The sequence below is a fragment of the Podarcis tiliguerta genome (assembly GCF_965153285.1).
Source record: "Podarcis tiliguerta genome assembly, chromosome: 17".
Lineage (NCBI taxonomy): Eukaryota > Metazoa > Chordata > Lepidosauria > Squamata > Lacertidae > Podarcis > Podarcis tiliguerta.
The window spans coordinates 8,307,547-8,421,898 of record NC_139550.1 but is presented as its reverse complement, the minus strand read 5'-3'; the positions used below and the strand labels follow the sequence as shown (position 1 = coordinate 8,421,898).

Sequence of the window (114,352 nt, the reverse complement as noted above, 5' to 3'; positions counted from 1 at the left end):
ATTGGCCGAGGGAGCCGGCGTACAGCTTCCGGGTCATATGGCCAGCATGACTAAGCTCTTTTGGCAGACCAGAGCAGCGCATGGAAACGCTGTTTACCTTCCCGCTGGTGTGGTACCTATTTATCTACTTGCACTTTGACGTGCTTTCAAACTGCTAGGTTGGCAGGAGCAGGGACCGAGCAACGGGAGCTCACCCCGTCGCAGGGATTTGAACCGCCAACCTTCTGATCGGCAAGTCCTAGGCCCTGTGGTTTAACCCAGAGCGCCACCCGCGTCCCTTCTGTAAACATAACTGCCATCAAAAGTTTGTGAGCTCACAGGCCTCTGTAAGACAGGGTGGTTTTTGGTTGTTGGTTTTTTTAGTGGTGGTGATCAGTGTTGTATTCTTTGAACTCACTAAAACGTATATCCACTTGCCTGAGGTGTCCCCTGCAGTATGTAGAGGCCATTGCCTTATTTTTTGGTAGCCCCATTTTGCTTCCAAACTGATAGGCACCCAGCCACCTGAGTTAGATGGTGTTGTTGAACTGTCAAATAAAATGTTACAGTATACTCTCCCTCCTACAAGGTGCTCCTATTTAGGGTTCCAGGCCATTTCCTCAAGAGCATTCCTACATGCACACACCATTTCTCCCTTTCCCAGCTGTTACTGCACATTCTGCAACTACCCTAAATCAGTATTTTTGGTTAACCGCTACCCTTAGGTGTTTTTTTGTTTTATTAAAATACGTTTGCTGTTCCTGCAAACTTCAAGGTTACCCTGAACATGCTGAAACCTCCCTCTTGTTTCTCTCTGCCTCCTTGTTGACTCCAATCCTGTCAACATTCATCACCTGCGTTTGCTGTCAAGTTTCATCAGTTCTTGATGGAATGGAGATGACAGATTTGTATCACTACATGTGTTAATCATCTTATCAGTGCTGTGTCAGCATATTAATTCCCACTGCAATTATATATTTTTATGTAATTACCACTACCTCTCTTTTTTTGCGTTTTGTTTCCCTCTGACCTGCTTATTTTTTGCCCAACCCCTTCACAACTATGTGTGTGTATATGCCTGTCAATTTAGGATTACATTTCATGCATCTGATGTTCTGGACTCCGTTCCACAACAGCTTATGCCGTAATAAATTCACTAGCCTTCAAGGTACCACAAGACCATTTATTGTTCTTGTCTCCAGTATCATTTCTCGTCCCCTATGACCCCATCTGTACTATATCCTATCACTTTAAACTGTTGTGGTTTCCCCCACAAAATCCTGGGCAGTGTGGGTTGTTAAGGGTGCTGAGAGTTGTTAGGAGACTTCCATTTCCCTCAGAGAGCTACAGTTTCTGGAGCAGTTTAGCAGTCAATCTCTCTTCCTGGGAAACTGGGAATTGTAACTCTTTGCAAGCTACAGGGGCCTCCTAGCAACTCTCAGCCGACTTAGAACACAGTACTTCCCAGCAATGGTGTAGCGTGGGTTGTCAGCACCCGGGGCAAGGCAAGTAATTTGCGCCCCCTAGAGTGAGTGAGCCAGGTAGGGGCAGAGAGCTGCGAGTGCGAGCGCCCCCCCCCCAGTTGTTGCGCCTGGTGCGGCCGGCCCCCCCTGCACCCCCCACGCTACGCCACTGCTTCCCAGAACTCTTTGGAGGGGAAGCCATGGCAGTTTAAGTGGTATGAAAGTGCTTTAAATGTATAGTGCATATGGGGCCTATTTATACACTCTCATTTACTCAGCATCCAATGTGCCCCCCCCCCCACTGTATTCAACACAAAGTCATGTAATAGCAGCACACAATTACAGACAAAACAGGAAATGGGGAGGGCTTTATAAAGATACCATTGAAGGACAAAGATGGCAATGTTACTTAGCCAGCTGATCCACCTGCCTCTCCTGACTCTCTCATCTGAACTGGTTCCTGTCTCCTTGGGCGCAGCCCACAAGCCCCTTTTCTGTTCTTGAGCAGCTTGCATTTATTTCAGCGAGACACGTGGCACAGACTACGCTGGTGCGGCCTTTGCCAAAGCAGTACCAGTTGTAGCCCAAAACACCTGGTGGGCACCCAAGTTGCGAAAGGCTGCCCTTGTGGATTATACCGATTGTTCCCTCCCAGAACTTGGGAGCAAAATCCAAGGCGTAGGGGTCATTGAAACTGAATTGAAAGCCTCCACAGGGTGGAGAAAAATCTCTTTATTTAAAAAGTCCGAAAGCTATACAGTGGTACCTCAGGTTAAGTACTTAATTCGTTCTGGAGGTCCGTTCTTAACCTGAAACTGTTCTTAACCTGAAGCACCACTTTAACTAATGGGGCTTCATCCTGAAGCAAAGTTCTTAACCCGAGGTACTATTTCTGGGTTAGCGGAGTCTGTAACCTAAAGCGTATGTAACCTGAAGTGTATGTAACCCGAGGTACCACTATAATGTCAGGGAAAAGGGTCCAGCCTGGTGTTTCTCCTCTCATACCACTTTTATGTGCGGGAAGATTTATCCACGAGGAAGGAAACATGCACCTTCATATTAACATACATTAACATACATGCAAGCAACACTACAGTTTACAATAATTTAGTCGATATCAAATCAAGAACATCTTCCACCCAGTATCCAGCTTGTGCTCAAACCTTCAACATAGCATGCAAATCCAGCTAGCCAAATGCAATGCTATGCACAAGGTCAACATTTGTCCCCAGTTGGACCAGGCTGAGCAACGTTGCTACTGGGGGGGGGGGGGTAGAGCAGTAATGGCTCTAGTTTTTTTTGGGGGGGGGCATTTAGCAAGATGACCTTAGTTGGCGAAGAGAGGGCTCTTCCTGCTTGCTTGCCCTTTCGCCCTGAGCCCAACCCCTAGCTGCCAAGGGGTCAGTTTCCATTGCAGCATCTCTCCTTCAAAGAACATGTGAACAGGGAGTGGGAGCAAAGAGGAGGTGTAAGGTCAGGAGACCCTGGTGGTCTACTGTGTCTGATGCTGACCCTTGAAGCAAGCATCATATACACTCAAAAGTTAACAGGTGCTTACATGCTGTGCAAGAGACTTGCCTTCCCAATATGGTTACACTTGGCCAGATTTAGGTTTGATGAGGCCCTAAGCTACTGAAGTTAAAGGTAAAGGGACCCCTGACCATTAGGTCCAGTCATGGCTCATCTCGCTTTATTGGCCGAGGGAGCCAGCGCACAGCTTCTGGGTCATGTGGCCAGAATGACTAAGCCACTTCTGGCGGACCAGAGCAGCGTACAGAAACACTGTTTACCTTCCCGCCGGAGCGGTACCTATTTATCTACTTGCACTTTGACATGCTTTCAAACTGCTAGGTGGGCAGGAGCAGGGACTGAGCAACGGGAGCTCACCCCGTCACGGGGATTCGAACCGCCGACCTTCTGATCGCCAAGCCCTAGGCTCTGTGGTTTACCCCACAGTGCCACCCACGTCCCTATATCTGGGCACTGGTTACAGTACGTGTTTTAAGTTGAAGGCAAGTCCTGCTCACTTCAGTGAGACTTCCTAGGGAGGTTTTTAAAGAGAGGTTGGATGGCCATCTGACATGGATGTTTTAGCTGAGATTCCTGCATGCCACGGGGTTGGACTAGATGATCGTCAGGGTCGCTTTTCAACTCTTTCTGATTCTATGTGTAAGGGAATCAGAGAAGTTAAATCAGTCGGAGCGCCCTCTGGCGGCTGGCTAAGCGCATGGCGGCCAGAGCAGAAGGCCCCGCGGGAGCGAGGGCTAGAAGCGCGTGAGTCGCTGGTTACCCGGGCAACCGAAACAAACAGGGGCGCGCCAGCAGAGCGCGTGCGCGTCTTCTCTCTCTTTTTTTGCAGCGGGGAGATCTAGAAGAGGCGCCTTCAGTGCAGGATGGTGCAGGCAGAGGAAGGTGCGTGAGAAGAAGACTCCGCAGAGCCGCAGTTCCTTTCGGGAGAAAATTCTGGCACCTGGAGGAGTTTGCCTCTGCGCATATGCAGAGTGCATATCCTCTCTTAAGAGAGCAACGTTGTTGTTTGAAAAAAAAAAAAGGGGGTGTGTTTTGCGAGCATTTGCAGAGCGCGCTCTGTTTCCAACTTTCTCAGCCAATCGCTCGGAGCAGGAGCAGAAAGTTCCCTTCTCTTTTTGGAAATATTTCCGTTTTATCGGAAGGAAAGTAGAAGAATACAACGGAAACAATGTGGGCGAGAAAGAGATCATCCCTATTGAAAAGTGGTCTTCCCCGCAGAAGGCAATAATAATAATAATAATAATAATAATAATAATAATAATAATAATAATAGTAATAATAATTTTTTATTTGTACCCCGCCCATCTGGCTGGGCCTCCCCAGCCACTCTGGGCGGCTTCCATAGAAACAAAAAATACAGTAAAATATCACAGATTAAAAACTTCCCTGAACAGGGCTGCCTTAAGATGTCTTCTAAATGTCAGGTAGTTATTTATCGCCATCTGCTGTCCAGCAAACCTGGCTTCTATAAACCTGCAGCTATAGGGGGAAAGTGGGGCAGATTGGCGCTAGCAGGCTGGTGTTTGTAGAGGAGGGAATGAGATACTTTCCCCTTTCTTTCCACATCTGCCCAGGATGCTACTGAGAGAGAGAGCCAGGGTAGTGGCCAGATACAAAAGAGGACAATGTCCTTGTAATACGTATGCGGAAGTAGTAGTAGTAGGATGGATGGATGGCGGCTAACAGATTGAGGTTGAATCCTGACAAGACAGAAGTACTGTTTTTGGGAGACAGGAGGCGGGCGGGTGTGGAGGATTCCCTGGTCCTGAATGGGGTAAATGTGCCCCTGAAGGACCAGGTGCGCAGCCTGGGAGTCATTCTGGACTCACAGCTGTCCATGGAGGCGCAGGTCAAATCCGTGTCCAGGGCAGCTGTTTACCAGCTCCATCTGGTACACAGGCTGAGACCCTTCCTGCCCGCAAACTGTCTCGCCAGAGTGGTGCCTACTCTAGTTATCTCCCGCTTGGATTACTGCAATGCACTCTACGTGGGGCTACCTTTGAAGGTGACCTGGAAACTATAACTAATCCAGAACGCGGCAGCCAGACTCGGGACTGGGAGCGGCCGCTGAGACCATATAACACCGGTCTTGAAAGACCTACATTGGCTCCCAGTACGTTTCCGAGCACAATTCAAAGTGTTGGTGCTTACCTTTAAAGCCCTAAACGGCCTCGGTCCAGAAGGAGCGTCTCCACCCCCATCGTTCTACCCGGACACTGAGGTCCAGCACTGAGGGCCTTCTGGTGGTTCCCTCACTGTGAGAAATGAAGCTACAGGGAACCAGGCAGAGGGCCTTCTCAGTGGTGGCGCCCTCCCTGTGGAACGCCCTCCCACCAAGATGTCAAAGAGAACAACAACTACCAGACTTTTAGAAGACATCTGAAGGCAGCCCTGTTTAGGGAAGCTTTTAATGTTTGATGTATTACAGTATTTTAATATTTTTTTGGAAGCCGCCCAGAGTGGCTGGGAAAGCCCAACCAGATGGGCGGGGTATAAATAATAAATTATTATCATTATTATTCAAAGTAAGGTGCAAGTCAGGCAATCCAAATCCTGTCCTATGAAAGTTGTCACTTCTCATTGTATAGAATTTCTAAAAAAACAACAACATCCTCATCCCAGTAAACCTGAAGGAGCACCTCCATTCCCATCACTTAGACCAGACACTGAGATCTACCTTCGATGGTCTTCTGGCGGTTCCCTCACTGCGAAATGTGAAGTTACAGGGAACCAGGCAGAGGGCCTTCTTGGTAGTGGCACCCTCCCTGTGGAACGCCCTCCCTTCAGATGTCAAGGAGATGAAGAACTACAGAACTTTTAAAAGACATCTGAGAGCAACTCTGTATTGTAAAGTTTTTAATGTTTGATGTTTTATTATATTTATAATGGGTTATTGTTTTCATTTTGATTATATATTTTGTGGTTTTGTGTTCTGGTTTTGTTCTGTGAGCCACCCTGAGACGTCCGGGTATAGGGTGGTACAGTCATACCTCGGGTTACAGACGCTTCGGGTTGCACAATTTCGGGTTACGCACCGCGCCGAACCCGGAAGTACTGGAACGGGTTACTTCCGGGTTTCGGCGCCTGCGCATGTGCAGAAGCACCGAATTGCGACCCGCGCATGACGCAGCACTGCGGGTTGCGAACGTGCTTCCCGCACGGATCATGTTCACAACCCGAGCAACCACTGTATATAAATTCAATAAATAAATAATAAGTAATAATAATATATATGCTGTAAGTCGCCCAGAGTGGCTGGAGAAACCCAGCCAGATGACCTGGGTATAAGTAATAAAATTATTATTATTATTATTATTATTATTATTATTATTATTATTATTTTGTTTACATGCTCCCTATCTGACTGGGTTGCCCCAGCCACTCTGGGCAGCTCCCAACACAATATTAAAAACACAATAAAACCTCAAACATTAAAAACCTCCTGATTTCAGCTGGTGTAGGTGTATCTGGGGCAGTGTTCCAATTCAAAAGGTAGAATTGCGTTCTGAGAGTGTACCCTGGTTCTCATTCCGATACCCTGATATTCAAGGGAGATGCTGGGTTGCCAGCAGTCGCAACACGCAAAATGCCAAAGCCATTGCTTTGCTGGAACAAAGTAACCTTTAATTAGGTGGAAAAACTCCTTGTTAGTTAAAAGTCAGTGCACAGGGAGCATTTGTTCTGCATGTAATTGCCGGTAATTTGAGGTTTGTGTGCGCAGGTTGCAGATATTAAAACCCACCTGCTCTTTTTGCTTCCATTGCAGTTTCTCTCCCTGGTTTTCAATCAGGTGAAAGGTAAGAGACAACTTCCAGGGCCTCTGTGGTTATCTGCTGCAAATTCTGTAACCATCACTCGCTTTCTCCTTGACTGCAGCTTCTTAGACGAGCTTTCTGCTGAGTGTGATTTTAATTGTTGCTTGGGACATGCATTTTACAATATCCGGCCTGCAAGATATTTCAGGAACCCTAGAGAACAAAAATGAGAGGAGGGCAGAACTCACGCATTATAACCCCACCTGTAACTTCTACATATTAATGACGTTGGGCAAAGTATATGAATAATGATTTCACTTTTTTTCTTTCCCAACAAAATCTTACTCGATGCCTGTTATTAGGAATATATTGTTGAGCCCTCCCGATCTACTGTTGCACCAGCCACAAAACTTGTGGCACCTTTTTAAAGCATTTATTTACATTTGTATCCCATCTCTCCTCCATAGAGCTGAAAGCAGAGTATGTGGTTCTTTCCCCCCATTTTATTCTCATCTGAAGGGAAGATTAGGCTGAGTAGACACAAAGTCACTCAACCCTCTTTGTGGCTGAGGGGGTCTTCCCAGTCCTATCATTCTGTGCTAATCTGTGTTTATCTCTCCTGTAGAAGCCGATTGTCCATGGAGGTGGGTGGAGGGACAAAGGCAGGTGATGATACTGCCTATGAGACTAGATTTTCATTGGGGTGTAGTCCTGGGGAAGAATGCATATGACAAATAGCAAATAAACCCGGGAGGGCTTCATGTATCAAGCAAGAAAAGGGTGTGTCTGAATTCTCCTGTCAAAGTAATTAAAAGCGTCAGCGCCTAGGGCTTGCCGATCGAAAGGTCGGCGGTTCGAATCCCCGCGGCGGGGTGCGCTCCCGTTGTTTGGTGCCACTGCCTGCCAACCTAGCAGTTCGAAAGCACTCCCGGGTGCAAGTAGATAAATAGGGACCGCTTACTAGCGGGAAGGTAAACGGCGTTTCCGTGTGCGGCTCTGGCTCGCCAGAGCAGCGATGTCACGCTGGCCAGGTGACCCGGAAGTGTCTCCGGACAGCGCTGGCCCTTGGCCTCTTTGAGTGAGATGGGCGCACAACCCTAGAGTCTGTCAAGACTGGCCCGTATGGGCAGGGGTACCTTTACCTTTACCTTATGTTTAGGTTTGGCTCTTTTCTAATGCACTCCCTCCCCATTTACACTATCCCACATAAGAAAACAAGAACGTCTGCAGATAAATTCAGTGGGGCTCACTCCCGGTTTAGCAGGCATATTGCAGCTTTACTTTCTCTATTATGTATGTCAGGCTGATAGCTCAGTCAGAACCATAGCTGTCAACTTTTCCCTTTTCTTGTGAGGAATCCTATTCGGAATAAGGGAATTTCCCTTAAAAAAGGGAAAAGTTGACAGCTGTGGTTGGAACAGTTTGAGACTCTTCGTCTGAGGGTTGTGCGTTCTAGCCCCACCTTGCAGGGTGCTGGGCCTCCTCGAACGCACAACCCTACAATTCTGTGATTCTATACTCATTAGTAACATTCTAGGACTGCCTGTGGACCCGAGCCCAGTCACAAAAACTGCTTTATATCTTTCAACTTCTAGGTGTTGGATTGTACAGCAATGATGGAAGCAAACCTGGAAGCAAATCAGGAAGGAATAGGAAAAAGGTATCTGTTTACATACAGAGTTTTGGAGCTACCTTGGCCAGTTTTGTGGTTCTAGATTACCCCAGTTTGTCATTACTAGCACGTCAACAATCTGTGCTAGGATCGCCACACAGTTTCTGCCTGACTGGGCTAAGTACAGCAAAATATCTGGCTAGAGGGCGGCCAGCAAAATAGGAGTCTGGTCACCTGCAATCCTTTGAAGAAAGTTGACTGTAGGAAGGGTATTTTTTTAAAAAAATTGTCGGGATCTGTCAGAGATAGAACCACAGAACTTATCCATAGCTGGGACTTAGTATCTAGTTGGGGCTGCCTGTACTTTTGCCTTGTGTGCTTGTTGTTGTTGTTGTTTAGTCATTTAGTCGTGTCCAACTCTTCATGACCCCATGGACCAGAGCACGCCAGGCACTCCTGTCTTCCACCGCCTCCCGCAGTTTGGTCAAACTCATGCTGGTAGCTTCCAGAACACTGTCCCACCATCTCGTCCTCTGTCGTCCCCTTCTCCTTGTGCCCTCCATCTTTCCCAACATCAGGGTCTTTTCCAGGGAGTCTTCTCTACTCATGAGGTGGCCAAAGTATTGGAGTCATCTTCACGATCTGTCCTTCCAGTGAGCACTCAGGGCTCATTTCCTTCAGAATGGAGAGGTTTGATCTTCTTGCAGTCCATGGGACTCTCAAGAGTCTCCTCCAGCACCATAATTCAAAAGCATCAATTCTTCGGCGATCAGCCTGCCTTTTCTGCTACAGATGTGCAATATCAGCCTCTGTGATTGATAGACGGTCTTAATTACAAGGAAATCCTAGATCCTTGATCTCCCCACCTTGCCAGGTCAACAGCTAATCTCAGCAAGACTGTGGGATGGAGAATGCCCCACCCACACCAGGTCTGGTCCCTGACTGCGCTGTACTTAACTTCCCTGCCTTTTTAACAAACTGCTGAAAAGGGAGGGAACGCAGAGCTTTCTCATTCTCTCTTCCTCTCTTGATATTTACTCTCCTGCCCCTGTCTGTCAAGAAAACATCATCATAAGCCTAGCTTGGTTGGGAGGCTGTTTGCTTATAAAAAGTGCCTTGGCTTGTCCTGGCTTGAAGAAAAGGCCTATCGCCTCAGGTGCAAAGGTGTCTCTCAATGAAGCCTTTGCCTAGGAGCAAGTTTTGTACATGACGGAATGACTTTGGAGTTCAAATGTAATTAGCTAAGTCCATTATCAGGTGGTTGGGAGGTTTTTTTGCATCAAATCAACATAATTACCTGCCATCATCTTGTCAGTTTTCTGTAAGCGTTGTCAAGGCAGAGCAGGAGGAACAGGGAAGTAGGAATACAGGAGCCCCCAAGACTCCAGCCTGCTTCTGGAAATGCAAATAATAAAAATAAAACAGAATAAGCTCTTTGACTGGAATTCTAATAAGAACATTTTGCATAGACTGACTGGTGTTCTGATCCCAAACATTTGCACTGGTATAATAGGCTTGCAGGTGACGTGGGTGGCGCTGTGGTCTAAACCACTGAGCCTCTTGGGCTTGCCGATCAGAAGGTCGGCGGTTCGAATCCCCACGACGGGGTGAGCTCCCGTTGCTCGGTCCCAGCTCCTGTCAACTTAGCAGTTCGAAAGCACGCCAAAAAGTGCAAGTAGATAAATAGGTACTGCTCCAGCAGGAAGGTAAACGGCGTTTCTGTGCACTGCACTGGTTTCTGTGTTCTGTTGCACCAGAAGCGGCTTAGTTATGCTGGTCACATGACCTGGAAAAACTGTCTGCAGACAAACACCAGCTCCCTCGCCTGTAAAGCAAGATGAGAGCCGGAACCCCAGAGTCTTCCACGACTGGACTTAACTGTCAGGGGTCCTTTACCTTTTTTTTAATATGCTTGCAGTCTTGCTTGCCTGGGTGGAGGTCTCTGTGTGTGGAAATGCCTGGTTTTTGCCTGGTTAGAATGTAGGAAATTGTACAAACGTAAAAGTCACATTGTTCGCCACACCGACTTTGGTTTCTGGCCACACTCGCCATGTGGTGTCCCAGAAAGGGAATGCGGAAAAGAAAGGTTTCTTATCCCTGGCAGGGAACTTACACTTTATGCACGGTGGTTTTATCCACCTATGTGTTTCTTGTTTGTTTTGCAACTGTACAAGTTTTCAGTTCCAGGTTGGAAGAGCTTGCAAAACCAAAGGAGATCAAAGACGTGTGGAACTTTTTCCGGTAAGATTGTGTGGCTTCATAAAGGATGTGAATCACAAAAAGAATTATTCGCATTTGGCACCTTAACGTGCTCATTGTCATAGGCCTCATCTGCATTATGCATTTAAAGTGGTTTCATACCACTTTTATTCCCTCAAAGAATTCTGGGAACTGTGGTTTGGCCTCACAGAGTCCCCTGGGAAGAGGGATTGAGCATTAAGACTTGTTCTTCGAAGTGAGGGAAATGTGAGGAGAATATGGGTCTCCTAACTTCTCTTAGCACTCTTAACAAACCAGTTCCCAGGATTCTCTGGGGGAAGCCATGAGGGTTGATAGTGGTATAATAGTTCTTTAAATGTATAGTGCAGATGGAGCCTTAGCTGCCGCATTATCTTATGACAGACTTGTACTAAAGACCCATATTATCACCTCCATATTTTACATCATTAGCTATTGAAAGCAAGGACAGGCTTGTGGAATAGAGATCCCAAATATTTTTCTATCTGTATATTCTGGATGGGTAATGAATTTTGGAGAAAATTAGATTGGAGGAGGTGATCTTGTTTATTGGGTAGAATATTACTATTATTACGTGATCTAGAGATAATTTGGGGGGAGGCAATTGAAGGAGAATCAAACTGATTTGGACCAGGATCTGTTGAGAATTGAATTGGGGGGTAAATGAATTGATTGGGTGATTTGGAGTAGGGTGCAAATTAATTGAATAATTTATATGGGCTGATTTGAAAGGCAAATTAGCCTGCTTCCTGTGACATTTAAAACCTAAATCTGCGTTTATACTTATTTATTTATTACACCGATATCCCGCCTTTCTCCTTCATGGAACTGAAAGTGCAAGGATGCTGCCCCATAGACCTTCAAACTGTGCCCTTCAAATTTTTAACAGTTATATAGCCTGGTGTATTATGGGTAGCTCGAAAACCATCAGAAGATGGATCACGGGTTATTTGGAAAGATATTCAGTGGTCCTTTTGACTATATTTGAAAGTGCTGGTCACCATGGTTTCAGAATTTCGGCATTTTGCTTTGGAGTGACCCTACCCTTATTGGTGCATTTCAAGCGCACTTCCGTTGGATTGCTCCAAAGTAAGTACAGTGGTGTAGGAACGCGGGTGGCGCTGTGGGTTAAACCACAGAGCCTAGGACTTGCCGATCAGAAGGTCGGCAGTTCGAATCCCTGCGACAGGGTGAGCTCCCGTTGCTCGGTCTCTGCTCCTGCCAACGTAGCAGTTCGAAAGCACGTCAAAGTTCAAGTAGATAAATAGGTACCGCTCTGGCAGGAAGGTGAACGGCGTTTCCGTGCACTGCTCTGGTTCGCCAGAAGTAGCTCAGTCATGCTGGCCACATGACCTGGAAGCTGTATGCCGGCTTCCTTGGCCAATAAAGCGAGATGAGTGCCACAACCCCAGAGTTGGCCACGACTGGACCTAATGGTCAGGGGTCCCTTTACCTTTACCTTTAAGCACAGTGGTACCTCCGGTTACAGACGCTTCAGGTTACAGACTCCGCTAACCCAGAAATAGTACCTCGGGTTAAGAACTTTGCCCCAGGATGAGAACAGAAATCGCACGGCGGCGGCAGCAGGAGGCCCCATTAGCTAAAGTGGTACCTCAGGTTAAGAACAGTTTCAGGTTAAGAATGGACCTCCAGAATGAATTGAGTTCTTAACCTGAGGTACCACTGTACACTGAGAACATAAGAACAGCTCTGCTAGGCCCAGTCAAAGCATCTTGTTCTCACAGTGGCCAACCAGATGTCTATGAGAAACCCACAACTTGGACCTGAGCACAACGGTAGCTTGCCCAGTTGTGATTCTCAGGAACTGGTGACCTCCCAAGAAATATAAGGTTTAGGAACGGGATACTTGAAAAGCAGTGTCCCAGCGCCATGTCTTCTCTGAGACAGTGCCCAGGCTTAGAATTTCCTGTTTGTCTGATTCCATCATTGTTGACATTTTTGCACCTTCTGGCTGTGAGCACAAGGCATTGAGGCCTGAATTCTATTTCTGCTTTTTCCCCTTGAAAGAATTTTTGGCTTTACTTTTTTTTTAAAAAAAAAGTGAGGTTTTTTTTTATAGTATTGCTTTTATTTCCTGCTCTTAGCTGTCTCAAAGAACTTGTGAGGTGGACAGAAAGTGTGGGATATTTTTCGCTCTATAAGACGCGCCAGACCTAGTTTTTGGAGGAGAAAAACCAGGAAAAAAAATATTCTGAATCTCAGAAGCCAGAACAGCAAGAGGGATCGCTGCGCAGTGAAAGCAGCAATCCCTCTTGCTGTTCTGGCTTCTGGGATAGCTGTGCAGCCTGCATTCGCTCCATAAGACGCACACACATTTCCCCTTACTTTTAAGGAGGGAAAAATTGAGTCTTATAGAGCAAAAAATACGGTATGTGTAAATTAATGGTAGTCAGCCAAATTGGTGAACCACAGCCATCAAATGAGTGACCTGCCGTTGTAAAATCACTGTTAATCTGTTTGCCCCCAGAAAGCCACAGATCTTTATAGATGATTTCGGGTGAGAACAACTATAACAGCATACCTGTGTGTGAGTGATTTGCGTAATATAAGAATAGGCACTTAATGCGATAACCTATGGTTGTGTGCAGGAGTTTCTAACCATGGTTTGAGTGGCACTTTTGTTTTTATTCGCAACAGTAAGTTAGTCTGGGGAAACCAAGATACAATATGGCCCCTTTCCTCACGTGCTCTGATGTGTCGGCCAACTTCAAGAGTCTTAGGCCTGGCAAAACCCAAGAAACTAGATGCAAATCTCCCGCGCAGGTTTGTCATTCTTACTTTCCCTCATTTAAAAGTGTACAGGAGCTGAGTGGGTTCAGGCCAAAATCAAGGATTGTACTTCTGATTCCCTGCGGAGCTTTGGATTTGTGCTTCCTCAACAGCAGCTTCCCATGCTGTTTATGGCAAGCCTCTTTGGAAACCAAGCGGAAAGGTTTGGGAGGAGTAATATATAATAATCACAATCATAATAATTTATTATTTATACCCCGCCCATCTGGCTGGGTTTCCTCAGCCACTCTGGGCGGCTCCCAACTGAATATTAAAAACACAATACAGAATTAAACATTAAAAGCTTCCCTAAACAGAGCTGCCTTCAGATGTCTTTTGAAAGTAAGATAGTTGCTTATTGCCTTGACATCTGGTGGGAGGGTGTTCCACAGGACAGGCGCCACTACCGAGAAGGCCCTCTGCCTGGTTCCCTGTAACCTCACTTCTCACAGTGAGGGAATCACCAGAAGGAGCTGGCCCTCAGTGGAAGGGTGGGGTGATAATAATAATAATAATAATAATAATAATAATAATAATAATAATCCTTGCTATATGGCATGTTAGACTGCTCAGCAAAGAAGCAAAGCTATACATTTAAGGCAGATGTGGGGAAACTTGGGACCACAGCTGTACTACAAGTCCCATCTGCCCCAGCAAACATAGTCAATGGCCAGGGATGATGGGAATTGTAGTTCAGCACCGTCTGGAGCAGCAAAGGTTCCCCACACACGATTTAATGGCTTCCATTTGGGATGGTGCAGACTTTGAAATGCGTCTGTGATGCCGTGAGACAAGGAGGCTGCTATATCTTCTCCCGCTTATTCCCTGCGCTGAGGCCTTCTCTCCAGCACCCACTGTGACAAGCAGGACTCTAGGCGTGCCACATGGCAGATGGTGTGGGAGACAGACAATACGCTGTGGGTGTCAATATGCCTTTGAGCCGATGCCGACAACTGGGTTCAATATCTGGGTTCAATCTGCCGCGACTGGGCTAGGCGACTGGAGCCCTTCCAGAGACCTTCCAGTCCTGGAAATCAGGTGTAAGTGCACTGGACCCACAACTGTCCATTGTGAGCACCAGACTCAGCAGAGTATGAACAGCACGGAAGAAAGCTGTGAAGTGTTAAGTTGTGGGTGAACATATCAGACAGCGATTCTTCAAACAGCTCTTGTTTATTCACAGGCCAGGACAGAACAGAACTGAAGGGTTCAGTCAGCCTGCTTATATAGAGCTCCAGTACAACGTAACTGTGACAACTTTCTAAAACTATCCAATCACTGAACCTCACTTTCGATCCCTTATTTGCATAACTATCTACAGTATCCCCCTGCTGGCCCAGGGTGAGAACTTCAGTACATAACATGAAGCATAACTTCTTTTATTTCTAATAGCTACTGCAAACTAAAAACTAAAGAGCTACTGGCTTGCATGAGAGTTACAGCTCTCACTCAGCCATCTAATCTCTACGTAGATAACACTCAGACTCCCCACAGAGTCAGGCAGGAGTGGAAGAAGTGAAGAGTGGTTTCCGCCCCCTCCTTTCTGAAAACATCAGGAGATTCTTGCAATGGGAGGGGGTGAAAATATCAACAGTGGGGAGATGGGTAGCAGAAAGCCACCGCAGCTGGCAACCCACACCACACCGCTGGCAATAAGTGGTGCTGCTGTTTTTGGTGTTGCTTCTAAGCTTGGATACGGTGCTCCAAGACCATACCTGCAGTGGTGAAGGAAGCCGCTTGGGCACCTGGGGTGAACTGCCCATAGGGGTGAGGCAAGGGTGGGGCACACTGTGGGGCCTCCAGAGTCTGCCTGCCTCCTCCCACTCAGCCACCCTACAGCTGTGGGGGGAGGCAGCGGGCGGACTGTTTGGGCAGCGCGGAGCCTGCATGTGCCCAAGCCAACGCCTCTCTCCCAGGAAAGATGCAAGGCTCAGGCACGCTGCAGGCCCTGTGGTGAGTGTCGCCCAACATTTTGTCACCCCCCTCAGTGGTGACACCCAGGGCGGACCCACACCCACCGCAACCCCCTTCCTCCGCCCCTGCGTACCTGTATCAGAGAAGTGAGGTTACAGGGAACCAGACAGAGGGCCTTCTTGGTGGTGGCACCGGCCCTGTGGAACGCCCTCCCTCCAGATGTGAAGGAAATAAGCAGCTATCTTATCTTTAAAAGACATCTTAGGGAAGTTTTTCATATTTAATGCTGTATTGTTTTTAACACTCGATTGGAAGCTGCCCAGAGTGGCTGGGGAAACTCAGCCAGATGGGTGGGGTATAAATAAAATTATTATTATTATTATTATTATTATTATTATTATTATTATTATTATTTATTACAGTGGTACCTCAGGTTACATACGCTTCAGATTACAGACTCCGCTAACCTAGAAATAGTGCTTCAGGTTAAGAACTTTGCTTCAGGATGAGAACAGAAATCGTGCTCTGGCAGCGGGAGGCCCCATTAGCTAAAGTGGTGCTTCAGGTTAAGAACAGTTTCAGGTTAAGTACGGTCCTCCGGAATGAATTAAGTACTTAACCTGAGGTACCACTGTATTATTATTATTATTATCATTATTATTATTTAAACTGTCTTCATGGCAATGTCCTCTTGCCAGTGCCTTAGAATTCCCAGGATTCTTTGGGGGAAGTCCTAACAGTGATAGAACCCTCCCAATATATATTTTGTAATGAAGACATGCCCAAAATTGGCCATTCCTTTCCCCAAGTGTTGGCCTCCTATTAATATCACCTTACGGCGCTGCAAAGGTGTCTCTCTAGGTGAAGAAAGTCCGGCATGAATAATTATTCATGGTGTAAGTAATAATAAGGGCATTCAATAATAATTTTGGTTCTCCGTCAACAACTGGCAGGCAGAAGGGTGAGATCGTGAAAAGGGTGTCGCCATTATTCTCGGTTGCCAAGAGATCTGACTCACCAAGCAAGCAGCTGTTTGTGCTGGAATTGCAGGATGTTTTAATTTGAATTCCAGGCCCAACATTGGGGCACTTTTGACTGCCAGCTCCTCAGGCACAGTGGAACAATTCATGGAATGATTTAAGCACAGTCTATATAGTGCTGTGGGTTAAACCACAGAGCCTAGGACTTGCCGATCAGATGGTTGGCGGTTCGAATTCCCGCAACGGGGTGAGCTCCCGTTGCTCGGTCTCTGCTCCTGCCAACCTAGCAGTTCGAAAGCATGTCAAAGTGCAAGTAGATAAATAGGTACCTAACGGTCAGGGGTCCCTTATATAGTGCATATTCCATGCCTTTGACTTGCCCCCTAGATTCCTGTTTGGGGCAAGAAATATCAGCTACAAGTGAATGTGTGCATATAGCACTAGTGTTGTCATATCAATGACAATGTGTGTGTGTGTTGCCTTTCAGAGGGATACAGAAGTAGTGCGGAATACGCTGATGGCACAGAATTCAGCTTCCTAATAATCTCACTCCCCCCCTCCCCCCCAAGAAAATTTCTAGCCAAGATGGCTATATGATTTTTCAATGCGTAGGACAGTGATGGGCAACCTGTTCCACTCCGGAGGTTGCAAAGTAAGGGTTTTGGGGAGTTTGCAGACAGGCACAGACCTTACAATACCTGTTTGGATGAAATGACAAATAATGGGTTGCTGCAAACCAGAACTGGAGTTAGGAAATCACTGCAATGAGAGGAGGAAGGAGAATGAGGGAACACAGAAGTCCAAGGTCCTTTGTGGCTTTATGGGACGCGGGTGGCGCTGTGGGTAAAACCTCAGCGCCTAGGACTTGCCGATCGCATGGTCGGCGGTTCAAATCCCCGCGGCAGGGTGCGCTCCCGTTGCTCGGTCCCAGCGCCTGCCAACCTAGCAGTTCGAAAGCATCTCCGGGTGCAAGTAGATAAATAGGGACCGCTTACCAGCGGGAAGGTAAACGGCGTTTCCGTGTGCTGCACTGGCTCGCCAGGGCAGCTTCGTCATGCTGGCCACGTGACCCGGAAGTGTCTGCGGACAGCGCTGGCTCCCGGCCTATAGAGTGAGATGAGCGCACAACCCTAGAGTCTGTCAAGACTGGCCCGAACGGGCAGGGGTACCTTTAATACAGTGCCAGCCAGTTTGGCATTATATTTGAGCAGAGGTCCCTAGAAAAGCAGCCTTTAATAAATTGCCACGATTCCCTTTTAAGAGCTTGTGTGTCTTTAATACATCTGTATTAAACTTGGATATTCTTTTAAATCAATACACTTTTTTTAAAAAGTGGAAATTTTTTTGTTTGTTAAAATAACCATTTAAACTCCCCCCCCCCCCAAATTTATTTTTTAAAAAATCTACAATGATGGAATGGAGAAGGCTAGCCTAGAACCCTTCTCTTTCTGGATGGTGCAGTTGTTCATAATAATCATATGAAGAAGCCCTGGGCTCCTTTGGGGGCAGAGGGGAAGTGGGATATAAATATAATAAAGAAATAAAATAAAGAAACCACGACGTAGAACCAGGATGAATAAAATAAGGTGGAACTCACACTTTTGACTTGCTGTTTGAATTAATGCCAAGCTCTGCCTCACCTCCACTGACGCCTTGTGGTTTTTCCAAGGTCCATCCATTTGTATAGTTGCGGCCGTTCGTCTGAGATCTGGCACCGCCCTCCTGGATTATATTCTATAATTCCGAGCCAACGGATATTACACCTGGCAGAACCTAGAAGATGCGCAGAAAGGTACCTGAAACAAAGGTGAGAGACTTGTGCTGCCAGCTGTGTTGATTGCTGGGCTGCCTGTAGGTTTCCAAAACTGGACTTGTAGAGGATCAGCTTTCCAAGGAAGGTGGGACGGTTTTCTTAAAGTGTGTGCTGAGATTCGAAAACAAAGCCAATTCGCACTAGCCACCACAGAAATGTGGGGGTTGCCTTCAGGATGGTGTGGTCCCACAACACACCTGCAGAGTGTTTAGGAGGGAACCATGTTGGAGAGGCCATTGATCTGGTTGCTCCTCACACGAATTGCAGACCTCTTCCCAGGCAGGCAGTGTTTACATGGGAGGAAACTATATAAATGTCCCATTTACACCACAATAGTAGCTGCCATGACGTCCGTGGAAGGTTGATCTGTGCCTGGAGAGCTAGTCTTCCTAGCTGTTCTAACTTGCCTTCAGTTCCCAGGCATCAGAAGCCCATATGCATAGCCTTCGTAGCACCTCAAGAGCTGCAGCTCTCAAAGAAAACATTGTGTGTCTGAAAATGGGTAGAGGAAGGGCTATATGCATTGATCCCGACTCACGATATGTTGACATTAGCTGCTCATCTCTCCCTGCTGCACTTCAAACTGCAGTCGTTCAGTGTTGTTCACATCAGAGAAAGGGCAAGGATGCAGCGGCGGAACAAGCCAATCGGGCACCTGGGGTGGCGCGCATGCCCCGCACCCAAGGGCAGGGCCAGCTGCCTGTGGGGTGGGGTGAGCCGGGGCTGGACGCTTTGCGGGGTCTCTGAGGAGTCTGCCTACCTCCTCCCACTTGGCCGCCCTACAGCTAAGGGGGAGGCGGTGGGCGGGCTGTTTGGGGCAGCGCAGAGGCTGCGGGTGCCCAAACCACCGCGTCAATCCCAGGAGAGGCGTGTGGCTCGGACTCGTTGCAGGCCGTACAGTGAGTGCTGCCTGGGATTTTGTCATCCCCCTCAGTGGTGACACCCAGGGCGGACTGCCCCCACCGCCCTCCTTCCTCCGCCCCTGCAGGGATGTTGTCACCGTGATGCACACAGGCATTTTTGGTTTCCGTACCCCTGCAAACAGCAAATCGCCCCTCGGAATTCCCACTCATGAAGCTCTCATCTGTGCATTTTCTAATGAGATTGAAGATGGTTTGAAGTGGGGGGGGGGGAAGCATCAAACAGCAGTATTTGTCAAGAAGCGGCAGGATCAATAGAGACCACATTAGACAAGCGTTTCAAAAAGCATGGGGAAAATGCACAGAATACTTCACAAAAGTGCCCTAAAATACCGTATTTTTTGCTCTATAAGACTCACTTTTTCCCTCCTAAAAAGTAAGGGGAAATGTGTATGCGTCTTATGGAGCGAATGCAGGCTGCGCAGCTATCCCAGAAGCCATAACAGCAAGAGGGATTGCTGCTTTCACTGCGCAGCGATCCCTATTGCTGTTCTGGCTTCTGAGATTCAGAATATTTTTTTTCTTGCTTTTCTCCTCCAAAAACTAGGTGCGTCTTGTGGTCTGGTGCGTCTTATAGAGCGAAAAATACGGTACATACCTGGACTTGTTTCGATTAATGTCTGCAGGAGACTTTGTGGGTATTTAAGTTATAATTAGAAAAATCTTAATAATTATTCATAAAGGAAACAGTTTATAAGAAGTAAATAAGCAGGCCAGATACAGGATAAAGCAGGTCTTTTATTTGGTTGCTTGTATTGTTGTATGTTATGCTTATTGTATGTTATGTTCACGTTCAATGAGGGTGGATTTCTGTATCGGGGGGTGTGGGTTTATGTTATGTTGTAAATAAAACTTCCAATATTTTTTTTTTTTAAAAAAGGATCAATAGGGATTGGGGCTGACATTGTATGAATGCAGCTTCAAAAGGAAGCAGTGGGAACCCGCTAGATATAGAGTATGTGATAATGCAAACATAATTATAGACAAATCCTCAGAGACCATGGCCTGCTTTGGGTGTCACATTCCTCAGGAAATAAAACATTAACAACATTATATCTTACTTTCAAATTACTAAACCCCTGGTGGCAGAAACTGGGCAGAGACTGAGCGGAACCCAGTAACTTATAAGGGGAGTATGTTCTCTGTGGAGAAAGCAGTCATATGCACATGTGCAGGTAAAAAATTAAAAGTGAGTTTTAGTTAAAGGTGGTCCCTGGGCCTGAGAAGGTAGACCTTTAGATCATATGGTTTTGACAATCTCAAACCGTCCAAGTGCCCCTGTTTTCCAGGGGCAGCCCCTGATTTAGAGAAGCCGCCCTGATTTCTTATTTGATACTGGAATGTCTCTTTTCCTTTGTACATCCCTATTTTCATCAGAGATATGTTAGAGGGTATGGAGTTTTCCAATCCCCTGAGCCGTCTGAAGGCAACCCTGTACAGTGGTACCTCGGGTTACATACGCTTCAGGTTACAGACTCCGCTAACCCAGAAATAGTGCTTCAGGTTAAGAACTTTGCTTCAGGATGAGAACAGAAATCGTGCTCTGGTGGCACGGCACCAGCAGGAGGTCCCATTAGCTAAAGCGGTGCTTCAGGTTAAGAAGAGTTTCAGGTTAAGAACGGACCTCTGGAACGAATTAAGTACTTAACCCGAGGTACCACTGTACAGTGGTACCTCAGGTTACATACGCTTCAGGTTACATACGCTTCAGGTTACATACGCTTCAGGTTACAGACTCCGCTAACCCAGAAATAGTGCTTCAGGTTAAGAACTTTGTTTCAGGATGAGAACAGAAATTGTGCTCCAGCGGAGCGGCAGCAGTAGGAGGCCCCATTAGCTAAAGTGGTGCTTCAGGTTAAGAACAGTTTCAGGTTAAGAACAGACCTCCGGAACAAATTAAGTTCTTAACCCGAGGTGCCACTGTATAGGGAAGTTTTAAAAATGTTTTATTATGTTTTTATATATGTTGGAAGTTGCCCAGAGTGCTTGGGGCAACCCAGTCAGATGAGCAGGGTATAAAATAATAAAATTATTATTATGGAATGGGGTGTCCCTATTTTCATCGGAGAAAAGTTGGAGGGTATTCAATCTTCTCCCATTTTCCAACTGCACTTTCCCACAATTGCAAGTAAAAGTTGAGGGAGAAGTAGACGCGTAGAAAGAGGTGATGTCATGGAGAAAAACTGAAAGGGGAAAAGGATCCGAGCAGATGGAAATATGAAAATCTATAAATGGAAACCTGCAGTCCCCTCTTCAGCACACACACACACACACACACACACACACACACACACAACTATGGCCTGAATCCTGAACTGGCCCAAATCCCTTTCAGAATCTCTATGCCATCTTTACAATAGCAAGAAGCAACTGATATTTTGGAGGGGTGCACTTTTCATTTGAAACTAGTAAAATGCCCATGATTAAGATAGGAGGGGTGGTCTCATGAAAGAATGACATTTATATTGGAGAGACACCTCAGGAAGTTGACACCAGTCAAGCTGCCAAACTTAATTTCATTTTCTATCGCACATGCGCACAAGCAGAACATTAGTTGCGATCTGCATTTCTAGCTGCAGGAACAGCAGCTGGTTATCATCACCCACTAACTGTTTGTACCATGTGATAAAAGTAAAGGGACCCCTGACCATTAGGTCCAGTCGTGACCGACTCTGGGGTTGCGGCGCTCATCTCGCTTTACTGGCCGAGGGAGCCGGCGTACAGCTTCCGGGTCATGTCACCAGCATGACTAAGCCGCTTCTGGCAAACCAGAGCAGCGCACGGAAACGCCGTTTACCTTCCCACCGGAGCGGTACCTATTTATCTACTTGCGCTTTGATGTGCTTTTGAACTGCCAGGTTGGCAGGAGCAGGGACCGAGCAACGGGAGCTCACCCCGTCGCGGGGATTCGAACTGCCGACCTTCTGATCGGCAAGTCCTAGGCTCTGTGGTTTAACCCACAGCGCCACCCGCGTCCCTTTTGTATCATGTGATACAGAAGCCTAATTATGTTCACTTCTTCACTTGATAAGCAACTCAATAACTTCTGGACCGTATCCATTTTGTCGGCTTGCTTTTTGGCCAGAATCACAGGCTGCCATAATTTTTTGCCATCCTTTCTCTGTACAAACGCTTCAGTCGTTCATCATATACACAATAGTTCTCCCTCCTCACGGGTTTGGGCCTTTTTTCGCTGATCTGCTGCCAGTTGAACGAGACGGTTGTCTGCTTCCCTGTTCCCACCAGCTATAAAACTTGAGGGTGAGGCATGAAAAAGAAAACAGCTTAGCAGAAGCCGTGGGGAAATTGGAAAGACCAGAGAAGAGGCCTAGGGATGGGAAGAGAACTGCTGCTAAATTGTCTTCATACACAGAGATCTCGGCCTCTTGGTCTTCGTCTTTGAAAGAAAGAAGGCAACGCTTTGGTGAGGGGGTAACCCGTCCCTGGACTGTATGAATTGCAGGGTGCTCACATGACTGAATGGGTGATAATGGAGAGAGAAATCCCTGCACGTAGAAAACAAGCATGTCAGGGTCGCTACATCCCTTCTCTTTAGCATCTGGTTTTCTGTGTGTAAGGAATTTTGTATGGAGGAGCATTCAAGTTGCAAGGGCCCCAAATATCATACCCTCCAATGTTTCTCCAATAAAAATAGGAAGGCCCTGAAGAAGAAGGAGGAGGAGGAGGTTATGGTGGTGGTAAAGGATCCCTGGGTGGTTAAATCCAGTCAAAATCAACTATGGGGTGCGGTGCTCATCTCACTTCAGGCCAAGGGAGCTGGCATTTGTCCACAAACAGCTTTCTGGGTCATATGGCCAGTATGACTAAACCACTTCTGGCGCAACGGAACACTATGACGGAAGCCAGAGTTCATGGAAATGCCATTTATCTTCCTGCTGGAGTGGTACCTATTTATCTACTTGCATTGGTGTGCTTTCGGACTGCTAGGTTGGCAGGAGCTGGGACCGAACAATGGGAGCTCACACCGTCATGTGGATTCGAACCACCAACCTTCCGATCGACAAGCCCAGGAGGCTCAGTGGTTTAGGATACAGTACCACCCATTGTTGTTGTTGTTATATTTATACCCCACACATCTGACTCGGCATCTTCTAACATATATAAAAACATAATAAAACATTAAAACTTCCCTATACGGAGCTGCCTTCAGATGACTTCTAAAGGTTGTATAGTTACTTGTCTCCTTGGCTTGAGGGGGGTCACATAACTCCATACCCTCCAACACTTCTCTGATGAAAATAGGGCCATCCTAATGGAAAGAAGGACATTCTGGGATCAAATCAGAAACTGGGATGGCTTCTGTAAATCCAGGTCTGTTCCTAGAAAATAGGGGTACTTGGATGGTCCAAAATAGCAGCATTAAGTGATGGCAACCAGAAGGCAACACTGCTCTGTCAAGCATTGCACAGTGAATGCTCGCTTGAACGGTGGGGCAGAAAAAGCTGCAGAGGCAGATGAAGCAACGGTAAATCAAAAACATTTTCAGAAACTTTAACATGCGGTTGAGACTTGTATGATTTTTCTTGCCTGTGTGTCCTTCCAGTCACCCCATGGCAGGGGTGGGGAACATTTTCCAGCCCAAAAGCCGCCCTCCCTTCTGGGCAGCCTTCCAGGGCCAACGTGCTGAAGGCAAGAGAGGGTGGAGTGCTGAATGCGAGTCTTAGCTCTTCACCCGGGGCGGCTACCTTCATGCTCGCACAAGGCGCTCTCTATCCTCCTTCAGCCAGGCAAGCACAAAGCATGGGCAGAGATAATGGGCACATTACAGTCAGGCAAAAACGCCCAAGGAGGGCGCATGGCTGGGACAGTGAAGGCGTGTGACTCTGGCCACATGTGACACTTGAGCATGAAGTTATCCTGCCCTGTGGGGTAGGGGGCAATGTTGTGTAGTGGTGAGTTTATATTGTGGTTGGCAGTCGTAGAATCGTAGAATTGGAAGGGACCCCGGAGGCCTGGGCAGGCCGGGTCGTCCTCTTATATACCTGCTGGGATTTACAAGGCATCTGATCCTCACTTGAATCTCATAGCTCTCCTGTAGCTGCCTCTGATTGGTTATCATTTAGCTCTTTGTTGTTGTTTAGTCGTTTAGTCGTGTCCGCCTCTTCGTGACCCCTGGACCAGAGCACACCAGGCACTCCTGTCTTCCACTGCCTCCCGCAGTTTGGTCAAACTCATGCTGGTAGCTTCGAGAACACTGTCCAACCATCTCATCCTCTGTCGTCCCCTTCTCCTTGTGGCCTCAATCTTTCCCAACATCAGGGCTTTTCCAGGGAGTCTTCTCTTCTCATGAGGTGGCCAAAGTATTGGAGCCTCAGCTTCACGATCTGTCCTTCCAGTGAGCACTCAGGGCTGATTTCCTTCAGAATGGAGAGGTTTGATCTTCTTGCAGTCCATGGGACTCTCAAGAGTCTCCTCCAGCACCATAAATCAAAAGCATCAATTCTTTGGCGATCAGCCTTCTTTATGGTCCAGGGGAAAATAATTAGCATCACATGTCATGTGCATGGAAGTTGAGAATTCCGTTCCACCTTAAGGAACAGGCATGTGGAATTGCTGCATGTCACATGTCTGTTTACATTCCAGCACAGGTTGCTGGGAACTTCTGTTTGTGTATAGCTTTTGCTTTTGCTGTTCTCTCCGAGACAACATGAGAGAGAGAGGCGACATGTTTCTTTGTTCTGATTTATGTTTAATAAATCTGTCGCTGTAGCATGACTTACGTCTCATGCCTACTTCTGTGTGCGCAGTACACTCTGCTAATTGCATGCCCTGGCTTTTGAAGTTTGGGTCGCTGATTTGCATCGGAGCATAGGCCGATGGAAGGAGACGTCCGAGCTGGGCTTGCCAGCTGGCCTCCCTGCCCCTCTGCATGTCGACACCCCCTGCAATACAGGAATCTTAACTAAAACATCCAGGACATCTAAACTCCGAGGAAGGAGAGTCCTCCACCCTCCAAGACAGACCGTTCCACCATTTAACAGCTATTACAGTTCTTCCTGATATTTAATCAGAATCTCCTTTCTCGTAACTTGAAGCCATTGGTACAGGTCTTGGCTTCCAGAGCAGGAGAAAAGAAGCTTGCTCCATCCTCCATGTGGCAGCCCTTTAGATACTTGAAGATGGATTTCATATCTCCTCTCAGTCTCCTTTTTACCAGGCTTAACATGCCCAGCTCCCTCAGCCGTTCCTCATAAGGCTTTGTTTCCAGACTCTTGATCATCTTGGTTGCCCTCCTCTGCACATGTTCCAGATGTCAATGTCCTTCTTTAATTGTGGTGTCTAGTACTGGACATAGTACTCCAGTATGGTCTGACCAAGGCAGAATAGAGTAGGACTATTACTCCTCTTCTGTTGATGCACCCTAGAATATCATCCATCTGTTATATCTGTTATTATTATTGTTATAACTGTCTCAGGAGATAATGGAGGGTGCCTCTGAGAGTGAAATCAAAGCACTGCATTAGCACCTCCCTGGGTTGCAAGCCTGGGCAGTGTGTATGGAGGTCCTGGGCTGCCCAGATATCAAGACCCACCTCTCAGCTTCGCTGATGTGATCCAGAGGAAAGCAGAGCAATGCATTTGGCACCAGCTTGGCTGTAGGAGTTGATGGAAAGAGGTATACAAGGCGTCATCCAACCGTCTTAGGGACTCTGCTCTAGATTTGTGAAGGGTTTACTCCTTAGCCTTTTCTTCTCCTGAAGATATCCTGCAAGGCAGCGGAGGTTTAGGATCAGAGTTTTATTTTTCATAGATGGGCTACCTTCCTAGGTTGACCAGCCCCATCTGCCCCACCCTTCCCTCTACGCATGCAGAAACCTTATTCTATGGTCTCGTCTGCTCTATCCACCGGAGCCTGTCTTCGCATGCAGGGGAAGCCCTTAACTCACCCAGGGTGTGAGACCTACCAGCTTTCCTCACCTGGTTTAACCAGCCAGTCAAAGTCATTCCTGGGGTGTGGCCGCTGTCACATGGTGACAGCTGACTGCAGGGCAGGGACCAGAGGTGGACAAACCATCTCATAAAGCATAAAGCCAACTCCTAAGAGACTGCGATCTACTCACAGAATAAAAAACTGGCAGTCATAGAATCATAGAGTTGGAAGAAACCACCGGGGCCATCGAGTCCAACCCCCTGCCAAGCAGGAAACACTATCAGAGCACTCCTGACATATGGTTGTCAAGCCTCTGCTTAAAGACCTCCAAAGAAGGAGACTCCACCACACTCCTTGGCAGCAAATTCCACTGTCGAACAGCTCTTACTGTCAGGAAGTTCTTCCTAATGTTTAGGTGGAATCTTCTTTCTTGTAGTTTGGATCCATTGCTCTGTGTCCGCTTCTCTGGAGCAGCAGAAAACAGTGATGTACCCCTTTTGGGGAGATCGTGGAGGACAGGGCGAGGGAGCGGGGCCTGATTCTATTTTACCACCACTGAGGAAAGGGAACCAGCAATTGACTGTGATCTACCAAAACCTCCCGGGGATCTACCAGTAGATTGCGATCGACCTGTTGGACATCCCTGTCATAAAGGATCACACACTCGAAGAACCAACACCCCAATACACCCCTGATTTTATATTAGGTGTAGCCAGTGCTATTTTTCTAGAAAAACAGGTGCTGGAACTCACCATGCATACCTCCCTTGTTCTCTTATAATGCCACTGGCGCCCACCTGATAGGTGGCAGAACTGAGTTCCGGTGAGTTCTGGCTAGAAAAAGCCCTGGGTGTCGCATATAAAAGAGCATTTTCAATACACACATCACTATAGACATTATATAAACATTATGCTTGCCACTCGCATCTATGAGTTGCAGTTGTGTCAGGTAGCTATAGAACTCGCATCTAGCTACACGCTGGTGGGGGGTGGGTTGTGGGGGCAGTGAGGAGTAGTTGCTAATGGTCCCCTGTTTGTGCTTGCTTGCAGGCCCCGTAGTTCCCCGCAGTGGCCTGTCAGTAGCGCAGCACTTTGTTGGGAAGCTTCCCCAAGGATTTTGAACCTCTCACATCCGCGAAGCCTGCCGTCATCCTTCTCCTTTCCAAAAGAGGTAATCAATGATGATGCTGAACCAGGCTCTGCCTGTCCTGTGAAGTCTTCTGTGCTTCTCTCCGCACTACAAAGGAGGCCCCAGGGTTCTGCCACTGCTTTGGGGGAAAGTTGCCCACAGCTTGCCCTCCTTGCTGCAGCTGAACTGTTTCCAAAGAGCTGAGCCCAGCAAGTGGGCTTGGTGTTTTTGGTTGCTCCCATTCCTCTGAGTTTGTAAGGCCAGCTTAATCCAAAGAGTCAGGAGCATTGACTGGGGCCCCAGCTTATGGGTGCCCAATGGCGCCACGACATAACGTGTCATTGTGATGTTGTGATGTCACGTTATGTCTGTGGCACCACTGCAGCGCTTCGTTTAAAGGGGTGTAAAGTTTAAAGGGGGATTTTTGTCTGCCTGTTTCCTTTCCTCACTCCGATTGATGGCAAAATTAAAAGGGAGCCAGTGTGGTGTAGTGGTTAAGAGCGGTAGTCTTGTAATCTGGTGAACTGGGTTCGCTTCCCCGCTCCTCCACATGCAGCTGCTGGGTGACCTTGGGCCAGTCACACTTCTTTGAAGTCTCTCAGCCCCACTCACCTCACAGAGTGTTTGTTGTGGGGGAGGAAGGGAAAGGAGAATGTTAGCCGCTTTGAGACTCCTTAAAGGGAGTGAAAGGCGGGATATCAAATCCAAACTCTTCCAAGGCCTTGCAAGACCTCCGGCGCAACTTTCAGTTTATACCGGAAGTCGCGTTCAGAGGCCTGGCATGTCCTTGAATGTTGCCGAGGAGGTTGTGTCAGGACTCTGACATGACTTCCGGTCAAATCCCCACAGATCACTGACCCCCTCTCCCAAATCAGACTCCAGCTCCACTTCTCACGGCGCACATTCGACCGTGTTCGGCAAGCCCCTGACCTGAGAAGTTGTTTGTGCATTACGGTGTATGAAATAATGTGTTTGAGGTTGTTACGGAAAAATCTAGGTGCGAGGCTGCTCAGTCACCCAGCTCGTCAGGCAGAGCCCGCGGGTCCCTGCGGAATAAAGGAAGGATTCCAGCCAACCGGAGCAAATAGCTGTAGATCAAAGTTTATTGCGCAGTAGGTTCAAAGAGCAAATTTGAACCCCGAGGATGGGGCGACAAAGACTTTTAAAACTTTCCCACCATATCCCAGAATACAGTTCATACAGCATCATTGCTACATCACTGACATGTCACAAAAGGGGAAGGGTTAACCTTGGCAAACATGTCCAGACAAGTCCTTGGTACAAGATTAGCATAAGCAGACATGGCAGGGCAAGACTCAGGTATAATATTAGCATAGACAAATATGTCTTAAGTACCCACCACCCAAAAGTATAATAGAAGTTCCTTTGCATGTCTGGAGCCTGAGGCGAGTCAGGTGATGAGATTTGGCTTCTCTTGGCTAACAATGAGCCCAGCAATTGTCACCTCTGGGAACTTCCTGGAGTCCTTTTTCAAGGGGAAAATAGCTTTGGAATGGAGGAAACCGGGAAAGGAGATGATTTTATATTATTTTTAAAGCTAGGTAACTTCCCTGAGCTGTCAAGTTGAAAGGATACATTTAGGCATAATATTTGTAATATTTAAAGATGTGCCCCCCCCCCGGTAATTTCCGTAACAGAGGTGTTTTGTCTTTGCTCTTGTTTGTAACATCTGTTTTAAAATTAAAAGACTCCTGTTTTCTGCTTTGTTTGCTCTGTGTAGCCTGAAACGCGTGTTAGCAGGTCTGCAATGCATGCTTCGGCATCCGCAAGAATCATAAGCATTTCCCGACCGGTACAGAAGACAGAAACCTTGTGCTATGACAGCAGATATAAAGAGGCTCCGATCCGACATGTAATTCTGTTACTTTGGTTCTTTGGGATTTGAACTTCAGCCCGTGCCTTGTTTTTCAGGATTGCTTTTGGGAGAAGGGGAGGGCGGGGCGGGGAGGAGTAAAGGCACCCTAAATCTTTGATGAAGCACCTGTATATTCTCCTAGTTTTGTTAGGAATATACAGTGGTACTTTGGTTCTCAAACTTAGTCTGTTCCGGAAGTCCGGGCCAAACTGTTACCGGAAAAATCCGAGGGCTCCCTTGGACAAAAAGTAAAGACACCAACCAGAGTAAATTGGAGCAAATCAGCAGCCTGTAGGCTTGGCCTTTATTGTACTGTTGCAGCAGGGTGTTCCCCTCACTCGCAGGAGAGAGGAAAGACACAGAAAAATGGTGTGCAAGACCTTATAAAAACTTTTGAAATTCCCCTCCTCTAGGTCAAGCCCACCCCCAGAAACATCATGCATACATTACAGAAAGGAGGGGTTGAGGGAGGAGTTGTGGTGGTAACCTGAGTGTCCTGTCACCTGGCTGGTTCCCCTCTCCCCCCCCCCATGAGTCATTTTCTGAAGACAAAAGGTAGTCGCAGTTTCCTGCCCCCTGAGGGGGAATCCAATCACTGTTTTTTTGTTATAGTCCGTGTTGAATCCACTCGTGTATGCAGTCTGTTGTGTTGTTGATGGCCTTCTGTCTTGAGACCATCGGGTTGGCATAGCAACTGGGCAGGGCTCCTGTGGATGTGCTGCTATGCTCAAGGGATTATGGTGGCCTGTAACAAACCTTCCCCATTTTGTAGTCCTTCCTTCATGGAGTAAAATAAAAGTGGAACAGTGCAAATCTGATGCATGGTTGATTTTCTATGAATTTATAACAGAAGTGTAGCGTATGTTCCAGACTTTTAAAAACAACCACTAGAACAGAAATTAAACATGAATTTTATTGTCCAACGAGACCATTGATCCATAAAATGGAAGCAATAAACAATGTACTGCAGTCACACAATCAATCAATCAATCAATCAATCAGCTGAACTGGGTTCCACCAAGTCACAAAAACAAAACAAAACGAGCCACAAAAACGCAAAATAAATAGCAAAAACAGACAGACCTCGACATAACACTCAAAACGGAAGTGTAACTCTCAAAACGGAGCATGTTCAGCTTCCAAAAAAAGTTTGCAAACCGAAACACTTACTTCCGGGTTTGCAGTGTTTGGGTTCCAAGTTGTTTGAGAACCAAGGGACCACTGTACTGAATATAATCAGTTGTGTGCTGTTCAGCAACAAACGCTCCTCCTTTGTTCCACAGGTGACCCGGGCTGCCTTGAATGCGGTGGCAAGTCCGAGGCTAATAGAACTTGCGAGAGCGAAAGCGCTGGCTCCGGGGAGTGCCCCTGACCGCCCCCCTGAGTGGCCTGTCTCACCAGCGGCAAAACATGCTGTGGCTTCGCCTAGACTTGGTGAACTTGCTCAGCCTGTCGCAAGGTGGGACTTCCTGGGATGACTCAATGAATATGTTTTGCTTGCGCTCAGAGTCTGGTTGATTCTCAGATTTGAGGCGGCGGGAGGGGGGTGGGTCAGGAAAGAAGGGATCTGTTACCATCTTCTTCTGAGGTGCATGGCTTCACCCAGAAACTCCAGTGGGTGCAGAATGCCGTGGCGAGACTCCTTACGGGGTCCCCGCCGCGGGATCACATTTACCCAGTGCTTTTCCAGCTGCACTGGCTCCTGGTGGAGTACAGGATCAGGTTTAAGGTGCTGGTTTTAATCTTTAAAGCCCTATACGGCCTAGGACCCTGGTACCTATGGGACCGCCTCGTCTGGTATGCCCCACAGAGGACCTTACGGTCTGCAAATAACAACACCCTGAAGATCCCAGGCCCCAAGGAAATTAGACTGGCCTTGACCAGAGCCAGGGCCTTTTCAGCTCTGTCCCTACCCCCACCTCCCACAAAAGCCAGGGATAGCCACTAAGGCAGAAACTAAAACAGCTAGAGGGAGCCCTGCTCCTGCCAACCTAGCAGTTCGAAAGCACATAAAAGTGCAAGTAGATAAATAGGTACCACTCCGGCGGGAAGGTAAACGGCGTTTCCCTGCGCTGCTCTGGTTTGCCAGAAGCGGCTTAGTCATGCTGGCCACATGACCCGGAAGCTGTACGCCGGCTCCTTCGGCCAATAAAGCGAGATGAGCGCCGCAACCCCAGAGTCGGCCACTACTGGACCTAATGGTCAGGGGTCCCTTTACCTTTACCTATCCCCGCTCAGCAGGTATAACTTCAGGGTGGGATTGTTCTGTTACTACTTCAGATCCATTTTGTATCGCAGATCACTGTTTAGACTGACGACTACCTTCCCCCCGCAGGGCCGCGACCCAAATTGTCCAGTTTAACCCAGAAGCCTTTGTGGTGAAGGAGACTGCTAAAAAGGCATACTGCTCAGAAAGGGTCAAGGAGCTAGCGAAGCCAACCCAGCGCTGAGCTAATTCATCAAATGTACCTACCTCTCTCTACCTCCCAGGACCTAATTTTAAATAAATTAGGAGAATAACTGTGATTGCCTTCCTCTCTTTCTTTCCGCCACTATTTTGGGCGCACCGGCATTTCTCCCATGAAAATAGCAATGTCCTATTCCAAACCTTCCAACATTTCTCCGGTGAAAAGAGGGATGTCCTAAGGAAAAGTGGTACATTTCGGGAGCAAATCAGAAACTGAAACCGCTTCTGTAAATCCGGGACTGTCCCTGGAAAATAGGGACGCTTCAAGGGTCTGAAATGGTGCTCAACTATTTAACAGCACACAATAATTCTGTTAAATGTGTGTTTTCTTTCACTATTTATTCAGTCTGTGCACACACTGCATTTTAAAGCGCATTCTGCATGCTGTACGCGCTGATCTTGACGCATCATCCTTATCCCAAACACATCCCGCCCTTTTCAACTAAATGTGTTTTTTCTTGTTCTCAGTTTAGTGCAAAAGTGTAATGCTGTATACATTTGTATTGCTCCCTTGTGAGAATGACAAGGAGTGCATCGAGAGAGGATTTGTTTTGTGCGCGGGGAAATTTTTAATGTTAGATGTTTTATCGCCATATTATTATTATTATTATTATTATTATTATTATTATTATTATTATTATTATTATTATTACCTACCCCCTACAACATTTTGTGTGTTGATTTGGAAAATAATCACAGCGACTTTTACTCTATGTTACATGTACAAATGGTTTTCCAACATTTTCTTCTTTCATTATGCTTCCACCACTCCCTTTATTTTTATTCAACGCTTCCCATTTGCATCCAAGGCTACTACCGCCCCCAGCACCCCGCAGGGAGCAGTACAGTGGTACCTCGGGTTACATACGCTTCAGGTTACATACGCTTCAGGTTACACACTCCGCTAACCCAGAAATACTGCTTCAGGTTAAATACTTTGCTTCAGGATAAGAACAGAAATCGTGCTCCAGCGGCGCAGCAGCAGCAGGAGGCCCCATTAGCTGAAGTGGTGCTTCAGGTTAAGAACAGTTTCAGGTTAAGAACGGACCTCCGGAACGAATTAAGTACTTAACCTGAGGTACCACTGTATTACCTACTTTGATAAACCCTGCTGTTGGCCCTTCTTAGCTTCTTGGTCATATGAGAACACCAGGGGTGGACTTTTCGATGATAGACAGGCTGACCAAATCAACCAGAAGCATGCATATCCAGTCTGATTTAACTTCCATTTTTATTCACACATCTGGAGGGAAATACTCCTTTTAACTTAGAGGGCACGCATTTCGGAAGGTAAATGCAGCAACGGCGTAAGCATGCACAGATTTTCATCCAGTAATGCTGGCATCGAATGAACTATGGGCATAATCCAATCCTGATACTGGGCAGCATGGGCGTTCGTACCTGCATGCTAGGCACCTTACACCAAACCATCCAAGGTTAGTGGACTAACGTCGAACAAATTAAGGCCAGGGATCTGGGGAGGGGGGCGGAAGAATCTGGCTGCACTGACCAATAGTGGGTCCAGATGCATTGGCCTGCTGCAGGGATTTTCCCTAGTGTGCCGTGGTGGAGGGTGTCTTCATGGTGCCCAGGGCATGTGGGCACAGCCCAACCCTCGCTGCCGACGCAACGCCCAATGTTCAGTTTGGTTTACTGGAAGCTACCTCTCTGCATTCATCATTGCCTACACACTGAAATCACACCCCAACTTTTTGTCAATGCAGCTGGTTTTCTCGATGCTGTTTTCCTGCGCTCCGCAAGTGAGCTCATTTTTTGAGATCCGGTGGCAGGCGATGGACAGACCATTTCCCCCTGCTAAGTCTTCTCGTTCATATTATTAGCTTTGCCACGAATCAAGGGGAATATTACATTAATCCTAAACTACTCCATGCCACTTTGAAAGGGGCTGCAGCCCGTGGCAGTTGCAGCTCTTCCTTTATAATTTCTATACAAGAATACATTACAACTTGCATATATATATCTATATGGTTTTATATAATTATTTATCCCCCCTTCAGGTTATGTACATTTAAATAAGGCAGCAGGTTAAATAACAGACACAATTAGTTTTGATAGTAACATGTTCCGCAGCATGAATTAATCGTTGGACGCCATCAGCTTTCTAGGATTGTCTCTGGAAGGAGAGTTCGAGTCAGTCTCGGACAGACCCACACTCCGAAGGCAGCCCTTCTGACCTCCTCCACTCCGCAAGGCGCTTCTTGAACCATTTCTGGGGAAACAAAAGAGACATGGCAAGATGAAAACAGAGAAACTGAGCTGGCACAACAAATGTAGATATAGCATATAGTAATTTCACTGAGGGTGAGATGCTGGGAGTGCAGAATGCACAGGAAGAAGAATGCGGAGTCAGGTATGGCCTAGTTCGGTGAAATATACTTGGAGTCGAGAGTGGATTTCATGCTCTTTATTCGGCCCATAGTGGTGAAGAGGAATGGAAGTTCCCCCACAATATCTGCTTTATATACATTATTTACACAATGGGCTGCACGTGATTGGCTAATTCCGGAATTCTCCTGTAGGCCAATCAGGTTGTGGATTCACTTCCATCTGGAGCTGGATTGGGTGGCTCCTGCGGACCAATCATACTGCTGCATTGTTCTAGGACCAATCAGACTGCTGCATTTTGGATCCTATTGTCCTGGGACCAATCAGACTGCTGCATTTTGGATCCTATTGTTCTAGGACCAATCAGACTGCTGCATTTTGGATCCTATTGTCCTAGGACCAATCAGACTGCTGCATTTTGGATCCTATTCAACTCAGTACATAACATTCAGGGTTTCCCAAACTGTTCTTCAACTACAATTCCCATCATCCTTAGCTAGGAGGACCAGTGGTCAGGGATGATAGGAATTGTAGTCCAAAAACAGCTGGAGACCCAACTTTGGCAAACACTGGTCTAGATACATAGCAGAATGTGATGGCAGATGGGGACGGGACATTGAGTGGACTGTACCACTTCTACTTCATACTGCAGGGGGGTATTATATATTTTAGAATGTCCCTTTAAAAAAAAAAAGAGTTTCTGCACGTCAGGGAGAAAGGTTGCTGCACAATCCACTTCCTGCTAGCTTTCTACATGCAGAGAGGGTCCTCATCCCAGGACAAGAGACATTTTAAAAATATGGTCCTCCACTTGCAGCTCGAAGTGGTACAGTCCATTCTAGAACCGCAAGACTCCACCACTCCATTCCTACTTCGTTCTGCTGCATTGTAGATTAGGAGCCAAACCTAATCTGCATTGCATCTGTGCCTCAAAAATTACACCTACAAATTGCAATTCTCGCTCCTAGATTGGGACTCCAATGCACTGGCGAGAGAGTTTAATCCTTCCCCTTTGTGCCTATTTTCCTCTCTTCTGTTATTTGCTGCACATCGGGCTGTCAAAGGTAGAAGGGAACCTTGCTCAGTAGTTATGAACTTCTGTCCCGTGCGGCTGCAGGCTGTTGTTTTTGGACAATAAATATAATCAGACTAAATAGGAAGCAGTGACTTATTTAGAACATGGAGGAAACAAGACATTCTCAGGAAAGGAAAAAGAGCAGAGCCAGTATAGCAGACTTGAGGCTGCTATCTCAAAACCCATATTGTGTATACTTTAGATTTTCATACATTTTATACTGCAATGGTTTGGAAAAAAACAAACCTTGAGTTTCAGTGCTGAAAAGCCTAATTTGGGCTTCAGCTGACTGATGTAGATCTGAAATATGTGATTCAAGGGAAGGCAGACTCACCTCGGGCCTGACTTGAGCCAACGAGAGACCTAGAGATTCTGCTCATCACAACAGGGATCTCATGTTTGTATCAAGTTTCCCACTCACAATCCCGGCCAAATCATGACAGTGATGAAGTAACCCCAACCCCTTGTGAATGGCGGGTGCCGTTGGCATTAGAAAGGTTATGTACTGAAGTTCTCACCCTGGGCCAGCAGGGGGATACTGTAGATAGTTATGCAAATGAAGGACCGAAAGTTACTTTCAGTGATTGGATAGTTTGTATGCAAATGAAGGATCGAAAGTGACGTTCAGTGATTGGATAGTTTTAGAAAATGGCAACAGTTACATTGTTCTGGAGTTCTATATAAGCAGGCTGACTGAGCTCCTCAGTTAGTTCTGTTCCAGCTCACAAATAAAGAGCTGCTTTGGAAGAATTGCTGTGTCGTCTGCTATGTTCGTCCACAACTTAACAAGAAGTATGAAATTCACCACATGGTGGGCAGGATAAACCACTAGCCACATGGTTGAAGGTACCCCAGAGAGGTACTAAAACCCTGTTAGGCCAGCTCTGTGTCACTTGATTGCTCAAAAAGTTGATGATTCATAGCTGAATGTGTGAATGGTCCCTAATGGAATGAAAACCACTGAGGGCCAGATTAGATCCACCTTTTAAAAAAATTAAAAATGACATGCCTATCTTGTTCATTAATAGGCTTCTTGGGGTGGAAGTCTAATTTTAATTAGAGACAGGGGCTGGATTTTCCCGCCAAACCTGCTTTTCCTTCTTTCAATCCATCACTACAAACACATCATGCTGGGAGGAAAAGCACAATCGGGGAAGTAAGGAGAAGGTTTTTCTATTTATTATGATTCAGCAACCATGGCTGGTCTTGTCACACACACACACCCATTCACCACTTCTAGTTTGGCCCTGAAGTAATGTGAGGTGGGGACATAGAGGCCCTGTCCGTGGTTCTGCTGACCAGTTCACATGTCCAAGTCACCACCTGCTGTTGCAAACGTTGAGAAAGACAAACATCTTTTTTGGGAGAGAATCATAGAAATGTAGAGTTGGGAGGATCATCTAGGTAAAGGTAAAGGGTAAAGGGACGCCTGACCGTTAGGTTCAGTTGCGGATGACTCTGGGGTTGCAGCGCTCATCTCGCTTTACTGGCCAAGGGAGCCGGCGTACAGCTTCCGGGTCATGTGGCCAGCATGACTAAGCCGCTTCTGGAAAACCAGAGCAGCGCACGGAAACACCGTTTACTTTCCTGCCAGAGTGGTACCTATTTATCTACTTGCACTTTGAGGTGCTTCCGAACTGCTAGGTTGGCAGGAGCAGAGACCGAGCAATGGGAGCTCACCCCATTGCGGGGATTCGAACCGCCGACCTTCTCATCGGCAAGTCCCACAGCGCCACCCGCGTCCCTGAGGATCATCTAGTCCAGAGCTTTTTAAACTTTTCATGTTGGTGACACACTTTTTGGACACACATCATTTCATGACACATTAATTCAGTTTCAATAGCAAACCGGAGGTTAAACTAACCACTTTCCAGCCCTGGGAGCATTCGCACAAAACACCTACACACTGCAGCCGACACGCTAATGTGTCACCACACACAGTTTGGAAAACTTTGACCCTGCAATGCAGTAATATACAGCTGTCCCATTTTTAATGGGTCTTTTTTTGATGATTAATGTTTTATTATGTGTTTATATGTGTTGGAAGCTGCCTGCCAGAGTGGCTGGGGCAACCCAGCCAGAATGGGCAGGTTATAAATAATAAAATTATTGTGGTGATGATTATGATTATATGGAGATCAAACCTGCAACCTTGGCATTATCAGCACCACACTCTAACCAACTGAGCCTATCTGCAGCCAGGGGGAGGCTATGGTTAGGAAGACACTTTGAAAGCACTGAGACCAAGGGAAGAAGAAGAAGAAGAGTTTGGATTTGATATCCCGCCTTTCACTCCCTTTTAAGGAGTCTCAAAGCGGCTAACATTCTCCTTTCCCTTCCTCCCCCACAACAAACACTCTGTGAGGTGAGTGGGGCTGAGAGACTTCACAGAAGTGTGACTGGCCCAAGGTCACCCAGCAGCTGCATGCGGAGGAGCGGAGACACGAACCCGGTTCCCCAGATTACGAGACTACCGCTCTTAACCACTACACCACACTGGATGTGGTCCCTACAGGCCTGGATCCTAGGGTCAGAGCTGACCTTTGCGTTCTGCGGCTCAGTCACTCACCAGAGTCTCTTCCTCAGACAGGCCTGCCTCGGCAGCTATGAGGCAAAGGGTGGCTGGGTCCGGGTGCTTATTGACTTTGTTGAAGTTATACTCCAGAATCTCTATCTGTTCCTCTGTGGGGCTGGCTGACGTTTCGGTGGACATCTTCTCTTGGTACAAGTTTGCCTGCAACAGTGAGCTGCGGAGAAAGGCATAGGGACAGCGGAGTCAGACCCTGTATGTAGTTAATCACCCAATCACCCTCTTTGCTGCAACTGAAACAATTTTGGGGGGCACACATTTTTTGGGGGGATGCTGCCTTACTGAGTTCTACTGTTGGTCCGTCTAGTTCGCAATTGTCTACACTAGTGTTCTTCAGTCTTTGGTTCCCCCAGGCTTTGTTGGACTACAACTACCATCATCCTTGATCATTGGCTAAGATGGCTGAGGATGATGGGAGATGTAGTCCAACATCTGGGGACCCACTGTTGGAGAGCACTGGTCTACACTGACTGCCAGTGGCTCTTCATGGGTTCAGATAGGAGTCTTGCCTGCCAATGCCAGACACGGAATCTGGGACCTTCTACATGCCAAGCAGACGGTCTACCGCTGAGCCTAGACCCTTCTCAAAAATTGTCCAATCTTGCCATTCATCATTTAAACGTGAAATGCTGAATTTGTAATCTGCATGTACGATCCCCCTTCGTAAAATCCAAAGCACGGGCACTTCACCATTAAAGGCAACTTCAGCTCATTTGTGGTGAAACTATCAACTGAGAAACAAATAGCTCTGAAGGCTGGATTCTGCTCATGATTTGCTAGACCATTTTATTTGGCATTTCCCACTTTGTGTTTAGAATGAATGAAGAGATCAAACTCCTTGCTGAGATGACCTGGGCAGGCCAATCCAATGGTTTCTGCTACACCAGCCACTGCCAGCTGCAGTTTAAGTCACCATCCTCTGCACACCTGACGGCAAAATACAAAGCACGGGACGAGCTGTGGCGTTGATGCAGTGCAGCCACACCGACAACAATTCCTGCAGAATCTCTGGAAGTTCCTTCAAGTCACTCGCCACCCACACAACATGCCCAATGCATAGTGCCATGCAACATGTGGCAACGACCAGACATCACCATGATGTCAATGCACCCATAGGCCTGCTCCTTCATATATTGTGTGCATTTCTGCAGAGAGAATGTCTCACAAGCACATGCACAAGCACTCGGACATCCCATTCTGTGCCTGTCAAGGTCACCCACTTTTTGAGGCGGTGCTAAAGCAAGACGGAATACCCAGAATTGGCTGTTCTATTTATAAATAGCGTGTCGGTTTTATGCATCTGAAACCGAACCCATTTCCTCATTTCTCAAAAAAAGACTCTCCTGAATTAGGAATGGGTAACTCAGTAAATAATTCAGCAGACAAGGAAAGAATTATATTGTTAGGGTTGCTGTGGTTCATGATTCCCTAATGGACTGCAATTTCTCCTGCTTGGTGGCGGGTGTGGTCCCCCCCCCCCGTTTTAGAAATTTAAATGTGTAGTACTTAACTGCATATTATTCGCAAGAACTTTCAACACCGTCTTTAAAAAAGAAAGAGCAGAAGAACAGCCTCAGCAGGGGGAAATTTGGAGCTGACAAGCAGCTCCAAAAGTTTAGGGGGTGATGTTTAACCTACAGCTTTGTCACCCCCAAATCACCCTCCTAGCTGCTGTTCAGAACTGACATTTGACCTTATTTTGACTTCAACAACTGGAAGGGGGGGAAATCACTGGAGGTAATTGGGAGTGAAGAATCTAGTAGGCAAGCTTTGACCTTTCATATAGGACTTCTTCCAGAGTTGTAGCTACGGGGTGGAAGGAGGGTCTAGCCAGGGTTTTTGCCCCAGGTGAAGCCTCCAGAGGGGTGTCATTAAGGCTGTGTGTGTATGTGAATGAATGTGCATGGGGGCACCAAATTGGGTCTTTGACCTGGCTGAAATAAAGCCTGGTTTCACCACTGCTTCTTCAGGGATGAATACCAGGGATGACTGAGATCTATACCATGCATTTAAGGCACATCCAACACACATTTAAAACACATAACTTCCCCCAAAGAATCATGAGAACTCTGGTTTTCGCCTCACAGAGCTACAATTCCCAGCATCCTTAACAAGCCACAGTTCCCAGGATTCCTTGGGAAAAGTCATGTATGTAAATGTATGTTGGATGTGCTTTAAACATATGGTTAGATCTGCCCACAGAAATACGCAAATTCATGGAGGAAAAATGGGATCTGTGACTCCAGGATCAGAGGCAGGGTGTTGTTCGTGCCTGCCTAGAACATCCCTAGAGTTCTGGTTAACTCGGTCCCTAGTACCATTTTCCAATATCAAACTGCTCTGTGCTGGCATTATTTGGAAACACAGTAAAATTGCTAAAATGTAGTAAAACTGGTACTGACTCTCACTCAGTGGCGTAGCGTGGGGGGTGCGGGGGGGGTGGCCGCACCGGGCGCAACATCGGGGGGGGGGGCGCTCGCACTCGCAGCTCTCTGCCCCTACCTGGCTCACTCACTCTCTCTCACTGCAGTGCTGGCTGTGCGAATCCGATCCGAGTTGCCGGATCGCCGCCCACTGTGGAGGGGAGGGTGCTAGGCATGCGGTGCGGTGCAGAGAGAGAGCGAGGGACTATCTGGGGGAGGGACAGTGCAGCGGGGGGGGGGCGCAAATTACTTGCCTTGCCCCGGGTTAGGGGGCGCAAATTACTTGCCTTGCCCCGGGTGCTGACAACCCACGCTACGCCACTGCTCTCACTCGTCCTCCCCAGGCTTTTCAGCTGTTCCTTCCCACCTTTAGAGGTTTCAACCACAATTCTTGAAAGTTTTTTTTTGGGGGGGAGCAGGAAAGCAGTTTTGTAGATGTTGATGCAGACTCTGGTATCAGCATTTCAGAAGCAGCAAAACTGAGACGCAGAATGGCAAAGAAACTTCATCAAGGTTAACAGAGAAGCCACAGAAGGAAATTGATTACAACTCCTGTCTCCAAATCTACCTAAACCACCGGACGTGATGCTTTTTGGCAATATATAAGCCTCTGCAGAGAGATACAAAAATAACACCAAGATATCCTTTGTATTCTTTGAAAGTGATTTTTGTTTTTTACCCTGTATATGACTTTGATGCTGTTGATGGATCTTCTTTGAAGTAAACACAACAAAGAGCCTTGAAGATTAATGAACTGTTGCACGAACTTTGGTGGACTAATGTCCACTTCATCAGATGCGTGAAGGTTAATCCTGAGCATGCATGTAAACGGTACACATGTTCAGAAGGCACTGGAATCCCAAAAGTACAGACAGTCAGCTCTTTCAGACGTCCTCCTTATTGCGCATTCATCAGGATTTGCACTCACAATGGTATTAGGGCAATCATCCGTGATCCTGCTTTTAATATTCTTTGCACCTGCAAAAATTTTGGGGGAGCTCATACCCCTTCATTTGCATTCAGTACATATTGTGCACCTTTATTCAGAATCCTATAGCTTTTCATGCCACTAATGTCTGTGAGTCTCACTTCTTTTTTGCACCACAGGCCTTCCAGATAGCAATAATGTGGTAACAATGGAGAAGCATATTTATAAAAGAGGGTGCAGAGAAAGGTTTCCAAGGAGATGGGGAAAGCTACAGCCCAAGTCCTGACCATGTTCTGTCATTGCCCATCCTGCTAGTTGAACAAAAGGGATAAAGCAGCAAAGTATCGGATCTGTAAAAGGGATGGCGAAAACTGAAGCGATAAAACCAGCAAGACTTGCACACTAAAGCCTCTCCTCCTCCCAGAAGGGAGGCGTCGTGAGCAGGAGCCGATCCCTGCATCACGCAGGAGGCGTTCTGCCCCCTGCCCTCTCATCATCGCTGGCGCGCCACACCTCCCAGTTGGGCACCCAATTGGGTGACACCGCAGGGGCGTGGTTTAGCCGCTCAAATGCGGCCGTGTCAGCTCTCCCTGCCGTTGCACACTCATTTTCACGAGTCACCCACCCACCACTCCCTTTAGTGCGTAGCTTCTCGCTTGACCTTGCTATGGGCCCATGGTTGGTCGCCCTGGTTGCCCAGGGGGCCTGGTAGGAGTTTTTTCCAATTGGCGAATTGGCACCGGCCTCTTGGTTTTTTTCCGCCTACCTCGTAGCAACCGTCACAACTTTCTTGGTATTTGGCGGTTAGGCATTGGAATGTGTTGTTGGTGTACGGAAGGGCAAGGTGTGGCCATCGCCTTCCCCGACAATTTTGGGTATTCCATTAAAGGAATCCAGCGGTCGTGGATCCTGTCCGATGCCCTGTGTGGCAGGGGGGCATGGCATGTCCCATTTTTAAAGTGCAGCATAGTTGGGTGGGTTGGGGAAGATGACTTACTTTTTTACCTGAAACTGATGGTTCCTGCAGAGTTTCGTTCTCCCCTTCCTAAAGAATGCAAAACGAAACAAAACAAAATGCACAGTCAGCTGATCTGTGCTCATGGGGAAAGACTGAAGTTGCTCCTCATATCCAAATTCAAGTCCTTGTGGGTGGGGACTATTCTGGTCTAATGTGAAGCGGAGGAAATTGGATAATGCTAAGTAATGCTCCAAGGTGGACTAGCCCGGTATTTCTAGGGTTGAAGACTTAATCCTGCACACGAGCAGATTGGCACATCCAGTTTGGCTGGCAGCAAAGGCTCATGTCAGTAAATTGCGACACCCCCACCACAACGCGTTCCATAAATAGAACCTGCAAGAACCAATTCGGAAGTCAGTGAAGCAAACAACTCTGTAGGCAGGAAGCCTGTTGAAAGAGGAGTATCTTAGACATCCTTCATGCTACTAAGGTGTTTACACTTAAACTGCAGGTTTGTTTATTTTATGAAGATGGCATCATCTGTGTGGGTCTGATAATTATCAGGAGCATAGTAGGAGTTGGTAGGGAAATTTAACCCTTTCCTCCCCATCTTGTGGTCCCAAGGGGCAGCCCTCCTCTGAGCTGCTACTTGCATTAAGAAGAAACCCCCCATTGATCTCTCCTGGGGATTTTCAAAGCAAATAGTAGCTTCAGAAGAGGGATCTTCCTCAGGTCTGTGGCAGGATTAATTTTCCAGCCCATGCCTGCTGCAGTCCAGATAATTATCAGCACCACAGCTGATGCTATTTGCATTTTTTTTTAAGCCACACACAACTGCACCTTACATGCAAAGAGCTACTCGATGCCTACTTTTGTTTTCCCCTCAAGCCGTATCTACCATGCTGACAGAGCGCATTTTAAAATATGAAATCTGTGTTTTGCCTAACAAATGCGAACGGGAATGTTGAGGACTGTAGGAAGCACGTGCAAGCTTGGTGATGCCCCCTTCAATTCTGTCTGAACAGCCTTTACTCAAATACAGTTTTATATAACTCCTGCATTCGCCCCAATGATCATTCGCTACCTGCTAACAGCAACCGGCTGACTTGGCACTCCCAAGGATGGAGCCGTACAGCACACTGGGCTCATTCACCAAAGGTTGTTTTGGGATTGTTCTGTCCCCAATTTGAATAGAAACTTAATCCCGGACCAGCCTGTCTTCCAGGAAGCACAGCTTTGTTGCTCTCTCTTCCCTGCCCTTGTCGACACTGGGCTCACTCAGCAACCCTTTGGCAGCTCTTGGGTCCCGAGGAGAGAATAGCTGAGCTCAGCCCCCCTGCTAAAAGCTCGAGTAGGCCAAGGTTGGCTCTGCATATTAATTCACCAAGCGGTGCCAGCAAAGAGCCGTGGCAATGTGTCAAGTGCCACAGTGTCTTCTTCCAGTGAAACCAAATCAGCGAGAATAGGTTGGAGAGTTAGGGCTCTTCTGGACAATTCTGTTTATCGTGCACTCATGATTATTTCATACCCCTCAACTGCCCCAATTAAATCGGGACATCCTGGTTTGGGGCACCATGCATAGTGCACAAAAACACGCGAAGTCGTGAATCATGTGACTCACACAGGAGCGGGGCCGGGAAGACACGAGTCCTGGTTTGGGGCATCAACATGTTGGAGGGGGTGTTATTAGTGCTCATGATATATTATTGATTGGGATGGTTATACATGATCCCACTTTCAATGTCCGTTTGAACATACTGAGTCATTTCCAACCCAAGAGTTCAGGGCACCATCATTTATTGGTCATTTATTGGTTTTTAATGGTCTTACATTGGCTTGTGTGTGGTCTATTGCCTTGCTGTATTTTTAGGGAAAGTGTGGTCTGTAAACATTTAAATAAATAATTTATACTGATGTTTTTATTGACTTTGTTGTCATTTTGAGCACTGCATACTGCCTTCCTGCATTTTTACAAAAAAGTGTGATCTATACATATTTTAAATGAATACATAAATAAATTTATAATGCCTGAATGGGGATGAAACTAATATAGAGATTTATGTGGAATGTCAATTGGCAGAGGGTTGGTGGGGTGTGGGGGTTATGGTCTGGCTGACTACTCCTCTCTCTTTATTTTTATTTAATTCCTTGCATTTCTATACTACCCAATAACCAAAGTTTTCTGGACTGTTTAAACTAAAAACATTTAAATGATGATGCACAATGCACACGACATCTGAGATAGAGCACAGTATAGAGTCAAAACGTACAACAGAAGAGACAGCTGTGCAAATGATCTCAAATGCACTTTCTGAAAGGCCTGAAAGGACAATACAAAAGGGCTTCACGTGGCGCTGACAATACTACAATGTGGGCCTTAGGAGAGCCTCCCTGAAGATGGTATTCCACAACTGAGGCACCACCCCTGAAAAAGCCCTATTCCCATTAGTCATCTGTCACCCCTCATTACATAGGTAAAGCTGGAGAAGGGCCTCTGAAGATGATCTTACGGTCCAGAAAGGTGTGGATGTGCGTATCCTCCAGGTCGCTTGGCCTCAAGCCACTTCTAGCTTTAAAAGTAAACATGAGAATTTTGAACTGGGTCTCCTGGAAACAGACTAGTAGCCAGTTCTGGCAGCATAGTGCCAGCATAATCTATATTGGCCAGTCCCAGTGAACAGCGTGGTGGCGCTATTTTGGACTAACACAGGTTTCTGTGCCCTTTTGAAAGGCAGCTCCATGTAGTGGCCTAGCATGGGTTGCCAGTGCCCAGGGCCATGCAGTTGGGTGTGGGAAATGGACAGAGTACACATGCACCTAGCAGCGCCCGCCTCACCCAGGACGAAATGTTGGCAGGTATGATGGAGTCATGAGGCCCCAGAGCCAGGGAGATAAGTAACTATACACCCTTCAGAAGACATCTGAAGGCAGCCCAGTATAGGGAAGGGTTTTTTAAAAAAAAGTTTGATGTTTTATTATGTTTTTATGCATGTTGGAAGCCGCCCAGAGTGGCTGGGCAACCCAGTCAGATGGGTGGGGTATAAATAGTAAAATTATTATCATTATTATTATGGAATAAAGGTAAAGGGACCCCTGACCATTAGGTCCAGTTGTGACCGACTCTAGGGTTGCAGCGCTCATCTCGCTTTACTTGCTGAGGGAGCCGGCGTACAGCTTCCGGGTCATGTGGCCAGCATGACTAAGCCGCTTCTGGCGAACCAGAGCAGCTCACGGAAATGCCGTTTACCTTCCCGCCGGAGTGGTACCTATTTATCTACTTGCACTTTGACATGCTTTTGAACTGCTAGGTTGGCAGGAGCTGGGACCGGGCAACGGGAACTCACCCTGTCATGGGGATTCAAACCGCCGACCTTCTGATCAGCAAGTCCTAGGCTCTGTGGTTTAACCCACAGCGCCACCCGCGTCCCGATATTATGGAATAGGACATACCTATTTTGATCAGAGAAATGTTGGAGGGTATGGTACATGTGTGTGCACCAACTCCGACACACCCACACCCACACCCCAGCTGGATTTTTAGTCTGGCTGTGCATCTTCCACAGCTGGCTGCTGGCCCAAACAGTAAAATTCTGGTCAGGCCAGCAAAATCCCTAAGCAAGTGGCACTTCTTAATTGGCAGTTGAGTTGCCAACACAGTGTGAGCTAGCCCTGCACACAGCAGGAAGCCATTACCATCAGGCCCGGGTTGTTTCCAGTGTAAGTCCTACTCAGACCAGACCCACTGAAATTAATAGATAAGGCTCTCTTAGCTCCATCATTTTCAGTAGCTAAACCCTGAGTACAGGTGAGCTGGAGACAGTCATCTGTGGGCAGAGAGCAACTAATGTTTTAAGACATTGCTCAGGTGATACCTTGGCAAATGTGTCTCCGTCCCATGTTTCCTAAGATATTCCAGGGGTGGAGGCTGCAAGAGGGTTGGGAATGTGGAAGGAAGGGAGATCAGGCCACTGGGATGCCTGCCAATCCTCCTCTGCAAATGCCATTGCCTGTGGTTGTCCACCCCTCTCCCCAGGCAGATCACCTCCATGTTTGGAGTCTAGTTGGGGTAGATGTTTGAAGGAAGATAACTGTCCATCTAGTTAAAGCTATGGTTTTCCCAGTAGTGATGTATGGAAGTGAGAGCTGGACCATAAAGAAGGCTGATCGCCGAAGAATGGATGCTTTTGAATTATGGTGCTGGAGGAGACTCTTGAGAGTCCCACAGACTGCAAGAAGATCAAACCTCTCCATTCTGAAGGAAATCAGCCCTGAGTGCTCCCTGGAAGGACAGATCGTGAAGCTGAGGCTCCAAGACTTTGGCCGCCTCATGAGAAGAGAAGACTCCCTGGAAAAGACCCTGATGTTGGGAAAGATGGAGGGCACAAAGAGAAGGGGACGACAGAGGACAAGATGGTTGGACAGTGTTCTCGAAGCTACAAACATGAGTCTGACCAAACTGCGGGAGGCAGTGGAAGACAGGAGTGCCTGGTGTGCTCTGGTCCAGGGGGTCACGAAGAGTTGGACACGACTAAACGACTAAACAACAACAAGCTGCAGCAGGGGAGAACTGGCCTGTAGGGAAATGTTGAAGCAGCCTTCTCTTACCCATTGTGTCAGTCCTTCAACTGCACCCTCAGCCTCCACGTTAGCATTACAAAAAAAAAAAGGTAGGGAAACAAAGGGGTTCAACTTTCAACCAACATCCACATCTGCCCTGAGCCACAACTGTACTATTAACAAGGGAATGGATTGATGTTACAGGTACACAGGTCAGAAGCACACAACTCTTTTTGAAAAAAGATGGTTCTTTGACCCCACTTGATAATGTTGCAATGACAAGCTAGCACCAAGCAACCACAACAAATGCTCTTCCAAAACACTCTTTTGTGTGTGTGTGTGTGTGTGTGTGTGTGTGTGTGTGCTTTTTTGCAATTTAATCTTAACAATCTTCAGCAGGAAGCCTTCAAACCTTGCCAAGAACCTTGCCCCACCCCAACTGAAAAGTGAAAAAGCTTCCGGGAGCATTAATAGGACAGAGATTGGCACTTCTGAAACTGGGCACCTGATGCATTCAGCTGAGTCCTCAAATGTCACCCTGGCCACCTGCCTCAGTGACCTGTCCCTGGAATTATTTTTGCTGAGGAACCTAGGGAACAGGTGCAAGAGCATCAAACAAATATTGCTTATCAAACAGCTTGTTTGAATAGCAGGTATTTGGCCGGCGGTTGTCTTCCAAGAACAAACAGCAGGCTTCTCATTCTGCCGGAAAGAGAAACCGCTCTGTTAACATGCTCTTTTCTTCCTAGCTCTGTCATAATTTGACAAGTGTACACCTGAATAATGCATGTTTCTGGAGCCCTGCAGCGCTCAGCACAGTCTTTCAATGGTCCCTGGATCTTGCTGAAAGCCATTGCTCAATTTGCTATTCTTAGCCTCTGTTTATTTCTCACTCCTTCCATCCTCCTCAGAACAAACTGTTGGCAAGCGCTATCCTCATGGAAAGGGCCATAGGCTATCTCTATAGGGAAGCACATACATTCCATGGTTTTTCTACCAAACTCTGGTTTTCTCAGTTTGCTGAGCTTACAAGGGACCACAGCAGAGTGAACAAGGTGAATAGGGGCTGCATATACCCCGTGCATTTCAAGCACATGGTTTCTCCCAAAGAATTCTGGGAAGTGTAGTTTTCCCCCTCACAGAGCTTCAACTCTCAGCAGCCTTAACAAACTACAGTTCCCAGGATTCTCTGGAGGACCTCATGCACTTTAGATGTGCTTTAAATGTATGACATGTATACAACCTGGAGTTTGGCAAACGATAACAAAACTCAACAGACACAAAGCATTATTTCATGATTTTTCTATATACAATATGACTGCCTCTCGAGGATTTTGCATAGTTTGTTGACTTTTGATGGCTGATGGTTACTAGCTGGTAAAATTTGCATCCATTAAAAAAAATTAGAATCTCGACAGTTTGAGAAAACAAGTCTGACTTTCGCGGCTGATTTGAAAGAAGCCGCTTTGCGGATACGAAGGGGAAATTTTGCCTTTGAAGACACGCCAAATGCAAAAAGTTCCTCTTTGCCTGCTCCCCCTGGCTGAGGTGGTACATTGTAAATGAGCAGTTTCCTACAAAAGGTACCATAGATGTCCAATACATTTTTGCACAAGGCAGGATCATGGAGCCGAAGTGAATACTTGCAAATATTTGAAGTCTGGTACACATGTGGAAAGTTATGTTTTGAATTCAGCATTCAAATTGCCTTTTTGAAATGTAACATTTCCCTTTCCAAATCTGAGTACTTTGGACTTGTCGGCATCGTTTGGGTGTTCTGTCGCCGTCACATCATAAAACACTGTTTCACGCCAACTGTCTAACGCTATTAGATGCTAAAACCAACGACATGTCAAGAGGTACCGTAGAAATATTAAGGTAATCTTTATCAAGGCAACATGCTCTTATCAGTACACAAAATGTCCACAAAAGTGAGCTGGCCATCACCTCTCCCCCACCTCTGTTACTTGTTCCTTTTGACTCTTCCTTCCCTATACCATCAAAATGTAGATTGTAAATGCATCTTTCTTTTTCCTCTTCTGCTGTTGCTTCTGCGAGTGTGGCAGTGCTTTATAAAACAGCATCCCAAAAACCTACAAGCAGCAGCAGCAGCAGCAAAGATGCAGGAAGAATGCTCTCTGTCTGTAGCATGTAGTTTGGAAGCAAATGACATTCCTCTCCTCCTGGATCTTCTTTCCTAAAGCTGCCCCGGCTTCGTTGCAAATTCCTGACCCCTTTTTGCCTTCCATCAGAGAAGAAGCATCAACGAATCATTAACTTCAGCCTGGGCTCTCAGGTCAGATCAATGCGTTCTGCTCAGTTTTGCACTTACCTGGGGAAGGACCGGATCTTCTTTAAGCAGCCGAGATCCTCCAAGAATGTTTAAGTACCTGTGCAGGCGGTAACCTCAAACAGCTCCTTTCTGCATGTGTGTGTGTGCGTGTATGAATGAGAGAAGGAGTGTGTGACAGGCAGGTGTGTGTGTGTGTGTGTGTGTGTGTGTGTGTGTGTGTGACTTGAAAAACCTGCACCACAGGCAGACTGAAACTCAACAGCAGCTGCCTTAGCTGTTCAGCCGCTCTCCCTGCTGCAATTCAGGTTTGGCAGTCAGCTTGCTTATGCAGGAGTGTGTGTGTGTGTGTGTGTGTGTGTGTGTGTGTGTGTGTGTCCTTTCCAAATATATCTGCTAAACTCTTCTGCATTGCAATTCCACCCCCCTCTTCCCATATAACAAAAGCAGGATTCCTTAGGAGCGGAGGAAAGCAGGAGCGAGAAGAGAAGGGTGCGGGTTCTTGGCTTGTTTCTGCGGAGTGCGGCGGGTTATGGAGTGCAAGGCTCTAGATGCCGCAGCCCGTCCAAGCAGCCCTCGCCCCCTCCGAGGAAGTCGTTTTCATGAGTTCTGCTGGACTTCTGCCACTGCGAGTGTCATCCTGCCAGTTGCCTAATTAACCTCAAGTTGTTTCCCTTTGGGGGATGGAATGTACATATAGACCAAACAGAAAAGGGAGGCAGGTCTCTGTTGCAACTTCTAGCTCCTCCACAAAAGCCGTGAGCTCAGTTTGGTGTGGGCACACCCTGGCATCTGAGCAGGGCACACCGGAACCGAGAGAGAGAGAGAGAATATGCTGTGTGCATGTGCCCAGCGCATGAATGCCGTCACATGTTGCGCAGGGGGAAACATGTGCGAGGATGACTTACCTGCTTGGTACTCGGGAAATGTAGCTACATGTGGGAGGAAAGGACCACTCCCTCCACATCGCCATGGAAGAGGCATGAAGCTGTACCCCAGAGTGTTTAATTCAATCTTGTCCAAATTTCCATTTCTCTTTTTATTTCTTCCCATTTTAAAAAAATACTTATCTTCAAACAAATTTATAATTTTCATTGTTATTTGAATTCCTAAATATTTCACTTTAGGGAGCTGTGGTGAGAGGGAGCAGGACTATATTTTGGGGAAAAAATTAAATGAATGAATTCCTATGCCCCACAAATAACCCAGAGATGCATTTTAAATAAAAGGACACATTCTAATCATGTAAAAGCATGCTGATTCCCGGACTGTCTGCGGGCCAGATTGAGAAGGCGATTGGGCCTGATCCAGCCCCTGGGCCTTAGTTTGCCTACCCATGCACTAGACCTTTAAAGCACAGTCAAATCCTGGATAGCTCAGTTGGTTAGAGCGTGCGGCTGCTAATGTCAAGCTTGCAGGTTCAATTTCTGTATGGGATATTTTCCTGCATTGCAGGGGGTTGGACTAGATGATCCACAGGGTCCCTTCCAACTCTACAGTGCTATGATTCTATGAAAGCATATCCCCCTGCTCAAAGGATTATGGGTACTGCAATTTCCCCCTCACAGAGTAATCATTCCCAGAAACCCTTAACAAACTATAGTGCCCATAATTCTTTGAGGGGGTGGGGAATGTGCTTCAAGTGTGCTTTAAAGGTAACAGAATGCTTTTCAAAGAGCCATTGAAATCTGGAGTCTGGGAATCTGGAAAATGAATCTATTTTCTCCAGATTATATTTCCAGTAAGGGACGCGGGTGGCGCTGTGGGTTAAACCACAGAGCCTAGGGCTTGCTGATCAGAAGGTCGGCGGTTCAAATCACCGCGAAGGGGTGAGCTCCCGTTGCTCGGTCCCTGCTCCTGCCAACCTAGCAGTTCGAAAGCACGTCAAAGTGCAAGTAGATAAATAGGTACCACTCCAGCGGGAAGGTAAACGGCATTTCCATGAGCTGCTCTGGTTCACCAGAAGCGGCTTAGTCATGCTGGCCACATGACCTGGAAGCTGTACGCCGGCTCCCTCGGCTAATAAAGCGAGATGAGCACCGCAACCCCAGAGTCGGTCACGACTGGACCTAATTGTCAGGGGTCCCTTTACCTTTACCTTACATTTTCAGTAGGGTCATAGGAAGCTGCCTTATGCCATCTGTACCTAACAATCACTTACTGGTAGCATCTGTCCCGGATTCCTGATCCAAATCTTCCCCCATCTGCACCTGGGGATTGAACCTAAGACCTTTCATAGGCAATGTATGTGCCTCTCTGCCGCTGAACTACAGCCCAGTTAAGGTTGGGCTGAATAGGCTGATCCATGGATCGCTGTCAATGGCACAAAGTCCATAATGCCCTTGTGTAAGTGAACAATGTTCTCAGTTCACCCTGACGCTCTCCAGCAGTGATGAGGAGAGTATGGGTCCCTTCCTTCCCAGTTCTGCAGAAGTGAGAGTCACACCAACCCACATTCACCAGTTTTGGAAGCAGCTGCCCTCTGCCTTGTCTCTCACTTCTCTGCCTTCCCAGTTAAGCTGCATCATGGCCCATAGCGAAGCAGAAGGTGCCATCACCACTGCAGACCTGAAGAGGAACACAAGAGGCTTCAGGAGGAAGCAGGAAGCAAGCACGCAGAAGCTGTCATCACCGTGAGTCAGGCTGCAAGGGCTGTTGCACCCAGTCACCCTCGTGGATGACTTATGTCATGGAATGGATGTGCAACTCTGTTGACCCTCCTAGACCTCTCAGCAGCTTCCAATGTCATCAGCCTTGGCATCCTTTTGGGCCGACTGGCTGGTTTAGAGCTTGAGAGCATGACGTTATGGTGGCTGGGAAAAGCAGAGTGCCATGGGTGCAGAGAAACAGTGGGAGCAACCAGATGGGGACCCACCAAGAGAAGGAGGCTCAGAGCCCAGGGATTAGTGGTGGTGGTGGTGGGGAACAACAATGAGTGGCCAGAGGGAGAAGACGAGGAAGAGTTGGTGTTGGAAGCTGAGGAGGTAGCAAGGGTTTAGTGAGCTGGGAGAGTCTGAGGCAGAGAGAAGTCCAGAATCAGGACAGAAGATGAAGCAGAAGAGCAGGGAAAGGGAGGCCAAGAGGCAGAGATGAGCCAGGCTAGTGTAGAGTCACAAGTTCCCCTCCTCTCCACTCTTGACTCCCAGAAGCAGAAGAGGGGTGAAACAGGCGGAGCAAAGGCAAACTGCTTGAAGACATAGGCTCCGATTGCTTGGGAAAAGGAGGAAGGGACATAGGTAGCTGTGGAGAGGCAGGGGCTTTCAGTCTTGCCAACTGATTTCATGGGGCAAGACCACCGGAAATGAGCTGCTGTCATAGGAGTCAACTCCTGGGAGCCAAGGGGTCTTTGTCTCCCCCCCCTCAAGCTATAACAATGAATCCAGAAGTAGCCCCTAGCTATGTAAAGGGCAACCAAAGCAGTTTCTGTGCCAGATCTGGGCCTAAACCCTGATTGAAATGGATCTAGAAGGACAGCTTTCTCCAAAAGCATCAGGATCTTACCCGCAACAGAGATGTTTTAAATTTAATTTTTTAAATTTAATTTAAATTTTTTAAATTTAAATTTATTATTTCTACCCTGTCCATCTGGCTGGGTCTCCCCAGACACTCTGGGCGGTTTCCAACTGAAGGTTAAAAAGACATTAAAACATCAGTTATTAAAAACTTCCCTAATGAGGGCCACCTTCAGATGTCTTAAATTTAGATGTCTTAAATGTAGCAAATAAATGTTTGCTACACTCCCCTACTGACACAGCTGGTTTGATCAAATGTAGCATTTTAATCCTGAACCTTGTCTATCTGTTTTTGGGATCAACACAGTGGCGGAGTGTGGGGGGTGCAGGGGGGGGGGCGGCCGCACCGGGCGCAACATCTGGGGGTTAGGGGGCGCAAATCCACAGGTTAGGGGGCGCAAATCCACGGGTTAGGGGGCGCAAATTACTTGCCTTGCCCCGGGTGCTGACAACCCAAGCTACGCCACTGGATCAACACCCTGGCCACTTTTGCTTTTGCTCAAGAAGCGAAGTTGAGGAAGCTTGTCCGAAAATCAGGAGATGCTTTTAAGTTCAGCTGCGCATGCGTTTAAATCTTTAGTTTAAGAATGGTTTAGGGCAGCTGCGCCCAACCTGGTGCCCTCCAAATGCTTTAGACAGCAACTCCCATCAGAATTATAGTCCAAACAGATCAGGAGGTCCTAGGATGGGGGTTTAAGATACAGGAAGACTTTTGCTCTTCGTGCAGAGTTCTGATGGATGAGGTTTTCTCTGGTCTTTCTGTGCTGTAGTTCTAGATTCTTATAAACGCCCACATACTCTCTCCCAAGCAGTGTGAAAAACAGCCAATTTGGGTGGACGTTCTGCAGATACGAAGCAAAAACCCTCCTGTCAAGGCATAGCTCAGATTTGCCGTTGCAGCTGATCTGGGGCCTGCTGCGGTGCTATTTTAGCCGGTCCCTGGCAGCCAAATGGATTCAGGGTCTTTTAGCAGCAAGAGGAAAAGTGTGCAGTAAATGTCAGGGAAATGCTAAAGTCTCTTTTCCCAGCCTCCCCCGATTCTTTCCCGATTGAGATCTGACCCTTGGGAACGAAGCGATTTGGAGACGGATTTAACAGGCTGGACTAGACTTGCGTCTGGTTTTGATTACTGCACATTTCACTCGGCCCCAAGAATTGTGTCACTGCTGGGCGATGTTTTGCTGCAGAATTTCCAGGGAACTGTACCTGGGAGCAGACCTGGCCCCTGCAGGAGCTTGTGTCTTCTTGGTAGTGAAAGGAAGCAAGCAAATCTCACCACTTCTGTTTTCAGGGGTCCTTACAGAAGCATCTTTCATTCTGTCCCCCTCGTTGAGACCCTAATACACAATGCTAGCTTTCTCCATGCCTAAGGAGAGTGCATTTTTAAAGTCTGGACTGTTAGAAAATTCTACATAGCTCAGTAATGTAAAAGGAGAGATAATGCCAAAAATGTCTTGCATTCATCTGTTTCCTTGGGAAGGAACTCACTATCCGGGTCTGCAAAAGACCTTAAGAATCACCAGGGCGTTTTTTTCTGGCGGGGAAACAGTGGGGGAACTCACTACAAAGTTAGTTAGTTAGTTAGTTAGTTAGTTAGTTAGTTAACTAGTTAGTTTATTGTAGGCCCAATCGTAGTGCCACCCTCACCCCTAAAGGTAAAGGTAAAGGGACCCCTGACCATTAGGTCCAGTCGTGGCTGACTCTGGGGTTGCGGCGCTCATCTCGCTTTATTGGCCGAGGGAGCCGGCATACAGCTTCCGGGTCATGTGGCCAGCAGGACTAAGCCACTTCTGGAGAACCAGAGCAGCGCACGGAAACGCCAGAGTGGTACCTATTTATCTACTTGCACTTTGATGTGCGTTCGAACTGCTAGGTTGGCAGGAGCAGGGACCGAGCAACGGGAGCTCACTCCGTCGCGGGGATTCGAACTGCCGACCTTCTGATCTGCAAGCCCTAGGCTCTGTGGTTTAACCCACAGCGCCACCCCCACCCCTGGCAGTGGCTAAATGTGAGTAATAAACTCAAGCAGACAATGACCTGGCTTAGAAATGGCCACAGTTTTATTGATTACAGATACAGGTGAATTTTTGGCTCAGGCTTTGGATGTATATCCATTCCACCCCCCCCATCAATTATTTAATTATTATTTTTTAAAAAAACCAAACCCGTGAGAATCACCTTTATGGATGAGAGAGGTCCAACGGGACCGCAAGGCACAAATGGGACACAAATGTAATGACCTCCCCTCCAGAGCTGTAGTTTGTTCCCTGAGCTATACTGCCCCTGTACATGGAGGTTCCACTTAGCTAATTCGGTTAAAAGCTGCAGAAGTTTTCTGTTCTCCACAAATTTAAACGCATTGTTAAATGCAAGCATCTACTCTGTATGACAGACAGGGGTGCCGTCCTTCCTAGTCTTACATTTGGCAAGTAGCTGATAATAATAATAATAATAATATCTTTATTGTCATTGCCCCCTTCGGGGACAACGAAATTACTTGGTTGCTCCATAAAAACACTAATTAAAAAAATATAGTAAAATACATAAAACACCAATTAAAAAAATATAGTAAAATACAGCAAAGGAGATTTGATGACTTTCAAAGTCCGGGCTTCCCATTCAGGGCCGAGATCGCTCTGGAGAAGAAGCTGTTCTTAAGACGGCTTGTTCTTGTCTTCATCGTCCTGTATCTCCGTCCCGACGGCAAGAGCTCGAAGAGACAGTGACCAGGATGCGATGGATCTTTTACTATGTCCAGTGCCTTCCTATGGCACCTTGTGGCGTAAATCCGCTCTAAGGTGGAGAGTGGGCAGCCAACAATGCTCTCTGCTGCCTTCACAACCCTGTGCAACCCCATCCTGTCCTGGGTAGTGCAGCTTCCGTACCACACGCATAAGCCATAAGTAAGCACGCTCTCAATGGCACAGTGATAGAAGGCAAGCAGCAGTTTCTGCGGAAGATGGTTTTTCCTTAGTATTCTCAAGAAATACAGTCTCTGCTGCGCCTTCTTCACAAGCCCCCTTGTGTTGACACTCCAGGACAGATCCTCTTGTAACTCAATGCCCAATGATGACAGGGGCATGTACCTCCATGCCTTGGTAGGGAACATGGGGTGCAGTCCCATGGCGAAATTCGAACCCCATGACTCCCATTTAGAAAGAAATGATAAACAACTGGGGCAAAGTCTCCTCCCTGTACTGAGATTTTATGGCGAAGCTACCCAATTGCTACAAGAAGCATCGCAACGCAGGCAAGGGTGCCTGAGGTAAGATATGTTCCTATGGTTTAATTCTGTGGAAAGGAAATTCAAATTATCCAGGTGTTTTCGTTTGGCTGCTTTCAACTTTTAAAGGGGAGGGTGGGAGTCCTCAGTTCTGGAGGCCAAATGTGCTTCTCTAGGCCTCAATCTGGCCCTCAGCACTCTTTCCAGGCCATGTCCCACATTGGCTTTGCTCCAAATATTTGGGTCTGGCCAAAATGTGTCCTGGAAATGTGCTAAGGCCTCTTGCTTCTCTGGCTGGATGATGGAGAGGGTCTGGATTTATGCTGCAAGCATGGAGAACCTTCTGATTTCTGCATGGCAGGAATAGGGCTTCCTGTATGTAGTCTGAAATATACTCGGAGTCAAGAGTGGATTTCATGCTCTTTATTCAGTTCATAGTGGTGAGGAGGAATGGAAGTTCCGCCAGAATGTCTGATTTATATACATTATTTACACAATGGGCTGCACATGATTGGCTAATTCCGGGATTCACCTGTAGGCCAATCAGGTTGCGGATTCACTTCCACCTGGAGCTGGATTGGGTGGCTCCTGTGGACTAATCAGACTGCTGCATTCTGGACCTTATTGTTCTAGGACCAATCAGACTGCTGCATTCTGAATCCTATTGTTCTAGGACCAATCAGACTGCTGCCTTTTGGATTCTATTCAACTCAGTACATAACACAGTCACTGCAGCAGCAGAGAGGGGTTGGCAAGAGCGTCGCACCCACCCGCCACCTCCGGTCCAGCGGTGAAATGCCTCCCCCACACACAAGGGTTCCGCTCCACGAAGGTTCCGCTGCTATGTAATAACCTGCCATTTCCTAAGAGTATCTATTTAAAGTAAATAATTAGATGAGTAAATTAAATGAATCTGGATATGCATAAGCTAATAAAAGAATAAATTTAAGGAGCCACAGAAAGAGGGGGAAGGAAGTCAAAACTTTGAAATGTTAAATTGATTGTAAAACTAATGAAATGTATAAACTTGAAAAGTATAAATAAAAAAAACCTTTTTTAATAGAAGTTTCTGCTGCTAAGTGCAAGCGCCAGCTGCAAGCAGTGGCTCCTTGTCCTCCCATCTCAGTGCTGGAGAGAGAATACGGGACATTCCTGGATGAAATCAGAAGCCAGGATTGCTTCTGTAATTCTGTGAACGCCCCGGGGTATTAGGGACGCTTGGAGAGTATGCTTCAGCCTTTTACCACAATTGCCTCTGGCCTTGAACCCTGCTGGCATCCTGCAGCCCTCGGAAGGTGATCTGGGAGGGAATGTAGGCTGTAATCCACAGCCAGCTTAGCCAACGGTCAATGGCACAATGGGAGTTGTAGTCCAACGACATCTGAGGACCAAATTTGAAGATCACTGCTCACTGCTCTAGATCCATCTACTGTACCTCTTTGTTCCAGGCAAACCTATTAGAGTTTTCTTCTTTAAAATCTCAGTGACCAGTCTTTTAGGTGCATTGGTAGGAACAAAGTAGGTAGCTGCCAGGAAACAGTAAAAGCATTAAAGGCAAATAAATAAATATGGACCCAAGGCAGGCATCAGCCTTGGGCCTGCCATGGCAGTGGAGGTTGGCAGGAGCCCTGACTAGGGTTGGGCAAAATCTGGTTTTCAACACCGCAATTTATCACTAGCTACACATTGTGATATTAAGGGACGCGGGTGGCGCTGTGGGTTAAACCACAGAGCCTAGGACTTGCCGATCAGAAGGTCGGCGGTTCGAATCCCCGCGACGGGGTGAGCTCCCGTTGCTCAGTCCCTGCTCCTGCCAACCTAGCAGTTCAAAAGCACATCAAAGTGCAAGTAGATAAATAGGTACCACTCCAACGGGAAGGTAAACGCCGTTTCCGTGCGCTGCTCTGGTTCGCCAGAAGCAGCTTTGTCATGCTGGCCACATGACCCGGAAGCTGTCTGCGAACAAACGCTGGCTCCCTCGGCCTATAGAGTGAGATGAGCGCACAACCCTAGAGTCGGTCACGACTGGACCTAATGGTCTGGGGTACCTTTACTTTACTTACACATTGTGATATATTGTTAGGTCACAACAGTGCTTTTATCTAAAAAATGTTTAGGGGTACTCTCATTTTGACGATTCACCATGCTAGAGAAGAAACTAAAAATGTTAAAAATTTTAGTTTCTTCTCCCTTTAGATTCACAAAATGTTTAGGGGTACGCGTACCCCTGCATCCCCCCAGAAAAAATGCACTGGACCATGATGTCTGAAATGAGGATGGAGCTATGTCGAGGCATTGGCTGGCTTCGCAGTTTTCCTTGCATCGTGGTTTTTGCCAGCGCCCGCTCTTGTGATTCGCTGCCCTCTGCATGAGGCAGGGGGATGTTGAGACAGCATAGTTAACCGCATAGTTAACAGGGGCTGCAAGAATCAAGAGAAGCATTGGCTTAATGCTTTCCCCCATGGTGTGATTTTTCCATAGCACACACATCATGATTTGCGATATATTGCCAGGTCAAAAATTATGGAACTGAGATCACAATTTAGACTTCAAACCGGTTTGGACAATACAGTGTTACCTCGGGTTAAGTACTTAATTCCTTCCGGAGGTCTGTACTAAACCTGAAACTGTTCTTAACCTGAAGCACCACTTTAGCTAATGGGGCCTCCCACTGCTGCCGCGCTGCCGGAGCACGATTTCTGTTCTTATCCTGAAGCAAAGTTCCTAACCTGAAGCACTATTTCTGGGTTAGCGGAGTCTGTAACCTGAAGCGTATGTAACCTGAATCATATGTAACCCGAGGTACCACTGTATATAGATGTATCGTCCTGACCACATACCGTATTTTTCGCTCTATAACACGCACCCGACCATAACACGCACGTAGTTTTTAGAGGAGGAAAATCCGTAGGCATGCCACCCGTAGGCATTCCCTCCATAACACGCACAGACATTTCCCCTTACTTTCTAGGAGGAAAAATGTGAGTGTTATGGTGCAAAAAATATGGTATATCCTGCTACCCACCTTGCCCTGAGTAGATTATGTGCCGTCAAATGTGGCAGAAGTGGCCCATCTTAGAAAACTGGCCGGCAACAGCCCAGATGCACACAGGTGAGAAAACCCAAGCAGGTGGGTAGAGACAGCAACATTTTCCAGAGCATCAGCCAAGCCGCCCAACTCATGCGTTTCATTGGTGGGAACGAAACTCTGGGCTGGATGAAGTTTGCTTAGGCCTGATCTAGCAGCAATGCTCTTCATACCATCCTTTTAAAAATACCATTTTTGTGTGTGGTGGTGTGTGTGTGTGTTTTTGCAGTGACTCCCTGCCACAGCTGTAAAAAGGCAAGGTTACAGCTTTATGCACACATCAAAGGCTCGCAAAAGCCTACTGCCTTCGCCTCTGGCCACTGAGAGACGGATGCAGTTCTCCCTCAACCTCTTTACTACCTTCTATGGTAACAAGAAGGAATCTTCTGCGATGAGGAAATTCCTTACGAGGGAATCAAACCTCTTCACAGTAGAAGCAGATATAGATGTTTGTACCTTGTGTACAAGCAGCTCCCACAAGGAACAACAACAATGACTGTGTAGCAGTCACAGTAGTAGATAAAATCAGCAGAAATAAGTAGTAAAACTTTGTGAGTTTCTATCACTTCAGCTGCCAGCTGAAGTTATATACAGTGGTGCCTCGCAAGACGAAAAGAATCCGTTCCGTGAGTCTCTTCGTCTAGCGGTTTTCTCGTCTTGCGAAGCAACCCTATTAGCGGATTAGCGCTATTAGCGGTTTAGCGGCTATTAATGGCTATTAAAGGCTTAAGGGATTAGCGGATTAGCTGCTAAAAGGCTATTAGCAGCTTAGTGCCTTAGAAAAAGGGGGTGGGGAGCGAAAAAAAATCGCAGGAACTCGCAAGACATTCTTGTCTTGCGAAGCAAGCCCATAGGAAATTCGTTTTGCGAAGCACCTCCAAAACGGAAAACCCTTTCGTTTAGCGGGTTTTCCGTCTTGCGAGGCATTCATCTTGTGGGGCACCACTGTATTTGAATATTTTCCCTCACCCAACATTGGATGAAACGTCATTTTTTAGCATCTCAGAAAGAAAATGGCTTCATTTTGCTACCTTTTTGTCTGGAGGGGTATCTTCCCATGAGGGACTGTTTAAGGGTGTGGTTCCCCCACCTCCAGCATCTTAAATTTGTCTAAGAGGAAGTAAGTCCTAATGAATTCAAGTGAGGCAAGTGAGGTTAGGGTTGCTGCTTGCAGCTGGTTTTCTTCTCCCTCCTCATCCCTTTTTCTTTTTGTGCTGTGTCTTTTACATTGGAAGCTTGAGGGCAGGTGCTGCCTAGTTTTTCATTGATCTTACGTAAGCAGCTGTGGGAGTCTTTTCGGCCTCAAAGGAAGACACAAACAAGCAAACACACATCTCATTCCTGTATCGCAGAAAGGGACAGAGAATCTTGGGGTGAGAGATCAGTTCAAGAAGGACACTGACAAACTGGAACATGTCCAGAGGAGGGCAACCAAAATGGTCAAAGGCCTGGAAACGATGCCTTATGAGGAACGGCTAAGGGAGCTGGGCATGTTTAGCCTGGAGAAGAGGAGATTAAGGGGTGATATGATAGCCATGTTCAAATATATAAAAGGATGTCACATAGAGGAGGGAGAGAGCTTGTTTTCTGCTGCTCCAGAGAAGCGGACACGGAGCAATGGATCCAAACTACAAGAAAGAAGATTCCACCTAAACATTAGGAAGAACTTCCTGACAGTAAGAGCTGTTTGACAGTGGAATTTGCTGCCAAGGAGTGTGGTGGAGTCTCCTTCTTTGGAGGTCTTTAAGCAGAGGCTTGACAACCATATGTCAGGTGCTCTGATGGTGTTTCCTGCTTGGCAGGGGGTTGGACTCGATGGCCCTTGTGGTCTCTTCCAACTCTATGATACTATGATTCTAAGATCTTTCCCAACTATTACATTGCTATCCTGCCCTTCTTTTATGGAACTGTAATATGCATAGTTTTATCCTCACCACATCCCCATGCGGGGCCAGCCCAAGACATTTTGGCTTCTGAAGCGAACCACAAAATAGCGCCCCCTCTCCCCAACAGGGAAGAAGGTGCGAGTGAAGATCTACATCAGGACCAAAGGGGAAATAAAGATCTTCTTTGGGACTGCTGCCTCTGGATCCTGCCGCCTGAGGCAGTTGCCTCACCTTGCCTCATGGGTGGGCAGTGCAGTAGGTAGAGCTGAGAGATAGTGGCTGGTGCAAGGGGGTACAGCGAGCATCATCATGGCTGCCACTGACCACCCTCTTCAGGGGCAAACAGGCTGAGATTTGAACCCAGGTGTCCCAGCTCAAAGCTCACTGGTTTCTTCGCTGGTTCTCTCCCCTCCAGTAGGACAATCTTCTCCTTCTTTGAAATTTTGGGATCCCCACACCTACAGCCTCCTCCCCACCTCACAATCTCTCGAGGCTTTAAAGTTGCCATCCTGATTTCCAGGGCATGCAGAAGAGCTAAGAGCAACAGACATCTATACAGTCATACCTCGGGTTACAGACACTTCAGGTTGCTTTTTCTGGGTTATGGATGCGCCGAAACCCGGAAGTACAGTGGTACCTCAGGTTAAGTACTTAATTCTTTCTGGAGGTCCGTTTTTAACCTGAAACTGTTCTTAACCTGAAGCACCACTTTAGCTAATGGGGCCTCCTGCTGCCGCTGAAGCATGATTTCTGTTCTCATCCTGAAGCAAAGTTCTTAACCTGAAGCACTATTTCTGGGTTAGTGGAGTCTGTAACCTGAAGCGTATGTAACCTGAAGCATTTGTAACCTGAGGTACCACTGTACTGGAATGGGTTACTTCCAGGTTTTGGCAGTCATGCATGTGCAGAAGTGCTAAATCGTGCTTTGCGCATGAGCAGAAGTGCCGAATCTCAACCCTCGCGTGCGCACACGCGGTGCTGCAGGTTTTGTGAACGCTGCGGGTTGTGAATGTGCTTCCTGCACAGATCACGTTCGCAACCTGAGTGTCCACTGTACACTTCTGGCAAACAATAACACGAGCAAACCAAGACCGGCATACTTTGTGCTGAAATGCACAGCCTCCCCCAGGAAGCAGGTCAGAGCTGAGAGCCAATCCCTCCAAAAGGACAATGCACCCGCACTGACCTCGGCCTTCCGTTCAGAGCGCCAGAACTCTGACATCTCTCTAATCCTCTCTCTTAGCAGCACACCAAACAGAGCAGAGCAAACAATCCTTCGCAAAACCACAAACCAAACACGCTCTGCTACCAATGCAAGGCTTGCGCCGACCTGACACTCCTTGTTGTTGATGTCATCACCTGAGAACAAGCCAATTGGGGTGGGTAGCAGAAAAATTTTTGAGGTAATGGAAGGCAGCCAGGTAACATGAGTGGAGACCTTGCACCCCTCACCTGCACACTCAGTTTAAAATGAAAATATACACGGCTATCGCGTCTTGTCTAGTTGGGCCTTCCAGAATCTGTTCATCTCCAAAACAAGAAGCAGGTCTGTTAGCATCTTATCCGAGATGAACAAGATATGGGCGTGTGGCGACATTCCCATCTACTTCGTCACCTGCATCTTAGATGTAGGGTCAGTATAGCTGCTGCTCTCTAACGCAAGCCACTCGCAGTCATGAAAGAAGATACAAACCACAAAAGGAAGGGTGGAATTGCAAGCTAGGACACTAATATCAGAGGCCAGGAAGGTTAGCCTGGTTCCTTCCCACGTCATTCTCATAACAGAGGAATTGGGTCTTGCAGTAAGCATGGAAAACGGACGAGAGGCCTTTTCACAACAATCTGAGTAATGCCTTGATGAGCAACGACTCAGCCCTTCTGCCCCATCGCTACATAAAACATGGAGCTGACTTCTTTGCCAGCCTGCTCAGCAATTTTAGAACAGTGAAGTATTTCCATCAGGCTTCAGAAGTTGGCTTCAGAGCTGCCCCACCCGAGCTGCCCTGGGGCAACGAGGACCAGCTTGTCAAGTGGACTTTGAAGATCACATCACTGATATTAAAATAGTGGCAGAGCCACACACCACACAGCACACGTGACTTCACCCAAAGAATCCCTCATGGCAGAGCAATATTCCCAGCTCCCTTAACAAACTACAATTCCCAGGATTTTGTGATGTGCTTCAAGTGTCTGGTGTGTACTCAAGTCTACACATAACATCTGTGCAGAGGGCAGAGAATACTCCCATTCCTAGCATTCCTGCTGCAGTATGAACCTAAGTGTGTGTGGAAAAGGATATCCATTCAGGGATGGGTTGTGGCTTCTGATTTTTATTTTATTTTTTTCTATTCTGGTGTGAGGGTTTTTTCCCTTTCCCTTTTACTTGGGTAACTGATTTTATTTTGGATTACCGTGCACCGAATTCCTTGTAAAAGTGACTCATTTGTTGTTGTTTAGTCATTTAGTCGTGTCCGACTCTTCATGACCCCATGGACCAGAGCACGCCAGGCACTCCTGTCTTCCACTGCCTCCCGCAGTTTGGTCAAACTCATGCTGGTAGCTTCCAGAACACTGTCCAACCATCTCGTCCTCTGTCGTCCCCTTCTCCTTGTGCCCTCCATCTTTCCCAACATCAGGGTCTTTTCCAGGGAGTCTTCTCTTCTCATGAGGTGGCCAAAGTATTGGAGCCTCAGCTTCACAATCTGTCCTTCCAGTGAGCACTCAGGGCTGATTTCCTTCGAATGGAGAGGTTGGATCTTCTTGCAGTCCATGGGACTCTCAAGAGTCTCCTCCAGCACCATAATTCAAAAGCATCAATTCTTCGGTGATCAGCCTTCTCATAAATTCGTACAATTTGTCGTACAATTCATACAAAGTGACTCATAAATTCGTACAAAAATGAATGGTTAAGCACTGAAAAGTATATGAGCACCATTGTTGGTTTTTTACTGAGTGCACATACTGTTGCAGAGAAAGGAAGGAATATTTAGGGCAGGGATGGCCAAAGTCCGGCTGCTGCTCCACTTGCAGAGCAGATTGTGCGGTAAGTGGAGACAGGAGAGAGAGGGGGGAAGCCCTTTGCACAAAGGGAACTCTGCTCGCAGGCCCTTGGACTGTTGCAGCAGCTTCTCATTGGCTTTGTGCCTGTAGCCTAACACAGCAAAACCTATCCAGCTATATCAGAGAGTAGCATCCAGCAGTGTTTTTGTGCAATAGCTTCTGGGCAGGAGCTGTCCACCTAAGCAGTGAAGACTTGAGATTTCAGCAGCCATAATCCTGGCAGATTCACAGAGATTTTTAACTATTAACTCACCTCAGTGGCACTTCTTAGAACCTTTGAATTGTAGAGTTGGAAGGGACCACGACGGTCATCTAGTCCAGGCAACCCCAACCCTGGGCCTCCAGCTGTTTTTGGACTACAACTCCCATCATCCTTGAACACTGGTCTTGCTAGCGAGGGATGATGGGAGTTGTAGTCCAAAAACAGCTGGAGGCCCAAGGTTGTGGCACACTGACTAGTCCAACAATCTGCAATGCAGGAATCGTTTGCCCAACATGGAGCTCAAACCCACAACCTAGAGATTGAGAGTACAGTGGTACCTCGGGTTACATACGCTTCAGCTTACATACGCTTCAGGTTACAGACTCTGCTAACCCAGAAATAGTGCTTCAGATTAAGAACTTTGCTTCAGGATGAGAACAGAAATCATGCTCCGGAGGCGCAGCAGCAGCAGGAGGCCCCATTAGCTAAAGTGGTGCTTCAGGTTAAGAACAGTTTCAGGTTAAGAATGGACCTCCGGAACGAATTAAGTACTTAACCCAGGGTACCACTGTATCTTGCTCTACCCACTGATCTATCCTGCAGAAGGAGACGCAGGGGTGAGAGCTTGCCCTATGGGCAGTGGCGTAGCGTGGGTTGTCAGCACCCGGGGCAAGGCAAGTAATTTGCGCCCCCTAACCCGTGAGCCAGGTAGGGGCAGAGAGCTGTGAGTGCGAGCGCCCCCCCAGATGTTGCGCCCGGTGTGGCCGGCCCCCCCTGCACCCCCCACGCTACGCCACTGCCTATGGGTAGAGGTGGGAGGTTATGGTGCTGAAGGGAATTCCTGAGCGAGATTCTGCGCATCTTTTCCTAGAAGGGCATGTGCCCACAAGCCAAAGCAGTCTGACAAAAATGCATTCAGTTGCCAAACCCAGTCAGCCCCCAAAAAACAGCTCCGCTTTAGTAATGACATAACCAGAAGCACGCTTTATTTTCAGAGCCTGGTTTGTTTTTTAAAAAAATACCAGTTCTCTGGGAGGGACATGTTGTATTTCTCAGTGGAGCATATTTCAGGGTGCTCACAAGAGCACACCCAACAAGGAACTGTAGCTAATCAGAGATATCTGATTCATATACCTGCATGACACGTTTTCAAGTATGCATTTGTCCTAATTCACATAGCAGCTGTATGCTTATATATATATATAAGCATACTGAATATGTATTACTTATTGTTGTTGCAGCTGCTATGATATTTATTATATTTATATTGTATTTTATTGCCTACACTTCACCCTAAGGTCTGAGGGCGGGTTAGAAAAAATTAATGCAATGTGTGAACTGTGCCTCTGAGATACTGTGGGAAGTTGCTGTGGATGCATAGCTGACAAGTTGATTTCTGTCCACTCTTTACTGCCCTTGCAAACCTTTTACTGCCTGCACAGTGCATGAAAAGCTGGCACCCATAACTGCAGCTCCCACTCTGCCCCCTGGTGCTCTTAAAACGATCTGTGTCTGCCGCTGTGAGAGGCAAGCAGAAAGCAAAGTTTGCAGTTAGTTCAAGAGGAAGGTTTGTAATCGGCATGGCGCACTGGGAAAGTACTGGTGGGCTAGCACATCCTGGTTTAGCTTGGAAATATTGATGGCCAGATTAAGAAGGGAATTAATCTTATCCACAGTGCCATAGCAGAACTATTCAGCATGCAAGGAAAGATTCAGAAGCACATACAGGAGGGGAGGTAATCTACAGAGGAATTAAAAAGCAACATCTGGGTTTTCAGAACTTTCCCCTTAGGCAGAATGGAGCCAGCTACCATTCCATTCTACCCAGTGCAGTCCACTGAGTTTATAGATCAGTAAAGGAACTTAAGTCTGAGACAGTGAGAGGATGCAAAAGCTGCAAAAGCTGCCATTCAAAAATGGGGTCATTTGGTGCATGGGACAGATTTATGCCCCTAACCTAATGGTGTTGTTGAGTGCTTTTTACACTCTCACATGTTATCAATAGGGGCGTGGGTGGCGCTGTGGGTTAAACCACAGAGCCTAGGACTTGCCGATCAGAAGGTCAGTGGTTCGAATCCCTGCAACGGGGTGAGCTCCCGTTGCTCGGTCCCTGCTCCTGCCAACCTAGCAGTTTGAAAGCACGTCAAAGTGCAAGTAGATAAATAGGTACCGCTCTGGCGGGAAGGTAAACGACGTTTCCGTGCGCTGCTCTGGTTCGCCAGAAGCGGCTTAGTCATGCTGGCCACATGACCCGGAAGCTGTACACCGGCTCCCTCAGCCACAACCCCAGTCAGCCACAACTGGACCTAATGGTCGGAGGTCCCTTTACCTTTATGTTATCAGTGATTCTCAGGATGACACAGATCTCCATGGGAAGAAGATCCTGTTATGCAAAATGCAAAGAGATGTTCTACACCCTCGAATGCCCTAGGCACCCAAGTGTCCTTGCAATGCAGGCCCTCCCCACATACCACAATGAGGAGCATTTTGCTAGCTAGACAGAAATGCTGGAAGAAGACAGGACACGGCTGTCAATAGGTGAGATTTTTGGCAGTTGCGTCCCAAAACAAAGGTAAGCTCTTTAGTGCAATCCTGCCCTCGGAAATAAGGTTCGCCAAGTTTGGTGGCACTTGCTTCCAAGGTAAGTGTGTACACTTTGCATCCTAAATCAATGACGGAGCAAAGGGTTTTGGAGCCACGGAGCCAAGTGTAGGAAGGCTCACCAAGATCTTATCTGCCCTGCGCATTTCCTTTGTCTCCTGGAGGCGAGTTCACTTCCTCGTGGAATGTCGAAAAGCAACTTTCCTCGCGCAGCTCAAGAAACAGCTTCCAAATTGCGGTGAAGGAGGGCGGCTTAGCATATCCCGCTGTTGTCAGCTTTGTGGCGCTGCATGCTCTAGGGTCTGGGGCAGGGCTTCCTGGCGCCTTTCCATGGGTGTACACAATCAAGGTTTTGCTGTGGGTTTTGTGAACATCCATCAAGTTCTGGTATTGATGGTTTCTGTCAGACCTGTTTTGAGAGGCCGGCAGGCACCGTCACAATGCAATAAATATGGTCTGTGGAGGCCGTAATATAACATTGCTGTAGATATTTTGCTTTGAACAGCCCAGTGTGTAACACATTTTGATAATGACCTGTTGCAAATACAGCTGGTGGCATCAGAAGAACTTCCTTTTTGAGCAAAAACGAGGACAATGCTACAGTTCTGGAAGACTGATTGTGTGGGCCTCTTCCCACATAGTAAGATGGAAGACAAGTAGTACCTGGTCCCTGTCAAACTGTAAACAGGACACAGCCAGTTTTCCTGATAAGACAGGGTGATTCCAGAAGGGTGCTACCCAATCATTGCTCTTCGGCTGTAAGCAACAAGCAGAATCGCAATTGACTTCCCACACTATTAGGCTTACAGATCTTTCCCTAAGCATATATTCCATTATGCTCCACCAATACTAGTGGACGTGATACAACTGCTGTGGGTGGGCTGTATCAACCTCAGCACACATTCATTATAACACTTGCTGTGGTTTTGATATGAGCTGTGACATGAGAGGAGATGAACCCAGCACACTATCATTCCAACGTTTGTGGCAGGCGCCATTTTATGACTCTATAAAAAGGCACAGAATTTTAATTATATCTGAAATGCTTTTCCAGATTTTTTTTCTTTAATGACATAGAGAAGCCTCACATTACAACACCATAATTCTGTGACGTTCATTTCTGCATTATGTCTTATGGGACTATCGATTCCATTTTTTCCCTATGAGCCTTTTAGCACTATAGAAACCTGTTTAGTGTTTGGTTCATCTATGGTGGCCTGATATCCTGCAATTGGGATTGTTTGGTGGCAAAGGACTTACAACCACATGCAATAGCTCTACACCTTAGGTGAATAGATTGCTTTGGCTATGATATCTGCCTCTTGGAGGTTACCCAAATTTACTTCTTGCCTTTTGCCCCGCTCTTTCCAGGCAGAGGTCCACAATTTATGTCTGAGCTTTGTTGTTGCTGCTTCTGGGGCTGGGCAATATCTGGTTTTCAACATCAAGATGTATCACCAGCTAAACACTGTGATATACTGATATATCATGATGTCTGAAATAAGGAGGTAAGGAACAGCTGAGCCAGCAGTTAACAGGGGCTGCAAGAACCGACAGAAATACTGGCTGGTTTCACAGTTTTCCTTGCATTGTGATTTTTGCACAGCACACACACACCATGATTCGTGATAAATTGCCAGGTCAAAAATTAAGAAACTGCTATCACGATATGGACATCAAACCCATTTTGGATGATACATTGATATATCGCCCAGCCCTAGTTGTTGCCCTGAGCTTTCCCTAAAAAACCCACTCTTTAATGCTGAATCGAAGCACATGTCAATATGGGTTTTCTGCAGATTGACGTTTGTTTCAACTGAGTGTTAAAGAGCAGATTTTCGCAGTGAAAGCTCCGGAGCAAAAAAACACACAAAAAAGGTGATTGGACATGGAGCTTTAAACAGCAGTGTACCTGGAAAGAACGGAGGAAAGGTAAATGTGGATAAACCCTCGAAACTATGCATATATCTTTTAAAAAACAAGGGTTAGCAACCCTATGCAAATTGCTTCCCATTTTCCCTGTTCAGCGTCAGGTCCATCTTTCTTTCATGGCCACACTAGTGCCCTGCATGTATACTGTGCTGTGGAATCTTTCAGTAATAGTTCTATCAAGAGAATGACATGGCTGTGCCTGGGCAGGGGGCTTTGAAAGAGCCAGGCTGCTTGTATCTGGGTGTTAAGTTGCTTCTGCATTAGCTACCCTCTTCTTGACTTTTAGAAGGGGCGAGCGCCCCCTTGTGATTAAGCTCCATAAGTAATACTGAACAGGACAAGGGGCTCATTTCACTTTGACCCATGTTACGCTGGGTGTTTCAGAGCATGTTTTTATCGCCACCAAAATTTATTGTCTCTAAAAACTGGCTTCGCTGAAAATTAGATAGTCTAGTGAAGATGGACCGCACCAGCCTAGAATGCAGTAAGTGCTTTCTGTATATGTAAAGCACTCTCAATAAATTAGGGTTGTAAGCTAGTTGGGCTATAGAAACGAGACAACTTGCAAAATGCAATATACATGAGTTACAACTCGACAGTATTATCAGCAGCTCTCTCTCTCTCCCTCATTTATTCTATTCTACTGTACAATATGCTTTCTGCTGAATAGACATGCCCCAAAATGGGCTGTAAACCCCATTGCATGTGATAGAATTGCAGCCTTATAGGACGAGTTATAAGCTGGAGACACAGCCACAAGACCAATAATAACAAACTATTGGCTTACTCCATAATCATGAACAAAAGTTTGTTTGCAAGTTTGCTAATAAATTATTACTGTTTTGTGCATCCCCTGTTTTATTCAAATGTGTAATTATTGCAGCAGAACAAGAACGGGAAGAAAGCCATTTGGAATTTGAATGTACGTTTCATGTTTTCATTTGAACTGAAGCAAGTGAAAACACCCAGAGACTAACAAATTGGGAACAGCTTCAAATATGAAAATGCAAAGTCCAGTGCGACTTTCACATAAAGTTGTGTTTTTAGAAAAGATACAACTTAACCTTTTATGGTGGCCCAAAATAGGAAGAGAGGAACAATTAACCCCAGTAAGAGCCAGATTTGACATGGCTCCTCCCCACCCCTTAGGAGGTTAAAAAATAAAAATAAAGTCAGGAGACCATTCACGGACTTCCCATGTTGAATTGCACTTAAGGTGGCACAATGTAAGTCAAGTAAATGGATTTATGTGAATTTCAGTATGTGTTTACAGAGTTTGAGTATGCTTGGGAGTGGGGTGGAACAAATGTTTCAGACCAGAGGGTTACAGAACTACCACTACTTGCCCTTCGGACAGTCTTTCAAGACAGAGCTAGTCCCTCCCAAGATTCCATCTTGGCCTTCCTCGCTTCCTTTGGCAGCTGACGAAGCCATGCTAACAGCACACTTTCTTTTCCTCTCTCTGAAGCCCTGTGAGTTCAAGAAAGAACCACCCCTTAACCAGTGAATGATGTTGGCAGTCCCAAGTGGGCTCTTCCCACTGCGGCCACCCACCTGCATGTTCTACAACAGCTTGAAGTAGCCATGTGATTCCTGGGTGCTCAGCTTGCAACTCACCGCATGTTTATATGTAGAAGCTAAAATCACCGGGACATGGAACGCAATAAAGAGAAGATGCGGAATCTCCAAAGATTGTAATTTATGGCTGCATCGCAACACACACACACACGAAGCAACACACCTGTTTGTTCAACAGAACACCTGTATTAAACAAATTCAAAAGTTGGGTAGAGCAAACGAGTTTGTTTCTGTTGCAGCAGTTGGAAGGCACTTTTAAAATACCATTTCAGTTACTAAGCAGGCTACAGAGGTCTCTTTCTTGAAGCTTATCTCATGAGCACGATGTCTTATAGGCAATTTGTACACTTTTTTCATGTTCTCTGTAAGAGAATGCAAATAAAGGGAATGGCAAAGCATTAGTCATCTGCACTAAGCTACCTATAGAACTATAATTTACTTGTCATGTGTTTGTGTACAGGGGGGCAGAGAACAGCACTTAGTGTATTTCTCCTGCTACATTTCATCTGCACTAGAGTGCATGAAAGACATTTGGGCTGGAAAGGGACAATTTTGAGCATGCAATTTCTCCAATTTTTTATCAGTTTATTTTGGGCTGGAAAGGGACAATTTTGAGCATGCAATTTCTCCAATTTTTTATCAGCATACAAAGTGCTTTGTATTTAGGAGATTTTACCCATGTATATCATGGAGTTGTGCAGCAAGGTGTTCAGGTGAAGCGGTACAGTGTTGGAAAGGAGTTTAACCTCGCTCACCATCTGATAAATTACAACTGATGTTCTGAAAGATGCACAGTCCTTCATGAACCTAAGCACTGCAGTGTTGTAAATCAGTGGAGATCCTCCAGGTCCAATCACCCATCCCTCTTTTCACTGCTGTAGGATTTAATTTTTTCTCATGTTCCATTCCTATACGACGGCGTTATATGTATGCAGCTCTTCTCATTCATTCTTCCAAGTATGCAGAAACCCCTCCCCTGCCTGTTAGTTGGCACAGGGCCACCAAATTGTTTGTTTTTCAAGCTTTCCTTCCACCTGCAGTGTGGGGATTGACTTGATGGTTAAGATTCCCATGGACCTCCAAATCTCTTCTGTAGTGCATGTACACCATTTCTGCTACACTATAATTTGAATTGTGTATTTTGAACTGGGAATGTACACAGGGGAATGTACCAAGTGATCTTTTGTCTCTTTCAGTGCCATGATTTTCTGAAGCTTCCCATCTACTTCTCAGAGAATGGTTAACTCTGGAGACAAGATACTGAAGCAAATAGATGGTCCATTTAATCAAGTATGAAAGTTTTGAAGACTTCTTACCAATAGCTTCAAAAGTATGAATTAGCTAAAAGACCGGGTTGACTATTTGTAAACCTAAGACTTCTGCAGCCAGAATCAGTTAGTTTCTAGTTACCTGTTTGCAGCACAAAGCATACACTCATTTGCGTAAGTTTCTCCATCAGTCCCACAAACAGGATTAAAGTTCCTTGGGCATCCAGGTAGAGAATATAAGTCGCATCTGGGCTGAGAATGAACAGATTTACAGTACTGATGTTTACTCAAATTATATTTTTGAAATATTTATTCAGAGTAACATTTCTTCAAGTCTCAAAAATACCGGTTTTCATGAAGCAAGCCTACACACAGGATCAGTTTACACAGATAAAGTAGCATGATAAAAACGTGTGGCTGTGAGGAGTGATAGGTATCGTGAAAGTTGAGTTCACAACTCCATCCACATATTGCATGAGTTCCATTCAATTCACATTTGACAACTTTGTAGGAATGCAATTACTGCAAACTTAACTCCACACCATGCATGCAGCCGGGGGGGGGGGGGGTAGGGGGCTATCTGACAAGCTAGGTGGTACCCATAACTGCATGCTGAGCTTCGGTGTGGTTGAATCACTTTGTTCTAATCTGCATCAGTTTTGTATGTGTTAATTCATATGTCTGTTCCCTTCTGTTTCTGCAGTAATGTGATTTTAAAAGCTATACAAAAATTCATATATATTGCTATACAGGTAACTTGCAATTTACACGCATTTAGCTTGCACAGTTTCAACTTTATGCGGTTCAAATCACACAAATTAAATGTGCAGAAGGTGGAGAGCTTAAAAGCGTTTTTTGCACAGGGTTTTCCTGGTGCAGAAAACTTGCTGACTGGGCTCTGGGAAGCTCTAGCAAAATCTTGTATGGCCCTGCAAGATCTCACAAGCCTTCCAGAGCCTTGAGGGGGGCGTGTACAACCTGTTCAGCATGCTGGGTCCAGAAGGAAAGATTGCTCACAAAGAGGCACTTCCAAGGTGATGGTTTGATGTATATGTGCCATCCCCAGAATGTAACTCCTGCACAAGTTTAAAGTTATCTGTATTTAAGTACCTATTTTATCCCAAAATGGACTTAAACATTATTTTTCTCTCAATGTCCATAGTTCAACTTCTAAATATATTTTATCCTAAAACACCTTTTGAGAAACCCACTTGGGGATGTTTTTTGAGCAGGCACTGTACTGAAAAATTAGCAAGCGTGAAATGCAGAGGATAATTTACATTCCTATCCATGTTTTAGCCGAGGGATGTGAATTAGTTCCACTTAAGAATGCAGACTGAACAAAATCCACTGCACCGTGTGTGTGTGTGTGTGTGTGAGAGAGAGAGAGAGAGAGAGAGAGAGACTAGAACAACCTTCCTCAGTCTGCTGCCCTCCAGATGTTCAGGACGATAACATCCATCAGTCGATGGGAGTTGTCCAAAAATCATCTGGAGAGCAGCAGGTTGGGGAAGACGACACAAGAAGATGGGGATGGTGGGACATCAATGGGAGTTCTTCTTGTTACTCCCCACTTCCCCCACTATCCCTAAACTTACCTCGGAGAGGCTTTCCCCAGAAGGAGGCATCAACAGGAGTACTGAGGGAAAAGAGCAGCCGCGGGTTATGAGAGCAGCACGCCATTAATAGACCTGCCACGAACACACCTCTCTCCTCCTTCTCCCCTTCCCTAAACCCTGTTGCCAACTGATCCAGAAAACTAATCCAACCCCCCCCCCCAATTCTGGATCCACCAATTCCCCCCCATTTGCAAGAAGGAACATGAGCCGAAGCGAGCGTTGCCATTTGTTCACATGCGCTGCAGCCAGAGCCGGATTTACATATAAGTTGAACAAGCTATAGCTTAGGGCCCCACTCTCTTGGGGCCCCAAAAAAATTCAAAGGAAAAAAAACCTGGATGTACATTTCCAAAATATAAGATAAAAAAACAAATAAAATAAAACCTACAAACACCTACAGTGTTTTGTGTTGTGTAGTCTCCTATGATGTAAGTAAGGCTAGAAAGCCTGCTAGCTTGCTCCCTAAAATATCACTGGTTTGCCACAGGCTGCCTACATTCTGCATGGACTGGTTGTAACAATTACATATGTGCAAGTGGCTTTAGATACATAAAGGTAAAGGGATCCCTGACCATTAGGTCCAGTCGTGGCCGACTCTGGGGTTGTGGTGCTCATCTCGCTTTATTGGCCGAGGGAGCAGCTTCCGGGTCATGTGGCCAGCAGGACTAAGCTGCTTCTGGCGAACCAGAGCAGCGCACGGAAACGCCCTTTACCTTCCCGCTGGAGCAGTACCTATTTATCTACTTGCACTTTGACGTGCTTTCGAACTGCTAGGTGGGCAGGAGCTGGGACCGAGCAACCTGTCGCGGGGATTTGAACCGCCGACCTTCTGATCGGCAAGTCCTAGGCTCTGTGGTTTAACCCACAGCGCCACCCGCATCCCATTTTAGATACATATGAGGTCCATAAATGGCCATATAGCATATATTCAACACAAGAAACAGCGACAATTTGTTGCTGACAGAGGACAGCTGGACATACAGTGGTACCTCGGGTTAAGTACTTAATTCCTTCCGGAGGTCCGTTCTTAATATGAAACTGTTCTTAACCTGAAGCACCACTTTAGCTAATGGGGCCTCCTGCTGCCAGAGCACGATTTCTGTTCTCATCCTGAAGCAAAGTTCTTAACCTCAAGCACTATTTCTGGGTTAGCGGAGTCTGTAACCTGAAGGGTATGTAACCCGAGGTACCACTGTACCAAGGGCCCCATTATCTCCAGCAGCTTAGGGCCTCATCAAACCTAAATCTGGCCCTGCCCTGTTGCCAACTGATCAAGAAAACTGATCCACACACTCCCCCCAATTCTGGATCCCCTCCCCCATTCTCAGGAAGGGACACGAGCCGAGGCGAGCGTTGTCATTTGCTCACGTGCGCCGCAGCCCGACCTTTCCCAGAAGGAGCAGAGGAGCAGGGGCTGCTTGAAGAAGGTGGCAACCCAACCCTCCCCTGGTTACCGTGGCAACGCGGCCTCACTCCTCCTCCCCTCCCGCCCCGCCCCCGCTACCTCAGGAGTGTGTGTATGTGGGGCGAAGGATGGAAGGGGGCAGAGGGCGAGGGGACGCTCGCGGCGGGGGTACCTGCCACGAACCACAGCAGCAGCAGCGGCGACGGGAAGCCCGACCGTCGCATCCCGGCGGCGGCGGCGGACGGACCGGAGGGACCACGGAGCTCCTCCCCCTCAAGGGCTTTCGCGGCTCCGCCTATAGCACCCGCGAGAGAGGGGGGGAGGCCCCGCCTTCCTCCACGCCACGCCCCCTCAGCCTCGCGCCCCTCGGCGTGCTCGAGCAACTGACTGCCCTGCCCACGTGACCTGCCCCGAGCGCTGAGGGGGCCGGTTGGCAAAAGGGCCGTGAGGGGAGAGGGCGGCGGCGGAGGGATCGCTGCTGGACTGTGGTGTTTCTCTCCCGCCTTTTTTTTAATAAAAATGAATAAAATATTTCAGTTAAACAAGTTCAAGGAAAAAAAAAAATAATGAAGTAAAACGTGCAGTTTTAAAAAAACCACAACACCCCTCCATTATAATTGTATACATACTTGTCTAATACAAATATAAATGAAAATATTATTCTAAGGCGTATACATTTATTTATAACCTTTTAAATATATAAATGCTTTTCAAATATGCCTACACACAATCTATAAGTTACCCGTTACCTTTTTTTAAAAAATGAAAATATTTCAGTTAAACAAGATCAAGGGAAAAAAATAATGAAGTAAAACGTGCATTTTTAAAAAAAATCACAACACCCCCCTATAATTATATACATATTTGACTAATTCAAATATAAATGAAAATATTATTCTAACACGTATACATTTATTTACAATCTTTTAAATATATAAATGCTTTTCAAATATGCCTACACACAATCTATAAGCTACCCGTTCCTATGTTTCAAGAGTGGTCATGACTTCTACTCGTTGAAGGTGACTATATAGATTTATCTTCCCAGTGGATCAGTATCAGCAATATTTATCAAAAGCTACAGGATACATTGTGGCTTCAAACACTAGCAATTGGGAGCGCACCGGAGCTGTTCATCAGATGCACAAAGTATTATCCTGGCTGGCATATAGGAAAGGTTTTTTAAACAGCTTGACCAAATGAACAGGAAAATCAAAAAGTACTGTTTGCAACAATTCTATTTAAAGCTTAAGGGCCAAACTACATGCCAGGATAAATATGCTTCATAAAGAGTGTATTTAAATGGGCCTCTTTTAATCTTGAAGAAAATACGACCCTGAGGGTCTGGTCTACATGGGGTCCCCATGTGAGCTGGGATCCCACATCAGTTTTCTGCTGAAAATCCAATCAAGTCAGCTCTTTTTGATCCCAAATTTATTTGATCCTAAAGGGGCTTATTTGCAGTAACTGGCACAGGGGTGGGGGTGGGAATAGGAGCTGTTTTTTGGCAAGAAAATGACAGCTTTCAGAATAGGGTGTGTATTTAAGAACATTTTTACAAAGTCACGTTTATCTTAAATAGCGGTTTGACCCTAAGATAAGCAAAGTTACTATTCACAACCATAGCATTTGGCACTGCAGAGTGATACAGGATACCACTTTCTCCATCTTTGCCCAAAGAAGCAAAATAGGCTTCCTGTCAAGTTCTTCTTCAACAATTTCATGTTGCAATTTCCCCTTGAAATTCCTTTGTTGAAGAATAGCAACTTTCAGGGCAGCAGCATAGTGTCCAAGGAGAATGAAAAGTTCTTGCCCTAGTTTCTGAATGTTGCAATTTCTGGTTTTTATTCTGTATTCTTTTGTGCACCTGATTCTTCTGCATGGAATACAAAGCAAGCATTGTTGGAATATATCACCTATATATGCTGGAATATATCACATTCCAATATATCACATTGGAAGATGAACATGTGAATGAGCCCTGTGTTTGCATCATAACATGTTGTTCCACCCCAGTGAGATTATGGAAAAGCATAAACTTCACTGTCAAACGTATATTTTACTCTAGGCATGGAGAGGCAGACCAACAACGCTTTAACAATATATCAAAATGTAATACCTGATCATGACATTTTGGGATACAGTTAAAGCACAGTTGATTGTTTATCATTTTATTTTAAACCACCAGCTTCAAACGCCAAAATATTTTTGATAATGTTAGCCACTAGAGGGCACATCAGAGTTAAAAAAAATATGCTGGTATGAGAATGATATTCTAACCTGGAACAAACTAGAGGAAGCAAAGGGACAGGTTGTTGTTGTTGTTGTTAAAAGAAAGGAGACATGCAGCCTGCATCACTTTGGCCAGACTGATTTTGCATGGTGGAGCAAGGGATCCTTTAGATCCCAGTGCTGCTTTCCTTAGATTATTCAGCCAGGGAATTCTCAAACTAGAAATATCATTCTCTTAGCTGTAGGCTGAGTAACTCCCAGACTAGATACTATAGCATATTAGTGTACTACACTTGACACACACTTGATCTTAGCTAAAAGGCCGAGACAAAATGACCTGGATTGTTGCCAGATTCTGCGCACAGACCCCCCCACCCCCCGATTCAATCTAGTTTGTTAAGAAAATTCCCAAACTCGGATCCACGGGCGACTCTGAGTCATTTCTCTAAGGTAGTCTATCTTAGATCACTGCAGATGGCGACAGCAGTCACGAAATTAAAAGACGCCTGCTCCTAGGGAGAAAGGCAATGACAAACCTTAAAAAGCAGAGACATCACCTTGCCAACAAAGGTCTGTATAGTTAAAGCTGTGGTTTTCCCAGTAGTGATGTATGGAAGTGAGAGCTGGGCCATCAAGAAGGCTGATCGCCGAAGAATGGATGCTTTTGAATTATGGTGCTGGAGGAGACTCCCATGGACTGCAAGAAGATCAAACCTATCCATTCTGAAGGAAATCAGCCCTGAGCACTCACTGGAAGGACAGATCCTGAAGCTGAGGCTCCAATACTTTGGCCACCTCATGAGAAGAGAAGACTCCCTGGAAAAGACCCTGATGTTGGGAAAGATGGAGGGCACAAGGAGAAGGGGACGACAGAGAACGAGATGGTTGGACTGTGTTCTCGAAGCTACGAACATGAGTTTGACCAAACTGCGGGAGGCAGTGGAAGACAGGAGTGCCTGGTGTGCTCTGGTCCATGGGGTCACAAAGAGGTGGACACGACTAAACGACTAAACAACAACAATAAGCTGCAGCAGAGGAGAACTAGCCTGTAGGGAAATGTTGAAGCAGCCTTCTCTTACCCATTGCACCAGTCCTTGAACTGCAACCTCAACCTCCACATTAGCATTACCAAAAAAAAAGGTAGAGAAACAAAGGGGTTCAACTTTCCACCAACATCCACATCTGCCCTGAACCACAATAAACAAAGAGAATATACTCTGTTCATCTTTAAAATAATATAAAGGTAAAGGTACCCCTGACCATTAAGTCCAGTCGCGGACGCCTCTGGGGTTGTCCGCTCATCTCGCTCTATAGGTCTAGGGAGCCGGCATTTGTCCACAGACAGCTTCCAGGTCATGTGGTCAGCATGACTAAGCCACTTCTGGTGAACCAGAGCAGTGCAAGGAAACGCCATTTACCTTCCCGCCAGAGTGGTACCTATTTATCTACTTGCACTTGACGTGCTTTTGAACTGCTAGGTGGGCAGGAGCTGGGATTGAACAATGGGAGCTCACCCCATCGTGTGGAGTCGAACCACCAACTTTCTGATCAGCAAGCCCTCGGTTCTGTGGTTTAGACCACAGCGCCACCCGCATCCCTTAAAATAACATACCCTCCAACATTTCCCTGATGAAAATAGGGACGTCCTATTAAATAACAACAACAATAATTTTACTATTTATACCCTGCCCATCTGACTGGGTTGCCCCAGCCACTCTGGGCAGGTTCCAGTATATTTAAAAGAACATAATAAAACATTAATTTTTTTTAAAAAAACTTCACTCTCCAGGATTGCCTTCAGATGGTTTGGGAACTGGATAACTCCATACCCTTTGACATTTCTCTGATGAAAATTGGGACGTCCTAAGGACACAGGTGGCGCTGTGGGTAAAAGCCTCGGCGCCTAGGGCTTGCCTATCGAAAGATCGGCGGTTCGAATCCCCGCGGTGGGGTGCGCTCCCGTTGTTCGGTCCCAGCGCCTGCCAACCTAGCAGTTCGAAAGCACTCCCGGGTGCAAGTAGATAAATAGGGACCGCTTACTAGCGGGAAGGTAAACAGCGTTTCTGTGTGCGGCTCTGGCTCGCCAGAGCAGCAATGTCACGCTGGCCACGTGCCCCAGAAGTGTCTCCGGACAGCGCTGGCCCCGGCCTCTTGAGTAAGATGGGCGCACAACCCTAGAGTCTGCCAAGACTGGCCCGTACGGGCAGGGGTACCTTTACCTTTACCTTTAAGGAAAAGTGGGGCATTCCAGGATCAAATAAAAAATGGACGGCTTCTGTACATCCCAGACTGTCCCTGGAAAATAGGGACACTTGGAGGGTCTGAAATAAAAAATTGCTCATTACCTGTCTTGGGCTGGTCATCAAACTCTCAACCAAACCTATCTCACATGAATGCTGAATATGACATGGCTGTGAAATGAGACTTAATGTTTATATCTTAGGTATCAAAAAGATGCTTCTTTGTAATAAAGGGACATGTTTTTCTTCACCTCTCACCACACAAATTAGTACAGCTCCAAGGCTTCAACCAATCTTTGCATGTTTCAGATGCATAAGTCCTGTGTGTTCAGTTGAGCTCAGGTTAGCATGCAAAGCCCATTGATTCCTACAAAGAGAGGAAAGTGTTTGCTTTTCAGGATACCAATTTAAGCCCTGCAGCACCTGAGCCTAGCTTGTGCAGGGGAAGATCCTAGCTGATGGCCCCTTTGGTGTTTCTGTACATACTGTACTTATTTAGGGCAACAGCTAATCAGCTTTGCAAAGCCCATCAGACATAGGATATACACTGTCCTCTTTCCTCCCACAGCACTGGCCGTGAGTCATATTATCCAGATGACTGGGAATAAGTTAGAGAGCAGTATCTTATTCACTGCAGACACACATTTTCCCCTCTTACTGACACTTAATTTATCTCATTATTAATCTGCGGAGCCTTCTAGGCATGAGAGAGGGGGAAAAACACAGCGGCTCTTTTTCTGAAATTTCTCATTCCCAGCTAACCGCTTTCGGTGCTGACTTTGGTCTTTTGTGAGATATTAAAAATAGAAATGCGTAAAGAGATTTAAGCACACAGCATGAATGAATACCAGGGTCTGACTTCAGCACAGGGAGATGGGTTTCAAGGAGAGAGCGACAATGAAACCAAACCACCCTGCATAGGATGTATCGTTAACTATAGCAAGCAAAGACAACATCATATAGGCGGGTACCAGGCTCCAATGCATTTCAAACCGGGTGATTCTGGATCTCTGTTCTAGTGCTTCTAGTTGTTGAGCAGCAGCTGTACCATGTAGGAAAAACACCTTCTTAAGTTCTAGCATAGCTCCCCACCCTGCAGAGAGCCTATTGGTTCCTAGGGCAACCAGATGAAAAAGAAGGCACAACTCCCGCATCATGAACAGTTGTGCTGTAATGCAAGACACACCTGCTAAAATTTCCTACGCACAGCTACTAAAGCTGCAAGAGCATTTTGCCTCTGTACACACTATTGGCTCCTACAGCCATGGCCCATATATAAATAATTTCAGGCCAGGCTTGGGCCATTGCTTGAGCAGTAATTCATGTGGCATTATGGGCCACCTCTTGCTAGACCAGGGTTTCCCACACTTGTGTCTCCAGCTGTTTTTGGACTACAATTCCCATCATGCCTAACCACTAGCTAGGGATGATGGGAGTTGTAGTCTAAAAACAGGGGAAACCCAAGCTTTGGAAACCCTGTGCTAGACTTTGGTTCTAGCCTATGGTTCCCTTTGCTTCCCCTTTTGATGGATTACCTGGCACCTGACCCTCCTGAATGCCTCTTGTCCTCTGTAGTGACATTTAAAGCACACTCAACGCACATTTAAAACACATAATGCTGCCCAAACTGGGAACTGCCATTTCACCCTCACAGAGCTACAGTTTAAAGCACCTTTAACAAACTACAGGTCCCGGGGTTATTCAGGAGAAGCCACACACTTGAAATGTGTGTTGAATGGTGTGGCTCTGCCCTTTGTTCCAAACCCTGCCACAATGAACTCTACCCTACGGGATTCACATTGTTAATGTACCATGCAGTTGTGCCCTAAGTCCCTTGGACATTCTGCTGCCTTAGTCAAATGAACCAAAGATGAGCTCCTTTGTAATTAGAAAACGGGCTAGTTTCTTACCCAGCTCTACCTGGGTAAGGTAGAGGCGCAGGTTACAACAATAGCCAAGGTGACATTTTTCCACCTTCGCCGCATCAAGCAGTTGGTCCCTTACCTTTCCTGCCCCGACCTGGCCACAGTGATCCATGCGATGATCACCTCCAGGCTTGACTACTGTAATTCGCTCTCCGCGGGGCTGCCCTTGAAGCTGTCCCAGAAACTCCAGCGGGTGCAGAATGCTGCAGCGAGGCTCCTCACAGGGTCTCTGCCATGGGAGCATATTCACCCAGTGCTTTTCTAGCTGCATTGGCTCCCGATGGAGTACAGGGTCAGATTTAAGGTGCTGGTTTTGACCTTTAAAGCCCTTCACGGCCTAGGACCCTCATACCTATGGGACCGCCTCTCCTGGTATGCCCCACGGAGAGCCTCAAGGTCCATAAATAGCAACACCCTAGTGGTCCCAGGCCCTAAGGAAATTAGATTAGCCTCAACCAGAGCCAGGGCCTTCTCAACACTGGCTCCAGCCTGGTGGAACGCTCTGTCTCATGAGACCAGGGCCTTGCGGGATCTGATTTCTTTCCGCAGGGCCTGTAAGACAGAGCTGTTCTACCTGGCCTTTGGCTTAGAATCAGTTTGATTCCCTCCCCCTCTTTCTTTTTCCTTTCTCCTCCTATGAAGAAACTGCATCCTAATGTTTTAATGTTGTATCTTAATCTTTAATTTGTATTTTAATCAACTTGTTTTTATTATTGGTTGTTAGCTGCCCTGAGCCTGGTCTTGCCTGGGGAGGGTGGGGTATAAATAAAATATTATTATTATTATTATTATTATTATTATTACCAGACAGATAGCAGCCTGTCCTTTCCTCTGGCAGGGTAGAGTCAGGATTGCAATGGGGGATCACATTGCCAAGTACATTTGAGCTAGATCCTCTCTTGCCCCCAAGTCATTTGTGTTCTGGAAGCATTTTTTATCCCCTGACCATGGAGATGTCGTTTGTAGATGTGTTTGACCCAAGCAAGCACGGTAACATACTTCAGAGGCAATTAATTACAGGCATGCTAGAATAAATAAGAACAGAGGATTAGATTTTAATATGGTTGGATCATCCCCACTCCAATCTCATGTGTACATATGCACAGCGATAGCCAAACATTTTCTATTAAAAGCTACTGAAGCATCGCCATTTGCTTCCTAGGTACTAGATTAGAATTCTATTATTGGGGGAAATCAATTAGCAGTTTGAACAGCAACAAAATCCCTCGGTGCACAAATGGAGGCTCAAGTTTGTGTTTACATGCACAGATTGAAAGCAAACATTCCCCCCCCCCCCCGCCAACACCTCACTGAACTATATACAGTAGTTAAAAACTTACTGCTGCACAACTGGGCGGATTTTAGCGGCTTTCATAATTATACGAGTGCAAGGTCTAGCAGAAGGGCTCCAACTGCTCTGACGCCAACCCTGTAGGGTAGCCTGGTAGCAAAGGATGCCTACCTGGTTTCTCTCTCTCTGCTGCCACCACCCATAAGGGTCCCCATTCCCTTAGGACGGTCACTCCATGAGTTGGGAAATAGCTGGCTGAATTTCAAATATCCTGCCGGGCAACTTCAGCCCATCTCTTCCAGGCCCTTTAACAACCACCAAAAGGTAAAGGGACCCCTGACCATTAGGTCCAGTCGCGGACGACTCTGAGGTTGTGGCACTCATCTCACTTTATTGGCCGAGGGAGCCGGCGTACAGCTTCCGGGTCATGTGGCCAGCATGACTAAGCCGCTTCTGGCGAACCAGAGCAGCGCAGGGAAACGCCGTTTACCTTCCTGCCAGAGTGATACCTATTTATCTACTTGCACTTTGACGTGCTTTCGAACTGCTAGGTTAGCAGGAGCAGGGAGCGAGCAATGGGAGCACACCCCGTCGTGGGGATTCGAACCGCCGGCCTTCTGATCGGCAAGTCGTAGGCTCTGTGGTTTAACCCACAGCGCCACCCGCGTCCACTAATGGAGTCCAAACAAGGGGGTGGGATTTCAACACCCCCCCCCCGTGGAATCTGCCCCAGCTGGGGCCCACTCCCAGGCAGCCCCAATCCTCTCCCCTTAAGAACAAAATATAAATTATATGATACACCAATAAAACAGTATAAACCAAACAAAAAACTAAAATGAAACTAATCTCCAGCCCCAACTAAACATTTATCCTACCCCAATATAGCAAAAAGCAAAACAAAAACACCCCAACATTTCAGACACCAGAGATTAGAACTATTTTAAAACATTTAAAAACATTTTTGATTGCTGCGATCTTCCCTCCACGCTCACAGCAGAAGCAGGGTCCAAATGGCCCCCTGGAGCCTTTTGGCTGTTCAGGCAAGTGTGGGCCCCATCCCTTAGGCTAGATGGATTAAATCTCTAGACCGTGTTTACAAATCAGCAAGCACTGCTAGACCAGAAGTATCTGAACAACGAACTTGGGCGTTTGTGCAGAAATCAATATACAAGTTTGACTTCTCTGCTGTTTTGGAACATTACTGGAGACAAACATAAATACTTTCCCAAAATACTCCAAACGCATGGAAACAACTCTTGAAAGTTCCATGTGAAAGAAGAAATATGTAACCCAGTTACAGAACCTCTTTTGAAAACAATTTTCTGAATGACTCAGAGGAAAGAACTGGAGCTTCCCTGAGGAAAGAAATTATTTCTACCCCCCTCCTCTGCTGAGTTGGATTATTCACCACACTGAAGTACGTCACTAGGATCGAGAAGTTTCTTCTGACTGGGATTCGTCTTAACTTTTATACTTTCTGAAGAATTTCCATAGCTTGACTCACTGACTTTTCCCACAGAGTATTCATGAAATACAGAGTATTCAGGAAATTCCTCTGACCAGGATCCTGGAAAAAAGAAAACTTCTCCAGAATACCAGTTGCTGAATATGGATTGGGGCAGAGGTAGCCGGTGCAATGCCCTCCAAATGTTCTTGGAGCCTCACTCCCATCAGCCCCAAACAGCACAGCATGATGGGAATTGTAGTCCGGAAACTTTTTGCTACCCCTGGATTAGGCAGCAGATGGAAAGCTTCGGATAGTACACAGGAAGATAGATCCTGACAACAGGCAAATCCATATACAGAATTCATAGATAGACTAGCATTACTGCTGACATCCAAAAGTAAAGTTTTATCATTTAAAAAATGGCAGCTACTCAAATCAGGTTGGCCAGTGCAAGACCAGTTCATCACTTTTTAAGGCATAGAATCAAATACTAAAGCGGTGTGGTTATGAACTCTAAACTAGAGTTTAAAGGTAAAGGGACCCCTGACCATTAGGTCCAGTCGTGGCCGACTCTGGGGTTGCGGCGCTCATCTCGCTTTATTGGCCGAGGGAGCCGGCGTACAGCTTCCGGGTGATGTGGCCAGCATGACTAAGCCGCTTCTGGCGAACCAGAGCAGCGCACGGAAACGCCGTTTACCTTCCCATCGGAGTGGAACCTATTTATCTACTTGCACTTTGAAGTGCTTTCGAACTGCTAGGTTGGCAGGAGCATGGACCGAGCAACGGGAGCTCACCCCGTTGCGGGGATTCGAACCACCGACCTTCTGATCGGCAAGTCCTAGGCTCTGTGGTTTAACCCACAGCGCCACCCGCGTCCCTAAAAACTAGAGTTTAGGCTGCCTTAAAAAAGGATTAGCGAAAATCACAAAGGATGAGTGTATTGATGGCTGGTAAGCATGAGAGCTAATAGACCTTCCATATTCAGAGGATCGTTATCTCTGGGTACAGATGAAGAGGTTTTTTTAAAAAAAGAGAGAGGGTGCCTATTTTCATTTTGCTCCAGCTAGGGACTTCCTGGAGACATTTGGCTGGGTCCTGAAATCAGAATGCAGGACCAGAGGGATATTTTATCTAACCCAGCAAGGCAGGTTTTAGGTTCTTACATTTCGAAGTTCATTCATGTAGATATTATTAGAATATGAATGATCAGCCTTGCAGAGAAGAGATTTATGGTGCCATGGCAACCGTCGCTATAGCAACCAGTAATGAATTGCCTGCCAAAGGAGCACAGATATGAAATCTGGTTTCAGTGAAAAGCATGATGCAGTAATTGCAGGAATTTCTTTTGCCGAGCCCGTGTGGCAGGCCAGAGATACGGTGGCTCTGTCAGACATGAAAGAAAACCTTGCGGTGCCAAAGCAACGCAAGTTTCTGCACAAAGGAATCCCATTATTGAGTGAGGCAAATCCCCCACCCAGTTGAGACAGTCGTTTGAATGTTTCACAAATAGCAAGGAAGCAGCACTCATTTCAGAGAGTAATTAGTGGAGCTCTCTTTCTGTGGTGAATGTTCCAATCCTGCAGAGTAGTTAACGATGTGATGGGTAGCTTGCTTTCCCGCTGAATTTCACGCAAAGAAAACTAGGTGGCTCCTCCACCCCACCCAAATCCAGCCAACTTTACTTATTAAGCTCCTCAGGCACAGAATGTATTTCTTCGCTTTCCCTCCATCTTGCGATGGCATCGTCTTACCTAACCTAGCCTCGCTCCAACCACCTTGCCACTTGACTTGGCAAAAACTGAACTCTAGACATTTGTTGACCCTGAAAAAGAACCGTTCTCTTCAGATTAAATTATACAACAAAATGTATTTAAAATAATAATAAAGAACCAAACTTTTCCGCTTTACTGTCAACTCTCCTTTGCCAAAATGAACTACGCATTCCTGGCATACCCTTTTGCCTTCCTGGAGCTATCCCTGGTGCTGACCGGTTGCTAGATTGATGGAAATGAGCAGACCAAATAATTTTCCCTCTGGCTTCAAGTATATGGGTAATGCGATTGCTAGAGGACTGTTATTGCTATTATTATGCTGAAGTGTGTGACTTCCAGACAATCTCAAGTCCTTCCTTCCTTCCTGTAATAAATAATATTATTATTCTTCCTTCCTTCTCTTTTCTTCATATCCTGTGCTGCCTTTTTTGTTTTATCTTCTCCCCCCAATGATCCCAGAAGGTACAGAACTCCCCTTTAAGCTTATCTAAGACTGATCCTTTTCTTCCTGGAAAAGGACACAGTTAAAGTTCAACAGCTTTGCAACAGGTGGAGAGATATTTAACAAGCGCAGCCTTTTCCGTCCTCAGAACTCCATGAGTCACTCTATCAGTTTCTACCTGTGGTTCGGCATCTTTCAGAAAAATTGATGCTAGTGCTTAAAGGTTGGTGGCAGCCCTAACTTTATCCATCTTTAATCAGATTGTTTAGCATTCTCACATCCAAGATGCACGTCTGAGCTAGTGTTTTCCTCCATAGCTTGCTTGCAGGGAACAGCTTTCTCTCCCAACCACAAGGGGGCATGACTGGCTTTTCATAATTATCCTTTCCACTAAGATTCCCCATCAAAAACAAGGCCTTCAGGAAAGGACATACAAGTGAATACCACTTAAGAGGGCTGGTGCCATTGTTCAGAAAAATAAACATTGCGCTTATTATTATATGTCATTTTCCAGGGAGATGTAGACAGACATACCCAGTGCTTTTTCCCCCAGCTGGAGAAAAAGTTCTAGCACCTCTCAGGTGGGTGCCATTGTGGGCCATCACTCCCCCCCCCCCCACTTCTTGCCTTTGTGAGAGCCAGTGTGGTGTAGTGGTTAAGAGCGGTAGTCTCGTAATCTGGGGAACCGGTTTCGCGTCTCTGCTCCTCCACATGCAGCTGCTGGGTGACCTTGGGCCAGTCACACTTCTTTGAAGTCTCTCAGCCCCACTCACCTCACAGAGTGTTTGTTGTGGGGGAGGAAGGGAAAGGAGATTGTTAGCCGCTTTGAGACTCCTTAAAGGGAGTGAAAGGCGGGATATCAAATCCAAACTCCTCCTCCTCCTTGACGCCCTTCTGAGAAGCCCCAAATGAACATTTCAAGTCAACACAGAAGCTGGCCAGCTTGTGCGAGTCAACACGTTTTTTAGATCTATGACTCCACCTAGCCGCTCCAACCGCGATTGGTCAAGCCACAGGGTGCGGCCAATTCATATTTCCTTTTCTTCAATCTGTCTCTCATGTAGCGGAGGCAGGCTTTAAGCCAGGCATGGCCAAACTTGGCCCTCCAGCTGTTTTGGGACTATAACTCCCATCATCCCTAGCTAACAGGACCAGTGGTCAGGGATGATGGGAACTGTAGTCTCAAAACAGCTGGAGGGCCGAGTTTGGCCATGCCTGCTTTAAGCTTTCCAGCCAGGTCTCTACCATTCCAACCAGGCCTCTACCATTTGTGTGAGGACCCTTCCAAGGTGCCCTAGTCATCTGCCTGAAGCTAAGAGAATGAGGGAGGCAGGGGCACATTTATTTGACCTGCAGCAGAACTAGGGCGACCCCCAAATCAGCTAGTGAGGCAGTCTGCCATAGTTATTAGCACCTCTGTGGGCTGTTGTCAAACCGACATCTGTTCAGGGCTGCCCAGAATCGCCTGGTGACTTACTGTAACAATTTCATGGTGAATTCCGGTCCATGGAATTGGAGGAATATACAGTGGTACCTCTGGTTACGTACTTAATTCGTTCTGGAAGTCCGTTCTTAACCTGAAACTGTTCTTAACCTGAAGCACCACTTTAGCTAATGGCGCCTCCTGCTGCCGCCACGCTGCCAGAGCACGATTTCTGTTCTCATCCTGAAGCAAAGTTCTTAACCTGAGGTACTATTTCTGGGTTAGCGGAGTCTGTAACCTGAAGCGTCTGTAACCTGAGGTACCACTGTACTGCACATTCTGAGATATCTGTTCATAACTGTAAGACAGAAGGAGGTCTTCAAGCAGGAATTCTGGCTGCCTGACCCAGACATCTGACCCTTTGGGCCACGTTTGGTTTGCCACAAAAGGCAGAGGGTGTTACTGTAGCTTATCTTAGCTTCTCTGTAGCTTCTGGTTCAGCAGTTATGAGGTGACTCAGTAGGGACAATATGACTCCTCTTCGTGCTGTGTACTCCAACATGGCTCTTGAACTACAACTCCCATAATCTCTGACCACTGGCTATGCTGGCCGAGGCTGATGGGTGTTGGGGTCCTGCCGGGCGACTTCAGCCCATCTCTTCCAGGCCCTTTAACAACCACCAAAAGATAAAGGTAAAGGGACCCCTGACCATAGGTCCAGTCGCGGACGACTCCGGGGTTGTGGCGCTCATCTCGCTTTATTGGCCGAGGGAGCCGGCGTAGAGCTTCCGGGTCATGTGGCCAGCATGACTAAGCCGCTTCTGGCGAACCAGAGCAGCGCACAGAAACGCCATTTACCTTCCCGCCACAATGGTACCTATTTATCTACTTGCACTTTGACATGCCTTTAAACTGCTAGGTTGGCAGTAGCAAGGACTGAGGAACAGGAGCTCACCCTGTCGCGGGGATTCGAACCGCCGACCTTCTGATCGGCAAGTCCTAGGCTCTGTGGTTTAACCCACAGCACCACACACGTCCCTTAATGTGTGGTATAGATTTGACCAAATACACCCACAGACACACATATTTTGCATTAAAAAGAAGTTAAAGCGATGAGTCTCAATGGGACATCTGTCTTCCCATCTCTCAGGATTTTGGCCATCTCCCTGCCTCTCTCATTGGAAGCAGGTGCCAAGTCCTGAACCACGTGGCACAGGCAAAATGAGCCCTGCCAGCCTCCACAGTTACTTGTCATGATGAAACAACTGTTTTACGTGGAAATTGGAAACGCTCCAGTGCATGTCATCATCTTCCTCCTCCTCCTCAGCACTGCCCTGATATTTCAATATTTGGCTAACCGATCTCACCTTTCTGTTGAACTCAGTTCTCCCCCCCCTCCTTTACTGTTTTTTTTTTAACTTCCTATTTTAGGACTTTAATGGATAACTGTTAAAAGCCACTCTCTTCCAAGGGCAAGTTTTAAAGACGTCATTTGACAAGGTTGCTCTCTGCAGCGTATGGAGACATTGGGAGGAGGAATTGTGGCCCCAAAGAGACTATGAGGTTGTGATTCATTTGAGAAAGCCTGGTGACATCATAAACCCCAAGGACATTTGTGTGAGCGGCAGCCGCTGAGGCTCAGAGAGGGAACAGAATGTGCTGTTTGTTTCAGGGCCACCGTGTGCACGTTCTGGTGGCGAAACACGGTGACATTTTTAACAGCGGTGGAAGCAGAAACAAAGCTCTCTTGCAGGAACAGCTGGCCTTGTTGTTCCACTGTCACCCTTCAAATATGGCCCTCCTGTGTCATCTCCCACTTCCTCCCTGAAAGAAATAAATGCACATAGGAGCTGCCTTAAACGGAACAAGGTGAAGGGAAAAAAGCTTACGGACCCCTGGATGGTTAAATCCAGTCAAAGGCAACTATGGGGTTGCGGCGCTCATCTCACTTTCAGACGGAGGGAGCTGGCGTTTGTCCACAGTTTTCCGGGTCATGTTGCCAGCAAGACTAAACCACTTCTGGTGCAATGGAACATCATGACAAAAACCTGAGCCTACGGAAACACCATTTACCTTCCCGTCGCAGCGATACCTATTTATCTACTTGCACTGGCGTGCTTTCGAACTGCTAGGTTGGCAGGAGCAGGGACGGAGCAACGGGAGCTCACCCCGTCGCGGGGATTCGAACCGCCGACCTTCTGATCGGCAAGTCCTAGGCTCTGTGGTTTAACCCACAGCGCCACCCGCGTCCCTTCCTAGATGTTAAGAACATCAATGGGGCAATGGGGGTGAGTCCCACAAAATCATAATTTTTTTGTACTACTACTGCTACTACTTATTATTATTATTACTACTACTACTAGTAGTAGTAATAATAATAATAAGCAGAAGCAGCAAACCTTTATCTATGAACACATGGGCTTGTTCTTTTAGGAACTCCCTCACACAATATTTCACGTGTGTGAAGCACCAAAATGCTCAGAGTTTGCTGTACGAAATGCTCTTCCTTTGTCTAGTATAGTTAAGAGGACGGCCGTCTCATGATGGATGCGCTTATGAACACCTGCGCATGTGTGTAATTTATCGCCAGTGACATACGGCCAGGCAAAGTGCTGCTTGCTGCCCTTGTGTTAACCTTCTACCCACGGGGACCTTGAGCTCAATTAGTTTTGCTGTTAAGAGTCTCAGCTTTTTAATGGAGAAATTGATTAAATGAATGCGCAAGGTAAATGATTGCCTGCCCTGGTTATGGCAATGGAATCATTTACCCCATTTTCTCTGTTACACTGTTTTCTGCCCTCACTCTTTCTGCCGGGTATGAACATTGCTGACAGGGTAACTCTGAAAGACCATTAGCCTTTTATCTGTGTCAAAAGAAAGCTCTTTCCAGGGCAAACCTGGGGAACTGTTAAGGGGTCGTTGTGGAGTAGAAATCATACTGGTGACACCATGGAGAGAGAAGACTCTGGCCTCTTATTTGTCAAGTGAGGTCTGTGGATGAAGGCTGCAAAGGTGCTAAAGCAAGGTCCAGGAAAAATACCTCAATTAATATAAATCTGAAGCCATTCAAGCAGCTCCTATGTCATCAGGGGATAATGTAGTTAGCTTAATCCATCTGCATGGGCCTGATAGAAATAGCCACTTGCCATACCCTCCAAGCGTCCCTATTTTCCAGGGACAGTTCCAGAATTACGAAAGCCATTGCAGTTTCTGATTTGATCCCAGAATGTCACTATGTCTGCCACCAGGCAGTTGCCACTGCCAAGCTCAGGGTGGGTATCTATATCTATCTATATATCATCTATCTATATATCATCTATCTATCTATCTATCTATCTATCTATCTATCTATCATCTATCTATCTCTATCTATCTATCTATCTATCTATCTATCTCTATCTATCTATCTATCTATCTATCTATCTATCAATCATCTATCTATATCTATCTATCTATCTATCATCTATCTATCAATCTATCTATCTATCTATCTATCTATCTATCTATCTATCTATCTATCATCTATCTATATCTATCTATCTATCTATCTATCTATCTATCTATCATCTATCTATATCTATCATCTATCTATCTATCTATCTATCATCTATCATCTATCATCTATCATCTATCATCTATCATCTATCATCTATCTATCTATCTATCTATCTATCTAATCTATCTATCATCTATCTATATCTATCATCTATCTATCTATCTATCATCTATCATCTATCTGTCTATCATCTATCTATCTATCATCTATCTATCTATGCAAGTAGAAAGCTAGCACAGCAGGCAGCCTGGAGTGTGAGCTTTTTCTTTGCAGGGATTTTTTAAAAAAAGCAAAACACACACACACAGGGGACATAAATGGTGTCCCCAACCTCCAACCTGCAGTACAATCCACTCTGCTATTTCTTGACACTTATCTCCTCATTCTGCTGCATGCCTAGATCCAGCTTAGGTTAATCTTGTGGCAATGCATTCCATAAGTTTCATTGTGCATTATGTGAAGGATTTCCATACTTCTTACTGCCCATCAATTTCATTACGGACACAATGAGTTCTAGCAAAAGGCGGGAAAGAGAGAAAAAATATCTCTGTTCGTAATGTCATCGTGCCCATCTCTCCCGCCATCTTTGTTCTAAACTAAACATCTTCTTCACGCTCTCCTCAGCTGGAAAGGTGTTCCAGCCAGTCAGTCGTATCCAGCAATTCCAGGGATCTCTTAATTGGGAGGACCATATTGCTTATGATGATGGAGATTCCATTTTTACCATCATGCCTTTCCATGGACTAATCAAAGGCTTCTGAAATTTCTTTTCTTTGCTGTGCCCCTTCTTGAATCTTTCTATGCTACTGAGTAATTTCCACTTAGTGAATTAACACTCATATTTGTGTAAAGGGACAAAATCCATTCCATTGATGATCACCCAGGAAGTCATTAAGAGCTCAGGGGCTGAATCCATTATCACTGGCTGACATCCCCCTTGTTACAAATCAACCCTGTGCAGCTGCAGGATTAAAGTGACCTTGAGTCACTCGGAAAGGTTAGGCGGTACATGGCTTTTAAGCTGCCCTTTCTAATGGATGCTTTCTGTTGGCATCATTTTGCCATTGTTTTTGTTTATCTTCCACAGCATTGTGAGCCAAGATCTCTTCTTGCAAAGACTTATTGACCCCTTCTTTAGTTATACACCAGGGGTCAGCAAACTTTTTCAGCAGGGGGCCGGTCCACTGTCCCGCAGACCTGGGGGGGGGGGCAGACTGTATTTTGAAAAAAATAATGTATTCCTATGCCCCACAAATAACCCAGAGAAGGATTTTAAATAAAAGGACACATTCTACTCATGTAAAAACACCAGGCAGGCCCCACAAATAACGCAGAGATGCATTTTTTTAAAAAGCACACATTCCACTCATGTAAAAACACACTGATTCCCGGACCATCCGCGGGCCAGATTTAGAAGGTGATTGGGCCGGATCTGGCCCCCGGGCCTTAGTTTGCCTACCCATGTTACACACACACACACAGAGTTTTCCATTTCGTGTATGCTTTTTTAAAAAAATTGTAAGTTGCTGTGAGACAATTTCCTCCCTCACAGAGTGGTTCAACTCAGGGGACTCTGGCAATAATAGCACGGAGAGGGGAATGGGGGGGGGGGTCTCCTAACAAATCTCAGGACTCTTAACCAACGACAGCTCCCATGATTCTTTGAGGGAAGCTGTGACTGTTTCAAGCGGTGCAATACTTTTGTTTCAATAATAATAATAATAATAATAATAATAATAATAATAATAATAATAATTTATTTGTACCCAGCCACTCTGGGCGGCTTCCGCAGAGACCAAAAATACACTAAAATGTATTAAAAACTTCCCTGAACAGGGCTGCCTTAAGATGTCTTCTGAATGAAGGGTAGTTGTTTATCGCTTTGACATCTGATGGGAGGGCGTTCCACAGGGCGGGAGCCACCACTGAGAAGGCCCTCTGCCTGGTTCCCTGTAGCCTCACTTCTCGCAATGAGGGAACCGCCAGAAGGCCCTCGGCGCTGGACCTTGGCGTCCGGACAGAACGATGGGGGTGGAGACTCTCCTTCAGGAGGTGCAATACAAATGCAGAGTACAGGTTGGGAACTAAGAGAGAGACAAGAAAGAGAAAGATGAACATGTCGTGAGGTCTGAGCACATACCCTCCAAGAGTCCTGATTTTCCAGGAACGGTTCTGGAATTACAAAAGCCATCCCAGCTTCTGATTGGATCCCAGAATGTCCCTATTTTCCTCGCCATCGCCACCACCAGGCTCAGGGAGGAGGAGGAGGGGGTGATATGATAGCCATGTTCAAATATATAAAAGGATGTCACATAGAGGAGGGAGAAAGGTTGTTTTCTGCTGCTCCAGAGAAGCGGACACGGAGCAATGGATCCAAACTACAAGAAAGAAGATTCCACCTAAACATTAGGAAGAACTTCCTGACAGTAAGAGCTGATCGACGGTGGAATTTGCTGCCAAGGAGTGTGGTGGAGTCTCCTTCTTTGGAGGTCTTTAAGCAGAGGCTTGACAACCATATGTCAGGAGTGCTCTGATGGTGTTTCCTGCTTGGCAGGGGGTTGGACTCGATGGCCCTTGTGGTCTCTTCCAACTCTATGATTCTATGATTCTATGATTCTATGATTCTATGATTCTATGATTCTAGGAGCCAGCATTTGTCCCAAGTGGCAGCAATGGCCAGGGAGCACCCCATTGCCTCTCCATGGCCAAGTGCTGCTGGCCTCCTCCCTTGAGTAGCTCGTAGCAGTTGCTGGAGAGCAGACGATGAAGGGAAGAGGATGAAACTACCGAGGCCCAATCCTGTTTGACGCTCTGGCTCTGAGGGGCAGGAGAGGGGCAGGGCTGCCTGGAAGAAAGTGAGAACAGAGCAGAGTTCAAAGAGTCTAGATTTTTTAAAAAATGCTTTCTGCATCCATGTCTGTCAGGGAACTGGCATCGGCTCAGGGACAAGAGGGGAAGGAGTGGGTGGATTACAGAGAGCCCCCAGGGCATAGCTGTCAATTTACAGATTTGAAAATAAGGGACCAGAAGCCAAAATAAGGGACCTGCAGCCTCACCTGTTCCAGGCACTCCAGTCTTCCTGTCCTCCTGCAGTCTGGTCAAACTCATGCTGGTAGCTTCGAGAACACTGCCCAACCAACTTTGTAACCAGAGGTTCAGCTGAATAGAATCTGAATCACATGCACCACAAGGCCTATGCAGCCTCAACTTAAGATGGCTCCCCGGCCTGCCTTTGCACTGCAAAGTTTGCAGCAGCACATGCAACAAAATGGCGTCCAGCATTCAAAAACCCCCTCAGCTTGCATTAACTAGCCACACACAAGGCATGCAAGCTCCACCCCACAGTCGTTCTTAGGCTTCTTATTGGGTAAGCAACACAGCCAAGCAACACAGTTGGAGCCTTCCTTCTCCCTGGCTGGCAGGGAGGGAGGGAGAGGAGCTGCTTCCTTTGAAATTTAAGGGACATCATTTAAGGGACATTTAAGGGACATCTATCAATAAGGGACAGCAGCGGGACATGGCGCTGGAATAAGGGACTGTCCCTTCAAATAAGGACACTTGACAGCTATGCCCCAGGGATCGTGGGAAGCAGCACCTCCTCAGCAGAGGAAAGAAGCCACGCCTCTAGTGAGGAGGAGATGCAGGGCTCGGAGGCTGCAAGGCAGTGCCAGGACACCTTGCCTGAGGAAAGCGGGGAGGAGGGAGGTCCCCCATTGCACACGCCATTCGTGCGCAGTAGGCTGACACGCTGAGAAGGGAGGCGTAGACTGGGGGTCAAGAGATTACTCTGCTGGGGAAGATTCAAGGACCGCCCACTCTCAGATTCTGCCAGTGAATGAGTGAGCCACGGAAGAGTGGCGCTCTGCATGGTGAAAGTTTATTTTGGCACCAAAAACAAGGCTTTACAGCCGACCAGGGAGGCAGTTGCCTGACTGCTCTCGAGCAACCCCCTGATACTTTTACAATGTCTAATCTTGCCCCTTTCTAAAATTTATTTATGGGTGCGTGTCTTTCTTTTTGTAAATCTACCAAAGAATAAAATAACATAAAATTGGGATTACGGGGTTTTCAGAATGGTGGAGGGTGTGTGCTTTGGGGAGGGGCAAGAAAAAGTTGTGGTTGAGGAGGGTCCATTGGGGTGGGAGTGAGAAATATCTCTATTTTCATCTGAGGAGTGGTGGAGGGTATTTGAGCGCACATGAGGCCACTGGCTTTCTGAAGCTAGGGAGTTTCGAATTGTCCCAGATGGGACAATGTATACCAGGCATAGGCAAACTCAGCCCTCCAGATATTTGGGGACTACAACTCCCATCATCCCTTGCTAACATGAGCAGCGGTCAGGGGTGATGGGATTTGTAGTCCCGAAACATCTGGAGGGCCGAGTTTGCCTATCCCTGATGTATACACTGGATTGTATGTTGGAAGAAAGGCATGATATGAATGCAAGAGAATACATATCTGAATTACTTCATGTTGCAGGCTGGAGTTATGAATGAGTCTTTGGGTTGAAAAGGCACAACCAAACAAGCCAGCGATATAAGAACTGAATTCAAATCAAAAACAAAACACACACAGACACGAAGAGATAAGAGGAAACCTCTGAGCTATCCCAAGCAGCTGATTAATGAAGGCAGGTGTTGCTTGTGAGAAAACAATTCCAATGATACGATGCAATGTTCTCCTTCCAGCCACAGGGGAGGCAGAAAGGCAGCTGGCAAGGGGCACATAGATTCTCCCAGGATGAGGTGGGTGAAATCACCCAGAGAGGAAATGAAAGGGCCCATCAATTTCAAGACAGGCATATTTCATGCTTAGATGGACAGTCCCAAACTGGACTAATAAACCAAAACAGGAAAATATGTACCTTTTATTGGGGAGGGGGGAGGCCTAAAATATAACTGGGGTTGCCATATTTTCAAAAAGTAAAAATAAGGACACAAAAGTTAAGCTTTTTTTTTTTTTTAAGGAACTTTGCCAAAATCTACACTTCCAACATGGGTTGCGATACGCCTGGATTTTCCAGGACATGAAAGCCTTTTTGCCCGGGTGCTGTTTCCGATGGCCTAATCCAGACTATGTTTGGGGAAATTCTGCACACATGGCAGCCCTAGCCGGTACGTTGGACTAGGGGGTGGAAATTCCAATAGGGAGAGCAGTTTATTATGCAGAGGAGGCGAAGCCTTTCTGAGCCAGCACAATCTTCATACAGCCTGAAATATACTCAGAGTCGAGAGTGAATTTCATGCTCTTTATTCAGCTCATAGTGGTGAGGAGGAATGAAAGTACCCCCAAAGTATCTGCTTTATATACATTATTTACACAATGGGCTGCACGTGATTGGCTAATTCCGGAATTCTCCTGTAGGCCAATCAGGTTGTGGATTCACTTCCATCTGGAGCTGGATTGGGTGGCTCCTGCAGACCAATCATACCGCTGCATTGTTCTAGGACCAATCAGACTGCTGCATTCTGAATCCTATTGTTCTAGGACCAATCAGACTGCTGCATTCTGAATCCTATTGTTCTAGGACCAATCAGACTGCTGCATTCTGAATCCTATTCAACTCAGTACATAACACAGCCCTTTCTTCCTGGAGTGTTAAAGGTCAGAATTTGTCAAGATGGGAGCAGCTTCCCTAGATAAAAAAAACCCCCTAACTACTGAAAGGTATCTGCAGAGAGTGGGTGCATGCAGATTTTATTTAAGCAGCAAGGGGAGAGAAATGCTTAACCATTCTCCCCTCCCTCCGGAAGTTTTCTGTTGGGTTGAAATAAACGACAGACGAGTGACAAGTGTCATACGGGAGGCATCTCTCGAGCATGTCTCAGAGAGTCCCTTTTATTGAATATTACAGCATTGCCACGTATGTGCTTGTAGCTGATTGGTTAACACAAATCATATGCAAGGGTTGCATATAGGCATTAATCATCAATAGATTAAAGGTTGGGAAAGAAACACGGAGTTGGACAGGTATGAAAACCTCCCTATTAACTATTACTAGATGATTGATATACTCCTTATTAAACTAGTGATTGATATAGCAAAACTTAAAAGGGCATAACCATCGCATTCATAGATGTGGTCAACCATGCATTAAGAACAGGTCAGGGTATGATGTTTCATGAACTCAATATGAACTGCACATTCTAGGGTGGGTGAGCACGGAATGCTTCAGCTCAAAACGGTTTGTCAAACTCATGTGCAGAAGCAAAACCTCCCATCAGTTTTCAAACTCGCATGCATACATACTCCAGGCTGCTTCCCTGGCACTACCTCAGTATATCTCTGCATCTTTCCCTGCCCAGCAGATGGAAAAGCAGCCTGGCAACAGCAGCTTGGATGGGATAAAGCAGTGCCCACACCCAGCTGCTCTGATCAAACCTTCAGACCCCTCTCCTATGGCTGTGTTCCAATGAGGCGAGAGCAAGGAATATCCTGTCTAGAGATGGCTCATGGGTCTCCAATGTCCCATCTGGTCTGAGTCACGAATGCTCAGCTATGCATCAAGCCCAATTTGTCACCCAGGAAATTGAAGCACATCCCTAGAATGTGAAAATTCAAACAAAACACCCCATGTCAATGGTTTTGCATCTTAAAGAGCAACCCTACTTGTTTCATAAGGTAACATCAAATCTGAACATTTCCTCTTGGAATAAGCCTTTTATTAAGAAAAGATTTGCAAAAGCTGGAGCAAGTTGAATATTTCATGGTTAGGGAAAACGTCTTCCGTTAAGAATTAATGTAATACCACGTGGACCAAGAAGCTACAGTTAGAACTGGATATGGAACAACTGATTGGTTCAAAATTGAGAAAGGAGTACAACAAGGCTGTATGTTGTCTCCCTGTTTATTTAACTTATATGCAGAATTCATCATGCAAAAGGCTGGGCTGGATGAATCCCAAGCCGGAATTAAGATTGCTGGAAGAAATATCAACAACCTCAGATATGCAGATGACACAACATTGATTTCAGAAAGTGAGGAGGAATTAAAGAACCTTTTAATGAGGGTGAAAGAGGAGAGCGCAAAATATGGTTTGAAGCTCAACATCAAAAAAAACAAAGATCATGGCCGCTGGTCCCATTACCTCCTGGCAAACAGAAGGGGAAGAAATGGAGGCAGTGAGAGATTTTACTTTCTCGGGCTCCATGATCACTGTAGATGGTGACAGCAGCCACGAAATTAAAAGACCCCTGCTTCTTGGGAGAAAAGCAATGACAAACCTAGACAGCATCTTAAAAAGCAGAGACACCACCTTGCCAACAAAGGTCCGTATAGTTAAAGCTATGGTTTTCCCAGTAGTGATGTATGGAAGTGAGAGCTGGACCATAAAGAAGGCTGATCGCCGAAGAATTGATGCTTTTGAATTGTGGTGCTGGAGGAGACTGTTGAGAGACTGCAAGAAGATCAAACCTCTCCATTCTAAAGGAAATCAGCCCTGAGTGCTCACAGGAAGGACAGATCCTGAAGCTTAGGCTCCAGTACTTCGGCCACCTCATGAGAAGAGAAGACTCCCTGGAAAAGGCCCTAATGTTGGGAAAGATGGAGGGCACAAGGAGAAGGAGACAACAGAGGACGAGATGAGTTTGACCAAACTGCGGGAGGCAGTGGAAGACAGGAGTGCCTGGCGTGCTATGGTCCATGGGGTCACGAAGAGTCAGACACAACTAAACGACTAAAGAACAACAACAACATTTACTAGTTTTGGTCATTTCCCGTACCAATTGTGGCTAAAACAATTCAAAACATTTCCCCTTGGGCCGCCCTCTGGCACAGACAGTTTTCTGCGTAGTGTTTATTGTGGGAAAACAGAATAGTCGAAAAGATGGCAAGCTGGGAAATATACGACTAGCCATGGAATCTGTGAAATATGCAGAATCAGCTGTCCTCACCCTCACCCTGCCCCAGGATTCTCTTAGTTTCATTGAAAAGAAAAAGAAAACCCACAAGCTTTCTAACCCCCATGGATGAATGGAAAAACCCCTAAAGCCACACTTGTTTCGTATCAATATGTGAAATTCTGATTTCTTGATTTCCTGACATCCCCACACTCTGAGGAGAACGGGTTATGAATATGGAAGCAGGAGAGAATTTCTTCCAGAATATGAATAAGGTGACCCATGGCACAACTCCTGTTGAGGAGTGGGGTCCTGGAAGTCCTCAATCTCTATTCGGGGATATAAGGGCTCCCCTTCACCTGTGCAGTCCATTAGAGCCATATTTACCTGGAAAGATCTCGTGGGCGACTTCCCTGGGCCCTGTAACGTCTGTTATGGCCTGCTTGTACCAACTGAAGCCTGTATTTTGAGCTACTAGAACCATCAAGCACCATTCAGTGTTGCCACAGGATACAGGCCAAAGCCAGAGCGTGGCCCCTTTAATTTCCCTGTAATATCACTTGAGGGGCAGAACAGTCCCCAGTCTTTGCTTGAGAAAATAAGGATGCGGCTGACCTTTGCACTTTCGCTGTATATATGCCATATGTTTAAAGCACATTCACACACAGCCCAATCATCCTGGGAGATATAGTTTATACCCCTTTCAAAACTACAATTCCAAAGCGCCCTTAATAAACCACAGTTCCCATGGCCTTTCGGGGGGGGGGGAGTCTTGTGCTTTAAATGTGCATTAAATGTACCATGTTTTTTGCTCTATAAGACACACTTTTTCCCTCCTAAAAAGTAAGGGGAAATGTTTGTGCGTCTTATGGAGCGAATGCAGGTTGTATGGCTATCCTAGAAGCCAGAACAGTGAGAGGGATCGCTACGCAGCGCCCTCTCTTGCTGTTCTGGCTTCTGGCTTAGCCGCGCGAAGCCTCTTCAGGGCACGGGGAGCCTTCATCCCGCCGCCCTGAGGAGGCTTCGTGCGGCTATCCCAGAAGCCGGAATAGCAAGAGGGATCGCCTCACAGCACTCCCTCTTGCTGTTCTAGCTTCTGGCTTAGCCTCTCTGTCCCTTCCCCCACCTCTTAGAAAAGCCTGAAAGCGCCACACACATGCTCCACGTGGCTCGTGAAAGGGAGTGCTGAGCAGAGCCTGGGATGCATACAGGCTCTGTTCAGCGCTCCCTTTAAAGAATATTTTTTTTCTTGCATTCCCCCCTCTAAAAACTAGGTGCATCTTATGGTCAGGTGCGTCTTATGGAGTGAAAAATACGGTATGTTATGTACACAGTCCTAGTTAGCGGTTGACCTTTGGAGCTCTCCCAGGTCCTGCAGAGTTTTATTCTGACCAGCTGCCCTCACCAGCCTCTCCCGGGTCTCTCCTTCTTGCTCCTTGCTGCTGATGCCAGTTCTCTCCTGCTCCCACCCTACCGGAAAGAGGACTTAAGCAAACATCGCCTGATGTTTCTCTCCCATGCCATCTACAGTGTGAATAAGCCTTCTGTTCCTTTGGGCCTATGGCATTTGGAAATGCTGACTAATTTTGCCGTGGCCGCTTATCGACAAGTCAACATGCTACTTGCACCTGTTTGGCCGCAGCGATTTCCCTGTTTACAGCCATGTGTCTGAAGTGGATCCAGAAAGCTTAACAATGAACCTCAGCGAGGAGATCCCCTAGCTAAGCAGGATGTCTTGGCAAGCTCATCCTGCAATAAAGCCAATCTTGCCCAAAATAATAAGTTGAGATCTGGGGCATTCGTATGCCGTAACCTGATAGAGAAATGAGGACAACTCCTTGTTGTGTTTGGAAGGCCAGAGGGAAAAAATGCCTCTATATAGCGAAGACCCTCTAATAGTTTACAAAGAGTTAAGGCCTAACTTCCTCTGTTGTGCCCTTTTGAGGTAAGATGACTCATAGGCAGCTGCTATGGTAACCATGACATAAGTAAACTGGAGGTGGGGAAGAGAGAGAGTCCCTTTTAACGCCTAACATTCTATGTATCCCATAAGATTGGCACTGAATGCAGAACGTCTACATCTGCAAGCCTCGCATTCAGGAGATAGTCCTAAGGGCCAGATTGAAAGGTGTGGAGGGCCACATTTAGGATCCAGATTTGAGGCTCCTCCCTCCTGTGCTATGCCATTTCAGGCATGATTCCTGACTTTGTCTATCCCACTTCTCCCACCTCAACTGTGGTCTCCCATCCAAGTACTAACCAGGCCTGACCCTGCTTAGCTTCCGAGATCAGATGAGATCAGACGTGTTCAGGGTAGTGTGGCCGTAGACTCACCACCTCAACTGTGATGTCGTTTGAAGAAAGCAAGCTGCTTCTCTGTGCTATACAGCAAGGCTGGCCCTGTCCCCATTGGATTCAGCCACACAAATGTTACCATAGGCGGCTGTTACTCAAGAGTTTCTCTGAGAGCACTGAAAGGCTTGTGAACAGACTGTGCCTCTTGCAAAACATAAAAAGAATCCATTTCTCCTCTGCCTACACACCTGTCTAAATAGAGATGCTTCCAGGAAGTCCAGGTCTTGAGCTCTGGGAGAACCAGTGTGGTGTAGTGGTTAAGAGTGGTAGACTTGTAATCTGGTGAACCGGGTTCGCGTCTCCGCTCCTCCACAGGCAGCTGCTGGGTGACCTTGGGCTAGTCATACTTCTTTGAAGTCTCTCAGCCCCCACTCACCTCACAGAGTGTTTGTTGTGGGGGAGGAAGGGAAAGGAGATTGTTAGCCACTTTGAGACTACTTCGGGTAGTGATAAAGTGGGATATCAAATCCAAACTCCTACTCCTCCTCCTCTTCTTCTTCTTCTTCTTCTTCTTCTTCTCGGAGAAAAAGTGAGGCGGTAATGTAAAAACAGGGTTGCGGGTGGCACTGTGGGTTAAACCACAGAGCCTAGGGCTTGCTGATCAGAAGGTCGGCAGTTCAAATCCCCGCAACGGGGTGAGCTCCCGTTGCTCGGTCCCTGCTCCTGCCAACCCAGCAGTTCGAAAGCACGTCATGTGCAAGTAGATAAATAGGTACCACTCCAGCGGGAAGGTAAACGGTGTTTCCGTGCGCTGCTCTGGTTCGCCAGAAGCGGCTTAGTCATGCTGGCCACATGACCCGGAAGCTTTACGCCTGCTCCCTCGGCTAATAAAGCGAGATGAGCGCCGCAACCCCAGAGTCGGCCACGACTGGACCTAATGGTCAGGGGTCCATTTAATGTAAAAACAACAAAAACACAGAATGTGGAGAAACTGATTAGTTCTCCATATCCTGAACAAGAGTACCTTAGCCTCAAATCTATTTGGATCCAATATTGAAGCCTTTCAATATCCCTTTTGAAAAGAATTAAAACAGTGGAAATTGAAGGTAAGGACCAATTCATACATTTACAGCTGTGGCATAGAAGTTGCTTCCCCATGGTTCAGCCATCCCATTATAAAGACAAACTATGTGGATACTGGGTGTTACTTGAGTGATGTTGTTTTGGGACAACTGCTGCCTCTGGGCATGTTTGTTTTCCATCTACTCAACTTGCACATTCTGCAAAATAAAAAGATATACTGTGCTGGGGTTTTTTTTATATCACAAGAAACAGACTCTTCCAAGTTGCTCATCCATTGCAGGAAGTGGGGAGCAGAAAATAATATTCTGCCTACATTGAGTATTCCAGCCTACAGCTCATATTTTTCTATCTGATGTTGATAAGAACAGTAGCTAGGCAACTGTCACAGCTTTCCTCGAATCTGTTTCTCTGCAGGCCCAGTGGAGCTCAGGCTTAGAGCTGCATACATACATTGTAGGAGTAAATCTCTCAAACCTATCGGGAAGGAGGAAACTTTTCAAAATGTAGGAACAAATTTGCATTCCCCCCTAGGAGCCCTGTGGTATAGAGGACAGCATTTCTTAGCAAACTCTTAAATGTTATTTTGCTTGGAGCTGTCTATGTTTAGGTACAGGATCACATCAATTTTTAAAAAAATATCCAGGCTTTCTGGCTAGCTTCAGTTTGGTTAAGCAGCAACTAAAGGGTATAAAAATATGATGCTTAAGTATTTTGATTAGAATGTGTCTGTTTTGGTGGTAATACGTACAGTTCAGGTGCAAGAACAGAAAGAAGCTTTGTTGGGGATTAAGGTCCTGATCCTGACCTATTGTGTAGGCAATAACAAAAGCATTAATATTAATATTAATATTGTAAAGGTAAAGGGACCCCTGACCATTAGGTCCAGTCATGACCGACTCTGGGTTGCGGCGCTCATCTCGCTTTATTGGCCAAGGGAGCCGGCGTACAGCTTCTGGGTCATGTGGCCAGCATGACTAAGCCGCTTCTGGCGAACCAGAGCAGCGCATGGAAACGCCGTTTACCTTCCCGCCAGAGCGGTACCTATTTATCTACTTGCACTGGCGTGCTTTCAAACTGCTAGGTTGGCAGGAGCAGGGACCGAGCAACGGGAGCTCACCCCGTTGCGGGGATTCAAACCTCCGACCTTCTGATCGGCAAGTCCTAGGCTCTGTGGTTTAACCCACGGCGCCACCCGTGTCCCTATTATTATATAGGATGTCCCTATTTTCATCAAAGAAATGTTGGAGGGTATGGACTTTGGCCCTGAGGGTTCTGACTTCCTTTCTTTTAAAATGTTACAAGCTGCTCAGGTAAGCAACTGGAACCTGCAGTTCTGTTGCCTCTTAAAGACTCTTCCCTCCCTATGAACTCCAACAGAGGGCATACCAGAGTAGAAAGCAAATTATTATCTGGCTTCCTGATATTATCGCAGAGGAGCCTGGTAGTTCCTTGACTCAGACCACCAACCAAGTTACGTAATGCAGAGCCAAGGGTTGAAGCTTTCTGGATCACTGCTTAGTTTATGCTACTGTAGCTCTCATTATGGCCTAATCAATCTTTTTTACATGTGGCTGGTAAAATCTATTAGAGCAATCAATATCTATTAGGGAAACAAAAAGTCTAGCCTGAAATCAATAACATTTTTTGCTGAGGAACTGGCTGGTTTTAGGAGATGTTCCAGTACTGGTAATTGCTTTGTGCTCTTTTCACATTTAGTTCACTGGTAGTTTGCTAGTATTCACATAAACATGGAATTCGCTTTTTCTTTCTTTTTTAAGTGTTGTAACCTTAAATTCAACACCTTCCCCTTTCAGTAGAGATAATCTTGGAATGAAATTGCTAAGGCTTGATCTTAATCACCAATATACCAAGGCAAAAATCAGACTAAGGATAGGGTGCTCCAACTACAAATAGGGCAGGATAAGTGTGTGTGTGTGTGTGTGTGTGTGTGTGTGTACACACAATACCTGTTCTGCGCAACAGACAATTATATCTCCAACATGGAAATTGCCTTCACTTGTTCTAATAACCTGAAATGTATAGACAGTTTTGGTGGACATACAAGACAACGTTAAATAGTTAATGTATGGCACTTACCTTACAGAGCTGATCACGCCTATATCAAAACATCTCTCCAAAGGGACTTTGTGTTCATGAAGGATATACAGTACTCATATTAGCATAGGTTATAAACAGGCACCATGTCTCCTGCCTGTAACCCCATGTTCACAGACATACTGCCTCCAATAGTGGAGTTAGAACATACTCAGTACGGTTAGCAGCCACCAATACACCTCTTCTCCATGAATTTGTCTAATTCTCAACGCTCAGCAATCTTCCCCTGTCTTTGCAGCCCCTCCAACTATTTGACGAGCGATCCTTCTTCATGTAACGAAACTTGTTTGTTTGCTTGTTTTATTACATTTATATAACACCCTTCCACAAGAGATCCCAGGGCAGCTCACAGAATAAAACACAAGATAAGACGCAAGTAAATAAATAAACCAAAACAAAAGGCCCACTTTCGCACAGATGAATTTAAAAGGCTGTACAGTGGTACCTCGGGATGCGGACGGGATCTGTTCCGGAGCCCCGTTCGCATCCTGAACAGATCATAAGATGTGACTGCACGTCTGTCCATGCGTGGGTCGCGTTATGCCGCTTCCGCGCATGAGCGCGACGTCATTTGGACCATCTGCGCATGCGCGAGCAGCGAAACCCGGAAGTAACGCGCTCCGTTACCTCTGGGTCGCCGCGGAGCACAACCCAAAAATACTTATCCTGAAGCGTATTTATCCTGAGGTATGACTGTAGTATATTAATCAGCAAAAGGCCTGGTTGAAGAGGAACATTTTCGTCTGGCGCCTAAAATATATATAATGAAGGCGCCAGGCAAACTTCCCTGGGGAGAGCATTCCGCAAATGGGGAGCCACTGCAGGAAAGGCTGACACCTGCCAGACCTCTTGTGGAAGAGGCACACAAAGAAGGGTCTCAGAGGATGAACACAAAGTCCGGGACAGTTTATATGGGGAGAGGCAGTCCTTGAGGTATTGTGGTCCTAAGCTGTTAAAGGCTTTATAGTTCAAAACCAGAACACTGAATTGGGCACAGAAGCTAAATGGCAGGCAGTGCAGTTGGACCAGGATCGGTGCGATATGCTCAAACCATCTTGTCCCATTGAGCAACCAGGCCACTGAATTCTGCACCAGCTGAAGCTTCTGAACCGTCTTCAAAGGCAACCCTACGTGTAACGCATGGCAGTCAGTGCTGGATTTACATATTACCTCAGGTTACATATGCTTCAGGTTACTTATGCTTCAGATTACAGACTCCACTAACCCAGAAATAGTGGCTCGGGTTAAGAACTTTGTTTCAGGATGAGAACAGAAATCGTGCTCCGGCGGCACGGCAGCAGCGGGAGGCCCCATTAGCTAAAGTGGTGCTTCAGGTTAAGAACAGTTTCAGGTTAAGAACGGACCTCCAGAAGGAATTAAGTACCTAACCCAAGGTACCACTGTATCAATTTTGGGGCTAGGGAGCAATTTTGTACCTATCTAAGTCCCAAACCTCAACACTCAGGGTCAGCGGTGTAGCGTCGGTGCCTAGTGGGGCAGCCCAGCTGGCTGACACGGCCCTTGGTGGGTGGAGAGGAACACCGGGCCGGGCCATGCTGGGGTCACCTGTTTGGGGGTGCCTGGTTCGCACCCCTCAAAAATTGTGCACCCAGGACCAGAGCACCCCTGGCACAGCAAAGCTCAGTCACAGATGGAAAGCAAAAGCTGAGAAAGCTATGCTTCTCACTTCTGTTCATCTGGGGAATACTTTTAATTGTCTGAGGTGAACCAGTGAACTGTACTATTTTCCTCAGTTTCTGTATCCATCTCTCTCTCACGAGCCGCGCCAAATTTCTATCCGCTTTAACGTATACTTTGTTGAGGTTTAAATGATGACTCACGGAACAATGCTGCTTAAAACCCCATCTCCTACTTTATATGCAACGTTATCTCCTTTTTGTTAAGAAAGTGACTGGAGGCGTAATTAAGAATAATGATCCCTTTGTTCACCAGTAATTGGTTCATACGCACATTTAGTAAGATATTAGTGAGATTCTATAGTGTTGGGGAAGAACATTATGTTTCTGCAGCGCATAAGCATTATCTGGGAACTGGGTCACTCTGTCTACCATTGTTCCTCCTGCATTCTGATTTTCCTTATTGATTCCCTCTCTTCCTTAAGAGTACAAGCGCTGTCTTACAAGTCCAAGGCCTTCGGCTAGTAGCCTGCTACTCAGTGTCAGAGGGGTGGCGACTCCCAGCTTGCTTGGCGGCAGCACTGGCAGGCGAAATAGGGACATTCTAGAATCAAATCGGGACGCGGGTGGCGCTGTGGGTTAAACCACAGAGCCTAGGACTTGCCGGTCAGAAGGTCGGCGGTTCAAATCCCCGCGACGGGGTGAGCTCCCGTTGCTCGGTCCCTGCTCCTGCCAACCTAGCAGTTCGAAAGCACGTCAAAGTGCAAGTAGATAAATAGGTACCACTCTGGTGGGAAGGTAAACAGCGTTTCCGTGCGCTGCTCTGGTTCACCGGAAGCGGCTTAGTCATGCTGGCGACATGCCCCGGAAGCTGTATGCCAGCTCCCCCGGCCAATAAAGCGAGATGAGCGCCACAACCCCAGAGTCAGTCACGACTGGACCTAATGGTCAGGGGTCCCTTTACCTTTAGAATCAAATCAGAAGCCAGGTGGCTTTTGAGTGACCCTTAAAAATCAGGACACCTGGAGGGTATGCAGACCAGTTGCATTAGTATTTTCAAGTGATCCATGGTGGGACATCTTTTTATATATATAAATTTTTTATTAGTTTTTTAACATACTGTTTTCAACAGTAATTAAACATACTTTTACATCTTATTCAATTTTTTTTTACTTCCATCAATCCTGTCTGAAAATTTTCCAATCTAATCTCTCAGTATGCATTTCTTATCTTCCCTATTACATTTCAAACTCATAACCAATATCTCTATCTTTTTCTACTTTGTAACACTTTGTATATTTCTCCTTACAAAACTTCTTGTAGTCCTACTAGCGTAATTTGCTGATTACAGTTGCTCTTCAAATAATTCATATGCTTCTTCCAATCTTCTGTAAATCTCTGGTCCCGCAGGTTTCGCATCCTTGCTGTCATTTTGTCCAATTCTGCATAGTCCATTAATTTCATCTGCCATTCTTCTTTCGTCAGAATTTCTTCTTGTTTCCATTTCTGGGCTAACAATACTCTTGCCGCAATTGTTGCATATAAAAACAATTTAACATCTTGCCTATTAATGTCCTGACCTATAAGACCAAGTAAAAATGCTTCTGGTTTTTTTTTTTAATGTATATTTCAACATCTTTTTCATCTCATTATATATCATTTCCCAGATGTTCTTTACTTTTTTACATTCCCACCACATATGATAAAATGTTCCTTCTTTTTCTTTACATTTCCAACATTTATTATTTGTTTTATACATTTTAGCTAATTTCACTGGTGTAATATACCATCTATACATCATTTTCATTATTCTCTTTTGAGAATTACAGGCTGTAAATTTTATCCTTTCATTCCACAACCTTCCCTGGTGGGACGTCTTGCGGGTGGGGAAAAGGAATGTAATCAGGTCCTATCATGGGGTCATGCTAGTCATGCTATGCAGATATCACGTCATGCAGAAAAAGAACCAAGAGTAACCACTACCGATGCAACAAAACAACCAAATACAGTCATAACTCGAGTTGAATGCTCTCCGGGTTGAGCGCGTTTGAGTTGCGCTCCACGGCAACCCAGAAGTAATGGAGAGCGTTACTTCTGGGTTTTGCTGCGTGCGCATGTGCAGACGCTCAAAACGACGTCATGCGCATGCGCGGTAGCGGCGAAACGCGTCCCGCAGACGCGCCGTCACGTCTTGCGTTCCATTCGGGATGCGAACGGGGCTCCAGAACGGATCCTGTTTGCATCCCGAGGTACCACTGTACAGTAATAGGGGTGCTTCATTTCCTGCTTTCTTGTATTCCTACCTTCTTCTGAAGCTTACAGACACTGCAAAGAGAGACTCTCCACACCGGAATTTGATATCTCTACCTTTGGTTCTTTCTGAGAGCCTCTTAGCTGACAAAGACCCCGAAATCAACAGGCCTGTGGCGAAGTACTGTTACATTGCAACAAGAATAAGACGAGCAATGATGACAGCAACGGAGTTCAAATTGCAAACATCAAAGGAACGATAATAAACAGTAGTGACATTTGAATTGAATCCTTAAAACCTTAAAAGTCAAAACCTGGTCATAAACATAAGTTCCAATTCTTTTGATCTGGCCATATCTCCACTGTTATCTGTAGTACAATAGTACTTATATTGCCATATTTTATTTTATTTTATTTTATAAATTGCTTGCTGGTCATTGACCGTATTAAAGATATTTGATTTGATTTCTGAGAGCCTTCATTTGTTTCTGCTCTCTTTCTAGGTGACCATTCTCTCCTTAGCATGCTACTCTCTCAGGTGTTTTCCTTGTGGGCTGTAGATGTTCCCCCAAATCTTGGAAGAGCCAGTTTGGAATGACATGTGCTGTAAATCTTAAGAGAATTGGAAGGATGTGTTTCCAACCTCTCCCCCACTTCCTTGCCACAAGTTGCCCAGGTTGACCATACCCAGCCTTAGGCACTCAAAGATCAAGGCAAACCTGACAACAGAGATTGACAGGAACTCAGTAGAAAGTCAGCAGGAGGGAATGTGGTGGGTGATCAACCCCTGAGTAACCTGTTTGGTATGAAGGCGCAGCAAAATGTGAGCCCAGCTTTGGTTATAACTTGGAGGACTTCCATGCCCCTGGGTACATGATTCAATGCCTGCTCATTGGCAGATCCATTTATAGACCAGAGCCACAGTAAGCAGAAATCTATGCTGGCAACCACAGGAAATTGTAGAGAAGTTAGTAAAAAGGAGTAATAAGGTGTCAGGAGGTGAGCGTGTCAGAGGTTACGAGGTGCAAGTTTGGGTTCAAAACTGATTGCAAAGGATTGTCAAAAATATCCCCCGTAATCTGCACCATTTCATACCCTGTGGGTTCTAATGCAGGGCAGGGTCATTCATAGACTCTCACTTCCAAAATCCCTGACTGCTGACTACGCTGGCTGGGGTGAAGCTAACTGGGGTCCAACAATACAGTATATACAGATCTAACAACATCTGTATCCCTACCTGTAATGGTTCTAGGGGTTGCTCGTGCGTAAATCGGCGCCACACCTGGGTGGGTTGCCTGAGTGAACCCTTTCTGTCTGGACAGCCACTCGCCCGCGGCTGTCTCAATCGCTGGCAGAATCTGTCAGTGGGCATTTCTTGAACTTCTTCCAGCATAAAAGTTCTTTGACGCCTAGTCGACGCCTACTCTCCCTGCGCGGAAGCCTTCTGCGCAGGGAGGGTGTGGGCATCGGAGGACCCGTGCTCTCCCCGTTGGTCCCCGGCGAGGAGTCTTGGAGCCACCTCGCCGATTCCCCCATCCGCCCCCCTCCTCCACTGGTGCTACACTGATTTCCTTCCCCAGAAGATGTGCTGCTTCTCTCCCTCCCGGGACGCTCTCCGGAATCCCTCTGGAGCCCTCCCTCTGGCTCCGATGGCAGTTCCCTGACACTACCCTATCTAATATAAAGGGGTTTACTGCTCTACAGTGTTTCAGCTCACTGTTGTCTTGGCATGTGGTTGCTTTATGAAAATTTGGTGGTTTCACTGACACGTCAATTTGAAGTGAAGCAAAGCACGTCGGAGGAACTGGTGCCTAACTCTATTGCGCTATTTCAGTAATTGAATCTGTGCTGGATCCAGGAATTAGAAGGGGACTGTCCTGGACTGGCTGGGTGCAAAGGAGTGGTGGCAGGCACCAGCTGGGGAATCCCCAGCGGAAGAAGGCTCTGAGCCAGGGGATTGGTGGTGGGATGACAAGGAGTGGTCAGACGGAGAAGAGAGAGCAGTCTGAGAGGCAGAGGTGTCGGAAGCTGAAGAGGTGACAAGGTTTAGTGAGCAGGAAGAGGCTGTGGCAGAAAGCAGTCAAGAATTGGAGGCAGAAGTGGAGGGGGCCAGGAGACAGAGATGAGGCAGGCTTTGGAAGAATCCAGGCAGTCTCCCCCTCCTGCTGTGAGCAGCTCCCCTCTGCTTGGTATTCCCAGAATACGCAGAGAAATGGAGCAATGAGAGACAAGATGATGGAGCCTTAGGCTGCTGAGGAACAAACCAAGAGAGGAGCCTAAGAGTGCAGAGAGAAGGCAAGGGACCTTCAGTCCTTGCAACTGCCTCATTGGGGCAAGACCTACTGGGAAGGGTTGCTGTGACCACAAGGCTGAGCTTTGTTTGTTTCTTTGAATAAAGAGTTAACTTCACATCAGATGCTTTATTGTGTTATTGTCGACTTATGCCTAACTCCATCTCTTAATAGGGGACTGCCCCCCAACTCAGTATTTAAGAACAGGACTTTTGAGCTTTCTTCATCCCCTCCTTCCTCCCTACCCCTATGAAATACCTTCCCCCATTCCAAATGAGGCAACTACTACTTTACCACGATGGGGGGACGGACCCAAATGTTTATGAACCACCTCCCCTCCCTGCAACCAAGTGTTTCCATAGATTCTAGTGACACAACCCAATTCCAGCAAAAGTTACTCAGGACAAAGCCCTATGGAAGATTCCACCTATGAAGATTCCACCTAAACATTAGGAAGAACTTCCTGACTGTAAGAGCTGTTCGACAGTGGAATTTGCTGACAAGGAGTGTGGTGGAGGCTCCTTCTTTGGAGGTCTTTAAGCAGAGGCTTGACAACCATATGTCAGGAGTGCTCTGATGGCGTTTCCTGCTTGGCAGGGGGTTGGACTCGATGGCCCTTGTGGTCTCTTCCAACTCTATGATTCTATGATTCTATGGATAACAGTGAAAGAAGGATTAATCATAACTAAGTTGAAGTCTCCTTGAATCTTGTTTGGTTGTACCCAGTCCCTGTCAGCTCTAGATAAAAAACGAGGAGCCTGTGGGTCTTCAGATGTTACCAGACTACAACTTCCACCATCCCTGACCATTGAGCCTGCTTGCTGCGGTGGATGGGTGCTAGAGAATCACAGAATCATAGACATCCAGAGGGTCATCTATTCCAGCTCTCTGCAATGCAGGAATCAACAGCTAAAGAATCCATGGAGTTTTATCTCTCAAGCAGTATAAAGATAACAGCAAACCATTCCCATAGCCAGGCGATTCATAGGGTTCCTTCTATATGGAAGAAAGAAACCACAGCTTGTCAGTATGGCCCCTGGGACCACACAGGCGTGTCAGAACCCATCAGCTCAGCAGTGTCAGGCCTGGGTGGAAGCTGAATAAGATTTCCAAAGCAAATCCACACAGCGCAGGAAGGAGTAAAAGTAAGGCAAATCTCCAGAGATCTGTTTTAATGAGAATGAGCAATGTTTGCTGGAAGCCCATTGACTCAGCATAATTAAGGTGAAAGGAAGCGTCATTGTCATTCATATTAAAATGCTGTAGTGATATTTGCTCCGACTCTGGTAAAACTCTTCTGCAATTTCAAAATGCTGACTAAAATTTCCTAGAATTTGTAATAACTATCCTGATTGGATGGTTTGGGCTCTTTTCCTTAAACCAACATCCAAGTTGGCTCAATTTTTTTTTGTTTTTTTTTGCAAAGTGTAGAATAATCTGCAGACCCAACTATTGTGCATGCAAAACTAGAAAAATATTGTTGCACGCCACCGCAATCTCCGAGGGGTGCAAGTTTCCAGGGGTTCCAGGCACTTACCCAGGGTTTGTGTTTCCTTTTGGGAAGGAAGCATAGTGGAGACTGTGGTGTCTTTATGATATATGGTTTATTTACACATATACACAGCCTGAGCCTAAGATGGAGGGGCTCACAACATTAATACCCAAAAAGGTCTTGCTTCTTGCATAGTCATAGCTTTTGGCATCAAGCATGGGCCTGACTCTGCTTCTCTTCTGCTGCCTGCCCCCTGTGCTCAGCTTTACCTCACACTGCCCTGGCTTTTGTATTTCTAACCACCAGTCAGGCAATGGTGTGCAGTCAGTGAACTAGGGGGACTAGGCTAGTCCCCTAATTGTTCCTGGTACATTAAAGTATTAAAGTATTAAAACTTGGAGCCTCCTTCCCAAAGCCCAGGATGCTTCTACCCAGCTGAGGGAGGAGGTACAGTGCTCCAATGGGTCCAAGAGCCCTCCCGCCGCCTTCCCAAAGCCCAGCTGGCTTTGGGAAGGACGAAGGAGGGCTTCAGCATCCTGTCATAGGCCTGGAGCCTCCTTCCGAAAGCCTGGGAAGCATCTGCCCAGCTTAGGGAGGGACATGCGATACTCACAAATGTGATGTCAGGACGTTTTGACATCACACACACGTGTCTCCCCCCTGAAAAAAACTATCAGCCTCACAGCTAGTGCTTCTGGTGCTAACTATTCCCCCATGAAAAATTTCACGCTACACCACTGTAGTCAGGTGAGGAGGGGCCAGGAAGGCCCATTCATTTGCCCTCTGGCACAGAGCTTTTGTTGTTGTTGTTGTTGTTGTTGTTGTTATACAAACGTTTGGTGGTCAGGTGGCAACTACAGTCATTCTCTCACAAAGAAAGTTGCCCGACTAGTTTGACAATGGAATCCTCCATTTGATTTTAGCCCTCACTGAATCTAGGATCCCGGGAATAAGAAGGGACTCAGGCATCATACAGACTGACCACCCCCCAAATTCACAACAATACTTTCAGCTTTTTTTAAAAAAAACAACTTACCATTTCTGAAATATCTAGTCAACCAGTCAGGGTTTGTTGTATATACCCAAGGGCCATTGCATATATTTTATTCTGTAATTTAGACAGTCCAGGGAAACGTCAACAATACTGCAAATACTGCCATTTAATTTTGTTTTGATTACCCCAATCAATCAGGGAGCAGGTTGTTGTTTTTTTAATAATGTAGCCCAAAAAAAGGCTTACTGATCCCTCAGACAGAGGCAAATGAAAATGCCAACATGAATTTGCACTCCTCAAGAAAGAGGGTGCAGGGAAGGGCTTAGAAGAGTATTATTATGTTCCTTCAGGAGGTTCAGTTGCTGAGGTAACCAGGTTAATGCTACCTGTCTTGCTGCCCTGTGCTGTGGCAGTTTCACGCTTGTCCTTGTATCACTTTTATGTTCATGTCTCTGGAATGAATAGGCCAACATACTCTACTTTTTCATGCTGCATAGTTGAGAGTGGACAGTGAAATGACCACAGCATGAGAAGACAAGAGCACAGGGCCTCTTGCCTTGACTCTTGGGACGTATCTCCTCCTTATTCCCGCCAGTTCAGAGAGCAAAATACTTCATTTGCCCTTTCCAACATGATCAAGTAATCAAATGTGATCATCCCTGCTGGTCGGTGATAAGAGGAACAACTCTAAATGGCTTTACTACACTTACACGTAAACAAGAGTTGTCACCCGTCCCTATAAAAACGGGGCCACCCCTGTTTTGAGTCAAAAACAGGATCAAGATTCTGGAGCGCTAAGCACCACCAGATATCAGAATTATAGTCTATCTGTGTAAAAATTCTACATTCCTTATGCATCCGTTTAAATAAATATCAGTAGCTAATTTGATGACTCGCCTGTGCGTGGTTGAGACATTATGTCTTTAGATATGGTCCTGTGAGTACCATTAGCCGTTCCTATTGCTTGCTGGGTAATTAATATAGCTAAATGAATTGTTCTGAAAGCTCAATTAGCCATTCTTCACTGAGAGATGATAATAAATGGTTCTCTGAGACTCCACAGGGGATCCAGTTGTTACATATACACACCTAACAAGGCTGATTTCAGAACTACAAGTAGAAATTGTCTTATTTTACAAGGAGAAGATAGCAACAGAGGATGCTGCCTTATGAGGGTGTGTAATGGTTCTAGGGGTTGCTCGTGCGTAAGCTTGTCCCAACGTCTGGCTGGGTTGCCTGAGTGAACCTTTCTTGTCCGGGCAGCCACTCACCCGTGACTGTCTCAATCGCTGGCAGAATCCGTCAGTGGGCGTTTCTTAAACTTCTTCCAGCAAAGAAGTTCTTTGACGCCAAGTCTCCTCCTACTCTCCCTGCGCGGAAGCCTTCTGCGCAAGGAGGGCGTGGGCAGCGGAGGACCCCTTCTCTCCCCGCTGGTCCCCTTCTCTCCCCGGCAAGGAGTCATGGGATCGCCTCGCCGATTCCCCCATCTCCCCTCCTTCTCCACTGGAGCTACGCTGATTCTCTTCCCCAGAAGATGGGCTGCCCCTCCCACTCCCGGGACGCTCTCTGGGATCCCCTCGGACACTGATGGCAGTTCCCTGACAGGGTGATACCCTCCAACATTCCTCAGGTGCAAATAAGGACATTTCTTACTCCTCCCCCACAACTGACCCTTGGAGCACTCAGACATGGAGGAAGAAGAAGAAGAAGAAGAAGAAGAAGAAGAAGAAGAAGAAGAAGAAGAAGAAGAAGAAGAAGAAGCAGAAGAAGAATAGCCCGTCCATCTGACTGGGTTTCCCCAGCCACTCTGGGCGACTTTCAACAAATCGAAAAGCATAATAAAACATCAAACTTTAATAACTTCCCTCTACAGGGCTGCCTTCTGCTGTCATCTAAAAGTCAGATAGTTGCTTATTTCCTTCACATCTGATGGGAGGATGTTCCACAGGGTGGGCTCCACTACCGAGAAGGCCCTCTGCCTGGTTCCCTGTAGCTTTACTTCTCTCAGTGAGGGAACCGCCAGAAGGCCCTCAAAGCTGGACCTCAGTGTCCAGGATGGACAATAGGGTGGGGACGTTCCTTCAGGTATCCAGGGCTGAGGCCATTTAGGGCTTTAAAGGTCAGCACCAAC

At 46.5% G+C, this 114,352-nt stretch overlaps 3 protein-coding genes across 8 annotated transcripts; 1 reads left to right on the top strand and 2 right to left on the bottom strand.

Annotated features, from left to right (window-relative positions):
* Window positions 1–3,729: 3,729 nt before the first annotated feature.
* On the top strand, window positions 3,730–31,416 carry SPMAP2L (sperm microtubule associated protein 2 like). 4 transcript variants are annotated; one of them, XM_083420578.1, is made up of 10 exons: window positions 3,730–3,854; window positions 6,739–6,769; window positions 8,323–8,387; window positions 10,521–10,580; window positions 13,236–13,361; window positions 17,931–18,068; window positions 26,936–27,056; window positions 28,756–28,887; window positions 30,174–30,349; window positions 31,226–31,416. In XM_083420578.1, exons 3-10 carry the CDS (start codon window positions 8,341–8,343, stop codon window positions 31,338–31,340), a joined length of 915 nt encoding a protein of 304 aa, XP_083276704.1. In that variant the 5' UTR covers window positions 3,730–3,854; window positions 6,739–6,769; window positions 8,323–8,340; the 3' UTR covers window positions 31,341–31,416. The 4 variants fall into 4 exon arrangements, with proteins under 4 accessions (XP_083276704.1, XP_083276707.1, XP_083276705.1 ...); XM_083420579.1 differs by having other exon boundaries at window positions 3,833–3,997; XM_083420581.1 differs by lacking the exon at window positions 13,236–13,361.
* A 1,913-nt stretch (window positions 31,417–33,329) lies between these two features.
* On the bottom strand, window positions 33,330–49,252 carry HOPX (HOP homeobox). 3 transcript variants are annotated; one of them, XM_083420914.1, is made up of 4 exons: window positions 48,567–49,252; window positions 41,725–41,764; window positions 37,348–37,525; window positions 33,330–33,587 (listed from the first exon to the last, which is right to left on the bottom strand). In XM_083420914.1, the coding sequence occupies exons 3-4, from the start codon at window positions 37,489–37,491 to the stop codon at window positions 33,510–33,512; spliced, it is 222 nt and encodes a 73-aa protein (XP_083277040.1). In that variant the 5' UTR covers window positions 37,492–37,525; window positions 41,725–41,764; window positions 48,567–49,252; the 3' UTR covers window positions 33,330–33,509. The 3 variants fall into 3 exon arrangements, with proteins under 3 accessions (XP_083277040.1, XP_083277039.1, XP_083277038.1); XM_083420913.1 differs by having other exon boundaries at window positions 41,717–41,764; window positions 48,567–49,251; XM_083420912.1 differs by lacking the exon at window positions 41,725–41,764 and having other exon boundaries at window positions 48,567–49,239.
* Window positions 49,253–69,712: 20,460 nt separating this feature from the next.
* On the bottom strand, window positions 69,713–74,252 carry SPINK2 (serine peptidase inhibitor Kazal type 2). Its single transcript, XM_083420911.1, has 4 exons — window positions 74,071–74,252; window positions 72,473–72,513; window positions 71,017–71,126; window positions 69,713–69,968 (listed from the first exon to the last, which is right to left on the bottom strand). The coding sequence occupies exons 1-4, from the start codon at window positions 74,120–74,122 to the stop codon at window positions 69,920–69,922; spliced, it is 252 nt and encodes an 83-aa protein (XP_083277037.1). The 5' UTR covers window positions 74,123–74,252; the 3' UTR covers window positions 69,713–69,919.
* Window positions 74,253–114,352: the final 40,100 nt, after the last annotated feature.

What these genes read in the sequence shown, in the direction of transcription:
- SPMAP2L (XM_083420578.1), top strand. Translation starts at nt 8,341, where the DNA reads ATGATGGAAGCAAACCTGGAAGCAAATCAGGAAGGAATAGGAAAAAG. An exon ending in GACGTGTGGAACTTTTTCCG is followed by an intron (nt 10,581 to 13,235) that starts GTAAGATTGTGT and finishes TATTCGCAACAG; the next exon opens with TAAGTTAGTCTGGGGAAACC. An exon ending in CTTGCTCAGCCTGTCGCAAG is followed by an intron (nt 30,350 to 31,225) that starts GTGGGACTTCCT and finishes TTCCCCCCGCAG; the next exon opens with GGCCGCGACCCAAATTGTCC.
- HOPX (XM_083420914.1), bottom strand. Translation starts at nt 37,491, where the DNA reads ATGTCCACCGAAACGTCAGCCAGCCCCACAGAGGAACAGATAGAGATT. An exon ending in TGTCTGAGGAAGAGACTCTG is followed by an intron (nt 33,588 to 37,347) that starts GTGAGTGACTGA and finishes TTGTTTCCCCAG; the next exon opens with AAATGGTTCAAGAAGCGCCT.
- SPINK2 (XM_083420911.1), bottom strand. Translation starts at nt 74,122, where the DNA reads ATGCGACGGTCGGGCTTCCCGTCGCCGCTGCTGCTGCTGTGGTTCGTG. An exon ending in GCTGCTGTGGTTCGTGGCAG is followed by an intron (nt 72,514 to 74,070) that starts GTACCCCCGCCG and finishes CTTTTCCCTCAG; the next exon opens with TACTCCTGTTGATGCCTCCT. An exon ending in CTGGGGAAAGCCTCTCCGAG is followed by an intron (nt 71,127 to 72,472) that starts GTAAGTTTAGGG and finishes GTTCATTCTCAG; the next exon opens with CCCAGATGCGACTTATATTC.